This window comes from Prionailurus bengalensis, chromosome A1 (genome assembly GCF_016509475.1).
Source record: "Prionailurus bengalensis isolate Pbe53 chromosome A1, Fcat_Pben_1.1_paternal_pri, whole genome shotgun sequence".
In the NCBI taxonomy this organism is placed as follows: domain Eukaryota; kingdom Metazoa; phylum Chordata; class Mammalia; order Carnivora; family Felidae; genus Prionailurus; species Prionailurus bengalensis.
The window spans coordinates 34,060,943-34,205,121 of NC_057343.1; the positions used below are offsets into that span (position 1 = coordinate 34,060,943).

General features: G+C 35.6%; 1 protein-coding gene across 3 annotated transcripts; it reads left to right on the forward strand.

Moving 5' to 3' along the window:
• Positions 1–6,340: 6,340 nt before the first annotated feature.
• Positions 6,341–106,891, forward strand: PCDH17 (protocadherin 17). Of its 3 annotated transcripts, none has more exons than XM_043580105.1 (4): positions 6,341–11,475; positions 43,401–43,459; positions 43,593–43,765; positions 102,177–106,891. In XM_043580105.1, exons 1-4 carry the CDS (start codon positions 8,884–8,886, stop codon positions 102,857–102,859), a joined length of 3,507 nt encoding a protein of 1,168 aa, XP_043436040.1. In that variant the 5' UTR covers positions 6,341–8,883; the 3' UTR covers positions 102,860–106,891. The 3 variants fall into 3 exon arrangements, with proteins under 3 accessions (XP_043436040.1, XP_043436045.1, XP_043436055.1); XM_043580110.1 differs by having other exon boundaries at positions 43,596–43,765; XM_043580120.1 differs by lacking the exon at positions 102,177–106,891 and adding an exon at positions 86,177–86,339.
• The last annotated feature ends 37,288 nt before the right edge of the window (positions 106,892–144,179 follow it).

The following is a 144,179-nucleotide window of genomic DNA, read 5'->3' on the forward strand; positions in this document are numbered from 1 at the left end:
AAGTATATACAATTCCTGCAAGTGTTCATGAACATATTTATACAAACTGAATTTATAGGTCACCATCAAATTTATTGGAAAGGCGTTCTGTAGCATTCAGCAGATTCTTGAAAGGATCCTGCCACAAAAGATTTTAATTACCACTGTTTATTATTGATATACCTTCAAAATAGTGTTAATTTATATTTATAAAAATGGCTGAGCAGTACAATAAACTTTAAATGCTTTCTTTCTGAGGCTCTTCTCTGATTCTTGTGCCCCAATCAAATCATTTAGAAGGGGCAAATAAATCATCCCGACTCATCTAATTATTATGGCCAATATATTTCAGATTTATTTGTGGTTTTCTAAGATGAGCTGGCCAACATTCAAATAAGCATGTAAATATCTAAATTCTTTTTGCTTTCATTCTACAATAACTAGTTTTGTTGATAAAGATACCTCACTCACTACCAAAGTTGGACTTACGTTCTTCAATGTTTCAACTTAAAATATTATAAATCATTATATGTCTTTTAGTATTGACAATGTGTAAATGGCCATGCCCTTTTTTTCTGTATATTTTGTTCTCCTCTTTTCTGGAAACAGGTGACACTGACCCAGAAACCTGTGGACTCTCTAAGAATCTGAGGTTAGAAATGAGGTTTCATAGGTAGCTACGTAAATCAATTGAGCCATGGTAATTTTAAGGATAATTCAATCCAGTGATTCCTTTTATTTAACATTTAACATGACTTTAAAACCATTTCTTGACTAACAACAGAAATAATTTTAGAGAGTATGTTATGCACCTTTTTATGTATGTTTTGGGGTAGGGGAGACTAAACAAAAATGCTTTACCTAAAACAAAACTGTGCTACTTCTCAGGACATGGGCGATAGCTGTTTAATAGCCCTTGGTTTTCAATTGAACTGCTCCAAATTTGTAAAAGATAAGAGGAAATAATATGCTTAGCTCACTGAAAAGAGGAATTTACATAAGTAGCACATAATTATCCAAGGAAGACCTTGTCGCTGAGACTTGGGAGGGTTAATGATTATGATGATAATTAAAATGCAGAGGATTTGTAGAGCACTTATTTGCTTTCTGAAGAGCTCAGTGTACTTCCCATATATTCTTCTCATAGTTCTCTATGTGATAGCTATATAACAGGACATTTAAATATCTCAGAATAATAGACAGAAAGGTGTGACCTGTTATAACAATAAGTGATTATAAGCTTTTGGGTTTTGCCTCACCTGAAAGGCAAGACCTCCAGTGACAAAGCTTTTTGAAACATTTCAGGTCATCATAGCAGAACTGACTCTGAGGAAAGAGTGCCACCTACTGAATCAAACTGCCCAGGTTCCCACCAAGGGCTGGCCTTGCAGCTTTAGAATTGTCCTGACTTGCTTAACTGTAAGAAACAATGGGATGGCTGCACCATGCATGAAATACTTACTATCTTTGTTTCTCACCTTAGCCATTTTATTTTAACCATCCAGCATTCACATATATAAATTAACTATTTCATTCATAAACTTTTCATTTGTTTTAAAAAGTTGTATACAAAGATTGAATAAGCCTAACTCTCCTACGAAGGAAATTTTGAAAACAAATGCCTGAATGTCTTTATTGTCGAAGTGACCACAAGGGGGAGCTAGCATGTAACGTCTCATGGGGCAGGAGAGTTGAGGTTTCACAATTAATTGAACCATTCATTGTATTTCTGGTTAAGTCGTGAGAGGACATAAATATGACATTTGGAATTTATGAAGCTGAAGATAAGCTTTCTCGGAATCTCATTTTGCACAATGTAATCCAACTTCCCTCTCTTAATTATATGTTACTTAATACATTAGATGTAACATATTTTTTCATGTGACAATTCTTGTTTCTGTGTGGTCTCTTTCAAGTACTCTACACACAAGTACACACACAATTTGTTTACACCATACCAAATAACCTTAAACTGTCAAATTTAAACGCAGAATTGTTAAATTAACTTTTAAATGTGTCTTCGTACTTAAAAAGCAACATCCTGAAATATGTATCATGATTCAAAAATTGACCATTGATGACTAATTTATGAGTATATCCTTCGGACTAACATACTTAAAAATGTATGTAAAATACATGAACACCAGTTGGAAATTGAGTTCATTTCTTGTGTGAATTTCAAATTAATAAATCTTTTATGTTTTTGTAGGGTTAGTAACTTTATTTTTGATGTTCAATAATAGGAACACACTTCGTATGTGTGGAGGGAGGGCACATGTATACGTATATATTATTATATCATAACATAACATATAATAGAGAATAAGAGTAAAATATATTATTTCCTAACAAATATTTTTCTAATAGCAAGATTTCATAATTTTAATAAAAATTCAAAAAATAGCATTCAATTTAAAATACTGTTTACTTATGAAGATATTTTATATTTTTTCTTATTTTGTTGTGTGGGAGAGGTTGAGGTCTCATAAACGTTTTAAATTATAAAACATTTCCCCTGAAGCTTAACAATTATAGTTACTTTGCATTTTCATTATTATTCACATTTATCATAACAGAGAAAGATATGTTTTAGTGATTATCTGATTAGTGGCATCAATGTGTCATTCCTTAAAAGAGAACGCTTTGGTTAAAAGTCAGCAATTGGCCAATTGCTGTGTGTTAGAGGGAAGCCACAAACATCTCTAAAAGGCAATGGGAATTAGGAGAAGTAGCCGTTAATGAAATACTGTTATTCATTTTAGGGTTTAAATGTGATACTGAAACTTTTGAAACTCATTATATGTACAACAGTTCAATCATTAAAATTATTTTTGAAGATTTTCTATAAACAAATAAAAATGAGATCATGATAAAAGTGATGGAGAAGGAAATAGTAGAGAGGATATTTTTCATTCATATAAACAGTGGTTGTGTTGAAAACATCAGCATTAAAATTTCTTTTCAGAACTGTATTTTCTTGAACTCAAGAATACAGCAAACAGGACAAGTTTTTGAAAATGTTAAGTGCTGCCTTTATGGCTGCCTGCACAAATTCTCAGAACTATAGCTACAACTAGTAAGTAATGAAATACAAAGAGTCAGAGACAAAACTAAATAACTTAAATAACATGAGATTTCCTTAAAAAGTATCCTTAAGATTATTTATTAATAATATTAAATTATTGATTTAATATAGAAGCATTAATCAGCCTTTATTCATCTATAATAGACCATAATGCCTCTGTTCGAAGCTATTCTAACATAACAATCCATTTATTTTAAAACTCACTAAGACCAGCATATCTTGTTAATTAAACGATTTTATATTTATAGTATAAGTCTTTTTCCAAGTGCTTTTTCTCAGTAAGTGTGCACACACATCATATGTTGATTAAATCCATGAAATCTTTGGATGTTCAATATATGTTTAGTAAAGAAAGAATAATACAGTTTTGGTTTAAGGTTGAGACTACCATCTGTAATTATAAATTATGATTATCAACCAATCTCTTCTTGAGAAATTTGAGATTGTAGGTACTGTTCGTTTTGCATAATACTACATTCTTCTAGATTCTTCAACCCCAGTACGTATGTTCATAGCCTACTATGGTATAAAATCCAACAGAATCTTTGAACTATTTAACCATATGTATATTGATTTTTAAAATGAGCTTAATATAAGCATAGCTAAGAGTAAATACTTAATAACTATATACCAAGCAAAAATATTGGGGATTAAAAATAAAACTTATGAGATGGCAAAAGCAAATAGTAGTGATTATAGTTTAAAAAATTGTGTCTGGTTAAGAGGAAGCAAAAGAATTGAAAATATCAGTTGATTCAATTTCCTTTAAAAATAAAGTAGGGATGAGACATAAGGATAAACATTAATTAGTTTGGGTGCATGTCAGTATTTAATAACTGAACTCAATACTACAACTTAAATAAAATGTAAGTAAGATATCTGGTAAATTTTCATTTTACTCCCTTTCACAGATGCCCTGTGGCATGGTAGTTCTCTTTCTATACACTAGGGGGAAGTGTGACATAGTTACTCTGGGAGGGTGGTACGCAAACTGTCTGTGGGGATGTATTTCCTGTCACTGGTTTCTCCTTAGACACTGTGTTTTCTTCCCTCATTTGTGTAGCAGCATTTCTAATGAATTAAGGCTAATCAATAAGCCATATTACTCTTTCCCTGAAATGTTTTCATTCTCTTGTTTTTGCCTTATTGTGAACCTCAAGTAAAGATAGTTTATGAATTTCCTTGAATTAGTATATGATGCAAAATAGCCATAGATTTGTCATATTAAAAAAAAGTAATGATTAACAAGTGAGTGTGTAATTACTACTCTTTATTTAAGTTAACTGCTGCTCTTAAAGCATCAAAGCCTTAGCTGCCAAGATACATGTTTTGGGACAGAGGTACAAAGCCCAAAGAGATGTAAAGGTGAAGTTCCACAAAGCAGCATGGTTAGATACCCACTCAGCAAAACAACCCAGATTTCTACAAAGCTTTAGCTTCCCTAGCAAAAGCACATGCACAAGCTACCTATTTAGAAAATACAAAGACACTTTAGGATTTGAAGGTCTGGCTGTAAATAGCTCCTCTTCAAATTATTAAACTGTTAAAGATCATCTCTTTAAGGGAGTGATGAATTTTGGATTCAGATTAGATTATAAACTCAGACTATAGGTTATTTCATTGAATCCTCCAGGAAATAAATAGCTCCTTTACTTGAATCTTGAAGCAATTATCCCAACAACAATCATCAGAACTTTCTGTAATTGTCTGGATTTGATTTTCTTTGAATCCTGAATGATTCATGTAACAGACTTGTACGTTAGTCATTCACAATTTATAAATGGCAACTTAACTTTAGTATTTATGAATTGCGATCGATACTCTAGCAATCAAAACACTCACCTTTTCTATTTCAATACTTCAATTTTCTTTTTCCTTCTTAACTCTTTCCCAGAACCACAGGATCGCGAGCAAACCAGTCTTCACTTGTGGATATTTATGTTAATAGTTTGGGAAGAAAGAACCTCTGAGATTGGAAACTGAAGTTGATGAAGTAAATGAATCAGGAGCCTCTGTGTATGGGTGTGTGTGTGTGTGTGTGTGTGTGTGTGTGTGTGTGTGCGATGGTGGTAGTGGTGGTGGTAGTGTTACTAAACATGAATCTTAACGGATCTCCCACTGATCTGTCTTATGGTTCAGCTTTCACGCATTGGAGCTTTAGCAAATGTGGTTATCAACATTTATTTTGTATTGAGATGAAATTCAGATTGCCATATAGAACTTCAATAACAAGATGGAGTAGAGTAACAAAACAGGGAAAGTATTGGGGGGGAGAGTAAAATGTCCCCTTTACTTTAAATCTGGACTGAGCTGCAGGAGACAGAAAAAGGTAGAGTCCTAAGTGTTATTTAGTCAGACTTAAGCTTTAACAAAGTACAAAGCTTGAATTGACAGTGAGCCTTTCTCCTTAAAGGAGAGGAGTTTTTTCCTCTGGGGAGACACGGCCTCTCTTTCACTGGGCTTTTGCTTTTCTTCTGAAACACTTTCATAATCAAGTTACTTTCCTTGCATGGGTGCCTGGGGACAGCTGATTTTTTCTCTGAGGATAAAGAAAGTTACATATTGATTGCTGTTGCTCCCCGTGTGTTTGCACCAGCTCCTGCAGAAGCGGGAGCGCGAGCGCCCTCGCATTCACACACACTCGCTTAAGTACACCTCACACACCCCAGAAACACGCATACACACACACACACACACACACACACACACACACACCCCTCTGCACTTGCAATCAGAAGGATCCACACGCAGTCAGATCTGCACCTCTTGGCATAGGTGTGTGTTTGGTACCGGTGTGTGTGTGTGTGTGTGTGTGTGTGTGTGTGTACAGAAACCCATCAGGAAGACCGCAGCTACCTTATTCTGCAAGCACGCTGCGATTCCGGTTCCTGTGTACATGGAAAAAAAAAAAACAATAAATAAATAAATAAAATAAATAAATAAATAAATCGCTGTCAAACTTTTTTCTTTTAATTCGCCTTTTCCTAAAGGAAGACGGTGGAAGAGCTTCTCTCAGTAGTTAAGGACTCGGGAGACCCGGCGGCGAGGCCCTGGGCGCCGCTGCCCAGACCGAGCGCTGGGCTCGGGTAGCCCAGCTGGTCTCCCATCTAACTGATCTAATCAATGACTCCGAAGAGCTGGGGCTCCTGGCTCCGCCCCCGCCTGTCTCTTCTCCGCCTTCTATTGGGCGTGGGCCGAGGAGGCAGGGCCTTGTTCCTCACGCTGATTGGCTGGCAGGGAATCAGTATCAATGTTTAAGCGGCGGCGTGAGGAGAATAGAGTCAGTCAGCAAGAGGCGCTGGGGAGAGAGCTGGGACTGCGAGCCCGGCGGATGCGGCAGCGGCGGAGGGCGGCTGGGGAGAAGCTACTCCAACTGTTGAATTTTCACCTTTCATTTCCTCCGATGCCTTGCTTGCGGAAATGGATTTATTTGCTTTGAAACCCGCACGTCTTTCGCAGGCTATGAGCTGATCCTGACAGGCACCAGATTAAACGAGACCACCCGTGACAGAAAAGGAGGAAAAAAAAAAAAAACAAAAAAAAAAACGAAAGCCCTCCACAACGGACTGCACAATTAACTATGCACACCGGTGCTGGACTTTGTGAATAGAGAACATTGAGAGGAAAACCGTGAACTATGATGCGGGGCTAAGCTGTGAACAGTCCCTGGAATCCTGATTTTTTTTTCTTTTTTTTTTCCCCCCCAAGACTCTGAAAGATTTGGGGGTTCCTCACGCCTAACCAAAAGGAAAGGTTTTTTTTTTTTTTTTTTTTAATAAATAAGTAAATACACCTAGCAAAACAGACGTCTTGTTTTCCAGAGCCTCGGACCCCGGCAGAAAGAGGTAGAGTAAAAGTGCTGCTGGATTCAGCTACACCTCCCTCCTTCCCTCCCTCCCTTCTCTCTCGCTTTTTGTGTTTTTTTTTTTTTCTTTTCCTCCAAAACGTGGATCTGGCTTTTCTTTCCATAGAGTGAGTCAGAGAAAGCGGGAGGAAGAAGCCGCAACTAATGTCTGTGAAGGGAGGACCATGAGGCGAGAGTGAATACGATTCGTTCCACCGCTTGTGACTCATCGGGCAGATCGCAACACCTGCATTTCTGGATGTGTCATTCCCGTGCGTCGAGGCGCCTCGAGAACCCGAGATGATGTGTAGACAGACCCGTGCCTAACATCCCCTCGGAGAGAGGGAGCTCTCGGGGGAGGCGGTGGGCGCCCCTGGCTGGACCGCCGCGGCCGCAGCGCCTCGCCCCCTCCCTGCCCTCCTCGAGCCGCCCAGAGAGACTGTGAGAGCGAGACTGCAGAACGCATCACGCCAAACCTTGATGTGGCTCTTTCATCCAGCCCACTCCTACTATTAAAAAAAAAAAAAAAAAAATTGACGGGAAGAAAAAAAAAAAAAAACAAAACCCGCACTTTATTCGCTTCGAATATCCACCACTTTTATTCCTCGCCAAGGTTTTCCTTTCTAGATGAAGAGGACTGGGAGGCAGGGCCATTGGAAGGAGATGCTGAATAGAAAGAAAAGAGAGGCACTTGACAGCCCAGCCCTGTGAATGCAGAGACTGTTTCCCTTCTAGCGAGAGAGACAGGGAGAGTGTGTGTGCGAGCCCTGGGAGGGTGGCTCCCCCTTCCTTTTTATTCCGCCTCCCCCTCCCCCTCCAGATCGGCACATCCAACCATGAGTTGCCTGTTGATTTCCTCTCGCCTGGGAAGAAAAGCAAACTGGAATTAAACTGCATCGAGACAAGTCCTCGCTCTCGGGGAGAGAATGGGATGGTAGCGGCGGCTCCTGGCTCGGCGTAGAGAAACCACAGAGTGTGTGTTCCACGAACAGAGGCGGAGATAGAGCTATATATCCGCCCCCACCCCCCTCCCAACAGACTCACACCGCAAACGCCGATCAGGCTGTGGCTTTCCGGGGAGAGCCTTTTCCGAGGAAGAGAGGGAGGAGCGTGGTGGAGGGAGGAAACTACAAATCGGGACACTAGTTCTTTGCGCTGCATTTCCTCCCCTCCCTTTGGCTGCTCGGAAAGGAGACAGAGAGAGAGAGAGAGAGAGAGAGAGAGAGAGAGAGAGAGAATACGCTTGGCTGGGAGATGCAGTCCGCCGCCGCCTCTGCCTCCGCCAGCAATGCAAGATTAGATCTCTAAATGCAGCAAAACACTGCCTGAAAACCCAACAGCCCGCGAAGCCAGCAGACATTTCACAGGGCTCCGGCGAAGCTTCAAAATCTATCTGACTCTGTCTCCGTGGCTCCGCGTCCCCACCAGTTTCATCACAGGAGACGAGAAACAAGTAAGGATTTCACTTTCCCATCTGCCTGAAGACACACCTCCCCGCGTCCTCCCCCACCCGAGGTGAAGAGTATTCCGGCGTCTGCCGCGGGAGTGGATTTGCAGCGCCCTGGCGGGAGCCAGCAAAAGCTAGGGATTCTCGACCACCCCTTGTAAACGCGATTTCCGTCTTATCGCCGGCCTCATCGCTCAACTTCGAGTGGCCCCAAGTCCCGGCGGAACAGACAAAGCCCCGGGCTCGCCCCCCAGCCGCAGGGAGCCGCCGCCTTGCTCCGCGCCCCTGCAGCTTGGCTGCGCCGCCGCTTCTCGCCCGGTGCGGATGCTGTAGATCAACAGGTTCGGGGAACTTGAACGGAATAAGGAGACCGCCCGGTGCCGCAGCCCCGGAGCAGAGGGAAGGAAGGACCCACAGACTTGTGGCTCGTGTCGCGCGCGCACGCCGCGCCGGAGCCCCAGGCTGGCGCGCACCCACTCGCTCGCCCCTCCAGTTCGGCTGCTCCTGCCCCCACCCCACCGGTCTGGGATGTACCTTTCCATCTGTTGCTGTTTCCTCCTGTGGGCCCCTGCCCTGACGCTCAAAAACCTCAACTACTCGGTGCCGGAGGAGCAAGGGGCCGGCACGGTGATCGGCAACATCGGCAAGGATGCTCGACTGCAGCCAGGGCTTCCGCCCGCAGAGCGCGGCGGCGGCGGCGGCGGCGGCGGCGGCGGCGGCGGCGGGCGAAGCAAGTCGGGTAGCTACCGGGTGCTGGAGAACTCAGCGCCGCACCTGCTGGACGTGGACGCTGACAGCGGGCTCCTCTACACCAAGCAGCGCATCGACCGTGAGTCCCTGTGCCGCCACAATGCCAAGTGCCAGCTGTCCCTCGAGGTGTTCGCCAACGACAAGGAGATCTGCATGATCAAGGTGGAGATCCAGGACATCAACGACAATGCCCCCTCCTTCCCCTCGGACCAGATCGAGATGGACATCTCGGAGAACGCTGCCCCCGGCACCCGCTTCCCTCTCACCAGTGCACATGACCCCGACGCCGGCGAGAACGGGCTCCGCACCTATCTGCTCACGCGCGACGACCACGGGCTCTTCGCGCTGGACGTCAAGTCCCGCGGCGACGGTACCAAGTTCCCTGAGCTGGTTATCCAGAAGGCGCTGGACCGCGAGCAGCAGAACCACCACACGCTTGTGCTGACCGCCCTGGACGGCGGCGAGCCGCCGAGATCCGCCACCGTGCAAATCAACGTGAAGGTGATCGACTCTAACGACAACAGCCCGGTCTTCGAGGCGCCTTCCTACCTGGTGGAGCTGCCAGAGAATGCCCCGCTGGGCACCGTGGTCATTGATCTGAACGCCACCGACGCCGACGAGGGTCCCAATGGCGAAGTGCTCTACTCCTTCAGCAGCTATGTGCCTGACCGCGTGAGAGAGCTTTTCTCCATCGATCCTAAGACCGGCCTGATCCGTGTCAAGGGCAACCTGGACTATGAGGAGAATGGGATGCTGGAGATCGACGTGCAGGCCCGAGACTTGGGGCCCAACCCCATCCCAGCCCACTGCAAGGTCACTGTCAAGCTCATCGACCGCAACGACAACGCGCCGTCCATCGGTTTCGTCTCCGTGCGCCAGGGGGCGCTGAGCGAGGCCGCCCCGCCCGGCACCGTCATCGCCCTAGTGCGGGTCACTGACCGGGACTCGGGCAAGAACGGGCAGCTGCAGTGCAGGGTACTGGGCGGAGGCGGGACGGGCGGCGGCGGCGGCCTGGGCGGGCCCGGAGGTTCGGTGCCCTTCAAGCTTGAGGAGAACTACGACAACTTCTACACGGTGGTGACCGACCGCCCGCTGGACCGCGAGACACAGGACGAGTACAACGTGACAATCGTGGCGCGGGACGGGGGCTCGCCTCCACTCAACTCCACCAAGTCGTTTGCTGTCAAGATTCTGGACGAGAACGACAACCCTCCTCGTTTCACCAAGGGACTGTATGTGCTGCAGGTGCACGAAAACAACATCCCAGGAGAGTACCTGGGCTCAGTGCTCGCGCAGGACCCCGACCTGGGCCAAAACGGCACAGTGTCCTACTCCATCCTGCCCTCGCACATCGGCGACGTGTCCATCTACACCTATGTGTCTGTGAACCCCACCAACGGGGCCATCTACGCCCTGCGCTCTTTTAACTACGAGCAGACCAAGGCTTTTGAGTTCAAGGTGCTCGCGAAGGACTCGGGGGCGCCCGCGCACTTGGAGAGCAACGCAACGGTGAGGGTGACCGTGCTAGACGTGAACGACAACGCGCCGGTGATCGTGCTGCCCACGCTGCAGAACGACACCGCTGAGCTGCAGGTGCCGCGCAACGCCGGCCTGGGCTACCTGGTGAGCACCGTGCGCGCCCTTGACAGCGACTTCGGCGAGAGTGGGCGCCTCACCTACGAGATCGTAGATGGTAACGACGACCACCTGTTTGAAATCGATCCCTCCAGCGGCGAGATCCGCACGCTGCACCCCTTCTGGGAGGACGTGACGCCAGTGGTGGAGCTGGTAGTGAAGGTGACGGACCACGGGAAGCCCACCCTGTCCGCGGTGGCCAAGCTTATCATCCGCTCGGTGAGCGGCTCCTTGCCCGAAGGGGTTCCTCGGGTCAACGGCGAGCAGCACCACTGGGACATGTCGCTGCCGCTCATCGTGACTCTGAGCACTATCTCCATCATTCTCCTAGCGGCCATGATCACCATTGCCGTCAAGTGCAAGCGCGAGAACAAGGAGATTCGCACTTACAACTGCCGTATCGCCGAGTACAGCCACCCGCAGCTGGGCGGGGGCAAGGGCAAGAAGAAAAAGATCAACAAAAATGATATCATGCTGGTGCAGAGCGAGGTGGAAGAGAGGAACGCCATGAACGTCATGAACGTGGTGAGCAGCCCCTCCCTGGCCACCTCCCCTATGTACTTCGACTACCAGACCCGCCTGCCCCTCAGCTCGCCCCGGTCGGAGGTGATGTATCTCAAACCGGCCTCCAACAACCTGACTGTTCCTCAGGGGCACGCGGGCTGCCACACCAGCTTCACGGGACAAGGAACTAATGCAAGCGAGACCCCTGCCACTCGGATGTCCATAATTCAGGTAAGAGGCTGTTAGCATAACTCGGACTTGACTTTATTGCTGATTTGGGAGCTGTCCTGAAACCTTTGGAACAGGACAAGCCGCACTGCCAGCAGCAGTGAGGGGGAAATTTTTAAATGAAGATGCTTCCCGCTTTTGCCACTCCGTGCAAGACATACCCTATACATAACCCCTCCCATGTTCATAGTTTAAAATCCCAAAGATGTGAATGTCTTACTTCGGTTGTATTTTAAAGATTATTTTTATAGGTTTAAAAATGTTAGCAGTGTTCAGGATTTAGGGTTTATTTTTTATTCGCTGCTCTACATTTCTCTCAGTAACAAAGGATTCCTAGAGGAAAAAAAAAACCCTGTTTTAGTTAAATTTGCTTTTGAATTCTATTTAAAAATCGGACACCAACAATGAGAGAAATGTACGCTCCAGTATTCAGAAGTTAACTTCTTCTTCAAGTACAAAATAGCAACCGCTCAGAATTCCAGAGCCTGAATCTGAGCTAAGTTTTCACTCCTCCCCCCCCCCCCCCGCAAAAGTCAGTTTTACATATTAAAAAGTGTTTTAAAGAACATGAGTCATACTTTTTTCTTCAGCGGAAACTGCAGCATAACGCCTTAGTGTGCTTTAAACTTTTAATATGCCAATTTTGCTCTGAAGCTCTTTCAAAAATTTGGGTTGAGGTAGGCTCTGCATCATGACCAGTAACTGTCGATGAAAAGTTTATAATTATTTTGTCCTGGAGTTTTCCCGATCTATTTCATTGAGAAAGCAACAGAGTATACCCAAGAGTCACAGACTCATTTTACATGGTTGAAAACAGGAGGCAAAGTTGGCATTAAAGGCACTTGATGCACCAAAAATGCATGTAGTCTGCATACTGTGTATTTTCAGTATTTTTAAGTGATCTTTAATATATTTTAGATTGTATAATCCAAAGTTACTGATGTATTTTTTCGAAACCCTAAATGACGGACCCATCATAGATTCTAACAATAGCAGGTAACTGTACTTTGCCTAACTTCTTTTATCAACTATTAAGTTGTGTCACAGGAAAAACTTAATTCTTGCTTATTATAAACGCATGTTGCCACAAATTACTCTGGATGGGCACTACTTGAAATTCAAAATTGAGTTTAACTAAAAGTGACACTTTGGGAGGAAGATTAGTTTGGGGCAAATGAAGTTAATTTGTTCATAATTTTATGCTTTGAAAAGCAAATACCCTTTAATGACACTTGACTCAGTAATGTTTTTATTACTAAAATGAATAGTAAAATATCACAACCTTATCTTTTCTAACATGATAAGTGTGACAAATGCTAAAAGTTGGCAAAACATATTTTCTTATGATAGTTAATGTCCTTGTAAAGCAGACTCTTGTAATCGATGCTACTGAATACTAAAGTATTGATTGTAGTATTAAATCCCACTTTTTACAGTGTCTACTATATTACCATTTATTATGATTTTTTGATGTCTATATAAGACTGAACGAAAAATATCCCCCTTGAAAAATATTGTGGTTTCTATGAAAGTCTCCCGTGACTGTGTAAAACTTATTTATGATAATCTCCTTAGGGAGGTATGTTAAAATACATATTCATACATCCTCTGCAATCATTTTATGTATACACACGTTATATACCTTTCTTATATTCTTATCATTGACAATTATAAAGTTATCACAGAGGGTTAGTGCTTAATCTTCCATTCCAAGTGCTGGTAGTTGAATTCTTACTTAGGTTCCAGTAACAATGAAGTTGGTACAGTAGAATTATCAGCAAGCCTGATTCCTTGGTCAGATTAGTGAGAAACGAATTTGGATGGAAGTATCCAGAAGGTTTTGAAGAACAGGGGTGCCTATACTGTATTTACACCATGCTGTTCTTTAAGATGTTCATTGCTTGAGGAATGGATGATGGTGATGATTCCTCCTAGCAGTAAAACTTAAGCCAAAGAAAATCTCGTACATGCAGGGAAAGAGACAGATAATTTAAAAGTAAAAGAAAGGGCACACTTCTTGCCATTCCCTTTTTCTAGAATTTTAATCCATGCCATGAAAACACAGAAAAAGTTTCAGTTTTAAGTTCTTGACATTTTTTTCCAAGGTGACTCGATTTCCCATATTGTTTCCGCCCTAGAAATATCCTTGCTATAAACTGTTAAAACAGGCAGTCTCTCTTTCTCTTTTTTTTCTGCTGAGTTTTTGCAGTCTTATAAAGAACGCTTTGTAAGTTCCTAAATATGTTAACTTCCTCCTAAATATATCAGGCTTTCCTCAATGCCTATTATAGAGAACAGAGTAAATTAACTATAGTGACCCTCCTTTTTTTTCTTTCTTTTTAAACTAGTGCACTGCAAACACTTTGTGCTGAAGTGACATGCTTAAATTGAAGTGTTCAGGTATCCATAATCTTGTTTCAGAGTGTATTTATTAGTGTGTGTATTTAACACAGCCTGCTAAGGAAGCACACTGCTAATCTCACGCGTATTTCTGAAGGTAGTATTTTAATCCACAGAGTGCACTTGGACGAACAGCTGCTAGGTCTCGTTTACCTTTACTTCCCAGCAATTTCGTGCTGTTTAGAAGGCACGCCGGGTATTTTCATTGATGGAATGACAGTATTTTGTAATTGTTTTGCAATACACTGGTAAAGATGGGTGTTATGAAATTTAAAAATTTCAAGATGTAAAAGTCTCATATTACAGCTTAAATTAAGATTCATTTAAGTATCGAATGATATTGTGTGAGTCTCAGGGTCTAAAATTTTAAGGATGAGATCTGTAGGTTCTTGAGCATGAGAGCATTTTTGTTAAAAATGAATGCAAAACAATCCAGTAAGCTGGTTACACATGTAACCATATGTAGAAACAGTGGTTTGTGAAAAGGGGTTTTATTTCAGGTTTTCTCCAAGTTTTTCAGGTGAAGCAAAGTCAGCCTGTGAAGTTTTAAATAACAGACTAGAGATTAAAATAGCCTCAATAATGTGAATCATAATACAACATTCTCGTAATGAAATATTTTACTCATTTTAAAGCTATAACACAGATTTCAAAAAATAGCACAGATTTTGTGGGAGGTAAGGCAAATAGATTGTTATACAAATTTATAAATGTGCTTTTCATAGGAGTAATTTCCATGTGAATTATTTCATATGTTAATATGAGAATCTAAAATCAAGTAGAGATCATTGCTAATTGTCACGAGTAACTACATATCGAGGCTTATCAAGAATTATTTGTTCAGTCTCAGGGTAACTTCTCAACAGGTGTTTTCAAAGAAGGCCTGGCTGAGAAGAGACTGGGGATTTCTTCACTATTGGGAGAATTTCCAGTTTTGTTTGAACATCTGTGTTTTCAGATTTTTCTATGGCACTACTGAAAGCATTTCAATATGATCTCAAAGAAAATATATTGAGCCAGCAGAATAAGATCTACTAAAATGCATTTTAAAAAATAATACATTCTACATTCTCACGTGGTGTTTTACAGTTCAATTTCAAAAGATTCACATTAGGATTGACCTTAGGCTCTTTGTGCTAGAAAGAGAAAATCCTTTTGATATATATGCATGGCCTTTTCAATAAAAAGGAATTAAACACATGGTGAATATAGTCAATCCAAATATACAAAAATGAGATTACAGCATCCAGGACTAAAGTAGCAAAGCATAGACAATAAACTCAGTATTTTAGAATGAAAAGGTGAAAGAAAAAGTATATCTTTACTAGCAACATTATCCGTTGTCTGCCTTTAGTCCCACTTCTCTAATACAAGAGATTCTTGACTATAGAAACTCCAATGAGCTCCCAAGACCATGATCCTAAAATTTCATATTCTAGTATGTCAGTGATTTCAATAACAAACATGAAAAGTGTGAGCAATTTCTTTCTTCATTTAAAATTCTGAGGATATTTGTCCACAGTGTTGTTCTAAGAGGACACAGTTTGATTAGTTACATGCATTCATTTCCATAAACATTATATACATCTCTATTTATAAGGGTAATGGTGGGCTGGATAGGAAGGGGATGTCTCTGTCCTACTGCATGTCTCCAAGAGTATCTTGTCCACTTGTGTTTCTTTTTGTAATTTATAGATAATAGCTTTAAATTTCTACTTTAAATTAACATGAGTACACAATCATGAAACATTTTTTCTATGCTACCATATATTAAAATAGTATAAAGTACAAAAATACTTGATTAAGAAAATCAGCCATCAAGATGATTTGAGTTTCTTTGCAGAAGAGTTTAGAATTCAAATTATTTTTATCATTTTTAATATATTGTTAGTTTTCATGTAAGTTTTGTGTGCACCCATGAAAATCTCAGCTCCATTGTAAATTTGAGTACATTTCTTTATTTTATAATAAATGAAAACACAAAAGTTTTTTAACTATATGAGCTAGGAACCTGATAATCTTAGTTTTACTATTGGTTGATATAACTACTCATGAGTAATAACTTCTTCATCCATTAGTTTTTAGTTTTCAATAAAATCTCCAAAATTCCAGCCAGGTAAAATACTTCATCATTTTTACACTGAGATGATTATTCTTCAGTCTTTTTAAAATGTAGGAGTAAGATAATTGAGTGTATGAGTGAGTTTATAATTTTACTTAAGTTCTGTGAGTGAGTTTTATAATTTCAATAAATATTATCATATTCAAGCCTACATGGAAGATTTTGGAATTTTATTCTTGTCATCTTAATATTATTTAAGGCTGTGTGTGATCATGCAAGTTATCAGAGCATAAAAGAGTATGTCCTAAAATTCCAATCTCAATTGCTTGATCATATTTTTTAGTCACACACAAAAAAATTTCCAGTTTTTAAAACATTGTCACCTATGACTACACTGTTCAAGCCACATAAAAAAATTAAAATAAATAAATGCAAAGGTAATTTCTAGAAACTTTTCTTAATAAAGTTGAAGTTATACATTATTCGCTTTTTACAGTGCATATAGATGTATATATGTGGTTAAAATAAATTAGTTACCCTTTAAATAATACCAAGTATCTCTCCTAAGGGACTTAAGAAATATACATATTTTAAAATAAAAAAAAACTTTGAAAATCTCCAAATAATTATTTAATACTATTTACAAATATAATATTTATATTTTCTTATGTTTCACTACCACTGTCAGCTTTCAAGATTTTACTTATTAAGCAGCACTTAGTTAGTGCTGCTTATGTAATACAATGCAATAGAAATATATCTATAAAAATAAAAGGTATAAATTAAGAAACTATTTTATGTTAAGATTAATAAAGGTTTACATGTACTTATTACAGTGAAGGTTGGCTCTGGCTATATTTATGAAAATGTGAACAATAAAACTTCTTGGCAAAATTTATGTGTATCCATGTATATATGTCTTTATATTTTCCAGATAATATATATAAATACTCAAGCACAAATATTAGCCCATTTTATATATTTTTTTAATTCAAAGGCAGCTCTCCTCTTTTTAAGGATGAGCACAAACCTTTATTTTTTCTTTGAAAATATATGTAAACTTGATTGTACCGTTTTCAAACTTCAAACATTTTTAAGTTCATTAGAGCCAGGCATTTTAGAACAGAGGAGAAGTTGAGGAACTACTGGTCTTCCATGGACAATAGGTTGGAGTTTATGTAGATTAAGAGAAAAAAAAATTCATCTAGGTTCTGAGTCTTCCAGGAGGATAGTGGGATGGCTGGAGGCATTGTGAGAATACACACCTTGAGCTCTGATAATGAAACAACCACAGGAGGAAGATGAAGCCACTTAAATGGGTTCATGCCAGTCAGGAAGTAAAACTTAACTCCCTTATGTTGAGGAGTCTTGCAATACACTCAATAATGGGTAAATTCTTACAAATGCACCTGCTAATTATGATATTAGTCATTGCTCCAGAATGTATTCCCCTCAGTGATACTTCTGTTTAATAAATCCCACAGGGCATTATCTTAAAGTCATATTTTAGCAAAGTCATTAGGGAAGGTTTTAGTTATTTATTTTTTTGTACCGAATTCCTTTAACCAATGACTGCATACTTGTTAGAGAATGGCGTGAAGTTCATTTTACCCATCAATTTGAAGACACTGTGACTTCTGCCACCCACCTACAAAACACTTTCAAAGTTCATCAGACCTACACTAATCTATTGTCAACCTATTTTAGTAAAGGAGACGTTGACAAGAATTTCCTTCAGTGGCACACGGTATTTTACAGTTAGTCATAGCTTTCACCACTAGCTTTGACAGTGATATATTGCTATCCTTTGGTCTCCTGAAATAAATTATCTATAATAAAGAAGTCCTTAATGACATCAACTTTCCCTGCTGTGACTAAGCAGAAGTTTGCTTGTGCTTCCTTGCTACTGCAGAAGTACAAGTTCAATATTTTTAAGGTAAAGGAAAAAAAAGGACAAAAATACAGATGCAAAACTGTGACTGTGTGGGTGGCCTCTTTCACTTGTATGCACAAAGTTCTTCCAGTGATAGACTGTAAAATTGGTTTCAGATAGTGTTTGAGAGAATCTATTGATATACATGTGACACACTTCTATCTGTTCTGGTCCTACTGACATTCTGATTACTAGTATTTGTCGGCCTTCCCCTGGATCTATTCCAGGCAGTTTTATTGTAGTGAAATGGCTCTTACAGTTCATTGAACATCTAGCATAACTGTGCTGAATATGATTGGCGCGTTTGCATATATTTATTCAAAAAATAAGGCAGTTAAACAGCATAATTATGGGAAAATGAATCATAACAATAAAAGACCATTTAAGTTAACAAGCTTTGTGATCAAAGGATAAATACAGGTTGGATAAATGAGACTTTAGATGTAACTAATCTACATAAATAGACTTTGGTTTGATTAGAGGAATAGAATATATTAAAATAATTTAATGGTATTAAAATGCATTTTTAAGCCATTTTGAAATATTTAAACACTTGTGTTCTTTTCTTTATGTTTCTGTTCAATAATATAGTCAAGAACCATAGTTATGTTAGATGCAAAATGAGCAAGATGCAGATAAAAGTAATCATGTAAGCCTGTATGAACAATATTTAATATTTTTTAAACATGTAATGTTTCTGATTGATTTTTAATTAGTGGAACACATTAAAGGGACTATATAAAGGACAATTTCTTATTTACTCTCTTTATCAGCTAAAAGCAGCCTTTGTAGAATTTAATAGTGAGAGCATTAAAACTCTATTTAAAGTTTTCAAAGCTATGCCTTCGTGTTTTGTAAATATATACTGTTTTTAAGAGACATTGGTTACATGTTTGTAAATTATATTAATACATACTGTAGATAATGAGTTTATAGTCAGAAAAGCTCATATATATATATTAAATAACAGATTAAACTTACAATGTGACTTTTTAAAAAGTTTTTATTTATTTTGAGAGAGAGAGAGAGAGAGAGAACGAGTGGGGGAGGGGTAGAAAGAGAGGGAGAGAGAGAGAATCTCAAGCAGGCCCTGTGCTGTCAGCATGGAGCCCAATGCAGGGTTCAGTATCATGAACCCAACCATAAGATCATGACCTGAGCCAAAGTCAAGAGTCAGATGCTTAACCAACTGAGCCACCCAAGTATCCTTAAATAAGTTCTTTCTAACAAGTATGGTTCTTTAGATATATTTTCTTCAGAAAGATATATTCTTTCTTCTTGGCGATGACTTTTAAAAAATGTGATTTACACATAAGTCATCAATTGGTATACCTCTTTCCAGTATTTCTTCCTGAATCTTTAATAATCATTGCTGAGCAATGATTAGATTACAATTATACCTAGACTTTCCATGCCCTCACATTCAATAAAACCCAAGTTGAAATGTACACATATTTCCTAAATGCCAATGGCTTACTTTTATAAAGCAGAAATGCAACAGGTATTTTATTGTAGGCAGAAATGGTCACAGTGGTTTAAATGTCTTTCTTATTTCTATAGCCCAATTTTACACTATCAATGTCTTAGATAAATTCTTAAATATTTATTTGCAGTATGAACACTTGCATCAGTTTTGAAATGATAGTTTTTGCCCTCAAGATATGTTAGTTTTCAATTCACCGACCCCAGTATAAATGCCTTGCTTAAAGCTGTTTATTTTATTTTTCACACAGCATATTTTATCAGAGTATACTGAGATTGTTTCGTGATTGAACATTCAATAGATTTTTTTGCTATTTCACCAGAGCAATTCCATATGCAAAACTGATACTTATACAAGAAATTCACCTATGATTACCATGCGAAGCATTATGTTACCAGAGTGTAAAGTGGCCAGCATGTGCTTTTTGCCAATATCTCCATTTCAGTAGATGAGATCACGACAAGGAAATAGAATGTTTGAGACATAATATACTTAAAATCTCAGCAAAATTTACTAAGAAAAAAACATTTTTTCTTTTAGTATTTGGAGGAAAAAGGGAGTTAGCTCCAAAAGGGGATATTTTACAGCTCAAGCCTGATTATTACTTAATGATACATCTTTATAGAAATATTTGTCGTAGAAACTTTCCAAACAACCTTAAAAATAATTTGATTTCCATGGTTCCTCAGCAAAATCCAGGATATTGTCTAAATATTGGTGAATTCTATTGTGGTGTCTTCTTGGGGCACAAAGTCTTGCTTTTTATTTCACTTTTGCAGTTTTGCATCTATTTTAAAGTAGTTTATCCCAAATCAACTTATTGCATTAAGAAGGTGAATAAGAGGATCTATAAGTCATGAAAAATAAACAAGAAATCAATCATTTATCTTTATTATCATTATCATTAAAATAGAATTAAAGGTTACATAGAATTTATATAATTTCTATAAAATCTATAATTTATATAATTTCAAGGCAAGATACTTGATTGCTTTATTTTTATTATTATTTTAAGCTTTGTGTGACCTGCTGTCACATTAATGAATTTGTGTTTTGTTTTAAGCCAGTGCCTAATCTCTTATTTTAATCTTAGTTGATTTAATAAGAATTTTCTGATTAAGAAAGTTTGGCGATACACTTGACAATTGACTCTTACTTGGCACGGTATGCCTGGTTTGCAATTTAAAAAAAAAAACAATGATAATATGTTGGTACTAATGCATGAATTGTTGTAGAGTAAGAAGATTATCGAGTGTGTGTGTGTGTGTGTGTGCGCGCATGTGTGCCTGTGTGTATGAAAAATAGCATTTTAATACAACACATAGATTGAAATAAAAAGTCTATAACTTTGCACTTTTAGTATTGGCAGATGCATTGATAATTGTAATTATTAGCTACGTTTCCAGATCTTGACCTTCTAGGAAAGCTAGTATTTATCTCTAGATGATAATAAGACAGGAAATAAGTGAACTATCCTATTAAATCCCAGTCGGAGGAATTTGTAAGGGTTATTGGCAAAAGCCTATGCTACAGTGTGGCCCTGATCAGATGTGCCAGTAACAACAAATGAAGCTATATGCCTAAGTGGAGAGAAACTAAAAGAACTAAAAGACAGTGAATGCATTTAAGAATTTTTTTTTTCTGATTTTGAGCAATAGACTTTTTACGATTTTTTTTTTATAATCAAGACAATTACCTAGTAATTTGGGTTAGAATGCATGCCTAGTTCCCCATCTCAAAACCCAATTTGTTACCACCTGTGGCTATTTCTATTAAAAAAAAGAAAGAAACATAATTACTATGAGTCTCAGCAGTCTTAGAGTAAATTTTTGCAATTACAATACCTCCCTCGGGCAGATGTGTGAAAATGGCAGATTAATTCCTGCCAGGATCTTTCTGTTCCTCCTGCATTTTTAGGTTTGGTGTTACCTGCTTATTAGAGCGGCTCTGTTTGCTCTGGTTAAAGGTTATGTCAGTGTTTCCATAGTAAATCTCTAGAAATAAAGATCCACAAGTCAGCCATTAAATTTTGCCTTAGGTGAAAAGTTGACATGTAACGTTTTAGCGAAGGGGTAGAGAATATTTCCCATCACACTCCTCTGTTGGCTGGTTAAGTTTGAAGTTAATGGTAGTAAGTCCATTTGGCAGTGTCGGAGAAAGCAGGACAGGTCGGGAGGTAAAAAGAAAAGCACCTTCTTTGAACTGTAAAATACTATATAATCAGCAGAAGTCAACGAAAATATTTTTCTTCTATGCTTGATCCTAAAGCTACTTAATGCATAAGAGAAACTGGAAGACTAACAGATTTAACACCCTACCTATTTTCATTCATTCCTTCTTTGGTTTTTTAATGTAAACTTTGTTTTCTATAAAGATCTAATTGATCTACACACAAAATGAATATTAGTAAGTCTAAACAGTTTTAAAACTCTGGTTCAGTGTTATAACTCTCTCTTAGCAAAGCTAATTTATCACAAAGCAACTTAAATAGCAGAATATTGGAAGACAGAGACCATATACGTTTGCTTGTTTCTGTAGTTGGGAGAACCTAAGATGGTTTCTAATACATAGAAAGCACTTAAAAAATACAGATTCTTGGTAATCCTATAATCATTAATCAGTCATGAGCTGGAGTTTAGATTCAAACCTAGAAATGAGGGAGGCCAAAGTTGAAGATATTATTCATATAAACATGCTGGTAAACAATTTATTTGAAGGTGGCATGTTTTGATAATTTTATGTATAATTTTTACCTTATTGTAATAACTACAATGAAAATTCCTATACAATTCTATTGATAGTGACTTAAGTTCTGAATTTGTTTGTATCTCTCTCTCTCTCTCTCTCTCTCTAGAAATATATATATAACACACACATATATATGTGTATATATAAGTGCATTAATATATTTGTTCTTGATATACAGTATATGATATACATATATACAGTATATAGATATACAGTATATAGATATATAGTATATAGATGTATATCAAGAACAAATGCTGTTGGTAAGAGCATATCTTTTATCTTTTGTCCTATTCCTTGAAGTGCTTTATACAGTATTAAAACCACACAATTAAAATATTATGTCTCTTTAAGGCTTTAAGAATCACACAGCTCTAGCAAATTATTAAGTAACTAATGTGATCCTTTTTTCTATATGACATTTTTAATGAAATGAAATTATAAGCCATAAATAGTAATGTGGGGATTACATTTATTTGTATTTGTTAATATATAATTTCATGATTTAATCACTTTGGTACCAACCAGTTGCCATCTGATATTGCAAAAAGAAAATCACCATGGGCAATTATCAATGTGTATAATAATAATAATAACCCAACTACAAAATTTTTCTCAAAATCTCAGAATCTATTTCATGTAGGTGGTATGAAATTTCTATGCATATACTGAGGAAGCATAAGCTAAGCATTCGTGTAAACAGTATGCTACCCATTTCATTATTGTTATTTAAAAATATGTAACCTGCAGAGCTGTTCAATATATAATTATCAATTCAATTAATAAATAAAAAGTAATTAAAAAGCTCTTAATTAAAATAATTTACTACTTTTAAGCTGTTTTAGGACTTATTTACTATTTTATCTGAATTTTAAACTTTAACTGCAAAATCTTTATCAAACAATAAGAAGGTTTGATAGAATAAAGCCTTCAAGCAGAATGAGCTTTCAAACCATATTAAAAATTTAATTATCTCCACTAGCCAGATAGTTGGGATACAAAATTAAAGAAAAAAATAATAGGAAGGAGCAGAGAAATGACATTTAAAATGTTTAGGATTCATTGTCAATTACCATTCGAAAAGAGGAGAAAACTTTCTGAGAGATTATAGTGTTAAATATCATATAAGATACACCAACGAATAATAAGTTTTCAAAGGGGACATTTATATCTACAATTACCCAAACATTATAGTTTGAGCCCATCTGTAAATTTACTCTGGAATATTTGGCATGTTGGGGAAAGAAGGCGTAGCGACAGTGGGTGCTGCTTTCTCCCCGACCGGATGCCAGTCTGGGTCTTGCTGTCCTGTTACTAAGAGAAGTCTGAGAACCAGGAGCAGATCAGTAAATGGGAAACTGGGCCTGTAATGTTCCATAATCTCTCTGAATTTTACTCATTTCTTTGTATATTTTTTTCTTGAACTATCACACATGCTTTCTTTTAAGGAATACAGTTTAGAAATCTACTAGAAATGTGACTTCTAAACAATACTGGTAAAATGGGAGCGTCCTACAGGTTCACCAGGTTTCATGCATTTTTGTTAGTCTTCACATGAAACCATATGATCTGAAAACACATATCATTTGTTTAAAAATTCCAAAAAGTTGTTTGAATATTTGGAAAGTATCATCAAAACATATAATTTGAAACAAAAGAAAAGGAATTGTTACATATGCCTTACTCACATGACTTGTTCTGATTCTTTTCTTCTTATTCTTGCCATCTGGTCTCTTTTCTGTGATATCCATTCTGAAAATATACTTTTACAGGGATACCTTAGGAACCTTGTATATTTACATCGAATGTAAATATTTTTAAAGAACTCAGATATATATATTCAGACCTGAGGTGCCTAGAGTTGATTCCTATAGTGGAGCAATATAGGAATGGGTTGGATTAAAATGGGTTGGATCCAACAATATTGTGTTTAACATTATTAAAATGCATTTAATAAATGAGAAACTTTTGTTGGTTAGTTAAAATAAAAAGCTTCTTGGATTCCCTTTCTTCTAGATTTCTTTTTTATAAATGTTGTTATTTATTTTTGAGAGATAGAGCATGAGTTGGGGAGGCACAGAGAGAGAGGGAGGCACAGAATCTGAAGCAGGCTCCAGGATCTGAGTGGTCAGCACAGAGCTCAATGCTGGGCTCGAAATTGTGAACTGCGAGATTGTGACCTGGGCCGAAGTCGGACACCCAACCAACTGAGCCACCCAGGCCCCCCTCCTTTGTTCTAGATTTAAAAACATAAAATATTGGGGGCACCTGGGTGGCTCAGTGGGTGGAGCACTGGACTCTTGATTTCAGCTCAGGTCATGATCTCATGGTTTGTGGATTCGAGCCCCATGTTGATCTTTGCTGGAAGCACAGAGCCTGCTTGGAATTCTCTCTCTCCCTTTCTCTCTCTCCTCCCCGTTCACTCTCTATCTCTCTCTCTCTCACACACAAAATAAATAAATAAACATGAAAAAATATTTTAAAAAGATGAAATATTGGTTTTCTTTTTTATAAAAGTAATTAAATAAACCTTTCCGTAATTCCTTCTTTTTGTTCTTCATGCAAAAATGTGCTCTATTGAGATATAGTAGAGATAAAATCCTCCATCTACAATTCCTGAAAACAGAACATTTAATTTTTTTTTTTAAGTAAACTCTCTGCCTGACTTAGGACTTGAACTCATGACCCCAATATCAAGAGTTGAATGCTTTACTGACTGAGCCAGGCAGGTACCCCTAGACCATTTCATTTTTTGTCCTCTTGATAAAACTTCCCTCTATATTTATTTATGCTTATGCAGGTAAGAGAAATAGACTAATGTATCTGTTTATAGCATAAGGAAAAGAAATTTATAGTTAATCTTATCCAACAAATACCTTATAATTATTTTCATTACAAATTTCCCGTTGAGCCTCAGTGGACTTGGGCTTCATTTTAAGTACTTATCATTTAACTGGAGAAATCAAATCTCCAGGACACATCTGTTATTTAATGATATTAGAGTTTGGATTTTGTTTGGTGTAAGTGTAGGATTTTGATGGAAAGGCACTAGGGGTGGGAGAGGAAAGGAGCTCTGATTCAATATCCCCAGGTAATATGATATGAATAATTGGAAAATGGAGATATCATTTCAGTTGGTTAATTGTAATAAACCTATTATCTTGTTAGAGCATTAAGGTAGAATCAACATGTTGGGAAACAGATAAAAGGTGCAAGAAAGCATTTAAAATTCAATCATTAGGTTTCATTGCACCCATCTGCTCCCAGGAAATATAATTGGAAATTCGATTCATTGACCTTTAGCTGCCATTTTGGACCACAGTTTCAAAATCTATGTTTTCAAGTTGGACATTTGAAGTTAATTTGATAAGAGCCATATTCGGTATATTTTTAACCCAATTATGTTTTTGAACAAAATTTAGAAAAAATAAAATCAGGCTTAATGTGCTGGTGTATATATGACAAGGAGTCAGCATAGTTATTTAATCCTGGATCTAGTTAAAATAACTGATGTTCAAATTCATTAAGGTTTCAATTAACTAGAGGGACTGCTGAACTTTTTACTGTTATTTTATGCACGAACTCCTGCTTCTCATTAATTATTCTCTGGGTCCATATTATACTGCATTTATACTTACAACATCCAATTATGCTAAAATTACATACCATGGTATTAAAAAAAAAGCAATATATAGTATTTCAGGTGGTTATCCTGAATTTAAAAAAATTTTCCTCCCCCTCACTCCCTCTTGGCAACATAAGTATGACAGCACAGAATCTTCCCTGAATATTGCCTACGTCCTCATTCAGAAGAGTTACATGATAAAATTATATGCATAACACGAGAGATACATTATGTAAATTGACCATCATTTCTTGTCAGCATTTGTGTACTGCTCTGCTCGCTGAAGTTCATGTAACTTGGAAAAGAGTCATGATTAGACAGGTGTTTCTTCAGCCTATGAGATCAAGTTTCTGAAATATTTATATGGTGGCGAGCCAGATGTACACAGATTAACCTTATAATCCCATTTCACAGCTTTTCCAAATACTTGGAAACTTGTTAAGTATGAAGCTGATTATTCTGGCAGCGTATCTCCATTAATAGGATTCAGATCTTCCTTGTTTACAAGCCAATGCTGCTAATATGATCTAGTATATTAAATCAACAGAGAAACAGAAAAAGTAGAATCCATCCAAGGGCTAATTGACAGGGAAGTCTTTTCTAAAGCTTTTTAATGTGTTTTTTATTGACTTCATAATAACAGAACACACGTAGCGCAGGCGAATGATGTAACTGGGCTACTATGCTGCTATCATTTGGGATGAAGTAGTTATTTATCAGATTCTTCATGCTTCTATTGTAATGTTGATATAAGCCACATAAGACCGTGCATCTGCCCTTTACAAATATTCCCTTCAACATCATCTCGATTGGAAGGCTGACTGTCATTCGACGTGTGAAATTATTTTAAATGCGCTCATCTTTTTTTTAATGAATAGAGGCAACACGGAGTAATGTAATAGTATGTCATGATTTTCATTATGCTTATTTATTGGTTCTGCAATAATAGACAGAGACCTTATTGTTACACATTCAGCTTGAGCCATTTATGCACAGTGCTAGTAGGTCCACCATTTCATATTGTTATGTTCTGTCCTCTCAAGAAAAGAGGTATCAGGAACCTTAAATCAAATTAGACTACAGGAAGAGTTTTATACTTTGTCTTTTTTATATTAAGTGTATAGCTTTTATAAACTACCTCACTCTGCTTGAATAAACTCATGCTCCTTCAGAGACAAGAAAAACCTATTTTTCAAACTATGTATGACAGCCTGATTCCATTTTCAGAAGAAGGAAGGAGAATGCAGGCCCTCAGCAAAGAGAAGAATTCTTCCACTTTTTTACTTCTTTGGGGGACAAATTATCTACTTTGTGTTTCATATTTATACATAATATGTCCAGTGCACGTAAAAGAAGAAGACATAATATTTCTTTAAACCTAGGATTAAGTGACCCTTAAAGAATAGTTTTTCAAGGACAATTGAAATGTAAATATATGAGAGTTGGGGCCCTTGAATTTTTGGCTCCGTGACAGATATCCTAAAGGTGAAGCTACTCCACTGAGACTGTGCCTCTGGACCTGTGTAGTTGAGAGTCAGGCACCGCTAGTGTATTGCCTTTTGGATTTCAACTACTCTAACATTGAACTGGGAGTTTGTAGTCAGCCTCCAGGGATGAATTGGCTACATTTGACTGCAGGGCCACTTACTCCTTCCTATTTGATTTTTACCAAGTCAATAGTTTCCCTAGAAGAGATTTTACTCTCAGGAATAACAGCAACTATTCCAAAACTCTTCTATGCAAGAAGATCCACGTTTTTGCATTTAAAATAACTTCAGGTTTTCGGTCCAGTGTGGACCAGTATGAGTTTCTCTCTTTCTTGTTTTTCCCAAAGTTAAATGACTATATTTTTTTCCTAATTTTAAGAGGATTTTTTACTGCAAAACTTCCACTAAAAAACCATACCTAAAACAGCACCTGGTGTACAGTAAGAACTCATTACATGTTTGTGGACTGAAAATAGAGAAAGTTGCATTTTACAAGTTATAATTGCTTATAATTTAGTACTCAGAGGTAGTTATTGCTAATCTTTTGTTGTTCAGACCCACAATCCCTTCTCTAAATAAAAATCCAAAGAACTTAGATCTGAACTGATTTAAGATTATTTTTAATCTTTACTTGTCCCACTTAGTGTTAATATCAACATTTTTTTTTTTTTTACTGAAGAAATACTAATATGTTTAAATTTGAGGTATTATATCAGTCTCTGTTGGGATAGGCCATACATGACATGTACAACAAAATGTCATTCTGAGATATGGAAGACTTAAGGATTACAAAACATGTCTGAGTGCAAGGATTTTGAATAAGGGATTATAAACCTGTCTATCTTCCCATGCTGTAATGTGCAAACACATGCAGGACACACTAGAGTTTTGTCTAAAAATATAAATGTCTCATACATAGACACTATTCCATGTCAACAATGTGGTTTCATATTATCTGAACAATAATGGAATTCTGGGCCAATTAATGGATAATTCATTTAGTCAGTTCCTCCCTGATTGATGGTTTGATTCTTTACACTGAGATTCAATTCCCAAGGTTCTTGGTCTAAAAAAAAAAAAAAAATTAGCTTTTCTGTCCAGAGTAAGATGCTTAACCTTATTTTTTTTTTCTGGTTTCTTATTAGGTGTAATAATATTTGTTCCTCATAAAATTGTCATAAGAATTAAAGATGAAATATGATTATGCATATAAAGGATATGATCAATACTAAATTTTGAATGAATATTAACACATACGATTATTATTGTTAGCAGTAAATGACGTAACACATGGAAGCAGGTAACTGATATGCAGACATATTCTCCATAAAAATAATATTTCATGTTAGCAATTATGCAAGAGTACAATTTTAAACCAGAATACTTACGATTATAAAAAAGTAATTTTATTAGAATGCTAATTTATTTTTATTTTTTTAATATTTAATATTAAATATTTATTTAATAGTTAATATTTATTTTTATTTTTTTAACATTTTTTTATTTATTTTGAGACAGAGAGAGACAGAGCATGAACGGGGGAGGGTCAGACACAGAATCCGAAGCAGGCTTCAGGCTCCCAAAGGTCAGCACAGAGCCTCACCCGGGGCTCAAATTCATGGACCGTGAGAACGTGACCTGAGCCGAAGTCAGACTCTTAACAGACTGAGCCACCCAGGCGCCCCGAATGCTAATTTATTTTATTCCAAATTTCAGTTTATACCTCTTTAAACCAGGATTGGTTACTTTGTTCTAAATGCTTTTTTTCTTAAAGGTTATTTATTTATTTTGAGACAGAAAGAGAGCAGGGGAGAGGCAGAAAGAGAGGGAGAGAGAGCAAATCCCAACCAGGCTCCGCACTAATAGCATGGAGTCTGATTTGGGGCTCGAACTCACCAACTGTGAGATCATGATCTGAGCTGAAATCAAGAGTCAGACACCTAACTGACTGAGCCACCGAGGCACCCTTGTTTTAAATGCTAAGTAGACATTTAAAAAAGTGATCAATTTTTGATAGACTGTCTTGCAAAAAAAATAATTTGCAGATATTTTAAACTTCTTACTTAAACCACCAAAGTGAACTCTGAAGTGGAAAGATGTTAAGTCTTCCTTCAGAACAGTGCTTTTTATGCAGAAAGAACTTGTGGTAAGTAAAGCTCACCCCAGGTAGAAACTGAAGAGAAGTTTCCACAAAAGAACTGTTGTAGAGCAATGAATACCAGAGAGTTAGAGACATATGACAACATCTGATTTCATTTACACTTCTTTTCATGTGAGAAAATTGAAGCACAGAAATATTACTCACATATATATAGCTAGCTAGAAATAGAAAATTAATGTCATGTGACTCATAGTTTAGGGCTTTTGTTTCTATACCAGTTGGGATATCATGTTTGGCCTGCATTCCTATGGAGGTATTGATGGAGTATGAAAACATCCTACAGCATGAATAATTGCTACTTTGAGTAGTGAAACTTAGTTCCTAGAAGGCAGGTCAATTTGGAAAAGAATTCTTTAAGGCCTTCATATATTAAGCTTCACATCTCTGCTGGGACCTATGTACGTACGACACATTGCCACAAGATCTTTCAAAGTGATAGCCAGCAAGTAGTTTCAAGAAGTTCTGTAAGTTGGTCCTATAGAGTGAAAATATTTCCAGATTTTGGAGACTCCAGAAGCAGATTCTCAGACTCTCAGATTTGATCATAGAACTGGCTTTGATTCTTGTATTTGAACCAAAGCTATCCAGTAGACCTCATTGCTTTCCTCTGTGTTTATTATGATTCAGAGCTGAACAATTGCAGGAACAAAGCCATTCACGGGGGTGGTGTGTGACCTGGTATCAGAACTCTGTAGGGAGCATTGATTAACAAGCATTATTAGAATGAAAGTAATAAATCTGTAAAATACATCAGACAGTGATAAATAGTCTAGAAAGCAAAGCACAATACTCACAAAAGGGAGATGGGTCATACAGGACTTGCAGGATTTTATTTGAAAGAGTGTGAGATTTTGAGTCAAAAGAAACTTATTCCTATTACTTACTCATAAAGGGACCTCCAACTAGCCTTTCATGAATTCCATAGGCCTCAGTTTCTCCACCCATAAAATATAAATAATTATAATGGTTCCACTTGGTGAAGTTGGAAGGAAGTTTAGATTTGGAGAGGTTGAGAAACACTGACAAAATCACCCTGTAAAATATGTAAGGAAGCACAGGAGACAAAGGACCAAGAACGGAAGAGTTCTTTTCTCTGGGAAAGAACAGGTTACTTACTCTTATTCTAAGTACACTCTAGAGGAACTTGTAATACACTTCAGGAAACTTAATGTGCCTAAGTACATTTTGTTTTCAGGTGTTCCCATGATGGTACTGTTTGCACAGTTTTAAGTAGTTTGGAATTGAATATAAACATGCTACAAATCACGTAACACTGAAATCCACTTAAAAAATATGAACAATTTTTCAATCAGGCAGCTTCCAAATGCATACTCTGGGAGAGAAGTCTGTGTCCCACAGAAGATGAAAATAACTTATGTGTTTTCTTGGTTTTTTTAACTATGACCTAATTAAACGTAGTGTATATGTGAAAATGCCTCATTAGTATTTTATCTACAGGAGTGAGTAGACTAAAAATTTTAATTGTAACCTTAAGAGCTGAGACTTAGTTTTTCTAAGCCAAGAGCCTGCAACTTTTCCTATTAAGGATCAGATAGTAAATATTTAGGGTTTGTGGGCCATATAGTTTCCATCAAAACTATTCATCTCTGCCATTGAAGCATGAAAACAGCCATCGACAACAAGTAAATGAAAGGGCATGGCTGAGTTCCAATAAAACTTGATTTTCAAAAACAGATAGTGGGCCTTACACCATTTTTGTAAGGTATGATTAACTGTTAACATTTCTTAATTTCTTTCCGTTTGTGTATTTATATAAAAAAAAACCCAAAAAACCTGTACCATGTAAATTACAAATAACCTCTAACAAGATCAAGATATTTGTCTGTTGTTTCAAACTAGATATGGAAGAATGCAGGCCTATTATCTCATGAAATGATTGTCTGGGTAAGCCTGCTGCTTTTTCCAGAGGAGAAAAATTCTTAGCACTGAAGTGTCCAAGCAAAGAAACCTGGGGATACTTGAATTAGGTATTAAGTGTCAGTCTGATAAAGACTGGAGATATTTCATTTCATTTTGTGCTAATGTTTAATTAAAAATCTGTTAGCATTAGTAAAGACACTTAGCTTTATTTTAATTTCAGGTATGAATACCAACCTGAAATAGACTCTTTCCATTGAATCATACATTTTGAATGTGATACTTATTCCTGTATTTCAGAGGGAAAAATGATAAATATTCTAGTAATCTAATACTCATAAATTTGATTAATAATTAATTTCTTCTTCAAACTTAGGAATGCCTTTACTTTGTTAAAGTCATATCTCAGGGCAGATCTTCCAAATTCCCTGTATATTATCTCCTAAGTTTTTGTAATTGTACTCTTACATTACTCATTTTGTTTTTCAAATACAAATGGATAATTTTTTCTGGAAAATTTAAAGTTTATTTATTTATTTTGAGAGAGAGAAGGAGAGAGAGAGAGAGAGACTGAGAGAATCCCAAGCAGGCTCCTGTTGACACAGGTCTCAGTCTCCCAAATTGTGAGATCATGACCTGAGTCGAAATCAAGAGTCAGACACTTAACTGAGACACCCAGGTGCCCCTGAAAATTTAAATTTGTATATATTTTTTGTTGTTTTGGAAGGGGTTAGTAACTTATCTTTGAAACCCATGCAAAAGACCAGGACCACAAAATTCCCCCAAAGTAATTATTTAAAATAAATAATTATTTACTAATTATTGTAAAATAAATTGATTGGTTGGCTGTTTGCATGAATTGTTGCTTATAAAGTTAAAAATTCTCAGGGTACCTGGGTGGCTTAGTTGATTACATCAGACTTTGGCTCAGGTCATGATCTCACAGTTTGTGAATTAGAGCCCTGCGTTGGGCTCTGTGCTGACAGTTCAGGGCCTGGAGCCTATTTTGGATTCTGTGTCTCCCTCTCTCTCTCTGCCCCTCCCCTGCTTGTGTTCTGCCTCTCTTTTTGCCCCTCCACTGCTTGTGCGCTCTCTCTCAAAAGTAAATAAATAATTTTGAAAAAAAGAAAAACAACTTCCTTTTATAAAGAGTTAAAAACTCTTTATTAATGTGCTAGAGGAGGGCCACTTGGGTGGCTCAGACAGTTGAGCGTCCGACTTCGGCTCAGGGCATGATCTCACAGTTCATGAGTTTGAGCCCCGCGTTGGGCTCTGTGCTGACAGCACAGAGCCTGGAGCCTGATTCGGATTCTGTGTCTCCCTCTCTCTCTCTGCCCCTAACCCACTCGCATCCTGTCTCTGTCTCTCTCAAAAATAAACATTAAAAAAAAATTTAAATTTTAGAGGAAGGAAAAAGTAAGAAAGGTATTTCATCCTTCAATTTCACCTTGAATTCCTTCTATTTTTTTTTACTATTAGGAACTGGAATGCACCTATACAGGTGATGAGTTGAAAGGCAGATGCAAAATCAGACAGGAACCTGATCTTGCTGATATATTTTTTTTCTTTCATTTGCAAAATTTAACCGATTATTTGAATAATAATAGACTTTATCTTCTGATCAACAATGTTATTTGGAGGAGGAAGACTGGTGAACTGTGTGTACCAAAATCATTGTATCTGTAATGTTTTAAATTTTAGTGTATTTTGGAAAAAAAACAAACTGATGATATGTGACAGACAGACAGTTTGGTTTTTAAATTAGTTACTTAGATTAGTTATTTATATCTTTTAAATTAGTAATTTTTGGGGAATTTTCTGTAATGATTGGCTAAATGTAATACTTTGAATTTCTTTTGCACTTTAAAAGGTAAGTGTTCAGAAGTGCCTATTTTGACAATTTATATGACTGTCATGATGGTAAGTAATCATACAGTTAAGCCCACTGCTTGCATTAGACTGTTTGATAATACATGGCCATTATTACCTTTTTATGTTATTGGCCAAAGGAAGAAAATCTAGTTATTGGAGTTATATGCAATGCTCAGCATATTCAAATAATTTAATGTGCAAGCATGGAAAGGTAAAAGTGCATATTCTTTCAGTGAGTTGTCTTATTAGTACGGGGGATGGCAGTACTATTTTTGCTTGGAGTGTAACGTAATTTTTAAAAGCATTTCAAGTCAAGTTACATTCATTTCTCATTAACTTAGTTCTGAAAATGTTGGGATTGATCCTGATTTTTCTCTATTTGCCAGAGAGGTAGCACAGACACTGACTGGTTCTGGTGGTTCCTTCCCGGCAAGTACGTTGTTCTGCAGTGAATTGGGTATATGAAGGGTAACTTTATGAAAGTTAGTTAGCTGTCATTTCTCTTAAATTTTTTTTTCAACGTTTATTTATTTTTGGGACAGAGAGAGACAGAGCATGAACGGGGGAGGGGCAGAGAGAGAGGGAGACACAGTATCGGAAACAGGCTCCAGGCTCTGAGCCATCAGCCCAGAGCCCGACGCGGGGCTCGAACTCATGGACCGTGAGATAGTGACCTGGCTGAAGTCGGACGCTTAACCGACTGCGCCACCCAGGCGCCCCAGCTGTCATTTCTCTTAAATGTCATTTCTCTGTTAGAAAAAAAATGTAGACAGTAACATTACTATGTGTCCTAGGGCAATTGAGGAGAATGAGTAATAAATATCAATAATACTGTTGTGTGGATACCAAAATGGAACAGGATACTCCAAGCCTCCTAACATAGAAAGTACACAATGACTTTGTTTCCATAAATTTAGATTCAGTGCAGTATAGTTTCAAAACATGTCCATATTAGCTAAATAAATTAGACTGAAAACTGGCTTGAATCCAAATAAATTAATTTATCAAATTTTTCTTTCACTTATTAGCAAGTTTTTAACATTAATGAAATAAGAGTTTAAGAACTGTATCTTGCATTCACAGTGACAATAAATAAAATGGTGAGTCACCGATTCGTCTCCCTCCCTTTTCTCTCTTTCTCTTCATATGTCGGAGTTCTAGAAGTTCAGACTTCTAATGAATTTTCACTGGCTACATTTACCTTTGGGTTCTTAGTTTGGAGGCCTGATTGCAGAGAATCCAGTTGTAGGTATTCCCTCTGGTGGGATAAATCTTCCATATTCTTGATAGAGAAAAAGAGCACTATAGGAGGAAAGCAGAGAAGAATCTTCTAAGACAATATATCTGGCTGAGAGATAGCCAAAACCAACCAACCGACCAACCAACCAACCAAACAAGCAAACAAACAACCAAACAGAAAAGAAAAGAACTCCCAACTCTCCCCCCCCCACTACCACCACTGGAAGAAAACAAAAAGACTGGGTATAAGCTAGGGTTGAGATAGAGACTGACCTTACTAAAGAGAATGGACTAATTGCAGGTATTAAAGTCAGCCACTCAAAGTTTGAATTTTTTTCCCTAAGACATCAACTTATGGCATAACTCTATGCCATTGCCAGAGAGAAAGCACATCTAGCATTCAGGGGCACCTTGGTGGCCTATGGACTCCAAACTTCAGCAAAAATAAAAAAGAGAATGCACAGCATTCTCTACTTTGTGTGCTTTTCTAGATAACAAACAGCACTCCTCTTACCTTTTGATTATTTCAACATTCTTCTTTCTTCTCAAAGCTGATTTTCTTTAAGATTCATAAATTAAATGATTAAACTCCAGCATACAAGGTATTATTAAAATTATCAGTGTTGTTTATGAAAGAGTTAACATTTGCAAAAGGTTTTAATATACAGACTCATTACTTTCAGAACAAAATCATCTAAGTCATCCTAATTGAGCTGTAGACTTAAAATGCTTGCTTACAGGATGTGGCTGTTCTTGCTCTCTCATTTCTAATTTAAAGTAATGCTAGCTTTTGCTAAATGTGGTAAGAATTTCTCATGTTTTTATTATGCCTTTAGTAGCAAAACACAAATGTCGACCACACTATACTTGTATAAAATGTATTATTTTGAAAATCATTGATAAATACAGTTATTGCCATACCTCATGCACTTTGAAAATTCCAGAGCCATAGGTGCTGTCAGATAACTTTATAAGTGGTGGCTTAAAGTGCTGTTGCCTACTTCAGCAATGTAGAAAGAACCACACCATATATTCTGTTGAAGGCAAAGCTATCAGAAGCGATGTCGGTATGAAAAGGCTTAAAGTGAATTATTCACCTCTTAACACTCCCTTGTGTTCAGTCTGCTGCAAAGAGAATGCTTACTATCAATGTGAAAAGCAGTGCCTTTGAATTAAGGGAAAAGTTCAACTTGTTTGGCTTTGTTTTCACCCCAATGGCATCAATATGTGCAGTCAACCTTATGTCCGTAATTCAAAAGAATTTTCAAAATTCCACTCCCCTGTGCCCCTGGATGAGGAAAACACTGATCATCTTAGTATAGCTGAAGCTGTAATGATATGATTTAACACCATAACTACACATCCAACCCCAAATTCGTGTGTGAGAAGCCAGTTTTCTCATAATAATGACTTTAAAGAGTCGAAGTATGTCAAAGACATACTTTCATTTCTCTTTAATAATTCCTATGCTAAATCAATACCTCTAGAATGAAACCTTTCTTCATATTTGTATTGCAACCTTTGGGAGAGTCTTTTTGATTCGACACAAATATATTACAAATTTATCAAGACACTGAGGCAAATACGCTTTTAGAACCTGGTACAAAATGCTGCGTCTTTTCCTTCTCAGTGTCTAATCTGCTGTCGGTCCTATTCAGTGTATTTTTAATTTCAAATGTTGTAGTTTTCATTTTTAGAAGTTCCATTTGGGTCTTTTCTATATCATCTACTTCTCTCCTTCGGGCCCAAGATGAAAATGATACAAGGGAGGTACTTGGGGCTCAAATTTTAAGAAGGCACTTGCTCTCAAAGCCAGGCTTTTACGTTCTTGACCATATTTTTAATATTCTAATATCTAAGATTCTTGTTGGTTAATTCCATCATCTCTTTCATGCCAGGATCTGTTTTCATCGATTGATTTTTCTCCCAGCCATGGGTTATATTTTCTTAACTTGTTGCAGACCTTATAATTCTTGATTGGGTCTCAGCTATTGTGAATTTTATATTGTTGAATGCTGGAATTTTTATATTGCCTCAGGTCTGAGCTAAACGTATGTTTGTGGAATGAATTTACCCACTGAGCCTCTGTCTCAAAGGTCTCCTTTCTGGTAAAGAAACAGACATAGAAAGGTAAAAGGATAGCAAGGATGCCAGCAGTTTATAAAGCACTGCCTCCTACATTTCCACACCAATGATTCTGGAGATGCGAGAGCTGTTTGTTTTGTCAAAAATTGTTCTCTCCATAGGAAATTTCCTGACTGCCCCATGAGTCTGTAATGGGAAGTATAAGAGAACACTGGCAAATTAGCACCAAGGTATTGTGGACATATTTATCACATAGTGATTGGATTAATCACAGATTGAATTCCAGAATTTACTGAAATAGCATCTGTGATGAGAAAGACTAAACCATACAATCCACTTTCTTAATGATTGAATTATTTTTTTTTCTCTTCCCTTTGCAGGGATACCTTTGAAAATAGTTTTCTGATGTTTTCTTTCTTAGAAATTAATTAGAAATGGGATTCAAAATGATGATGTCTTTAATTTTCTTATCCATAATTGTCTCATTTCCTAGAAATCCAAATATTGTTTTAAAACTGCTCAGACTTTCCTCCAGTTATCATTATTTCATGATTATTACAGTGCTGCATGCAGGACTTAAAAAATATAAAAGTTATAATGGAATTGTATTAGATAACTAAGAAATTTTCATATATTATGTCATATAAAGTATAAAACAACATCTTTTAAATATTATATCCTAATTTTACCACCAAAGTTGTAAAATTATTTTGAAGGTATTTTAATACACTTTGGTATATCTTAGATGCTAATCATTTCATATTCAATGCGTTTACACTCTTTGCAAATATATTCTGTTCACTCTCAAATGTAGAATCAATACACAAGGTATTTTCTTTAAAAAACAAAAAACAAAAACAACTCACCGTTTCTGAGGATGGATCCCCGTTCTTCGCAATCTAGCCATGTTTGTTTCCTGCATTGAAATAAAAAGCCATTCCTTTGTTGGGGAGTCTAGCTGGCTTATTCGGTAAAGCATGCAACTCTTGACCTCAAGGTCATGAGTTCAAGCTCCAGGTTGGGTGTGGGACCTATTTTTACAGAAAGAAAAGCCATCCCTTTGCAATAAATTGTGTCTGCAAACTTCGTTTGAAGTCTTTATGTTATGGTTGGGTAAACAGGAACTGCACACAAGGAAAACATCTTTGAAAGAAATGAAAATTTAGCTAAATAATTCATATTAAGGTGACTGTCTTACAGAGCTGTTGCTTGGGTTTGCTAGTGTGGCTGAATAGATCTCTATATCCTGAATCCATTCGTAGTCTGTCCAAATGAATACGGAATTTCTACATAGGTTTTATAAGTTGGCTTTGTATAATTTTTTAAAAGTTCAGAAACACTCCTTATTGAAGAAACTTAATAAAAGAGCTTATAGATTTATAATTCTCTGTGTGGCAGAAGGATCTTCAGCATATATGACAGGCAGATAGTGCCTTAGATTTAATTTTCGAATTACCTTTTTGAGCATATAGTAATGAACTTGTTTTGAATGTCGAGTTCCATGTATTTTTAATCATGTACATATAAAAGCTTCATGAAACCACCACCACAATCAGGATAGTAAGCAGTTCAGGAGTTGAAAATCTTCATGCTGTATCTCCCTTAGGCAGTTTTAAAACTTGCCATCCACTGATCTGTTCTATGTCATCATAGTTTTTGGTTTTTTGAAAAGTTTTATAAATGGAATTATACAGTGCGAAATTTTCTGTGAGTGGCTTCCTTCAATCACCAAAATGCTTTCGAGGTGCATCTAAGTTGTTGCGTCACTAGTTTTTTTTTTTTTAATTGCTAAATAGTTGTCCAATGTATGCATGTACCACAGTCTGTTTATCTATTCACCTGTTGAAAGATACATGGGCTGATTCCAGTTTTGACAAAGAGGGCTCCTGTAAATATTTATGTACAAATCTTTCAAATCTTTGTGTGAACATAGTTGACATTGCTTTAAAGTAAATCCCAAATGGCTGCATCAGTCTGGATGTTTTTTTTTTTTTTTTTGGCTATGGATTATGCTTTTGGTATCATATCTGAGAACTCTGCATATTGCCAAGTCACAAAGGTTTTCTGCTAGGTTTTCTTAAATGTACAGGTTTACATTTATATTTAGAGGTGTGGTCCATTTTGATACATACATTTGATACATACATACATTATATATATGTATACATCCATACATATGTATAACACACACACACACACACACACACACACAGAGGGAGAGAGGTGTAGTTTAAGGTTCATTTCTATTGAATTATCTATCGAATTGCCTTTTGAAACTGTGTCAAAAATCAATTGGCCGTATTTCTGTAGGCTACTTATGGACAGTCTTCTCTGTTCTATTGATCTATGTGTCTTTTCTGTCTACAGTACTACACTGTCTTGATTAGTGCAGCTTCATAATAACTCTTAAAATAGATAGTGTGATTCCCTCAACTTTATTCTTCTTTTTCAAAAATTTTTTGGCTATTATGGTCACTTTGCTTTCCATTATGAATTTTAGAATCCTTGTCTGTATTTACAGTGAATCATGCTGTAAATCTGAATGTTGTTATATTATATGTATAGATTATTTGAGGAACATTGACAGCTTTACCTTGCTGAGTCTTCCACTCCATAAATGCAATATATTTCTTCATTTATTTAGATCTTCTTTGATTTATTTAATCAACTTTTGTAATTTTGAGGGCACAGATTCTGTACTTGTTATTGAAAATATTTTTTTCTAAGCATTTGATTGGTAGGGAACTATGATAAATGGATTGCTTTTGAAAGTTCAGTTTTCAATAGTTCATTGCTAGAATATTGAAATATAATTGATTTTTGTGTGATGACCTTGAATACGCAACCTTATTTATTGGTTCTAAGAAGTTTTGTTTCCAATTTGTTTTTTTTTAATTCCTTTTTATTTCCTGCCTAAACAGTAATATTATCTGTGAGTATAGTAACTGAGAAATTTCCCTTCCTTTTTAATTTATCTTTTATTTATTTTTCTTGCCTTGTTGAACTTAATGGGTCTTTTAGCACAATGGTGAATAAAAGTGGTGAAAGGAAGGGTGAAACTTTCAGTCTTTCACTGGTAAATATAATATTAGTTATACATGTTTTTTGTTTGTTTGTTTGTTTGTTTGTTTGTTTTTTGGTAGATGCTCTTTATACAGTTGAAGAAGTTTCCCTCTCTTTCTGCCTTTGCTGAGAATTTTTATCATTCATAGATGTTGACTTATGTCAAATGCTTGATACATTTTGAGAATTGCTATTTTTACTGTTTACTAGTAAAAAGTAATCTATTTGACTCCTTTTACTATCCACTTTCAATTCAACTTCTTTAGGCATATGTAAGTGGTCATATCAAATTAATCTACTTCAACAAATAAAGAAGTTACCCAATTTGAGCCAACGTGGTTTAGTTTCAGTAGGTGCCTTCTTTTGGTCTTTCTCATAGATGCTTTTTTAAATCATGATTTGTTTTCTAGAGTTATAACAGAAGAAGCAAATTGTAGAGTATGTAAATATATCTTCGGATATACCTGAGAAATAGCTTATTATTGAGTACTCCTGATAAGAATTCTGATTTTGAATGTCATTTATAAATTGACTACAATTTGCTGAGTACTCCTGGAGAAATGCATAAAGGCAAGTAATCAAAGAAACCCTTCATATCATGCAGACTTATCCACTTTGTATGTTAGTTTAATTGATTACTTGCTTATTTGTGTTTTCAGTACAAAGGAAAGTAATGAATACTAAGTTTTCATGTTCATCAAACAAAAAAACAAGGAATGAACAAAAAAATGAAACTAGGAGAATGGACTCAGTTTTATAAGATACTTCAGATCTGTTTTCTTACGAGCAAATAATCAGTAAAAAATGGCCAAACTTCTGTCTTTTATTCCAGACTGAACTAGATTAAAAAGATGATCACATTCTTAAGTTTTTAAAGTGTCTATCTTGGAAGTTTTCTGTAACTACCCACCAATTCCGAGTACTTTTACAAAATAATAAACAAATTATATGTTTAAAAGTAATAGTTAAAAGTCACTGTGTTCCAGTTGAATTTGAAGGGAAAACATTAGTGTATATGATTAGTTTGTATGGAAGAGGATAAAATTTTCAAAGATATAAATATTCATGTTTAATAACTCTGACGAGTCCTAAAAAACTACAAGTGTCTGACCAAGTTTTACCTTCTTCTTAGACTTAAAAGTTAAGATTTACAGATATGCAAGGTAAAACGAATTTTTTAGAGTACATTATCGGGAAATATCTTAAAACCCTTCCATTTCTAAATTAAATGATATGTGGTACATATGGCTTTTGTTTTGGGTCTATTTTCATTTTCCTATGCAAATACAGTTATTTTATATTCAGATTATTTTAAATGAGTTTTCTGACACCCTTGGAGCCTGGATAATGAAAATGTTATTTTCTATATTAAAACCAGTGTGGTTTTTATAGTGACTTAGTTATATGTTTGTTAAAGGCCAAATGGCTATTTCATTATGGTAATCATAAACACACACACAATCTTTCAGGCTTCTATGTATTTAATAGATAAATGCAGGCACTATTAGTAAACTTCTGATACTCTGCTACTGATTAAGCTGCAGATTTTTAACAATTGTATTTTGTGAAATTCTATAACGATAAACCAATCTTTCTTTCTTTCTTTCTTTCTTTCTTTCTTTCTTTCTTTCTTTTTCTTTCTTTTTTACATTCCTTTTTACCTCTCTCCACGTCATTCCTCCTCCTGTGTATATGTATCTTTTTGTTTCTCTCTTTTTCTTCTCTACTTTTCTCTTGCCTTTCTCTGTAATTATATTTTTTTCCTCTTTCTTCGACTTCCTCTCGTTTTTCGATTTTCATCAAAATAACATTTGGTAGCAACACCATCTCTCAGTGGTCATCAAACACTCTGATGCATCCATGCAAACAGACATCGTACAAACATACTTATGCACATGTGCACGTGCACGCACACATAATTTAAAAATAGCTCTTCATTCGGTGGAAAAACGTATTCTATTTCTTAGTTCAAGTCTTTTATTAGAGCTGTTTAGAACTTTAACAATAGGCAAACATTTTTAGATACTCTCCCTAGTAGAACAGTGGAAGGAAAGTTTCCTTATCTGTTTCCCTGTGTTTAACTGAATAGGGATCCTATCCTGTGATGCTCCACCTAACTAAAGCCATTACAATCACAAAGTTACTTATAATAGCACTTATGTTTTCTAACTAGAGTTTCTACTTTGATTTATATTTTACTCTGTCTGTAATACTCAGGATTCTGTTTTTCTGAAGTGTTCTAAGATACTCATGGCCTAGTCTGTAACCGACAACAATAATAGGTTGCATACATGTTTTTGACCAATTCAAAAGAGGAACTTGATTTTATTAAGCTAAAATGTGGAGTTTCTAAATAATTATAGTTTTAAAAATTAGCAAAATTCTGTTGCAAACATGTTTGCCCCAGTTGCAAACATTTTTGCCCCATTTTGTTGTTTTCCGCTATTATTTTTACTAGAAGATTGTCACCCTTAAAAACTGATAGTTTGCCATTATGGAAACAAAAATTAATGTGCTTCACAGAACCTAAACGCTAATAAAACATGTTAATGAAAAATGTCTGCTACCAAATGCTAGTTAAGGCAGATTAGAAGTGAGAAATGCATTGACCTGTTTACCTTCATCTTTGCATTTTGATAAAGGTCATTTGAGCACCGACAAAAGATTATAGATTCAGAAATTTATGAGGCTATTTCCTGTCCCCAAGCTTTTAACAGACAGTGAAACTTAGTATTTTAAGCTATTACTCTTAACATGTCCTTTCCCCCCCAATAATAAATAGTTCCCAAAAGCCACATAATTAAAATTATTTCATGGGAAGAAAAAAGAGTACTGTTAGTTTAATTTAGCTTTATTTATACGGAAACACATATTGCACTACGTTAAGCCTTACCTTGGGCCCTCTTCTTCATGAATCGCATGCTCCTGTGTCACTGATACTTACATGCTGGATGATCTTGTATGAATCCATAGCTGCTTCAGGGCACAATGGTGTGATATGAAGTGATGCTGAAAACAGGAGAACCTTTGTCACTGAGTCAGCTGCAAGAAGAAGTGATGTGTATGAATGTACAGTATAGGGAGATCTATGAAAGATCTAGTCTCTTTCTCCCAAAAGACTCTGTTCCATGATACAAGGAGAATTCAGTTCTTTTTGGCAGACCTCCACATCAGTTTGGAAGCAGTAAAAACAACCACAAAAACAAGCCTGGTTTCTCAATGTCTTTACTCTCAATATTTTAAGTGACATTTTATTTCTTATTTTTATTTCACTTTGTTTTCGATAACCAACGGTAATACCCCTTTCCACTGTATCGTTTGAGTTCAATGCCATAATAGGAATGTAGATGAGAATGAATTATAGAGAGGAGTTCAACCATATGTTCCATGCTTGTAATTGTTATTGGCAAAATTTGAAGGAAAGGCCCTGCATCTCTTAATTGAGGAGTGGATGCCTTTAAGTGATGCTACATGGAGGGCGTAGAATCCCAGCAGATGATGCAATTATGTTTAAAAATGAGTATTATTAAATAATTCACACTTTTAATATGGAGAAATTAGGTCATTTTTTCACTCCTCCCACAAATGTTCAATCTTAATATCTAGGTAATGAAACAACGCAGACAGTGTTATCCATCCTGGTAGGAACAGAGAATGCCAGTTATGACAGGCTCATTGTTTACTTTAACAGGTAATTTGTGGACCGGAATCATTTAATTGTTCTGAGTACATAATTACATGTCAGCAATTTCCAATTTAATTAAAATTTACAAATCTGAAGATTAAGGGAATTTTTGAATTATTAATCATTTTTCCACTAGGAAATCTTGTTGCTCTGCAGGAGATTTGTCCAGTGTACAACTATACGTATTTTTTTCCTTCTCTTTCGCAGACAGACAATTTTCCCGCAGAGCCCAATTACATGGGCAGCAGGCAGCAGTTTGTTCAAAGGTAAGGCCTATTAAATAACTTTCTCGGCTTCCCCATTTGCATTCGTGTCAAAATTGCTTTGCAAGAGACTACACTTCAGATTCAAACTCGTAGAGACAACACTTTCTCTTCTTTTTCTTTATATGTATTTCAGTAGCTCCACGTTTAAGGACCCAGAAAGAGCCAGCCTGAGAGACAGTGGGCACGGGGACAGTGATCAGGCTGACAGTGACCAAGACACTAACAAAGGCTCCTGCTGTGACATGTCTGTTAGGGAGGCACTCAAGATGAAAACTACTTCAACTAAAAGCCAACCACTTGAACAAGGTGAGTGAAGCCTTCCAATGCTTACGACGTGTAAAGCTTAAGCAATCATTATAAACCTATTAGTACTAGAGTCGCAGTTTATCACGGTGGAACGGACCGTTGATAATATATCAAAAGAAACAGCAGATCCCGAGCTTGTCCCAGACAGAAAGCAACTATTCAACACCTCAAGAACAACAGAAAAAGGAAGGCCATGGATATTAGTCTGTAACCATCTTAAAATGACAACTTGACCAAAGTCACCAGATTGTTCTTAGCTTTACAGACATTCCCCAACCTGTCCCATTTTGTGTTTCATTAGCAAGGAAAGCAGGTCATATGTTGGCTAGATATGCACATTCTAATATACTAACTTACAAGATCAAATTTAGTAAATTCACCACGTTTAGGTAAAATGAAAACCTGGTTGGAATTTTATAGCTCTTAGCAGAGTTTGTTTATTTTTAATGCGCATTTTAGCCTCAAAGTAGTTTTTCAAGAGTTAAATGACAGCAAGCCAGAATTTTGGCTCCTTTTTTGATTTACATCTAAATGTACGTGAGTGTCAAATAAATATGTACTTGTTTACCCTGATAGAGATAAAAAAAGAAATACTTCCTAATAATACAAATGTTTTCTAAAAGTCTATCTTCAATTTATCCATTTGATATGCCTTTTTATTAGTTTTGATGCTTTTATTGTTTCAAGCACAATGAAATATTTGCTAATGATTCACCCAGAGAATTAAGCTACTCTGACATATAAGACTTAGGCACTGTGAATAGGTTTTTATGTCTAATTATAAAATATGAAAAAAACTGTTGTATAAATCGGGTTTCAGAATTGCAAGTACGTATTATATTAGTTAATACTAGTTTTCAAAGTATAATAGTATTTAAATATATCTAATATTTATTATTTCAGTTTTTTAGGGAGAAACTACCTTTAAACTTTGTGAACATAGTCATTTATTCTTCTAATTCACTTATTGATTGTCAATTCATAGAAAGTAACCTTTTGCCTGTAGTGAAGCCTGACATATTACATATGTGTCAATAGATATTATTAATTTCTCTAATCTAAAATTAAAATTCATTTTAATACAAACACATTCACACATATGTGAATTCAATACAGAAATACATAGGTTCATAATAATATATATGCAATACAGAAATAAATACATATGTTCAATAAAATATAATTTATATTTCTGCACTGAATACAACATCCTGAATTTATTTCAAGATTGGCCTCCAAAAAAGCCTTTTTTGATAAGTCATAACTGCCATATACACCATAGCAACTTTTTGTCCAACAATGCAATATTGTGTTTTATAGTAATTGAATTGTAATTCAATTGAATTACAATTGAATATTGAATTGAATATTTATAGAATATTCATAGTTCCTACAAATTTGAATGTTTACTTAAAGTGACTTAAATGATCTTGATGGGTTTTAACTATGTCATATTATAATATGTGAATTTTTTAGACAAATTTTAAGTAGTGGGTTGTTGCATCTTGATATGTGAATACAGAACCTAACATAGACTCATCTTTGTGTGTAATAAAGTGATTGATGGATAATACATTGGCTACTTTTTGCAAAGCTGCATAGAGTAAGTAAAGAGTTTGCATTTATTATCATATTTCATGAGAAACTTTGTTAATCAAAGAAAAGTTTATATGCTGTTCACATTAACTCTTTAAATTATTTTCATCCAACTGAGCAATATATTTGATGGGAAAGAGCAAAGGCCCCTATAGAAAATGGAAGTGGTTTTATTTATGCCTAAAGATGTCATTTATACTGAAAATCTGTTTTTTCAATTTTGATATTAGAAGATAATACCTAAAAAAAGTAGGCCATTCTTAGAAAAGCATATATTTGGTATATATTGTAAATAACATTCTACATAAAATAATTGCTAGTGTAAGAGTGAGAATGCTAATACAAATGTGTCCTGGAAAACAACTAGTTTCCACACATCTTTCTTAATAAATATGGGAAAGTTATTATGAATCGATGAATTATAGAAGAAATACAGACCTCTACTTTAAAACATGATTTTGGAGGATTAGATAAAATAGTATTTCATTGACTGATTGACTGATTAATGTATTAGCTCATGTATTTAATAAATATCTATTAAATCCTTTCAATACTTGAGGAAAGTTAGTTTCTTCAGGAACATCAAAAATAAATTTGACTTGGAGCCTGCCTTCAAGAAACTGTATGTAACTAGTAGAGATGGGGAAGCTCTCCCTCTCTGTCTCTCTCATCTGTCTCCATTTTTCATCTTCAGTCTCCCTATTTCTTTCCATCATCTATCATCTTTTTTGTTTTCTTCTTTCCTTCCTTTTTTGTCTTCCTTCCTCCCTCCTTTCATTCTTTCCTTCCTTCCTTCCTTCCTTCCTTCCTTCCTTCCTTCCTTCCTTCCATTCTTCTTTTTCTTCTTTCTTTCTTTCTTTCTTTCTTTCTTTCTTTCTTTCATCTATCCATGTTTATACTTATCTATCTACCTATATAGATTCAGAGAAGGAGACTAGCATTTACTGAGTTCTTACCATTTACTATAAACTGTGTTAGCTCCATTTCATTGTTAGCTTATTTAACCTGAAAACTCTAAAATGCTTAATCATTTTTGTCTCACTTAACAAGAAAACTGAACGTATAGAAAATATATTAATCTGCTCAGCAGGTTGGAATTTTATGCTACATCTAGATATAGCTAAAACTTGTGTCTTTTCTACACAACTTTGTCTCCAAATGGGAGAATTTGCTCAGACATTCTGATTCACTGCTATGACTAGATATCAAATAAACATTGAAGAATAAGTTAAAACCTGAGTTCATGTATGCAAACCTTACGGGAGAATGTAAGAATAGCTCATATGCATTGAATGAATTATGCAGTACTTAAAACTTATTATCCTATTTAGTTTTCATTGCATTTATAGATAAGGAAGTACTGCTACTCTCACATTTAACAGATATTAAGAAATGTTCTCAGTGTTCTGCAGTTATAAGGAGTGAAGTCAACATTAGAAATAAAATGACATGCCTTCAGAGCCCGCCCTCTTACCCAATGCTTTATAGTACTCACATAATGAACAGTTTACTCAGAAATAATTTTAAAATGTTTGAAGAAGCCATCAGCCATTGTCTTGGTCAATGTACTCTGTTAATTTATTTGAAAAGCGTCAAGAGAGGCAATGCCAAATTAATTCAATGCACACCCATAAAGATAATTTTCTTTACAGATGAAAGATGATGACAGCCGTATTTAAGCAATTATCTCATGTCAGATTTCAAATATTAAACCCTAATCTTTAATACCTTCAAAAATCTCCTAAGAATCAAAAGTAAATTTTCTCTTAGGAGAAAGAAACCAAACACTAAACAGAAAGAAATCCATTTATGAGTCTTTTTTTTCTTTCTAAAAATTTGTAGTAGTGCCTTAACACATTTCAGTTAAAACAATCAATAGCATATTATATTTTATAGCTTTTGTATTAGCTTATTTGATTTCTTTCCTTGTTTAAATTTTCTCTATTAAGAAAAATGATGTTCTATTTCTAACTCAAAATATTTCTTTAGCTTAGAAATTAGAATTAATTCCAAAAATAATCTTCACATTTTCAATGGAACTTTCTACTAATAATGGTTTTCCTTTGCAAATGATTTAGGCCTTTGAGATCTTCTATTATTAGTTCAAATATTACTTTTTCTTCTCTTTTGTGCAGACTTTTTCCATTTGTTCTATTCCTGATAATTATGTTTATTGCTACCATCGGTTTAGTCGTCCCAAATACACAGCAGTAGTATGTGTTGGTCGTTATTTTAGCAAAAATATTTGAAAGAGTTCAGTAGTTAATTGAAGGCGTGATGGATAGCGCGACAGCTGGGGAATAGCCTTAAGGATTTTATGTTAAATCCTCTAATAGAAAGAAGTGGTTTTAGTTTCTCTAGTGGGACTAAAAAAAATTCTCAAAGAATGTACTTAGTTTCTTTCTATTTGATTGCATCTCTGTGCCCTGCCAGTCTATTTGTCACTTAGATTTTCTCCATACTCCCTTTGCCCAATATTATAGGTAGGTAGGTAGGTAGGTATCTACCTAAGTAGATAGGTAGGTAGATAAAGCAATCCACTTTGACTTCTTTCAGAAAACATCTGTACTTTGGAGTTCTGTCCATTACAGAAGTCTGGTAAAGTATTTTGATTGTGAGCAATAACTTTTTCTTCTTTAACAACATTTAGTAAACTTTCCCTAAAATTCAGTAGTCTCTCTTGATTCCCAAATAATAAATGTGCAGTTTTCATAAATGCTGTCTGGTGATTTCTTTGAGCTCTTTATTGATAACTCAGTGACTGTTCTCAAGTTTTCAAGGGTAATCAGTCTTCAGCTATCTTTATAGTTGACTGAAACCAAGTTTGTGAATTTAAGCCAGAAGCTAGTGGAATAGCATTGCACCCTGTAAGTGTTGACAACCTTTGCTAGGGACAGCAGTAGAAGCATCACCGTGAGGGAAGCTAATGCCCTGTTAGGTGGCCAACTGTTCATCCCTTCCTCTGTAACTGGATTGCAGGACTTTTCTGATCCTTAGAAGTTGCTTCATTCAAGTTCTTTCTCATTTCTCCTTTTATTTAATTGCCTTATAATTTCTTTCTTTCTTTTTTTTTTTTTTTCCTATTCAATCCTGTGCCTCCTCTGTCCTCTCTCTTCTGCTAGAAAATCTGACTTCTTAAATTACATTCTGGGTTCAAAACATTTCAGAATAGAATCCCTGATTAAAATCTAATAAAAATAAAATCAATAGAAAGTTGAGAATAATAGAAAGACAAAATAAGCTAGGTTTGCTCCAGTGAATTCAGTTTTAAAACTAAATTACATTCTTAAGGGTTGCCTTCCCTCTTCCCAGAGGACATTCTGGAAAACTACAAAAACTAAAGCTAATGGATTTTTTTGTTTGTTTGTTTTGTTTTTTTCAAATCACTGTTTGAATTTTGCTTGTGGGCCCCATATTTAAAACAGGATTAAGCTAGTTTAAAGACTGCAGTATTTTTTATGTGATTTCAGAGTTTGACGAGGCTCTGAACCCTACTCTTTCAACATCGACCTCCCTAATTTACTGCATAATGACTGCAATTTCACCATATTTCTAATTATGTCTGGAAAGGAAACAGTTTAAGGTTTCTACAACCTATACTTTACCATGGAGGAACAACTTAAGGAAGAAATAGTAGGGAAATGGGAGAACACAAGGTGAAGCTCTTGTCCACCAGAGTAGGGGTGGAGCCATACATACAGGGTTTGGAAAGGAGTTATTGAGAAAGGATTAGGACACTGAACGCAAACTTGACCTACTTTGCAATTGCCCCTAGAGCTGACTAGCGATAGGACCGTACTTGGATAGTACTTTAATATTCTCAAGCTTCCGTTCTGCTTTCTATTCTGCACCTATGGTTACTGCAGCTGTGACCCTTCCAATCAGTCGATGTCTCTTCCCAGACCTTCCCATAACACGCATCAGCGAATTGCTTCTACACAAGTAAGGACACAGAGGTGATGACGACGTCCATCCTCGCAATCTCTGAAAATACTTTTAAAAAGAAATGCTGCTGTAAACTTATTAATATCAATTTGTCTTATGAAGGAAATGGAAAATCACTGCTATATAGAGGGATGGGGAGTGGGGAAAGCAAAAGAACAGTTGACTATTTAATACCAGGAAGAAATCACTTACAAATTTTTAAAGGCACTGCTGCTTTTATGATTCAAATGTGTGGCATTTAAGAAATTGTATTATTTGCCAAGCATTCTTATTCTATCAAGCCATCTAAGTTTGAATTCGGCTGCATTTAAGAGCACCTTAATGTCAACTTTTTCCCCCTCTTGTGCTGTCTTAGGACTTTCAGAATTCATCTGGCTTTAGATTTTACTGGATAAAATATTCCCCAAACTATGAGCAGCTTAAGTTCATTTTTGATAACCAAACTTTGCAAATGTCCCATAGTTCACCTAACTTTAAAAGTTTCAATGACATCTCTTTCTCATGTGCAAACATCTGTTTCTAGAATCCAGCAGCTGGTATCATGAAAATAGGGAGATTTTATCACCCTCACATTTGTTCTCATCGTAAAGCCTCCCTAACAAGTGTTGCATGATTTACTATAGATTTCAATGTGATTTTTAGGTTATCTTGCTTTTAGTAATGACTTTTGCTAAAACACTCCAAATGGGGAATGTTGGGACAGTAGTTCCCAAACTTTTAGAATCTCATTTTGCCTTGGGGCAGGGGAACCCTTCCCAGCCTTAGAATTATTGTTTCTTTCAAACACTGGGATACACCTAGAGGATTTTGGTTTTTGTGTGGTTTTTTAATAAGGACTTTTTTTTTAATTTTTACAAATAAAATTGTATATTAATATTATGTACATTTCTATGAAAATAAGAGTATGACATAAACGATAAACTATGACAATCAAGCATGGTTATTAGTTCATCTGTTAATTAAGAATTGTGAAAAACTGATGTTGATAGGTCTTAAGCTTCTTCAAGAAATTTTCCATTATTTCACTTTAAACCCATGTTCCAGTATTGCAGGTTCTCCGTTCTTTTGAAAACCATATGAGGAAACGTTAGGGTAGGAAGATTCCTTGAATCCTTGAAGCATAATTCCCCTGTTTTATAAGTAAGAAAACAGATTCAATGAGTCTTAAAGTTAGAGGCAGAGATAGTGCTAGTTCTAGGTTTATCGTTTGCTGGTCTTGAGTTCTTTGTATCCTTCATGCCATTCCTGTAATTCATGATAGAGAGACTTCAGCGTCTCCAAGCAGGTACTTCAGATTTGTCAAAACACTTCATTTTTTTATAAATCTGAAGATGTAGGCAGTTATGCCTGATAGCTTAATTTTCGATTCTTTCATGTATATTGAATAAATATTTAACATATAAGTATATAAATATATATTATATATACATTGAATAAATGTATTGAATAGAAGCTCCAAAAAGTCAAAAAGATGTATCATACCAGATGTAGACAGTGACACTATTGTGTTATTTGTCACCAAGCATAAGGGTGTATATATTTCTCATCTAGGCACAATATCTACACTTGTAATTGTGAGTCCCTGATATTGTCTCAGTGCACCGAGGGATGATGGTTCCAAGGAGAGATTTATTTAATCACTTTTTTTTTTCTTTTAATGAACAACTGTGCCAGGGATGCAAAGACAAAGTAATGCACAGGCTGGGTTCTGCAGGAGCTCACACTCTAGTAAGAGAATTGGACGTATAAGCTCTGAGGTTGGTGTAGTGAGAGCCATGCCCTGAGTATGCATGGAGTCATGAGAAAGAAAACCCAGCTGAGATTTAAGGGAATCAAAGAAAACTCCTGGGGAAGGAGACATTTGAGTTGACTGGTTCATTCAGAAAATGTTTACCTGTTTGGGGAGGGAGGATAAGAGGGCACTCTAAGAAACACAGATGAAGTAATGTATGGCAAGTTGCTGTTGGATGCATGTGAGTAGGAAGGTGTGAGATGAAAAATGGGGCAAATGAGACCGAGAGGTTGTGAGAAGCTCAGTGATGAGACAACTGACAAGGAGCCATTGGAGGTTCAGGTGGCAACAGTGCAAAGTCTCATTTTATTTTTATATTATTTTTTATTTCTTTAGAAAGAGAGAGAGCACGAGCAGGGAACAGGGGCAGAGGAAGAGAGAGAAAGAAGCAGGCTCCATCCTCGGCACAGAGCTGGATGTGGGGCTCAATCCACGACCCTGAGATTATGACCTGAGCCAAAATCAAAAGTCAGAGGCCCAACCGACTGAGCCACCCAAGCCCTCCCAAAGTCTCATTTTAAAGAGATTATTTTCTGTCAATGCCTGGGAAGACAGGGATACACTTAGGAAGCTGAGGAAGTAATGTAAGACAAGGCAAATGAGACCCAGAGTAGTAAACAGGTAGCAGGAATGGAATTAAGTGAAAGATTAAAAACTTTTTAGAATATGACAGTACTTTTATGATTATAAAAAATTGCTTATTATTCACTTGAAATTGATTTTGAGATAATGGTTTCTAAAGGAAAAAAATCATTTAATACCCAAATAAATGGACTATACCTTGAATTATTTAAGTCTCTTTTTGTGTAATTTATACCATATATATTAAATAACACACAAATATTTGAAAGTTTCAGCATTTTCTCTAAATTGACAATACTGATTTGTATGCTGAAATCAACCCACTAAAAAAACTTCACCATTTAAAGATGATAGAAAAAAAATAAAAAATAAAGATGCTAGGACTAAACAGAAATGAAACAAAAAAACTTCAGCTAACCAGAGAATTTTTAGAAAATGGAGAGGCAGTGTAGAACGTGGTATCATAATGAGTCTGAGAATCATGACTAGGGTGACTAAGTTCAGTGTTCTTAAGTGGAAAAGACAGGGTGAGGTCACCACGGGGAAAATATTTGGGAAGTAAAAAAGAGTTTAAGGTGAATATCAGAACAGGCAACTGGAAAATATAATTTGGCAATCAGAATAGAAGTTTGGAGGTATAAACTTGGACAATCCTATGGACATAGGATCATGCGTGAAGTATGTACATTGATGAAATACGTCATTGGGAGAAAAGAATCCAGGAGACTAGAATCCAGGATTATTGGGAAAAAAGGATCCAGGACAGAATCCTGCAGCATTTAGAAGTTGGGAAGGGAGAAAGTTCAATAATGGTTCCACCTGCCAAGAAACATGTTCAGTATGTTTGTGACAATCCAAAATCTGGAGACATCATGGATGAGTTTTATGACTAAAACCTAGAGTTTTTAGACTTCATTTCCAACCAAATATCATTGAGAGCCAAATTAAATCAATACATTAAGTAAATTTAGATAATACTGTTCTTGTTAAAAACAAGATGATACTGAGAAAGTTGTTTTATGAGTCAACAAACAAGCTCAGAGTGAAGTCCCAAACAGGTGACCTGGCACTACTGGGATAAATGTATAACTTCTGGAGCTCACTTGCTTTGAAAGAAGGAACATTCACTTGGAATCAAACGTTGTGAATTTTTCATGTAATTCAGTAACACTTTCTATAGTATCATTGTGTATATGGCACTATCTTAATTGCTATGTTGTATATTTACTCAACAAATATTCCTTGGGTTTCTGGTATGTGCCAAGCGCTCCCCCAGGTGTTGAGGACTGAATAGTAAGCAAAACAAACATTCCTTCACACTGAGCTTACATTCAAATGATGATGAAATAGTCAAGTGAACTCTCTCAAGACTCACAAAATCCATTTTCACAGAACTGGTAGTCTAGTAAAGGAAGTGAAACATGTACTAAATCTAATAAAATGTAGAAAATAATGTGCTATTGATTAGGTGTAAATGAAAGGGTCTGAGAGTTTCAAAAAGAGGATAGAATATTGATAATTATTCAATGAAGACTTCATACTAGAGATGAAATTTTAGCTAAGACTTAAGGGATGAACAAGGTTTCTACTTTGAGAGATAGAAGAAGCACAACAAATACATAAATACAATCATGGGATATGGAAAGTGGATTTAATATTTGGGGGATAATGAATAGTTCAATGTGTCCAGAGGAGGGACAGAAGGAAAAAATGCTGAAGAAAACAGAAAAAAGGTGATCAGTAAGGAAGGGAGGAAGTAGGAAAGCCATAGAGTCATGGTAGCCAGAGATGGATAAGAACAAACATTTTGATTCTTTAGAGAAATCCAAGAAAATGAGGCTCAAGGAACAGCTATACAATCTGATAACTGACAGACCGCTCTTGATTTTCATGAGAGGAGTTATAATGGAATAATGAAAAAAGAAAAGGGATTTCAGAAAGATAGACTATGAAGTAAGGTCAGGAATTGGAGACAGCAATTTCTCTTATTTCAAGACTGGCGAATAATGGAATAAGGGAAAGACAGGGAAAATAGTAACTAAGGAAGATGGTATTATGAATGGAAAATGCTTTAATCATTTAAGATAACTAATTATTAATATACTGAGGCAGAGGATCCAATTAGAAGGAAATATTGAAGGACAGGACTGGACAGAGGATATGCATGGGAGTGTAATGGAGATGCTAGCCTTAAAGTAAAGATCAACTCATTTTCTGTAAAGGAAAGAAAGGAGAAATAAATTAAAAAGATCAATGTAAAGGTGAAAGGAAAATACTTATAGGGAGTTCATTATAGGTGGGTCCAATCTTCTCTATAAAGTGAAAGGCAAAAGACATCAATCTCATTATTTCACATAAGCCTTTAGAGTATATACATGACCTCAGATTTGTGAAAAACCAGGGACATCATGAAATTACCAAAATATTCTACTCCAAAGTGCACATCTGTCAAAAACAAATATGGATGGCTGTTATTTTATATTTATATTTGTTAAAAAAAAGAAGTCTGAACATGTTATATAGCAAACTAAATATATATATATTTATATTTAACCAAATATATTAACATTCAAATTTGCTCCCCTGGTACTTTGCAATTTCATAGCTTGAATAAATTTTTGAAAGTTGATGTTTTGATATGTATGCTTATAATTCTTAGAACAAGATGTTTTCCAGAATTAAGGATTTTTCAGATTTTACAAAGGTGATATAATACGTATATCATATATTATATAAAATCCTCACTGGAATCTGGCAATACACACAATCAAACACATTAAATTTTGTAGAAAAAAACCTGAATATTTACAGTAAATGGACTAAATGAATGCTATAAATAGCTTATGTTAGTTCAAGTCATTTTTTACCACTAGATGAGTAATAAAACAATCTCCAGATCTGAAATATTTTTGGGTTTCAAAATTATGGGCAAGGAATTATATAGACTTGTACTAAATTTGCATGTTAGGGCTTTGCTTCCTTAAATTCTTGACAACCAGTTATACTGATGATGATTCAAGTGGTAACATAATGAAAAAATTATTATGTACCATCATAAGAAATTATTTAATCCTGTCTTCTATTAAATCATTATAGAAATATGTAGTTGGGGTCTTGCTTCAAATGTAGAAAAAAATAGTCTATCACCCCCGTAATAGTTTTAATGTGATAAATATTTACTTTAGGAAGCTAAAGAGTAATCTTGGAGCATTTAAATGTTGGACTTGAAAGTGGACTAAGACCGTAAGATACAGGGTGAATTAAGTATTTGAAACTGGGATAATACATGATCAAAGATTTAAAGATGTGGCAACTGAACAGTATAATACAAGAATGGCAAAAAAAGTAGAAATATTTGTATTTGAATATGGGATATAGAATTATAATGGAGACAAATTGAACCAGATGAATGGGTTAGGGTCAGATTATGAAAAACCTCGAATTCCATACCAACGACTTTGAACCATATTCTACACGCAATTGAAAACTCTTTTGAGTGGCGTTACCTGGTCACATTTTTCTTTTAGAGTGATCAATTAATAATAGACCAGGGGAGAGTTGGGAATGAAAAAAAACCAATGGCCAAACCAATCCATCACCAAAATTCAAAAAGGGAGAAGTATGTTTAATATCTCTTTCATTTTTATATAACATGTCATGCACTTTAATTGCATATACCCAAGAAATTTTATTGAAATCATTCTGAGCATTAAATACGATTAATTCAAAAGACACATTACTCAATTCAAAGTACTGCTATTTATATTTGTTAATAAGCAAAGTTGATTTTTTCCTTTCCCTTTTATTTTACAGCAGAGCTAGCAACCCTATCTTAAATATAAATCATAGTGAAGCCATTAAAAGATCATAGATACTTGACAAACTGTGTGAATTTATTCAGATAACAAAAGATCAGCTACTAGTAATAAGGAATTAAAAAAAAAACACACACATTTACTGAACATCTGTTATGTGACAAGCACTGCCCCAAACACTTTTGTGTTTTTAATTTATGTATTTATTTTGAAAGAGAGGAAAAGAGAGAGAATCCCAAGCAGGCTCTGCACCTTCAGCACAGAGCCTGATGCGGGGCTTGAACTCATGATCTGTGAGATTATGACCTGAGATGACACCAAGCTTAACAAACTGAGCCACCCAGAGGACCCTGCACCAAGCACTTTTAAATAAATTTGTCCTAATGGCAAGCCAGTGAGATACTGTTATCTCCTGTAATAAGTGAAAACCACGTGCATCAGAAAACTGAAGGATCTTGCCCACAGATGAGACCCTTAACTGTGTAGCAGTTGTCTGTCTGATGTCATGTCTGTGCTCTTTGCACTCTTGTCCCTTCTGCTTATTTACAGTCTTCAATAATCATGTGCAAAGAATAAATCCCAATCCAGTTATGTTGTATGAATTAAGCACTAGTATCAGTGTCACTTTTAGAACTATGATAGACTGCTCAGAGATATTGAAGTGATATAAACAAATTTAATCCCACTTTACTGATGATCTACAATTTGTAAGACATTGTAGCCCATATTTATTCTTAAGACATTTCACAGTTCTCTAGGTATTTGATCAAAGGTTGTGAACAATTAAAACACAGCAAAATAGCTTGAAAATTTCATTTACCTTGGTTCCCCCTCCATCCCAACCCTGCCAATATTTTCTCTCTACTTTCACAAGCTCTTCCCAGCCAGCTCTATTCTCATCCCAGTAAGTGGCATCACCATCTACCTACCTAGTCACTCTAATCAGAAACCAGCAAAGGAACTCCTTTTCTATCTCTTCAGCATCACAGTATGTGTTATTAAGTCCTGTTGTTACACGACCCAATTCGTCTTGAAATGTCTTCAGTTCACTTAGTTACAGTTTATTTCCCCTGTCCAGGCTGCCTCCCTTTCTCAGAACACCTCCTAGGCAGGTGCCCACCTGCTTCCCTCAATGCCCTGTTAGTTAACTACCATCCATTAGCAGGACAGTGATCCCCTTGAGAGATAAATTTGATCATTTCACTCCTCCAAGTATAAACATTCAGTGATTTCACAGAGTTCTGGGAGGAGGGGGTGAGGGTGATCTGCACTTTTAACCTTAGTCTGTAAGCCTTGCCCTTGTGCCAGTCTCCTGCTAGTTTACTGTACCCCAACCAGGGAGGTATTCTTTCAGTGTCTTCTTCCCTATTTCAAGAAAAAGGCTCCTGGTGAATAGAACTTTTTTGCACTAATTTGTCTCCCCCAGTAGTCTGCAAGCAACATGTTGTGAAGGAGATACTTCTCTTACACTCCCTGTATTCTCAATATATTCCCAGTATTTATTTACCAAAAAAAAAAAAAAAAAAAGAAAGAAAGAAAGGAAGAAAAAAAAAGAAAGAAAAGAAAGAAAAAAGAAAAAGAAGACAAAAAGTTATCAAAGATTAAAAATACAGATCACTAAGAAGATCTTAAAGAACTTGAAGTCACAGGATAAATATTAAAAGATCTTGATCTGGTAAATGATATGATATTGAATTAATCTTTAAAAGAGCCAGTTTTGTTACAGTTAGAAACAGATCAAACAAACATTTAATGACTTCAAAGAACAGAATTATGTACATTTACTTAAATTATCTCATCTACCATACACAATTTTGAATAATTTTATAAGGTAGTTATAAGATAATTTAATAAGATATAATTGCCATTTCCATTTTGAATAGAGGAGATAACCAACCTAAGGTCCTCAAGCTTTCATATGGCTGAACCAAAATTTTGGTTATCATGGGTCTGTTCATCATCTCACGGTGGCAATTGCCCATGTGAGAAGTAATGAAGTTCTCACTAGTCTAGGTGATATTGAAAATAAGAGCGAGTCTTGGGGGTGCCAATATTTGGAGACTAAAAGCCTTAATATCTTGGTAGAGAGTAAGAAAGGGCCATCAAGTTTCCAAAATTAGAAACTTCCATCAGGTTGTAACAATATTGTTGGGTTATTGAATAGTATTGGCTGGCTAAAACGATGTGCAGAGAAAGCAAATGGTGCAATAGGAATGAGTAAAAGAAACACAGGATAATGCAAAACTAAGTACAATTTATTTGAAATATGTGATATTCTACTTGAAATATCTGACTGCAGATTTTAAGATCATTCTATAATATTGAGGGAAAGATGGATACATTTGGGTTATCTTTTGAGTGTCCATTACTAATATTGGATTATAAAGTATATATAAAAATTTGAGTGAGTGGATAAACCGACATATTCAGGAAAAAAGTAAAGCAAATTGCCACTATGAAACACAGGAGACAACTTAGGAAAATGAAAGCTTATCTTGAACCTTAGATGAGGCAGGTAAAGATTCCACAAAGCTCAGAAGTGATCCTTCTTACTACTAGGCTGAGAAGCTATATTTGCAATGAAATAATTTTATTTGAATACACAGAAAAGTGGTGTTCATTTCTTTGTATGAAATACTGATAAAGTTGGCCATATCCATGTAACTGATTTAAAAAGCCATCAATAATTAGATAAGTCTATTTAGAGTGAAAGCAGAGTGGTGAAAATGAAAGATTTGTCAGAAGGAATAACAGACAACACTAGGAAAAAGAAGAGTAGTAAGGTACTCAAATATAGAAGAGTTTTGAAAGAGAAGGGTAAGTGTACCTCTTCAGAGCATGATGTGAAATCCTCTTGAGTTTATACTTTATTTTTTTATTTTTTTTTATTTTTTTAAAAATTTTTTTTCAACGTTTATTTATTTTGGGGACAGAGAGAGACAGAGCATGAACGGGGGGGGGAGGGGCAGAGAGAGAGGGAGACACAGAATCGGAAACTGGCTCCAGGCTCTGAGCCATCAGCCCAGAGCCCGAAGCGGGGCTCGAACTCACGGACCGCGAGATCGTGACCTGGCTGAAGTCGGACGCTTAACCGACTGCGCCACCCAGGCACCCTTGAGTTTATACTTTAAAAAGAATATATATTTCAAATATTAAAAATTAGAGAAACAACCCTCTAGAGGCCAGGGTTTTCCAGATTTCTTCCTTGCATTTTACTGAGGATACCAATACTGTTTCTACTCCTTCTTTCCTTCTATAAAACACTGAAAATGTTAAAAGCCTAGGCTACATCAAATTCCAGAATTTATAAAATACATTTCCCTCTAGATATGTTTTAATTAAATTTAATTTTGATTTTCTTTAAAAATTGTTTTATTTGAGAGAAAGAGAGGGGTGCACGTGTGAGTGCGCATGCATGCGTGGGGGATGGGCAGAGGGAGAGAGAGAGACAGAGACAGAGACAGAGAATCTTAAGCAGGCTCCATCCTCAGCACAGAGGCTGATGTGGGGGTTGATCCCACAAACCTGGGATCATGACCTGAGCCAAAATCAAGAGTTGGTTGCTCAACCAACTGAGCCACCAAGGTACCCCAACTTTGACTTTCTATGTGATTACTAAACTTATTTTCTGTTTTATGCCCATACATATATGTATGAAAACATATATGAGTTTACATATATACATACATTTATCTCCAAAATTTGAATGGCAAAAGCATTAAAAATATGTATTTAATTACACTTAGAGTACATCCATCAGAATATCACTAACTTCTGACGTGTATTGTAACGTTGCCTGGAAATTCTACCAGGTTACTAGACACTTGTCCTTGAAATTACAAAATGTTTAAATAATACATAATAATGCATTTTCACACAGATTTATTAGCATAAGAGTATTCAATACCCATTAACAGTTTAATTATTTCCATGTTCACATGACAGTATTTTATTAAACGTCATTTAAAAATTTTTTGAATGTTGGGGCGCCTGGGCGGCTCCGTTGGTGAGGCGTCTGACTTTGGCTCAGGTCATGATCTAGCGGTTTGTGAGTTCGAGCCCCGCGTCGGGCTCTGCGCTGACAGCTCAGAGCCTGGAGCCTGCTTCAGATTCTGTGTCTCCCTCTCTTTCTGCCCCTCCCCTGCTCATGTTCTTTCTCTCTCTCAAAAATAAATAAAACATTAAAAAAACTTTTTTTAAAATTTTTTGAATGTTGAAAACAAAACAGTTGAACAGTTGTTCAGAAGTGAAAGAAACAGCTTTGTAAAAGCTATGAGGAAAATTAGTTGTTTTAGGTTATAAGTAATAATGTTTTATCAGTAGAGGTTACACATTTTGTCTAACCTGTCTTTTGGAACCATGGTGTTATAAATATAAATACGTACATTCATTTCAGTATATGTATTACTTACATGCCATCAGCTCATTTAAACACTCTGATACATTTATTAACACCATCAATGTTTGAGTGATATTCTATCATTTTCTTCAGATGTAAATAGTCTTTCTCTGATATCAGTTCAATGATGTTAAACTGCTCAAATTCACCTTAATAATACAACATAGTCATTAATTCTCTCTGGGGGAACCTATCTGCATCATAAATTACTTTAAAAAGAAGTCAGATTTCTATTTTCGTTTGATTCAAAGACAACTAAAATTCAAATTGAGCCTATAGTATATCGCCATAAAAATCCTTATTGAAACCTTCAATGATGAATAGATATGATAGATAGAAATTAGTATGTTATCTATAATTTGCTTCTAATTTATTTGAGGGAGACTAAAAGTAGTTTGTTCCCTTGATACTATAAGTATCCCCTTATAATTATGTTTGTGCTCTTAATGTGCAATATCTGTTAAAAATATTGCAAAAGGTAAAAAATCTGCTTAGTAATAATTATACTGATGTATAAAGTATTACTGATGTTTCTCAGTGACACACATTCTCTTTTATCTTCTCAAATATAGTTGCAATAGATGACTCAGCATTTACTTGTGCCAGACACTGTATAAGGCACTAAGGAGTAAAATTATGCACAAAATAAATGTAAGTCCTGATCTCTAGTAGTTTACCCCAGTAAGTATTTGTATCATTCAAAACTCTTGGAACAACATCCATTTTGATTTTTTGTTATTGAAGCATATTAGTCTGAAAAACACACCTTAGATCTACCATGTGAAATCAGCATATACATGAGAGTTGACTTTAAAAATTGGGTAGAGGGGGCGCCTGGGTGGCGCAGTCGGTTAAGCGTCCGACTTCAGCCAGGTCACGATCTTGCGGTCCGTGAGTTCGAGCCCCGCGTCAGGCTCCGGGCTGATGGCTCGGAGCCTGGAGCCTGTTTCCGATTCTGTGTCTCCCTCTCTCTCTGCCCCTCCCCCGTTCATGCTCTGTCTCTCTCTGTCCCAAAAATAAAAAAATAAAAAACATTAAAAAGTTGAAAAAAAATTGGGTAGAGTAAAATTTATCTTATCTGCAGCTGTGAAAGTTGTAGGATGGAATTTTCATCCCTCTCCTATAGATAAAATTATTAACAAACTATATCCTGCATGGAATTCTTGAACAGAATAAGGACATACAGTGAAAACTAAGGCGATTTGAATATAGTATGAACTTTAGTTAACAATAATGTCTAAGTAATGGTTCATTAATTGTGACAAATGTACTATATGAATATTAGATGTTAACGATAGGGCCAGTTGGGTGTGAGATTCATGGAGCTCTCTGTAGTATCAATTTTTCTGTAAATTTAAAATTATTCTCAGGCACCTGAATGGCTCAGATAGTTAAGTGTCCAACTCTCGATTTCAGCTCAGGTCATGAACTCATGGTTCGTGAGTTTAGGCTCTGCCTCGGGCTCTACTCTGACAGCACGGAGCCTGCTTGGGATTCTGTCTGTCTCTCTCTCACTCTCTCTCTCTGTTTCTCTCTCCACCCCTCCCCCACTTGCACATGCATACCGTGCATGCTCTCTCTAAATAAATAAACATTAAAAAAACAAAATTATTCTAAAATGTAAAAGTTTATCTAAAACATTATTAAATGTGGTAGAAAAAATGAGACAAAATTGTGCAGAACATTTGATGTTAATATAAGAATTGGGCATTTTTAACGATCAGTAGAAACCATTAAAAATGTGTGGGTAGGAGCATAACCAAAGTAATACAGCTACTTAGGGAAACTTTCTGTGGGACAGCACAGATTGTAGAGAGGGAAAGGTGGCTTCAAGGAGACCAATCTGGTTCACTAACTTTCATACAAAGTGGTAAAGACCAGAAATGATGGTGGTCGGTGTGAATGGAAACATACAGGTTTGACACAGTACAAATAAAGTAACAGTATTTGGCAATTTATTGGATATGAAGTCTATCAGAGAAATGCAATGTGGGTGATTCAGAAAAGAGATTTATACCATAATAAACTGGATATAGGATAGGAAAGTAACATAATTTTAGACTTAGAAACTGGTTGCTGATGGTATTAGGCAGGGTAAAAGAAGGTACATTTGAGTTTGAAAGCTTAATGAAAGTTTAATCATTTCTTCCAGGAATGCCCTGTGTTTAAATAATTTGAAGCCTCTTTGAATAGCGAACAAGGAATGTTTGGAATTTTTGAGCCTAGAATGTCACTGTGGTCTGTTTCACAATTTTTGTTATGATGATTGTATTCTTATTTGAAATTAAGTGTCCAGTGAGTCATACTCTCAATGCACAAACTAAGAATCAGGAGTAAAATGGGAAAATTTCTAACTGCCAGGCTATCACTTAATCAGTAATCTCTAATATGTATTCAGAATATTAATTAATGGTTTTAAAAGAAGTCTAAAAATGGCACATGGCTACAATTCCAAATTCACTTGATAAAATGAAATTTTAGGTAGTTAACTTTTATTTTATTCTCATTTACATTTCTACTCTTGATTATTAAAAGTAATTTTATGTTCCATATCTCACAAGTGCAAAATAAATTACTTCTGAAACTTTTAAAGAAGGGTAAATGGTTGAAATTATCAAATTTGAAAGTGACCCACAAAACACTAGTAATGAGAGAAATAGAACTGAATTTGTTCCCATTGTGTGGAACAGTTACCCTGGAAGTCAATGGAGGTTCCTAAGAATGTTTTTATAGGCAATTTGAAGTGTTCAAATTAGAAATAACTATTAGATTAAATACAATCTCAATTGGACTCAAATTTTCATTTTATACTTGTGACCGGCTCTTTAGGGTCATTCTTATTAAAGAAACCATTTTTTCATTAAAAAAAATCTAACATTGCATCATCAAAAGAATAGTTTGAAATAGTTCTCTGGGTCAGGGAGAGGGAACTCACATTTCTTGTTGATCCATACAGTGCTTTCATTGGATTCAGTAAAGTGTGGTCTATATTTTTGTGATTAAAATAAAGATGTATATATATTTGACCACCAAGTTGACCATGGATACCAGAAAATGATATTGGAATTTTTGTCAGACTCCAGGACAGATACCACAAACTCTCCTGTGATGAACTGTTCTCTCATATTCCACTGTCATTGTTGTCTAAGGCTGACAGGAGGAGGAAGCTTCCTTAGGGGAGTGAAGTCCTGGAACATGATAGATTTATTTTTTCCCAGGAGGTACAATACTTTCAGCATGGTTAGAATCCTGTGAGAGTATTTTGGTCAGGATAAGGCGTGGAGAGGGTGACCGTTCATTGAGATTACCCTTACTGCAATGAGGTACAAACATCTTTGGAAATTTTTTCTCTGCTGAAAAAAGCTGAATACAATAATCCCTGTATCTCCAATCCATTTTCTCTGAAGTCTTTAGAGGTCATAGGCTTTTCTCTTTGGATCTTTAGATACTGCATTTAAACATTCTTTAGGAAAAATTGGGCTTCTGTATAGCAAGGATAACACAATTTCTATTTTATACTAATCAGCACATACTAATACAGTTTGTATTGTGTTTTATTTTTTGGCCAGAAAAAAACAAGGTTAATGATTATTATATCTGAAGCTGATCTCTCCCTTTAATACAAGATTTGTTTTTGTTTTTGATTTTTCACAAACGCCTACTGACATTTAAGTTTCAGCCATGGTTGCATGAATATTTGTAGAAATGCTATATATTATATACAGTTACTTTAATGTAACATCAAATACACAGAAGACTTGAAATTTTTTATATCATTGTAATGAATGTTAGATCTGGAATTAGTACATTTATTTGTGGTATTGACTCAGTTATAATAATACTGGTTGCATACCTTTGTCTTTTACTATGACTTTAACTTGGTGGGTGTTTTTAATGCCTTACCTGTATATGAAAGGACCAAACTAAATTATCTCTAACATGCCTTAGCACTTTATAATGCTGTAGAGATAAGATATATAGATGATAAATAGATAGATAGATAGATAGATAGATAGACTGAAAAGTTTCGACATTGTAAGATTGATTTTGTAGCCTCTATTCAAATTCCATCAATTATTTTCTCAGTATAGAAATATGATTCATTCTTTATATGTAATATCAATAACTAAGATTTCATTGAAAGAGAATTCATTTGTGAAGTCCCAAATTATCAGCAGTCCTGTTGTGGCTAATAATAAGGATGATGATGATGATCTATTAATAATGAATAATATTTCTGGGCAATAACGTTCATTCACTTAATAATTTTTCGTGAAATATCTACACTAAGCCAGATATATTGTAGAAAGGGAAGACAGGAGTATTCATCAAGAACACGCATTCTAGTCAACATATAAATGTCATGAGGGAGGAGAGCCATGAAGGTAGTGAGGAAGTACAGACTGATTGCTCTATGGGGAAGAGAGTTGTAAGCAGTGAACCACCAGTACAGTCCCTGCTTATCTGCCATATTGAATAAAAAGCACAAAGTCAAGATTGGAAGTGAATTTGAGGTAGAAGGAGGCGTTAAAGAAGAGAGAAGGGGTAGATAAATAGTATAGCACCATATAGTCATAGAAGATGGAAAGGACACAATTTCTAGTTAATTATCTTACTGATGATGCTTATGGTCTGTTTACTCAAAGAATCATTTAAATTGGGATCTCTTACATTAAAATATCCAACTTTGTGGGAATTCTAAATTATAATCAAACTTCCCTGAAGACAACCTTTGTAAACATATTTGTGTTTCTTTAGTGTCTTTGAATGTGTTGTGTGTGTATGTGTGTGTGTACCTACATGTGTGTATACACACATATGTATCTCAATTGGATTCATCCCAAATATATAATTTGTGCATTTCCCTTGACACTTAGCATTATATCTTGAGCAAATCCCTGATCCCTAAATCTTCAAAACCATTAGTTGCATTCAACTCAGTATTCAAAACCGTGGTTGAGCAATTCTTTATTGAAGCGAGCCTCTATTTGGGGAAAATTAATTATAATACACATATACATACACTTCAAAATTACTTTTCTAAATAATGGGCTATTTTAATTACTCTTACAAATAATGTTCTTTTAAATTTACAATAATATATCTTATTATTTCTCTAAGAATTTATCCTAGAAGCAGAATTACTAATGTTTCAAAGAGCATTTTTTAAAAGTTCCTCATAAAAACTAAACTTCCATAAGAATTTTATTTTTTGAAGCTTTTATTTAAATTCCAGTTAGTTAACATACAGTATAATGTTAGTTTCAGGTGTACAATATAGTGATTCAACTCTTCATACAATACCCGGTGCTCATCACAAGTGCACTCCTTAATCCCCATCACCTATTTAGCCCATCCCCATACCCTCCTCCCCTCTGGTAACCATCAGTTTGTTCTCTGTGGTTAAGAGTCTGTTTCTTGGGGGGTGCCTTGTTAGCTCAGTTGGTAGAACTTGTGACTCTGGATCTCAGGGTCATGAGTTCAAGCCCCACACTGGGTGTAGAGCTTACTTAAAAAGAGTCTATTTCTTGGTTTCTCTCCTTTTTCCAATTTGCTCATTTGTTTTATTTTCTAAATTCCACATATGAGTGAAATCATATGGTATTTGTCTTTCTCTGACTTACTTCGCTTAGCATAATACTCTCTAGCTCCATCCACGTTGTTGCAAATAGACATTTTTTTTTCAAAGAAGACATACAGATCCCATAGGAATTTTAAAAAATTGACAGGCTATGTATTCCTTAAATTTTTCACATAGAAAACTAGCCATAAACTATCCATAAAGGGAATATTCTTAAAAAGGAAATATAATTAGTTTTGCATGTTTCATACTTAATTAGGTTTCAGAAATCATATATGAAAAATAATTCTAATCTTCAGACCAGCACCCTAACCATATTCATTCTTGGTTTTTATTATATTATTGCCATTATTTGTGCAAAAATGTTTTCACAAATAGTTTTAAGAAATACTATAGTATCAGTTTAATGCAATAAAGTCTTTACAAGATTGTGCTCAAAGAATTTTTATTCAATTAGAATGTAAAGATATCATGTAACAAAGTAAGGGAGTTCAGGTTTTAGATACAGTGGTTTAGAAAACCTAAAATTATTACCATAATAACTCACTCAGAAATATACCTTGTTTTATCAAATTCTGCGACATAAACTGAATGGAAAAGACAGAAATGAGCAAAATCATGAATTTTTAGTAGGTGAAATAATATATTTTGTATGTAGCTAGGATCAGAGAATATGACTTCTGAATAAAACTGAAAATTCTCATGGGTAAAAAAGAAACAATTCAATGCATGAGCCATATTACAAATCCTTTATAGTATCATTTATGTTTGATGATGTGTGATGTGTAAATTGTGTAGTCTTTACTTTGTGCCAGGTACAATTTTCAAAATAATCTAACCACAGCATGTTCACTAATTGCATTACTCTAACTAGCTATATTGTATGCCCTTCATTTGACAGTATAACTATATAACCTTTGAAAATGGTATCCCTTGTGATTTTTACATGCAGCATCAACATTTTGGCAGAATCACTTTGCAGCCTTTTAAGTTACATGCATTTGAGTTAAAAATTATATCTTCTGAAAAATGTCTGCAATATAGTTTTTTTTTTTATTTGCACTTGTTCAAATAATAATTGCACTTGTTCAATAATAAGTTACTAATTCTTTGGTAACTGTTTACCAATTCATTAGTCAAAAGTGTTTCCTAAAATTGATTATGAAGAAATTATAGATAAACATTTAATTATGTTAGCCAAAATTCTATTAAATAAAAAAATAGAGAACCGAAACAAGCATTTTGCTTATTTTAACTTCATTCACTCATTGACTCATAACCACCTTAACACCACTTACAGAATTTAGTAGGATGACCATATGATTTATTATACAAAATGGCTCATATTTTAGAGTAAAAGGGACACTTTTAATATTTTCTTTGAGGCAAATCAGCCTGTGGTTCTCTCACTATATAGAAGTTTTTAATATAATAAGATAAACAGTGATTGTGCAGGAAAACTGAAATATAAGAACAATGGAGAGATTCAAAAGTGAAACATAAAAATTAATATTGGTCTACTTGGCTCCTGTGTGATTATTTTTTAATGTTAAAGGTTTTAACATTTGCATTTTAATTTTTAAAAAGAATGCAAGCTATTTTTGTTTCTCATAGATGTAGTGTGTACACATATCAATTAAAAGTTTAATAACTTTACAAATCACTTTACTCATCTCCCTTATGTATTTACAAGTGGAAATGTTTAGTTTGAAAGAGAATCCATGAGAAAGAAAATCATTTAAAATTTAATTCATAGGTAAAACAGCTTATCTAGAATAATTTTAGTTGCTACCAAAGGGAAAGTGTATTGTCCTTACATATTTTACCTTCCCCTAAATCAATGAACATATTAATATTATGCCAACCAACAAAGCTATTTATTTTGAAATTAAAGGCATATCAGACTATGGCTTTCTATTTTGAATGTATACTGGAGCTTATTAAATTTTAATACAAGTAAACCAATTTAAGGTGACTTATGGTTTAATAAATGCCAGTGAGAACAGGAAGTTAAAAGGCTTATAAAATTCGGGAAGATAATTTCAACTTGATAATATTTCATGGTGCAGACTGATAAAAATTTCTGTTACTATTTCTTTTCATCCTCTATTTTCTGGTATCCAGACATTGATATTTAGCATTTTCATGCTTTGAATAACAGTTCTATGCTTATTATTAAATTGTCTGCAATTTTATGGATAAATAAATGAGAAATTCTCCATTTCTCAGCCATGCCCAGGAAGCATACTGCCAGCTTTCATTTCTATACAAGGATTGACTGTTACTTTAACTAGCTACTTTCTTCATTTATCAATTTTAATTTTATCTGGATTAGTTTACTTTTACTTTTGTAATAGGTTTTGAAGTTAACCTGGCTGATATTTGGCAATCTTATTTACAATAAAATAAAACTTTGAAAGCCTTCTATTAAAATGAGTTAAGATGTGCTATAAACTAGTTCAGCTGGTTTCTTCTATAGGAATTTAAATATTTTATTTAATATAAAAGAGTTACATCTGGGAATTCTAAAATGCTGTATGCATTTCATATCCACTTATAGGAATGCAGCTCTAAAAGTGGCAATGCTCGATGAACTAATATAATCTGGAGCAGAAGGGAAGAACACAAATTAACTTGTATTTTCACATTCACTTATTCTAGATTAGTACTTTTCTCGTTTCTTTGTTTCTCTTTATCTCCTGTTCATGCTGCCCCTTTCAAAGGAGAGGAAAAAAGTGCTTGTTTCATTTTTCCAGCTCATTTTATAAAAGTAAATCTTATTTTCCAAATTACCATTCCAATTAAGAAAAACAAACATGTATGTAGGAATGTTCATACTCAGCAGTAAGATGATTTATATGATACAATATCTGATTTTATATTTACTTGAACTTGTTTTATAATCAAAGCATTCCATGTCCATTTCTCTAATAAATAAACTCTTAAGAGGTTTAAAGATTTTTTCAGTTAAAGAAATAGAGGCAATGGAATTTCTCAGCTTTCCCGTAGCCAAAAAGAAACCCATGACATAGCTTGGATTGGAGGTCATCGCTCCTAACTCTTCATTTCAAGGGATGCGACTGTTGTCCATACTTCCTCTTTAAGGTATTTGCACAATTTTCAAATTCCAGGGAAGCTCCTGCTGTTAAGTAAGGAGCAAGTGAACACTCGAACACAGATCGACACTTTTTTCTGCTTCAATGTGATAAACTCACTGTGAATTAAAATAGCACTTAAGGAAAAAAAAATTTTCTGGAACCTGATATGTTCACTTTCATTAAGCCTATCAAGCATTTAGGACACAGAATATATTTTCTCAAATAATACTCTAAGTTTCAAATTCAGGCCTACTAAAAAATTGGCATTGTTCTTTCGTATTTTAAGTTTGACCTTATTAGAGGAATTGTGGTTTGATCAGAGGAGAGGTGGACCCTATATATTTTATTTGGCAGTGGTGAATTAAATTGTGCAAAATCATTTGGATCTTATTATTTCAAATAGTATGGTGGTGATAAAGTAATTTAACATTGATTATTGTTTAATTTTTAATTTTGAACTACTCAGAAATATCTTTTATAAGAAGGATTAAATTATTACACAGCACTTCACATCTGTCAAATAATTGTTTTCTTAATTTTATAAGGCTTTTTATGCTACTTTTCTCTCATTTCATGATCTTCTATTGTCTCTGGATGGTATACATATTGCAAAATAAAGAAGAACATGGTTTTATAAATCCCTGATTTAAGAAGGAATTCTAAAAACCTATTAAAATTGTTTTTACAGTTTCATATTCTATATTCTTTTGTATCAATTTAAGCTCTGTCTTCAGAGACCAATTAAAGTCAAAGTAGTTTGTAAGAATCTTCCAATTTATAAACTGTAGCTTCATAAAGTGAAGTATATTTTTAGTCGATCTACATAAAGAATGGCATATCAGGTCCAGATAATTGATAACAACACATCTTGGATATTTCATTGTCAAGTTTTATGTATTTATTTTCTGGGTCAAGTTAGGTGAAAGTGAAATCAATCCTGCCTTGATGTTTCAAAAGTTGAATCTTGACTCAGTTATTAACTTTGTAAAAGCTAGAATTAGGTAAACCAGTCAAAGTGTATGACTCTTTATGTTATATTTTCTCAGCCAAAGGTGTTCATTGTTAACAATGCCTGCTGGAAGGGCTCCTGGGTGGCTCAGTCGGTTAAGAGTCCGATTTAAGCTCAGGTCATGATCTCCTGGTTTGTGGGTTTGAGCCCCGTGTCAGGCTCTGTGCTGACAGCTCAGAGCCTGGAGCCTGCTTTGGATTCTGTGTCTCCCTATCTTGCTGCCCCTTCCCCACTCGCACTCTGTCTCTGTCTCTCAAAAATAAATAACCGTTAAAAAAAATTAAAAAAAGAAAAAAGAAAAATGCCTGTTGGAGAAGGGTTCTCTCCACAATATTTGTGGAGCACAATGTAACTCCTACAGTATAATAGCTACTATTTTTTTTATCTGTAAAATTATGTCAGCAAGCCTTACATACTTACCATCATAGAAAGCAATTGTTAGAGTCCAAAAAGTGATGAATATGACAAGGTTTCTAGGAGAATGAAGGACTATCCTGGTGTCAGTCTTCGTCTTACATGCAGGGACGTCCTGTGGAACTGAATATGCTGTATTAAGAAAAGTGTCATGAAGCATTAGCTAATTCAGAAGTTAGAAGCAAATTTTTAACCTTCAAAATGAAGTCTATGTGAATTTATTTATTGTTGAATAAACACGCTAAGCAGTAGTTTTAGTCTCTAAAATAAACCATACGGAGGTAAAATTTATCTTCTTTTTATGTTATCCTAAAGTCTCCTGAGATCATCATTTGATTATTTAAAAATTTTTAACCTTTTTGTTTTCATTTTGTTTTGCTGTGAATTGAAACACAGTCACAGTATAGGGTAGTATAATTGTTCCATTTTAATAGAGTCTATTTTTTCCCTAGTCCTCAGAGAGATCCTATGTAGGCCATTGCCAGATGTATCATTCTAGAGTATATTAATCAAGGATCCGAATCAGGATGGCAACTCCTGTGTGTCCAGAGAGCTGGGTCAGGATGTTTCTATAATTCCCTGATGAGGAGTAGAAAGATATTGGCCTTTGTGCTATATAGACTTTAGCGTTTTGTATGTTATTAACCAGTTGATTGCTGCTCAGCATACCTGCTAAGTAGGACACACTTCTGTTCCAGGAAGTGAAAGCCTCAATTATCCAATTGAATATAATTTTTAAGGCAGTCTCTTAATGCCTGCAAGAAATGAAATTAACTATGTTTTTCTGTTCTAAATAAGTTAAAATTGCATGTATGGAAAAGAGAACGTTGAGTTGCCTTTTCTGTGTTGTGGGGTATCTGGTATAAAACGATGGCACCAAGTATGTTGATAATTTCATCTTAAAAAATCAAGTAATTCTCAAAAAGAAGGGGCATGATCATGTTTAGTTTGTAAGTTTTTGCGTCTTACTATCAGTGCTAGCTTAACAACTTGTTTTGGGGATGATGCTAGAAACAAATTTGTCATATAACGAACATACAAGATAAAGGTAAGATTACAAATGAGAAAGAAGAAAGAAAGAAAGAAAGAAAGAAAGAAAGAAAGAAAGAAAGAAAAAGAGAGAAAGAGAAAGAGGAAGGGAAAGAAAAGAAAGAAAGGGTGAAGAGGAAGAAAGGAAGCAAGGAAGGAAGGAAAAGGGAAGGAAGGAAGGAGGGAGGAAAGAGGGAGAGCAAGAAGGAAGGGAAATGACTGGTTTCTAAAGATAAATTGTCTTTAAGGGGGAGTTGTATTTACTCCAAACATTGTACTAAAAAACAACCCATTTTTAAGTTATGGCCTGCTGATTATCATTCCTTTCCCTCAAACTATGCTTTTCTGAAGTAAAGTTAATTTTGGATAGGAAAATTGGGCAAAATTTAAGAATTATGGACCGGTACGGTAGAATACCTCTTTGCCAGTTATCACATCTTTGCTCTGTATTGAACTCTTTACATATATCATCGATGTCCTCACAGATAAAAACAAACAAACAGGGGCGCCTGGGTGGCTCAGTTGATTGAACGTCCGACTTCAGCTCAGGTCATGATCTCTCGGTCTGTGAGTTTGAGCCCCGCATCCGGCTCTGTGCTGACAGCTCGGAGCCTGGAGCCTGTTTCAGATTCTGTCTCCCTCTCTCTCACCCTCCCCCGTTCGTGCTCTGTCTCTCTCTGTCTCAAAAATAAATAAACGTTAAAAAATTTAAAAAAAACAACCTGTAATTCTGTAATTTAGATGTTATTTCCACATTACTAAAAAAGAGATTATAGCTCTGCAATTATTCTTATACTTTAAGTCTCCTCAGGATATGTTGTTTCATGTAGCAGTAAATAGGAGGGAAGAAAACCTAGATTCTGATTTAGTTTTGCCACTTGTTCTTTTAACTGTGAAATTCGGGACCCTTTTGAAAAAATAACAATGACCTATCTTCTTTAGAGATGAAATTCAAATGTATTGATATATGTGAATAGAGTTTGTAAACTCTATACATATATGATATTGTAACAGTTCTATTAGCAATAAGAAGAGATGGTTGATAAAATTATATTTATTTGTAACTATTACCTGGGTTTTCTAAACCGGTATTTTTAACTTTCAACAGACAACATTTTATGAAAATATTATTTCATTCTAGAATACAAAAAGGAAACTGCACTTGGTATAAAATTATTTAAATCCTCAGTTTTAGACAGCTAAATCCTTCTTATTTTGTTAATTTTTATGAGTGGATTTAAAATTTCACATAAACTAATTTATTTAGCCCTGACACTTTAAGAAACAATATCATATTATATGAATAGAAGAACATGTTAAAATAGAATATCATTAGAAAATGTCAATGTTGCTTCAAATAGATTAACAAACGAAATAATTTTTTGCAAACAAAAAAATAAGGAAAATAATTGGACTGTTTTAAATGTCTTAGAATCAGTTCTTTGCACTGTCTTAAACTGTATCCAGTAAGCTATATTACATTTTTCAAAGCATTAATAGTGAGATTTAAATTTATTTTTATCATTTCCATTGGGTAAAAGAAGTTAGTGGTTCTCTTTTTTTAAGCAAGGTATAAGATTTTACACATTTTAAGCATTAACAATAGAGATTAGAAAAGAATTATAAATTGAAATTCACAACGAGGAAAAAACCATTTTCCTTCTAAATGGCAGTGAAACTGCTGAAGTTTTTATGTGTGTTAGTAGAAGAAAGGAGTCAAATATGAAGGGTGGCAGTGCTCTCATCTGCTTAAATTCCTCCCACGTCCATCATTGATTGACATACTCTCAACAAACTGATAATTGCCCACTTGATTTGTTTTAAATAATTCTCATTTTTTGTAAAGTAGACTTAAATTGTTAGGAAATACTTACATCAAGTGGAATCATTTGTGGGATTTTTTTTTTGGTCTTTTATCCTTTATTTATTTATTCATTATTAAAACTTTACTTTTTTAGAGCAATCATCTGCTTTTTTTTGTTTTTGTTTTTCTACAGTGGAAGATCCATTTTTTATGAAGGCAATCTTCTGTTCATTTAGGCACCTGCTCATATTTTCAAATACCCCTCTCTCCATTGAGCTTGTTTTCATTAAGCTGAAAACCTATGAATTCAGGTTGTTTTCCCACTCTTTCTAGACTTTCATGGCTATGCAGAGTATTTCCTATTTATTCATAAAATACAATTCTTTTTATGCAGAGTAGCCATGTTGGAGAAAAGCAATTTAGCAAATTTTTGCATGAGTATTTCATGCTAGAAATCTAAGATGACTTTCTTTATTCCTGATGAGATAATTAGTTTTGTAAGCTATCATCTGATTTATGTTAATATAACATATACTATATACAACTCATATAGAAAAAAATGCAAAGATTTTGCCAAAAAAAGCGAAATGTGGAAAATGTTGTTAAGAAGCCAAGTGTCTCCTATATCTAACATGAATAGCTCTGTTACCATATTATCTGCTATTTAAGTTTATTATAAACACATTTCTACCAAAAGTGAACTGTGAAGCACTTGTTACCAAATCACACCTCTTGAATAAAAACGACTGTCTTTATATATTCTCTATATTCTATCTAGAATATTCTAGAATGTTTTTTTAAGATCATAGAATACTAATAATGAAGTAAAACACAGTCTATGTGTTTAGCATCCTTATCCTACAGCTTAAAACAAAAGTGGCTTTTTTTAAGGCTACCAAGAAAGTTGGAAACAAAATGGAACCAAGACTGTAAGTCTGGCATATTGCACATTAAATGAATTTATCTTTGTTACATGAAAACAAATAAATCATAATTCTACTTACCTCACCATCAATCTTTCAAATATATTAAAACACATTAGCATTTCAGATATGCTTCAGTTTCTTCCGTGGATAATCAAGTCATAACAGTGGAGCATCTAAATTCTAGGACAGTGAATATCCATAATCTTGATAAAGCAGTAAAATGTATATATAGATATATATTTAAAGCTTATTTTGTTTTTGAAAGAGAGAGAGAGAGAGAGAGGGCACTGAGGAAGGGCAGGGAGGGAGGTAGAGACAGAGGGAGGAGAGAGAATCCCAAGCAGGCACCACACTGTCAGCACAGAGCCTGACGTGGGACTTGAACTCACAAACTGCTAGATCATGACCTGAGCCAAAATCAGGAGTCAGTCACTTAACTGACTGAGCCTCTCAGGAACCCCAGTAAAATGTACATTTTGATGTTAACAGTGTACACAGAGATTTCAGCAGGTGGATTTTTATCTTGATCTGTTGTATTTTGTGACATCATTGACCTATAAAATGTTCTGAATTGATTGCACTTTTGTGTATGTGTGTGTGTGTGTATATATATAGTATATATATATGGAAATAATATATAAAAGGATACATATAGAAGGAGGAGAGGGGTTTTGGAGTTATTTGTTTGTTGTGCTTATTCTTTAAATAGCATATGATCGGGGCGCCTGGGTGGCGCAGTCGGTTAAGCGTCCGGCTTCAGCCAGGTCAGGATCTCGCGGTCCGTGAGTTCGAGCCCCGCGTCAGGCTCTGGGCTGATGGCTCAGAGCCTGGAGCCTGTTTCCGATTCTGTGTCTCCCTCTCTCTCTGCCCCTCCCCCGTTCATGCTCTGTCTCTCTCTGTCCCAAAAATAAATAAACGTTGAAAAAAAAATTTTAAATAGCATATGATCATTCATGTGCTTATTTTAATTACCATTACTGGGAGATACTCTTAGGGACAAACTTTTCTTAGTGACCTGATAGATAAATTGACGTTACAGAACATTTACATGCACAGTCACAGTTTTGAAGGAAAATTGGAGTCCTAACATTGATCTTTGGTGTTTTATAAATATACTGCTTTCTCTTAATCTTCCAGAGAAACAGCAAGCTGAAAACACCAAAGAGCACCATGTTGTGTTTTGAACAATTTACTGCAATTCCTAATTTTGAGTACTATGTGGTGAAATGAATTCACCTGTTTTACAGATATCATTAAATAGTGTGACCCTTTAGAAAAATATTCCAACATATTGTCTCTCACTCTGAAGCTGATTCATTCAGGTCACAGAGATATAATAATCAGAAATGTTGCCTTGTAGAATGGCCTTAAACACTTAAACACTGCCAAAGCCAGTTTTCTGAGGTGAAGGACTCAAATGAGCAGTCACCTTCACGTTATGTAGCATATATTTATAAGGGGGAAAACTGACCTTTGACACCTTGAGGAAAGTCAGAATAAAATGTACCAGCTAATCATTTCATGTCAACAACTGAAAGGAAAAAAAATAGAAAATCCTTGACATCTTTATTTCCCCACTCGGATTCAGTTCTATGTAAACAGAGCTCCGTTTTGACAACTGTTTAGCTCAAGGCACAGATTTGAAGTATTAAAGATAATGACAGATTTATTAGATTAACTTTTGCCAGGATCTTTTAGTGTCCTAGATAATTACTAGCCATGGTACATCTGAATGGTTTCGGCGTGTATTATTGGAACGTGTGCATTCCCTTGTAGGCATTGATGTTGTGTCAAAAGAGATATTAGAGAGTCTATATTTAGTTATGTTACATTGATTTGTGTTTTTAAAGTTTGTATGTGTGTGTCTGTGTGAGTGTGAAATAATTCATATCTCTGATTTATTTCTTCCCCAAATTAAAAAAAGAGGTCAAGTGTCCTTTCTATCCATTTCCTGAATTTTAAAGAAACTATTCTTTCAGTTATCTTTCTGATTTTAATTATTGATCTGTCATTCTTTGATTACTCAAGTGAGCACCACCAGACTTGCTTCATCAAATTTGCACATTATATTTCTCCCTTCTGTTTTGTATGATTAATTCATACAGTCTCTTGGCATACTTGCATTTTCATGCTGGGTAGAATGAAAGTATATACAAGACAATGTATATACTTGTAGAATGGAATTATATAAAAAGGATCTAATGCCTTTTTATTCTTCTTTTATTTTTGTATGTTGCTTTTTTACTAGCTGCTATATTTATTAGGCTTTTTTACAAAGCATATTTTTATTACTACTTTTTATAGCTCTTAATTTGGTTTAAAGGTTTTTGATTAGCTTAATATTCTGTATGGATTTCTCTAACATTCCCTTAGTTTTGTTTGTGGTGGTGCCGATTTTTGTCACAAAAGCAGTAAAGATTTCCTACTGCATTCTTCTACGTATATAGACGAAACATCTTTTAATCCAGTCAATAAATATATCATTGTTTTCCAGTTTTAAAGGATTAAAATTCATATTAGTTTCTAGAAAAATAATGTTAAGATTGTTGATCTTAAATAAAATTTGTATGTCTTTTATTTCTTAAATGACCTTTTCAAGAAACAAATCCTAGGATGCTAACCTTGACCTTTCTGGGTAGACTATCATTTGTCATGGTTTCCTCAGGAAAAATCTCTGTCTACACCTGTTGTCCAGACATAATCATTAATAGTGGCCCCTATCACTTTCAAAAATACCCTTGCTTGGACAATATGTTATGTGGTCACCTTTTATTTATGGGTGACTACTGCAGAAAAGCAACATAAAAAGAAAAATATATAGATACATAGAATGTGGGAAAAGAACTGCACTCAGGATAAGTAGAGTTATTTATTTATTTTTTTTTTTATTTTTTTTTTTGCTACTAGCTCTTCTGAACTTCAGTTTTCTTACCTGGAAAATAAAGACATTTTATTGCATGATCTCTATACCTCTCATCCCTAAAACTTAAATTACCACACATAATTACATTTCCTTTGAGATTTAAACTACACAAAGACTGTGTATGCATATAAACAATAGTTACAAGGAAGAAGTTTGGAGTGTATGCTTGATTTAAGAGATGGCCTGATTGTGGAACTGTGAGAGTAAATACTGCTTTCTTTTGTTTCCAGTTATGTTGATATTTTCTAACTACCTTTGGAAAAAATATAAAATAACTGTATCAATGTAGCTATTATTCTATATGTGAGCAGACAGTCATATACATGGAAACCTGAAACTGACTTAGAAAAGTTCAGACCAAGTAATTCTGAAAATGAGGTTCTTTCCACAATGTTTAAGTAAGAATAAAAGAAGATGTATTTTTTGAGTCATCATGTCTTTGAATGTTAGTAAACCACATGTAAATAACGAATAGAAGGCCAAATGGGGTGCCTGGCTGGCTCAGCTGGTAGAGCATTAGAGCATGTGACTCATGATCTTGGGGTTGTGAGTTCAAGCCTCATGATGGATGTGGAGAACACTTAAAAATAAAATATTAAAAAAAGAATAAAAAATAAATCTTCCTCATTATTTTCTCCCACCATTAAGATATGGCGGAAAAAAAGAATTTTTAATTTAAAAAATCAAAGGAAAACAAAAGCACAACACTTTTCCCAGTTTACCAAATTACCTGTCACTGTATTTATCTCTTTTGACTCCCTGATTTTTTTGAAGAAATTCTAGAAGTAGAGTGTGGAAAAAGACCTGTATGGTAGATGTGGGACATGAGTTCTAACCTTCAATCTGCTTCTAGTTTGTGGGCGGCCCAAGTGAAATCCTTTACCTTTCTGGCATTTCTAGATTTTTCCACCAAAGTATCCCTAAAGGCAGAGGACAATAAATGCATACATAGGAGTCTTCTCACAACTGCTAGAGTTATTGGATTCTCATGTTCTAATTTTAAAATACCCATAATTATGCTTTCTGTTTTATAATATTTGTTTTAACACGGAAGTAATGTTTTAAATTGTTTTCCATCTAGTCATTTTATCCTTCAGGAAAATGTGCCTCGTCTATTTTTGTGAATCTTGAATACCCAAGCATAGAGATAGAACCTCAGTGTTTCTGGAGTTCTGATTTCATTCATTCCAAAAATGCCCTGGAGGAAAAGAAACATATATTTATGACTTTTTCACTGCAACTGCGTGTTATTTATACAGCCCCTAAAAGATACGTATGTTACTCATTTTATGCTTGAATTTGGGGTGAGAAGTCTACTGAGCATATTGAAAATAAAAGCAACAGCAATAATGGCATGTTTTGTTGGGGAATGCTAAACCACTGAGTCCCAAGATGAGTGGCTTTCTCTTCCAACAGGCTCCACATTCACACTCAGTCTGTGAACAAGTTGTATTGTACTTTCTTGGACTTGCCGGCACTGGCCTGGCATTGCAACTTAATGGCAGCATTCCCTGAGGGGCTTCTGTGAACTGTTCTAAGTGCTTTGCATGCATGTGCTCATTTAACCTTCACAACAGCCCCGTGAGGATAGCCCCATTTTGCAGATGAGGAAGTGACGGAACGCGGAAGTTCAGCGGTTTGACCCAGAACAGACAGCGTGAGACGTCAGACCCAGCTATGGGGTTTGCCAAATTCCATCTCTGGCCTTCTTCATTGTTATTATTTGTAGGCCAAATATTATTTACTTTTGTAGGAATACAGTTTTAAAGACTGAAATTTTCAACTGCCCACCCAGAGCGGACAGCTAGAGTCTAGGACTCTAGGACACGGCTGCCCTCTCATTGCCTACACCGCGCCCTTGGAGTACTGAAAGAACTCTGCAGTGTGATATGCAGCTGCGTGTCGCAAGACAAGCGGTGTCTGATTTATAAATGACCCACATACACAGCAGAACACTCTCCCTTCCTCATTGTCTTTGCCACATTCTGAACCCCTGCTGCTGGCTGTGCCTTCAGAAAGCGGGAAAAGGAAATAGCTATTAGAAGCAGGGCCGGCTAAGGATGCTGGCAGGCTCCACGTGACACTGGCCTTTCTGTCTCTCTGCACGAGCGTGCGTGCATCTGTGTGTACGCAGGTGCCCGTGCGCATTTGTGTGTGCCGCCCCAATTGTGTTTATATGTCACCGCTTGACTTTGATCAGTTTTCACAGATGAGACCGTTACCTAGTTTTGTAAATGTTACCAGTTTTGCAAGGACATGGACTCTTTGGCCAAGAAATCCATTAAAAAGTTCAAAAGACGTGCAGTGTTTTCCTCTAAATTTTGAGAGAATTAGGGGTTTATTCAGTCCCATGAATTTGGATAAACTTAATCAGCTCGCTTTCATGTTTGTATGCACAACGTACACCAGATATGAACTGCTTGGCGTGAAAGAGCGTTTTCTTGAGGGAAGAAAAGCCTTTAGGTAATTTGGGAGCATAGCAAACTTATTGAGGGAGTCAGTCAGACAATGTGATATTTCTCAGTTGGGAAAAGAAGGGACGTCTAATAAATTGAAGGGTGGAAGAAAGAGTGTTAAATGGAGGAAAGACACAGAAGCGAGAACAAAGGAGATTGGAAGAAAACAAACTCTTACTCATATATCCTCATGGACTCCCTCCGGTGTCTGGGCTGAAGGGAACCAGCTCCTTCCTCCTCCACTTCCTCTTATGTTTTATTGTTCCTTGTTGCTAGGACTTCAAAATAAAGCCAGAATTAGTATTCTTAGTACTAGAGTTGGCCACCCTGCGAGTTAAGCAGGTTTTTGTAAACTAAACTAAGAATCTATTTTACTATGGCCTTTTAATGCAATAAAATACATGTTGAATTCCAAAGTAAGAACAAGGAATAAACTTTCGGAATATAACTCATTTGTACTTGTGGAATATATATAAGCTCAGTATTTTTGCCTGCATAGCCCTCTAGTGATATTTGCTTTCTGTCACAATAAGAATGTTGACTTATCTTTTTCTTTTTACTGCCATTGTTATTGTTGAATGAAGGAAATTCACAGAGAAATTTTCAGATAAGATTTTCTTCTGACATAGTTGGATGTTTTAATATTCTTAGATACCTGTCCTCTGATATCAAAACTAAAATGAATGAGAATTCAGCTACATAGGTTTGTAATCTCTGAAATTGAATCATAACCCGGCCTGTACCTGTCAGTGTGCCATTTTGTTTTGACATCAAAGTAACATGGATTAAATGATTTCCCTCTTCTCTTTAGCTATCGTCAAAGATAATGATGATTACATGGCCTATAATGCCTTCGTGGCTTTTTGGGAAGCATTACAGATTATAAAATCTGCTCACTAAAGCAGCCTAATAATAGCTGAACTTTTGTAGAAAACCCAAAGTATATCAAGTATTGTTTCCTTTTGATTACAGTTCTGATAATATAAATCAGTTTTTAAAATTTAATTTTGCATTCTTTTTCTGGGTCAGCATAATGATTGAGAGCCAAATAGCAAGGAAAAATTAATTTAATAGCTCTTTGCTATTGTAAAGCATAGCTCGGTGGCTCAAATCCCTACCAAGAACCCACCGAAACTTAAGAGGCAGGCACGGTACTTAGAAGACATTATTTGGAACAGAGTGACAGGGAGCAATTTTCTATGCTGCAATAAAGCATGCATTGATTTTTCATTTAAAGAAACTGAAATAACATGGAAGAAATATTCTACTGTGAACAGTATAACAAAACAGCAAGAGATACATTTCTTGCATTTATGTGTAAGATACTAATGTCAGTTTTTACACACCATTAGATGCAATCACTTCGAGAGATGCGTAACTCGGATCGATTCTTAGGCTTTGCACTTGCAAAGAGCACATGAATACTCAATAACTAACATATACTGATATATATCACTTTTTTTTCCATTTTTAGGTCGTTCCAAAACAGACCAGTTGTGAGATCTGGTTGCATTTCTTTCGTAGAGTTATTTGACGTGTAGTCTTCTCTCCTCCTACAGCATTTGTTTCCTTCATGCAGTGGAGTGCTGCTATGGACTGAATGTTTGTTTCCTCTCAAAATTCATAGACTGAAACCTATTCTTCAGTATGATGATTTTGGGAGAAGACTAGGGCATAAGGCTAGATAGAGCTCTTTTAGAATGGGATTCATGAGGGCGCCTGGTTGGCTCAGTCAGTTAAGCATCTTGACTGTTGGTTTCAGCTCGGGTCATGATTTCACAGTTTGTGGGATCAAATCCGGCATTGGGCTCTGCACTGACAGTGCAGAACCTGCTTGGGATTCTCTGTCTCCTTCCCTTTCTGCACCTCCCTGTTCATGCTCTCTCAGTCTATCTCAAAAATAAATTAACATTAAAAAACATGATGTGATACTAAATTTCACCAAAATATACTGTATATTATAATAGTTATATGCATCATTAGTAAAAGTATTTCTTTTTAAGTTAATTTAGTACACACACACACACACACACACATTGTGTTTCTTTTGTACTTTATGTCCCAGTATATTCATATTAAATGATCTTTTCTCTGTAAATACTTACCTTAGTCCTTTTGGGCTATTTTAACAAGCTTTGATAGACTGGATGTTTATAAACAGAAATTTATTTTTTACAGTTCTGGAGGCTGAGAAAAAGTCCAAAATCCAGCAACCTGCAGATTTAGTGTTTGGAGAGAGAGAGAGAGAGAGAGAGAGAGAGAGAGAATCCTAAGCAATGTCTACACTCAGCACAGAACCCGATTTAGGGCTGGATCCCACAACCCTGGGATCATGACCTGAGCCAAAATCAGGAGTCAGATGTTCAACTGACTGAGCCACCCAGGCACCCTTAGTATCATGTTTCTTAAGGGAAATATATTTCTGCCATACTTTTTCCACTTAAATTAAAAATCAAGTAAAATAAAACAAGTATAAAAATTGACTATTTTAATGTTTATGCATTCATTTCCCATAAAAATGGAAACATTTATTAATACATGCCTTCAGGTAATGCTGAGTAAGTTTCTAACTGAAAACATGCATGTATTTGAAGCCATATTTATATATATGGAGATGTTTTCTCCTTATAAGAGACTATCTTTTTTTTGTTAATCCAACACTTATGCATGTATATGTACATATGTGCATTTTGTTTAAGTTATAAGTCACATTTTGTTCAAGAGCTCACTAGTATAGATGGAAATTTTAAGCAAAGTTTGCATTACATATGGTACTGAAGATGTGATTAGTAGACATAAAAATCAAAGTAATAGAGACTGAGGAGAGTAGTTAAGTGAACTTAGAAAATTAGAAAATAAGCACAAGGAGCTATTAATTTGCAGGCATTTAAAGAAAATACTCTATTTCAAAGTATTTGCTACAATTGAATTATCTTACACACACACATGCATACATATATTTTTTCTTGGATGATTTCAGTTAGGTCTTATACTCAATCTTACTGGCATATGAACCCATCTCTTACACCAAATTTAGTTTATTTATGAACCATAATACAGAACACAACATTTTAATTCATTCATATCTATCTTGTTTTACTCTTCTAGAATCTGCTTTTTATTTGCCCCATGTCATTCGCCATAGCAATTTTTTGCCATCTGGGTATTTTATATTTTGAAGTTTTTTGGGTTTTGGGGGGTTTTGTTGTTGTTTTGTTTTGTTTTGTTTTGTTTGTTTGTTTGTTTTGACAATCTGTATTTGTTTCCTAGGTCTGCTGTAACAAAACACTACTAATTGGGTGGCTTCAAAAAACACAGGAATTTATTCTGTCACAGTTCTAGAGGCTAGAAGTCCAAAATTAAAGTATTAGCCGGGCCATGCTGTCCTAGCTCTAGGTGAGGATTCTTCTTTGCCTGTTCCTAGCTTTTGGTGGTTGCCAGCAGTTCTAAACATGTCACTCCCATTTCTGCTTCCATGGCCATATGGTATTCTCCCTTGTATGACCATCTTTGTGTCTTGTTTCTCTTCTTATGAAGACAGCAGTCATGGGATTTAGACCCACCCTAATATTAACTTACCTGACTTCATCTTAAGTAACTATGTCTGCAAAGACCCTGTTTCCAAATAAGGTCACATTCTGATTTTCCATGAGGACATGAATTGTGGAGGAGCAGTATTCAACCCAGTCTATCCTTTGAACCCCCAAATTCACATGCATCCCATTTACAAAATCCATCCACCTCCTCCTGCTATCATCCACACATCTCAAACCTTTCTAGCAGGACTCTAAGTCCCAAATCAAATCTAAATATCAACTAAGAAAGTCTCACATCTCAGCAACTAAATCAGGTGTAGGGGAGAATCTGGGTATGGTCCCTCCTGGGCAACCTTCCTCTTCTTTCACAGACCTATCACACTAGAAAAGAAATGACCTGTTTCCAAAATACAATGATGGAACAAGCACAGGGTAGACATTCTTATTCTTAGAGGGTGAAAATGGAAGGAACAAAGGGGTTAGTAGTCAAGGAAGTTGGCAACGCATAGGGGCAAATTCCATTAGGTTTCAAGGCCTGAAAGTAATTGCGTGCTCACTCCTTTAAGCTTTCTTGACTCTCTGGGGCAGTAACCCACCCTTCCTGGTCCCTGTATCTGTGGCTGTACTTTAGAGTGATTTTTCCTTCATTTTGTCTCATCTCTGTCTCTTTCAGTCCACGTCAGCAGCGTGATGTAAAATTCTCAAAAACTTTGACTTCTGGATGTTGAGGGGATCCACACCATTAGACAAGAGTGTTCTCCACAGATCTTTCCTCAGTAACCTTATCTCTACTCCTGACTTCTCTTATGATGGTTGATTGGAGTCATAGATAACACCCTAATCACTACAGCAAAAGACTGTCCAGCCACACCTTTGTCCTTGTTTCCAGAACATGCGATTTGATAGTGAATTTTCCCAATCAATTGTTGGTTTCTTTTTGCTTAAAAGTTCATTCCTTAGTTGATCTCTTTGCTCTCACATTTTACTATAGCCAGAAAGGAGAAACCAGCTCACACCTACTACACTTTGCTGGAAAGCATTTCAGCTAAATATCCAAATTCATCAAGGACAAGTTCTACTTTTCACCCAACAATTTGGCCAAGTTTCCTGCCACTTCATAACAAGCATTGCCTTCCAGTGTCCAATAACATTTCCACCTGAAACCTTATGAGAAGCACCTTTAACATTCATATTTCTGTCTACATTCTGCTATTGAGGATAAAGCCACACGTATATCCTCAAACATGATAGAAACTTCCTCTATAGTTAGCCTTACTTCTTACTGAGCTCGGAGGAGAATCATGAAATTAAGTTTTTTTAATGTCTGTATTTCTTCCAATAGTCTCTTCAAGGCAATCCAGGCTTTTAAAAACCATGCATATTAAAACTCTTCCAGCTTATTCCCATTACCCAGTTCCACAGTCACTTCCACATATTTACATATTTGTTCCAACAGCATATCACTTCTGGATACCAAAATCAGTATCAGAGGGCTGCCATAACAAGAGCCATACTAGGTGGCCTAAAATGACAGGAATTTATTCTCTTCCAGTTCTGAAGGCCAGAAGTCCAAAATCAAGTTATAAGTAGGAATGTGCTCTCTAATGGCTCTCAAGGAGGATCTTTCCTTGCCTCTAGCTACTTTACTTCTGGTCATTGCCAGCAATCCTAGACAAAACACTCCAATCTCTACTTCCACCTTCGCATGGCATTTTCTCTACACGACTGTCTCTGTGTCTCAGTTTTCTTACAAGAACATCATACATTGGATCAGGGCCCACTCTAATCCAGTATGACTTCATCTAAAGTAATTAGATTTGCAAGGACCCTCTTTCCAAATAAGGTCATATTCTGATGTTCCCGGTGGACATATGGGGGTCAATACCCAACCCAATGCACAGCCTATACCTGTCTTTTTTTTTTTCATCCAATTTCAATTAAATATATTTTTCTGAACAAAAGGATTCTATACCTTATATGACTCTGGGAATATTATTTAAAAATATATGATATACTTTGAATAGATCTAAAATATGTTAGATAGTGATTGCTGAGTTTGAATTATTATCAAGGGAATGTAGAGTGCCTTTTACATAGTAAAATGGTCAGTGGGTAGAAAAAAGTGCAATTTCTGGTAGGACTGAAAATTTAAGAGAATTGTGCCAAATGCAAAAAAGACAAGTGAACTTGGTAACAAAATAAGAACAAATGAAGGTTGTAGACTATAAACTTTGGCAAATGTCTTTGGCAAAAACTAGATCATCTCTTCAGAATTTTAAATTGAACATAGTAACAAGGTGACTTACAGATTATTTTTTTCTGTAAACCAATATTCTCTATTCTCTTTTCTGTGCTAATATCACAATAGGCATCATTTAAACATGTGCATGAGGCAGACTTATTTTCAGGTGTTTCCATCTGTTGTGGGAATATACTTGAAGAATAGAAGAGAAACATACACAAATTAAACACAAAGCCAGGGGAGAAAAGGAAAAAAAAAATGAGAGAAAACATCTGCAGGGAAACAGTGTGGAAAAATGTTTGAGCTGCCTGTTATTAACTACTCAACCTGTTTTACATTGGAATCCTGCATAATTACATTCCAGGGGAGGGGCAAACAACAGATGTTGAATAAAGGTTGAAAATAAGAAAATGAGACTATTTGAAAAATAAAGCTACTTTGCTCACCAACAGGCCTTTTTTTTTTTTTTGGCATGACTTTTAGATAGCAATTGATTTCATATATTCATTATGCATTTAGACGCAAACAAAGCATTCTTTTTTTGTCTAAGAAATTGATCAATTATACACATCCATATATGCCCAAGTTAGAGGTGCTTAAAAAGCAAAACAAAAATAAAAACAAAATGCAGCATTTCTTTATAACAATAACATTTATTGTTATGTGTTGGATTAAAAAAAAGAGTTGAAATTGTTTCAGAAATATATATATTTCTTATTACTAAAATCAATACGCTTTTAACAATTGACGGTTTCTAGGGGATTGAGTAAACAGCTAAGTTTCAAACAGTTTGTTGTTTCAAGCTCCAGACAATACACATCAACATTTCACTAGCAGTGAAAACTTTTATTAGAGCTTTGTTTCTAGGGATATTAAAGAATAGACAGTCTGCAACTTTGATTTTGGTGGCCTGATTTTTTACATATTCTACCCACTACTACAGAAAGGTTTTTTATTTTATTTAGGATAAATGAATCCATCATCGTAGGAGTATTTTTCCCATTGACCTAGGCATTCTTATAGTTACTTTGCATTGTTTCTATCTCCTCTAAATGGAAATATGCCCCCAAAGTAATTTTCTTCCAGTCACACTAAGTTTTATGCACCTGGGGAAATACAAATGACCGTATCTGTTAGGGAATGATCAATCTAAAGGATTTTAATATAAAAATTTCAATCAATAGAGAAGGATTCATGATTCAATTGGCCCTTTTTTCCCATTTGGTTTTTCTATTTGTTAACTAAAAATATTTTATTTTTCAAGCATTCCCGACTTTGCTTTCCTTTGCTATCCTCACCCTACACACCATCACAACTAGACTTCAGTCTGTTGACCTACTTCCTCCAGGTGAGCAATTTCTTCATCTGCTGGCTTTCTTCTCTGTGATCCGAATTTTACTTGTTACATGATGACACTCATAAGACTATCCACACATAAATTCAGAATGTGTAGACTTTATTCCTTTAAAGGAAAATAGAATAGTAAATAAGTAATTTATTCTATTTTATTTGCATCGCTACTTCCAATATTTCAGGAAAAGCTGTGTAAGGTTAAGGGTTGAAAAGAGATTCTACATATTCATTTATATCAGGGTTTGTTTTTTCACATTTATAGTTCTTAAGAGAGTGTAAGTGGTCCAATTCTTAATTGCTTAATGTAAAAAATCACCACTTGTACAAATTTCACTTCAGAGTTAGTGCTAGGGAAATGCTAAGGAAGAAATTGGTGGAATAGAGGGCTGATATAGGAGAAGAGGATTGGTTATTTTCCTTGAATGTTAGTTGTTGGTATAGAGCAAGGTACATCACTGTTGAATTCTGAAGAAGAAACTGTTTCACCTGAGAAATTGGGTCCACAAATTCTTCTTTCACTTTGGACAGGCAATTACATTCCAAATTAGATGTGTTATTTTATGGAAATATATTAAAGGCTTCTTTACACATTACTTTGTAAAATCGGTACACATCACCCTAATACAGATTCCTAAAGGCAGGGCGGAACCAAGTTCATGTCAATTGCAACAGCTAGTGAAGCTCAAAATTAAAATCCCCTGAACTCGATAAATTTTGTCAATATGTTTTAATTTGGAAGTATGCTCTACATGTGACTCACACAATCTAGGAAAACACATTGAAATTTGAAATAACTGGATGGATTAAGTGAAAGACAGAAAGAAGTATATATCTCAGGTGAAATTTTAGCTCATTTCATGATATTCTTCTAACTCTGGGTTGTATATAGTCCAAGTCTGAGTCATTTGAATGCTTTTGAGAGATTTCATTGGTTTCTCAGTAGTTTAATCTCTACACGAGGGAAACAAGCCAGTGGAGAAAATTAATATATCAAGTTGTCGCTGTGGTTGAAAAATACACATGTATGTTACAGTAATCTATTAGTGTTATATTTATTTGTGTTGCTTTACTCAAGCCAGGAAAAGAGAAGAGGTTGCATTATTTCTAGATGGAAATGAATGGAAATTGGAGAGAAAATACAAGAAAAGGCCTCAAACAGTGTTGCAGTGAGGAAATTTTTACTTATTTCCAATTTGGGGGAGTAAGGTGGAATGTTTGACAGCATGAGTGCATGTACATACACATATACTGACACATCTATATAAAATCATCCTTGTCATCCTTAAATAGTTGTGATTTCACACTTACTAAATTATAATCGATTGGGAAAAAGAGTTTTATTTATCAATTCTTATTTTCAACTTCAATGTAAGAATTAAATTTAAGGGTAAAATTTATAGCAAAAAAAGCATTTTGGCCTTTAGAATGTAAATGTCTGCACATTATTTTGTGTGTCCCTAAAAATCTCTCTCTTAATCTGACACTGACACTCTGCTCATGTGCACACGCATGCTTCTGGTGAATGTACATGTGTGTGCATGTGCACACCTGTGCTTCACCATGACTGTCTATTAACTTGAAACACTGGGCCCTCTGGGAGCTATCACTGAGCATCAGGAAACCCAAAAGCTGTTGCAAGGCGGGTTAGGTCTTTATTTTATTTCCATTAAATAGTTCCAGAGGATTTTTGTCCTTAGGCAAGGCTCCTTCCATTCATTTCCATTTGGTATGGGAATGTATTTTTTCATCATGTGTACAAAGGGTGCTTATATAAGGAAATGAATGCATGCCTTTTTAGTTGTATTCCTTTGTTGATAGTTACCTGATGTATTGGAAGCTGTCATTTTAAAACGTATATTGCCTTCACTTAAAATATTAAGATAGTGAAGCTTATGAATATTTTCCATCAAGATATATGCTACAATAAAATCTTCAATTTAAAACTCTGTTACTGGAGCTCATTGAATATAATATTTTCCTATTTTTGTACATATATATTTCTTTGATTTTTAAAATACTAGAATGATTATATGTAATATAATCATTTCATGCATGTGTGTGTTGTAAAATAATCATAATAACTTTAGCTTTTTGTTGAAATCACTGTTATCTTTCAACTATATGGTTCGTATAGATACAACCTTTATGTTCATGGATAATAAGTAGATCAATGTGTTATATTTGTTAGACTATGACCTGTTAAAATAAATGGTTAATCTTACAATGAATCATTTATATTGGAATTTTATGCAGAATTATGTCCAGATATATATGTTTTTAATCATAAAAGCATCATTCCCAATAGATAAGAAGTTACATTTGCCAAGTACTTCTAACTTAATAATTTTTCTATTTTGCAATAATACTTACCACAGTGACCTTATTTACAATAATAATTAACTAGGTAATTTTCTGTTGTGATCATGCATGTTTTTTATCAATTCAATGAAGAAACACAAATACATATTTTATTAGAAATTTGTCAGATCAAATAGTTATATTTCATTCCATTTTGCATTGCACCTTGGGTTTTAATATTAGATAATTTTAGATCAAGGAACATAACCATTAAGTCACCTAAAAATTTAAGGTTAAAGTGACACTTTCTCAAATTCAAGTTGTTCTCTCTTTTGAGCAGACACATGGTGATCCCAAGTATATGTCCACTAGCATGTTCCACATTCTCCAATTGACCTAGGTAATAATTACAGCCTTCTAAAGGAATTTTAGGGTTCAGTTAGATGATTGCTACCATTTTCCTAAAGATTACGGAAATATTTGCTGGAACAGAAAGTATACAAATTCTACTTGTTAGAATCTAAGTTTATTGTTTTTGTTTTTTGTTTTTTTAATGACAGAACTGCCTAAATAATTTATTTGGGGCAGATTACAGAGGGTTTTGAACACGAGGCTGAGTAGTTCAGATTATAGCAGTCCCCCTTATCCACAGTTTTATTTTCCATGGTTTCAGTTACCTGAAGTGAACCTCATGGTTCAGAAACAGATGACCCTCCTCTGACATCTCATCAGATGGTCAATAGTAGCCTATGTCACGTCATAGTGCCTACATCATTCACCTCACTTCATCTAATCATATAGGTATTCTATCACTTCACATTATTGCAAGAAGGGTACATTCAATACAATTTTTATTACAGTATATTGTTATAATTGCATTATATTACTATTAGATATTGTTAATCTCTTAGTGTACCTAATTTATAAAAATAAACCTTTTTAAAAATAAACTTTATTGTAGGTATGAATGTATAGGAAATAACATAGTGTATATAGGACTTGGTGCTACTCGTGACATCCACTGGGGGTCTCGGACCGTATCTGAATGGGAAAGGGAGGACGACTGTATAACCTTTTTCAGGAATGACCATGGAAATTGTTAGGCAGCTCCTCAAAAATAGCTTTGGCAACACAAAGGATCACTTCTTCTGAAATTGAGCATACATATTCTTGGGGGGGGGGGAATCAAATATAGCATGCCTGAATTTAAAAAAGACTGTCTCAATGAATTCAATGAATTCTCCTTGTGATATCAATATGAATTTCCAATTAGATTAGATTTAGATTGCAAGTCTGAAAATAAAATAAGTTTTCATATATTTATATTTATTTCCCCGTTAATATTACTCATGGGGACTACACTTCACTTTTATCATCTGTTCTTTGCTCCAGGTATGACTGATTATCAATTAAATCATAGAAAGTACTCTCCAAGATAAGAAAGTATTTAAAACATCACTGTAGACACCCTTTGATGTTAATACTGCGTTATGGATGGATAAGCCTTCATATCCTTTAAAAATACATTTTTATCTTTGCTGTGATTCAAGGATAGCCTTCTCCAATAGCTTTTGACTCTCGGTTTGATTACATAACAGGGTGATATAGAGGGACGCATCTCCTATCTTACAATTTATGAATTTCCAGACCTCTTTTCCCAATTTCTCCATTGCTTCAGTGTGCTTTAATGATTACAAAATATTAAAGCTGTTACAGAAAAATGGCTTGTCATTGCCAGTAAAATCCATTACAAGAAACACTTTTGTATATTTACTCTAGAACATAGTATTGAGTGTATTGATTTTGCTTAAATTTTCATTCTTGGGATGACCCAATCATACAGGATAAAAAAACATCAGCTTCCAATAAACTTACAGCACACTAAAGGTAATAAGAACAGAATGGTTTCAGAGAAGTAATTCCAAGAACAGGCTTTATTTAAATTGTTAGTTCTCTTTCCTTTCCTACTCTTTATGTATTTTAAAACTATCTATAATATAGTAGCAAATAATTGTGGTAACATGAGCAGCTTGGTAGTAGGAGTTGTTTTAATAAAATCAAGGCCAAATTGTTTTGGTTCAAACTATTGTTATATTACTCTTTTTTTTTAATTTTTTAATTTTATTTATTTTTGAGAAAGAGCATGAGCAGGGGCGGGGCAGACAGAGAGAGAGAGAGAGAGAGAGAGAGAGAGAGAATCCCAAGCAGGCTCTGCACTGTCAGCACGGAGCATGAGGGACTTGAGTTCACTAACCGCAAGATCATGACCTGAGCTGAAACCAAGAGTCGGATGCTAATCCAACTGAGCCACCCAGGCGCCCCTGGTGTATTAATCTAAAGTTACCTTTGGGACACTATCAATCTGAATAGTACTTTCACACAAACTTCATTTCACAGAAGGCATTTTTGGTGAAAAATACATATTTATTATCATTTGTGTGTGTGTATGCATGCACATCAAGAACATTTACCTTTGGTTCACTTTTAAGTTGTAATATAAGCAATATTTGTAGGAATCATTTATAGAGAAGTATAGTTTCACATATATTTCCCATTCATATATGTCCATAAATACATTTTGTATTGCATCTTCCTTTAAAAACATTATGTTTTTAAAAAGTCCTGAACTGATCTGCTCTTTTGGAACCGTGTCCAACTAATTTAAGGTAAGTGAATCGAAACTTTGGATCTATCTCTAGAGAAGAGCCCTATGAATTTTATGAAAAGCTTTCAGAGACTAGAATGTTATTGAAAATATGAAAACACAAAAATCTTTCTTAAAAAATTTATCTTTTGGGACTCCCAAATCCTGTTGGCAGGTGTTGATCACTAAATAATAAGCTAGAGAGGATTAGTTGCATCTGAATTAACTCTGTTTTCTGAGAATGTTAAAAATGACACCCAGCTCTGTGTACTTGTCTCTAGCAATTGAAAACAAGTGCTGGAAATGAGATGAACAACGGGATTTGAACTGGTACACAGATATATATCCCAATAGAAATCAGATAGCAAGCCTGAGAGAAAAATGCTCATGAGACTATCTCCCTTGCTTCTTGCAAGGAGTTCAGCTTAACAGGCATGTTTTCATTGACCTTCCTTACAGGATTAGCACTTTGCTCGGAGGATGCCTTGAATTTTGGATGTATTCATCCATGTCATCAAAAATGGTGTCATTATCTGAGATGGGGTTAGCTAACAGAGGCAATAAGAGCATAAGAAAACATCCTCTTTAAAGATGAAGAATAGTAGCATATTTAAATAGTCTTGGGCCTGAAATTCGGAGTAGTGTTTAAGTTGTTATAATTTTAAATTTGTCCTTGTAAACCAAACGTCTTTCACTAACTATTTCATGCCAGAGCTAGGTTTATCGCCGTATATAAATCAGGTTCTTTTTGGAAGTTGCCTTAACCCTTTCAAGACTCTAAAATTACAGGGACTTATTAATGAATTCACATGTGATGATAGCTATCAGATAAAGTACAAGATATAGATGCAGCTAACTTAAACTAAAACAGAGAAACTGGCACGTTTGACACAACAATGAAGTAGAATCAAAAAAGGACAAAAGGAGAAACCCAGGAGTGAAGGAAAAAAAAAACCTATAGATGCTGAGGTGTGGGTTTTCAGGATACTTGCTGTTTTCTTTAATTTAAAAGTATAAAGAGGTGATTATTTAAATCTAGACTTTAATTTCAATAAAGGTGTCACTGATCTAAAAAAAAACCCTAAGGGGAAATATTCTGACCTCTGTGTTTACATATATATCCCAGGCAGGTTTATTTATCTTATTTTAAATTATAATAAATAAATAATAATATGGAACTCTATAGGTTATCAATAATAAATAGAGAACTTTAGATTTTTATATAAGCATGGTATCTAACAGACAGATATGATGTTACTTCATTTTTTTTTAAGTAAGCTCTAGGGCCAAAGTGAGGCTTGAAGTCATGACCCTGAGATCAAGAGTCACGTTCTCCACTGACTGAGCCAGCCAGGTGCCCCAGATCTCATGGAACTTTAAATCCTGTATAATTCACAGTGAAAGAGAGCCATTTTGCATAACATTGTTTAGGTCCTGGGATCATTCTGAAAGCTAACCTCACAACCTCATAAATGAATGAGGAGGTTTTTTGTTTGTTTGTTTGTTTCAATTTTTTATTTAAATTCTAGTTTGAATGATTTTGAAATAAGTAAATTATAAGGAATAGTCTCTTCTATTGTAGATTACCCATAGTATTAGATGCCTTTTTAATTTACTCTTCTTTTACATCAATGGCAGCTTTCAGGTGTAAATATTGAATGTGTTCTGTGTGCTCAAGGAATAGAGCATGAAAGAATGAAAGAATGGAACACAGTATCGGTACCTTGATCCTCAAGGTGTGTAAGGATCTCATTGAGGCAAATGGATTAAAAAATAATGAGTTACGAAGCAATGCTGGTATATATAATTCAGTGGAAAAATGTGGCATTATCTTCATCCTAAACAGGAATGCTTATCTTGGACATTTTCAGGAATTTCCTGTAGAAATTTATTCCTCATATCCGGAACCAACTTTGAAAAGTTTCTGAGATTCCTCATCTACCTTATCTGTGGTCATTCTCCTTAGCTTGTAAAATTATTTATTACCTCTCTCCTAGACACCAAACAGATCTTCTTTCTTCCAAACCTTTCCTCTTCTGGCGTTCTCAAAGAATCCTTTAATCTTTCAGATGTGCTCATATGCAATCTTATGGTTGGGTAATAATAATAGTAAATTAGAGAAAGAGTGAAGACAGATAATCTAGATGTAAGAAGAAGAAATATTTTTTAATGCAGAATTATAAAATACAGGATTTATCCTATTAATATAAAATACCAGTTGAGTCAACATGCATTAAGACTTTCTCTAGTTTATAAGGAGTAGGATGAGATGTTAGCAGAATGGGGTCACAATGAGGTCTGAATGACTATTCCAGTGAATCATGTCATGTCCTATTGTGCTCTGCTGGAGATATCCTGGTGGGGACCAAAAATCTATATATCTGTTTCCAGAAATAATGCTGATTTGAACGCTGCTTGCCCTGTGGCTCATCTCAGTTTGTATGTTAATAAGTGCTGTCTAATACCTTTTTGATCAAGCACATATTTTAAAAATCTTCTGAGACATAGGACATTCAAATACCTATAATTTGAGGGCTCATTGTCTGCTTCATTATTTATTATTATTATTATTATTCAGAGCCTTTCTATTCTCTTTTAAATCCTAGTCAATGTTCTGTACATTAATAATTTATTTTTTGGTATTGCCACATATGTCCTTTGACTCCTAAAGTGGTCTTTTACTATCTTGTGAAATGCACAGTCCTGTGTGGTTACTGTTTCACTTTCTAACCCTTTCACCTGGATCATCCTCTTCCTGCTCTCTACTTTTTGTTGAAACTCATCATCCTTTGAATTTTAGATCAAGCACTATGACTAGTACAAAGCCTTTCACAATATGTAGTCAACACTTTTCTCTGTATTTCTGTTGCTTGACACTCATGTAACATAATTCAAAATGTAATTGATCAGGAGTTATTTGCCCTAGCTGATTTTAAACCTAGTTTCTAGTTTCCAGTCAGAGTGGAAATGCCTTAGTGAAGAGATAAATTCTTACAGACTGGAGAATTTTAGAAGTGGATACACATAGGTTTGTTTATGACAAACTTTTACTTGATACATTACTGTTCTACAACATTCTATTCAAGATGACTTTGCTTGAAAACCTCCAATGCCTAAGCACAAAGTTTGTGTTTGATTCGTTCTTACCTTGTGAATTCTTGAGTACAGCTTCTTCAAACTAACCACCGAACTGTACATATCTAATGCTGTCACTGAATTTGAGCTGTTATTACTCTCGTGGTGCATTTGAGTTGTATTGTTTTTCTTTGAGTAGCTCTGTCAGAGTCCCTCACTCACACACACACACACACACACACACACACACACACAAATGCAAACTTTGTTTCATTAGTATAGTATCAAGTTTCAGAGCCAGTTCTTATCAACATACCAGTTAAGAAAGAGATGGCCTGGGGCGTCTGAGTGGCTCAGTGGGTTAAGCGTGCAAACTTTTGGGACTTCGGCTCAGGTCATGACCTCACAGTTCGTGAGTTCATGCCCCATGTTGGGCTCTTTGCTGTCAGTGCAGAGGCTGCTTGGGATCCTCTGTCTCCCTCTCTCTCTGTCCCTCCCCCACTTGTGCTCTCTCTCTCTCTCTCTCTCTCTCAAAAATAAATAAACATTAAGAAAAGGAGCAAAGAAAGAAAGAGATGGCCCCATTTATCTGTGCCTTCACTTTAAGCATCTGCTTCTGCCCCAGGTGATGATGGCTGCACCTACAGATTGGGGAAGGGGGGGACAGCTAAAATATGAACGTTAATCTCAGGGCAGTGCACTATGGGACACAATTATATTTGTGCAATAGGTTCCCAATGCATGGTTTAGATTCTCACTTATAAGATATTCTTGCTACTTCCATATCAGATTTCCTTATATCCTTTGGCTCTCATTCTTTAAGTTTCCGTTTAAGTTTTCTTCATCTTAGAGCATTACTATATGTGGTCAATATATATGCCAGAAAATTCACTCTGGTAGACATGTTGTTCTGTCCAAAGGGTCACAAACACTTAAAACCATCCCTGAAGGCATGCAGGTGCACTGAATAGTATGTGCAAATGCTCCCAGTGCCCCACATACCCAGCTGCAATTGGATTCAGTTGACTATGATATAGGCCAGTGGTTTCTGGTGTCTGAATGCAGCCGTGGCAATACATTCGGAAGCATTGTGCAATGCAGGTGCACGCTGGAGGATTGCTGCTTCAAAGCTGCCATGGTTTGACTACTTGATAGTATTATAATAACTTCCACTTCAAAATGTGCTTTCCACCTATCAAAAGCAGCTAGAATGGCATTTCACAACTGAAGGAAAACCTGGAAGCCTGATTGGCAGTGGATCAACCTAAAAATATATGTGTTTCTCTCTCAGTGTTTTTTTTTTTTTTTTTTTTTAATTTTTTTTTTTTTCAAAGTTTTATTTTATTTTTTGGGACAGAGAGAGACAGAGCATGAATGGGGGAGGGGCAGAGAGAGAGGGAGACACAGAATCGGAAACAGGCTCCAGGCTCTGAGCCATCAGCCCAGAGCCTGACGCGGGGCTCGAACTCACGGACCGCGAGATCGTGACCTGGCTGAAGTCGGACGCTTAACCGACTGCGCCACCCAGGCGCCTCTCTCAGTGTTTTTATTACGTGAACTGTGTGTCCAAATTCTGCTTCCTGATGGCCAGTTGTTAGGACAAAATGCAAGTTTCTGGACTTGTAACCTGCAGTTTATTCATGGTGTCACTGCCAATGTGTAAACAGACATCCTCACGAAATGAGCATATCAGCGTACGTAACACGATTCATGGTCCTGTTGACATTAGCAAAACAAAAGAAGCTGCCTCTCTCTGTCTCAAAATAATACATAGATGTTAAAAAAATAAAAACAAAACAAAAAAAGAAGCAACAGCACATCCCACAGGTGTATTTGTGTGTTAGTTCCTTGATCAGTAAAACATTAGATCCCCGTACACAAGAAACACAGCAAATACAATGCGGTAGATGAAAGATCACTCAGTGATCTTAGTGGTTGGTTCTCTGATGCCACATTTTCCCTAACTCCTTCCTTGTCTTCCCTGCACAAGGATGTACCAACCTTATTAAAAAATTGTGCTAAAATTAAGCCTGGCAGTCATGTGAACACTGGCAGAAAAAAAAAGTGTGTGATAAAATTGTAATATATTCTTTTTCTTTCTTACCTGACACAGAAAAAAAAAGTTTTGAGACAAGTTTCCAACACTGTCTCTAGCAATAATATCGAGAGTGAAATTTTACCCCTCTCGTAGTCAGATAGACTGAAATCAGAAGGTTTATTTTTAATTAATCGGCTAGTAAATGGGACATAGAAATCATAAATGGAAATAATTTGAATGAATATAGATAAGGTGCCATTTATACAGAATGATTCACCCCATCATGATAACAAGTGTAAGGGGTTTATAGGATGGTAAAGGAAAGTAAGTGAATAATCATCAACCGCCAAAAAAAGAAAGAATTGTTTATGTTAGCAAAGTGTCAGTTCACAGGATCTTGTGAATTATGTCAACTCACTGAAAGGAAAATTTAATCACAGATTTGTTGGACTGTATTCTGATGAGGTTTCTATTTTAGCATTGATACTTTTTATCTGATACGTTAGAATATATTTGGATTAAATCGGAATTTGTTGCACTCATAAGGAAGTGTGTGTGCATGTGCGAAATTGAGTGTGTGTGCTGAAGAACAGAAAAAGACAGCGAAAACAAGCTGTTCTCATACCAGCAAAACCTTTCAGTAGGAAACTGATACACAGAAACTGCCAAAGGTCTTGGTTTGTCATTGTTTCCTGGTAGATAATCTGTGATGGCTTCCTAGTTTAGATTCCATAGAGTTAATCTCCCAAACACCAGTGCCAGCCATAAATAGAGATGGGTCCCTGCTCTCTGCTTTTCCAGACAGCTAATTAGGTGTTATGAAAGCTTACGTTGGTGAAAGAAGGTAAATTAGAAATAAAAAAGAAAAACGAGAACAAATAAAAAATGGACTTCCATTTATAGAGTTGTCTACTTGGAAACAACTCTAATTTTAAGATGCTGCTAGAAACCACCACTCTAAGGGAAGAAAGCTATTCCTATTTAAAGTTGTTTACAAAGCAGAAATAAAGCCATTTTATTGACAGTCAAAAAGCAGAGAAAACTCTCTCTCACATGCCCTTCCCCCATTGCCACAGCATTTTAGAACTTCCTCATTGACTCTCTGACTTGTGGAGTTTGGTTTTCGGATTTCTGTGACACCTTTATTTCTTCATTATAAAAAACTAAATCTAAAAAAAAATTAAATCTGAAGCATATCTGAAATTCTTATGCTAGAAACTATATGCATGTTTTCATACAAGTATCTGGGCTCTGGAGGCAGCAGTCACATGGAAACTGAGGGGAGGAAATCCTTTTATGTTTTCTAATATTTCCGTAAGTAGTTACAAATCAGTTGCCAAGCATCTCTCTTTGGGTAGTGTGCTATAGTGCTTTGAAGACAGGGAAGGTAAGCTTGATTCTGGTTTGTGATAAATTCCGGCCTGAGAGTGACAGAGACTAGAGTAAAGGGGTAGATGTACTCCGGAGTAGGAAATCTTATGGGGGCTGGCTTCTTGACACGTTCCCTTAGTAATGAACACCACCGAGTCATGATACGCAAGGATTGTTTCCCCTGACTCTTCCCAAAATAATCATGTTTAGCGAATGCGCCCTTAATCTTTATTAGTTCCTACTGGTTTAAATAGTGCTTTGGCTTCAAATTATAATCTTATACATAGTAATGTTTGGTACCTTTTACCTATCCTTGAGATGGCTCTGCACCCCTATTGATAAAGTGACATCACAATGTTTAAATCACATTGTAAACATGAAGTTATGGAAAGCTTTATGGAAGATGGCTAAAACCCAATAATTTAAGGGCAGGTAGTTTGATGTTTTACCTAAATATTTTTTTTTTCCTTGCAGGATGTAACTTCCACAATGACAGCTCCTTTGAAGGTGTATTTTTGCACCAAACGGTTGCTTGCCTACTATCGCTAAGATTAAGTTATTAAACTGCTTAGTCTAGGTTAAAAAGAAAGCTTTCAGACATGTCAGCTAATATGAATATGCAGATTTCAGACATCTTTATGTCTAAATCAATTTGAATTATATAAAGTTCTAAAATCAGAGGTAGTCAAGTTGTTGATCCAATCACGGATTTTGCACCAATAGTTGTAGGGCAAAGGGAAAGATTAAAATGTTATTGGAGATTGATTTATACCTACCTATGTACATTATACGTGTAATGCTTTATATAAAAATGTGTACATATATATGTGCGTTTTATATGTATGTATGTTATCTCCTAAATTATGAATATAGAAGATTCCTGTGCATTTCATTTTTTCATCTGTATTTCTCTTATGGCAATAACTGCTAGTAAATTTTCAGGAATGCATTGGCTATACATTTCAGTTTTAAAATTTTGTTTGGACTATATCCTGGAGAAAGGTCAAATTTAACACACACACCCACACAGATAAAGATCTCTACGTGTGTGTGTGTGTGTGTGTGTGTGTGTGGCTTGTTGTGCAGCTGCATTGCAAGTACTATAATCATTTGTGTGACTTTATATCTTTTGCAAAAATATATAAATTAAGATGGAAAATTAAAATAATTAAGATGACTATGTTTAGATTCCTCTTTTTGAGAGCTTGTGTAATACTCAGATGTGTCTATAAGAGCATAGAAAATAATTCTTAATACTAAACAAGTACTTAAATTTATCAGGTTGTCACATGATCCTTCAAGGAATCATACATTTTAAAAATGTGACACTGTAACCCTTCCCTGCAGGCAGAATTGCCCAGAGTTCCAGCTGTTGGACTTCAGAATAGTTTTCTCTTTGTAATATAAGCATGCTTATCTGTCAGTTTCTCATCTGCACACCATTTGGATTATGATATCTTTCTTGGCCAAGGGTGCATTTGTGAAAGGGTAATCATGTTATATTGAGGAAATCATTAAATGAGGGTAAATAATTTCTTTGTAATCTCACATTAGTCCAAAAGAAAAAAAGTGAATCTTGGACTAGGATCAATTACTTTTACTTCTACCCAGTGTCTCTGAGTTTGGTTTCTGATACAGATATCTAATCTATGCAAATAGTGGCTGTCTATATAATTTGCTTCTTTTTCAGTTCTGTTGTATATAATTTGACATATCTATTCTGGGTTCCATTTTCCCTACGGTACAGGCAGAAGTTTCATTATTTACCTTTGTAGCTCTAGGTCTTGAGAAAATGCCCCACACTATTATTTTATAATAAGAATACTTAGTGTACTGAGGGGATCTTAAAAATACATAGGAGAAGGTATACATGAGAGGAATCCTCCCGTACAGCTCCTCTTCCCTCCCATCTCTCTCCCTCCACTTAGCTTTCTTTCCTTCTTCTCTCCTTTTTTCTTCTTTGTTTCTCATTTTGTCTACTTTCTATGTCTATGTGGTCATTCGTTATATACTACCTGTGTCTCTTTTTTTGTACCTACCTATTCATCTATTTATTTATGTTCCTTCAGAAATAATTTCACTTTCTCATAAATTCTTTCTTATTTGACCCTTGGCAATTATAGTTCACTTTTTGCTCATGGTTTCTGCTGCTTGTACAAAAGTATCCATTAGATTTTCTTCACTGTCTGGGAACCGCTGTGATCAAAATTACAGTCTAATCAGAAGGTGAACAGCTTATAATGTATCATGATCAATACTTAGAATTTGCTCCTTAGGTTGGGACATGAAGGAGTGAAGTAAAAAGCTGCAGATTTTTCAGCTGTGAAGTGCAAACAATCATTTCATGTTGATGGTTTCAAATTCAAGGTCGATTTATACTTTCATACATCTGCATTATTCTCTTTTACTCCCTTTTAAAATTCATATTGAATTTATTCAGTGCTAGGCCATCCAAATTGCTGGTATTGAAGGCCAGTCAATATTGGAATATAAAACTATGTTAGCATATTTCGAAGAGAGTGCATTGGTTGTAAATGAATTTTTTAGAAGTCATGGCTCTAAAAGCTACAAAAATATTATCTAATGAAATAGACAGTATTCTACTATATTTGTGGAGGACAAAATTGGTTGAATGAAATCATACGTATTTTCTTTCTAACACAAACAGACACAGATGTAAAGGTGATTTTTATGATTCCCATGCAGAATAGGTAGAGAAAACAGATACCTGACATGAAAATTTTCTAATATCCATTTGTTTTCAAATTTCTGTTTGACTTTAAATCCATACAGGAAGGCTTCCTAGAAAATGTATAATGCTAGATTTTTCTGCTGCTGTTTGTCCGTCTAACAATCTTCCAAGAAACAGATAGTATTTGAGTCTATAGGTATGAGTACTTGAGTTCACTATTCTTGCCTGCATTACATAATAAAATTAATATATTTCATTCATTCATATGGAAATATATTTTTGAAAACACGACAAAATTAAAATACAGGCAAGCTACCTGAATACATTTTTAACATTTCACCAATATGAATGACGCGTGTTTGAAAAACCACAATATTTTTATTCTGTCAAGACACTATTCTAACTTCTTTCGAGAAAAAAATTAATCTCATAAGAAATTCTTTTATCCTAAAACCTTTTGAGATAAATCAAGTTGTAGTTTATGTTTTCTTTTTTGGATAAGGAATCATTTATATGTTTTAAGTCTGAACTCAGATTTTACATATGACTTTGAATAGTAACTGTATAAATGTATCAGGGCTATTAAATATGGTACTTTCTATTTTAAGTATCTTCCATGTGGCCTTTTTTTCCTTGCACAGGACACTATGAATTTGTAGAGATCCTCTCACATCAATTAAATGGCTGCCCCAAGGGTTGCTAAATGTGTGGGGAATTCTAGTCCCATCACACAGAGGTGAAGTGTAAATATCCTCTCCTGGAAAAAAAAAAAAAAAGGTCCTTGATTTAAAAAGAACCATTAAATATAAGGGGAAACAATCATTTGTAGATGAAAGTGACAACTGGGAAGAGGTATTTCAGTTATAGTTCAAAATATTGGGGCAGTGGAATTATGCAGCTATCGTCATTATGAAGGAATTTTCTTTCATATTTTCTGTTCAGCATCTTTGAAAGAGAGATCATTAAAGACTGCTTTATTTAGATTCTCTGTATGCCTATTGGCAAAAGAGAGAAGCAAACATTTTCACTGAAGACATTATCGTGGAAAACAGGAAATCATGAGTTGTCATTCATCTGAACTCTGTTGACTAAACCCATTTTCACCTACTTACACCAAAAAAAAAAAAAAAAAAAAAAAACTGAAGTGAAGAAAACTGATTGCATGATCCATACCCATATCTAATAAAATAGGAATGTGCACTTTTTGACAAGTTTATCCATAACATATTCTGATAGGAAATTCCATTTGCTCCTCTCGGTAGGAAAGGTAGGCTTTTAAAGGAAACCTTTTATTTCATGACTGTCACCAAAATAACAATTACAAGCAAAATAGTGATAAAACATGAAAAAAAAAGCAGCTTAGGGCTTGTTATGGAAGTATGTGATCTAGTTTTTGCCCCATTATTTGATTTGAAAAATTAATCCTGGTAATCCTTTTTGAAGTTCACTGTTTCCAGGATGGGTTATACAGAACAAAGACTAACTGATATCTCCAGGAGGTTAGTTTACAGTGATGTTCTATTCCACTGAGAATGATTCTCCAATGGCCACTTTTTACTTCTTCCCAGGCTATGGGAATTCATTAATATCTAGAGAATAGACTTAAATAAAACCATTGTCTCAACCAGCAGGTTTATGCAACCATCCTGAAATGTTTTAATTATTGTTTTCTTTTCCTTTTTAATTAAGAGACCAGAGGTCAAACAAGCCCACTGAGAGCTGATCGCAGCCTCAGTAGAAATTTAAAAGCAACCCTAATGATTGGATTTGCTGTTTTCTCTTTTGTTTTGCAGAACCAGAAGAGTGCGTTAATTGCACAGATGAATGCCGAGTGCTTGGTCATTCTGACAGGTGTTGGATGCCACAGTTCCCTGCAGCCAATCAGGCTGAAAATGCAGATTACCGCACAAATCTCTTTGTACCCACAGTTGAAGCTAATGTTGAGACTGAGACTTACGAAACTGTGAATCCCACCGGGAAAAAGACTTTTTGTACATTTGGAAAAGACAAGCGAGAGCACACTATTCTCATTGCCAATGTTAAACCTTATTTAAAAGCCAAACGTGCCCTGAGCCCTCTCCTCCAAGAGGTCCCCTCAGCATCAAGCAGCCCAACGAAGGCATGCATCGAGCCTTGCACCTCAACTAAAGGCTCTCTGGATGGTTGCGAAGCGAAACCAGGAGGCCTGGCCGAAGCAAGCAGCCAGTACTTGCCCACTGACAGTCAGTATCTGTCACCCAGTAAGCAACCGAGAGACCCTCCATTCATGGCTCCCGATCAGATGGCAAGGGTCTTTGCAGATGTGCATTCTAGAGCCAGCCGGGATTCCAGCGAGATGGGTGCTGTTCTTGAACAGCTTGACCACCCCAACAGGGATCTGGGCAGAGAATCGGTGGATGCAGAGGAAGTCGTGAGAGAGATTGATAAGCTTTTGCAGGACTGCCGGGGAAATGACCCTGTGGCTGTGAGAAAGTGAGGGAAAAAAAAAAAAAAAAAGCATTGGCATTTTCTTGTGTCTTCTGTTAATTTAAAAACGATCCCTCCTGGTGACAACCCATTTCACAGGGACGAAGAAAGACCAATGCTGCTTTAAGGCTTTTAGTGAACATCTGAAGTGCCCACAAGTATGTTCTTTTCACTGCTGTTTCTTTTTCAGAGATAACAATGGTTTTGTTTTGACCAAACTTATATTAGGACAGAATTAATGATGCCGAAAGAGAAAAGAAAATGAGAGAAGAAAAAGGAAAGAAGACAAAGGAGGATGAGGAGGCGAGTTACCTTTTGACAATCTGTTAGGAAGGTATGCAGCGTGAGAGTTGAAGTATTTCTGATCACTCTGAGACTGTCCTCCGTGATTTATGCTGACTTAACTGTTTACCTATAAACCCCATACAAAGCAGGGTCATAATTTGTGATCTGTGGTGGATTTCTAGCCGTCATCACAGGCTTCTACTTAAAGTCCCGAAAAGACCTTGCAGTAGTCCAAGCTACCCCAAACATTAACACATATTTGTGGTAAACATTTCTGTACAAAGTTACCTGCCACACATATAAACACAAAGGACATTCCATATCATCAGTCAAAAAAAAATTAAAAAAAAAAAAACTTGGTCATTTGTAAGACACTTCATGTCGTATAAAAGTTAAATGTAAAAAGATATAGTCCATTTTGTCCTGCACACACATAGACTAATTCACGTCATTAAAGGAGAAGAAATTTTTTTAAAAGCTTAAAATGCCTCTTCAGCATTTTAGTGTCCAACAAACATATAAATAATGATGGATGTGTTTTAAATTTGACCTGAAGAATAGTTTCTATTGAATGATAATATTCGGAGGAAATGAACACGATCAATATATTTCATTCGTTTCTGGACACTAAAATAGCTCAGGAAAGTGAAAATGTCTTAGACATCACAAATCACATGACCATTTAAATGTGCAAATGTAAGAAGATTCAATGTGTTTACATCAAATGACATATTTTTATTGATTTATTGCAGATTCAGTGCATATGAGCCAAATTGTTGAGTGTATAAGAGCTATATTGTGTATTTTATTAAATTAATATATAGTTGTGTTGCAAAAATATTTGGGCTTATATTGTAAATGGCAAGTGTTGCCTCGGTAGCTGTCGAACTCTATGAGTTTTGTTTTTTCCTGCTTCCTTTTCCCCATGGAATGTGGGAAGCAGTGCCTCAGAGCAAAGTCTCTTGTTTAATGTATAGTCTACCAAGTACTACAGTACATAATCTGTTCAAAATGTGTTTGAGTGAGCTGATGGAGCTAACTGAAAGGTCAAAAACTACATCCGTCAGTCATGGTTACGTGCAAGTCCTTGTAGAAGCTTTTATTAAAGTCACTCTAAGTCACAAGAATTACATGTGTACCAATACCTGAAACTTGTTCACGTTTTTCCAATAACATACAGCTTCTGCCTATGTAGATATCATAACGTTGATTGGTTCTCAAAAGTATCTTACGTGGTTCAAGATGTGCGTTCCCATTATATTTCAAAACCATGAAAAATGCTTTAATGCATGTGTGGTACCAGCAAAGGTTACTTGCATTGTGTAGTGTTTTTCAAGAGGTCTGGGTCTTAGCAAAATGTTTTTTTCCTTTTTCTCAGTACTTTTCTGCCTCCTTTTATTGGCGTCCTTCGAGAACAATACACCTTCTATTCCTTCCTTTGGTTACACCTTTTCTTGTGACATTTAGCAGGTTTCAAACTTACTTCCATATGAGGCTAGGAAACCTCAAATTTCAGGAATTGGGAAAAACAAAATTAGCACTTGCAGAAGTAGCAGCAGATGGGAAAATGCCTTGATTGACATTTTCCTTCAGCGTCGAAAATTTTTGGCATTTTACAGCTTCATGACAAACAGTTTCCAGCCCATACCTTACAAAATGTGGTGCTGAGTTAAATAAAGGCTGTTTGTGCACTGGAGCAGAAAAATGCATTATTTGCAAACTGGTGGAGAATTCTGTGCCTTCTTTTCTGGCCACCAAGCCAGTGTAGAAACAGCATAAATGTCATAAAACCATTATATTAAAAACAAAAACAAAAGCAAAAACAAACAATGAACTGAATTAAGTTTTGTAATTTTAAACCTCAAAAAATTCAACTGAAAATATTTCCGTCAAATGCCGTCAAGATTTTAGACTGTACCTCGTTTGCAAAGCCGCTGTGAAAGGGAAGAGCGGACAACTCCCATCAGCCTTATTCTCTCGAGAACTGGATTTGGTTCCTAGTAACAGCCTTTCCAAAGCTCTACTCTTGGTTTTTATTATTCATAAATGTTTAAATTAGCAAAGAAGGGATCTTGTACATGTGAAACCTAATTGACTCTCTATATTTTGGACAATTTATGTATCTGAAATGTGTTGTCTCTGTTATATGATGTTATTTTTTGCCAGGAGACTACAGGTTGATTTAGCTTGATAGCTGAAATTTGATGGAAAACTAATTTCCATTTAGTCTTACCAAGTGTCGCTTCTCTCTTACTAGACAGATAGCCGCGTAGTTCAATCTAAGGCAGTATGTAAATGAGATCAACAAAGAGAGTAGGGTTTATTTTTAAAACATTCTTAACGCTGAGTAACCAGTTGTTCAATTTATTATATGTCTGAAGACATTAAAACACTATAAGATTTTAAGAATTGGTTGTGCCAATGTGTGAGGGATTTACCTTTAGGCTCTCTGTCACCAGTGATTTACTAGTGTTAGCTGTTTAACACATTATCTGTATTTAGTAGTGATTATTTATTTACAAGTTGGTGGTAATTTCAGCAGTCAGGACTCTAAGCTCTTATAGTTGAGTTGAGGGAATCTCACCTTTATTCATTTGGCTGGCGGCTGCCTTTATCACAGACCTCTGGTGCTCGGCTTCCAAGGAAGTCAATGAGATGCCAAAATCACCCCGCTACAGAGCAACTTGCTTTAAGGGGTGATGCATGATCCAACAGTGATGTTTCAAGGGGTTTCAGCATAATTCAGAATGTGGAAAAATTGTCTTAATTCACATCCTCCAAATACCAACCCCTCAAAAAAATCCCACACATTCAAAAAGAATAACTTGATAATACTTTGTCTTTTAGGTCCTTAAATAACTGAAGTGAAGCACAGACTAAGAATTTATAGAAATTTTTGTAAGAAAGTCAAAAAGTTCTAAAAATTGTTTACCGATGAACTAAAAAAAAAATCAGTAACAAAACAACCTTTTCATTAAATGTTAACGATAAAAGATCTTTTCATCAAAGTTCAAAGTAGTGAGAATCAGTGTTAGTCATACCTATACCAAAGTAAACATTAAAGAGACATATCATGCAATTTTAAAGAATGCTTTCATATTACTTCTTAACCTTACATACGTATCCTTATTGAAGTCAGTATACAAAGATTGGCTCACTACTCCATGAATTAATTGAATTCCTAGTTGGGAAATTGACTCTGTTTCATTTTCCTGAGATTTTGTAAAACATGACTTCCCTTTAAAGGATTTAGGCAGTGCTCAATTTAAAAAATGACACCAGAAAAAAAGTCATGTAGTAATAGGGCAGTATGCTTTATTAGAACTAGGTTAAAAGCTGTTTGTTGCCTAATGGAGTAGAAGTTGCTGAGGTCAACAAGTAGACTGAGGTCTGGCATAATATATGCCCACTCATTATTGTCTAATTATATTCTTTTGACAACAGACAGCATTTATCACAGCATTAATTCAAATGAGAGTTTTGGCTATCAAGATGTGTTGATTTGAAACATAATTGAATGAGACCTGATTAAAGTCTGACTTTCCTGGCCCCAGTGTTTTGCAGGTTGGCTATTCCCATTCATCAGCCCCATCACTCCATAAGGTTCTTAGCTGCACCAAGCGATTGGTGAACAAGGACAACAACAACAAAAGCAGCATACATTGTATGGATTTATCTCAACGCTATTGTTTAATGGCTGTGTTTAATGTGACCTATCTGGAAAATGAGGACTCCGAATAAAAAGCTATTACTAATAGCGGTGTTGCCTTCCCTTGAATTCATTAACACAGAGGTGATGTGTTATACACTGTGTACCACAGGGACACTGATCGTGATTGTTTTGGAAAGCAACTGTGGTATCACAACTGTTTTTGCCAGTTATTTGTTTGCCGGTAAAATAAGATTTTTGAAAAATCTCTTTGACAGTAATCTCACTGGGTTCTAGACAGGAATGGGTTAACCGTCTGTCAGATAACTTTGCTACTTTGGCTAGTCAGATGGTTACCACAGAGTCATAGCCTAGATGCTTGTGGCTTCTAATTTTTACAGTTGGTTTGAAATTAATTTGGGGCAAGAACCGAAAGGATTTCGGAAAAAGTCCCTTTTAAAAACCATCTCATAATCTCACATGATGGGTGAAAACACATATTTATAAATAGCATTTTAAAGCCAACATATACTTACCATGGCATTGTAAAATAAGAACCCTCTGTTTCTACTCGTTCAACAAACATCCACTGAGTTCCTACAGTGTGTCTGCCCTGGGCTACTATGCCCCAGAAGCAGACAGTAAACGAAGGAGTGGCCCTGGGTCACAGTCTTGTGAGTTAAAACAGATGGGTAAGTTCTAATGCACCTTGCTCTTTATAACTTGGATGTAGTTGTTTGCATTTCTCCCTAGTTTCTCCACATATCCCTTATTTCTACCGTCTCATTCTCCGTGAATGACATCTCCTAAATTGAAAAGAAAACCACAATAATCTGCCCAATTGGATTTTTCTTTTAATTTTCTTCTGACAGCATAATACATATCAAGAAGGGTCCACAGCTTGTCCACATCTCAGATCTGTATGGTTTTAGGCTTATTGGGATAGACTAAATGGCTTACCTATTCTTTCCTTTGCTCATTTATTTGTTGAATTCTCTGTTTCTTTCATTGAGCACCACTGAAGTGTTATACAAGGACCCTAAGTTACAAAGAACGAAGCCAATTACAATATGTTGCCTTCAGGGTACTTGTACTTTGTGCCTAGGTGGCATAGACTACCATAGGAATTGACCTTATGTTGCCTTGACATTACCTTTTCATAATGACAATCATTTCTCTTTTAACGAATCACAGAATCCCTACGCCTACCATGCCGTTCATTGCTTTTAAGTGTGAGCGGAGAGCAACCTGTCAATTGACTCACCAATCTAACTAGGGTTGAGGGACCAGAGTCATTCAGATGAAGAATCCTGTCTGGCTATATGCCGCAATTAGAAGAGAGTCAGGAATGGGGCATATATTATAGGCTTCTTCCACGCCGCTAAAGTATCAAGTCCTCAAACTGTTATGCTTTTTAAAGTAAATGTGCCCACAAAATACAATTATTTGACAATTGTTGAGAACAATGCTTTGTAGGATATAAAGAGAATGAATTCTTAAAGGTCACTATAGCATCAATATAGCACACAGAAATTGATCAGCGAGTTAATGGACCATCCTCAAACTCTTTATTACATGCTTTGGGAGATGCTTGCACATGGTTCACCAATCCTTTTCTGTTAATTTTAGACACGAATAGTACTGAATATCCCATTGGACATTAGGGATTATATTCTCAGTATTCTCAAAAGAGGGTGCAGTTTCTTTTACTGTTTCAGAGAGAATAATCAAATACTTCAGAGAGTTATCAAAAAGTAACTTTAGGGGCGCCTGGGTGGCTCAGACAGTTAAGCATCCTACTCTTGGTTTTGGCTCTGGTCATGATCTCGCAGTTTGTGGGTTCAAGCCCCACATTGGGCTCTGTGCTGAGTGCAGAGGCTGCTTGGGATTCTCTCTCTCTCTTTGCCCCTTCTGCTCCCTCTCTCTCTCTCAAAATAAATAAATAAAATTTGAAAAAAAAACTTCACTTATTAAAACTACTTTAAGTGGTAATGAGTATCTTACAAGGACTAATTGAAAAAGGGAAGATTTCAGCGACGTTTTACAAATTTTGTATCATAGAAGTTGACTTCTCACTCATTCGGTCAAGATATGTATTCCCCTTTTTGTCTTACAAGTAAAAGATTTCACTTTGAGAGGAATGTTTCCCTCAAACTTTCCTTCCTCAAACATTCGCTCCCTTTTTTTTCTTATACATATTACATTATGTATAAGAAAATAGCATTTTTCTTATAGCATTTTTATCAACTAAATTGTGGTTATGACTTATATTTTAAAATCCACTTCCTGAAGTTATGTTACTCAGTCAAATTATTTCATAATATTTTCAAAGATTGCTAAAAACAAACAAAACCAAGTTTGGAACTCTCATTATTTACCTTATACAGATTATCGTTGTATTTTGTTTAAAATATTGGTATTCAGCACTACTTATGTGAAAATCACGCTTGCTTTCCTAAGGGTTTATAGGACCGGGCAAGGCAAATAAAAGAATAATTACACAAGCCTAAATTAATACTGATAAATTCTGTTTCCAGTTCACAGAGCACTTTCACAAATCTATAGGACATTAAGGAATTAAGGATTCTGTAACTCAGAATGGTAAAAGGACTTATCCAATGGCAATTCGCTCAGAGGCTTAAACCCACACTGAAACCAAAAGTACAGTTCTGCTGTTCCAGATTTTGTGCATGCTGCAATCCTGCCCTATCTAACATCTTTCCTTTTTAGTATCTTAAGGTTATGGTCTGAAAAAATTAAATTATGCCGGCAATATGCCTTCTCCTTTAAATTGGCAGTCATATAATTTAGATAGTGTCTATGTTAATAGTTCATAATAGTATTAAATAATTTGAAAAGTAGGGAATAGGGATTATAGTCTCCAAAAAAACAAAAAGATATCATAGAAATCATGCCTCTCTTAATATTGCTCTCAAGTTTTTGTTACTGTCTGTAAAAAGGTTTCATAACATTGGTGGTATGTTCTCCAAAATATTCTGGAGAAATATGCAATATTAATTTTTCTCGAACTTGGTAGTCTCACCTAGAAATAATCATAGAGGTTTTACTGCATTCCTTTGTATCATGAAGTTTTGTATATGCTAAGCCAATAAGACTACTTATTGGTTTCTTATAAATAATTCCATAAACTAGTAATCTTGACGTGACATTTTTAATACAACACCCACGAATATGGATTAATATGCATATATAAAGGTATCAGAGTCAACTAACTTCAAAAGCCAGTATCACAAAACAAAGGTGAGAAGGAATTTAAGTGGTAACAATATGGCAAAGTGATGAACACATATTTTTTTTTATTTATGACTTGCCACATCCACGTTCAATAGAAAATTGTATCATTGGTTTCTTCAATGACCAGATGAAAAAGTGAGATTGCAATTGCTAAAAGAGTCATTTTCAGGCTGGTTAATCGAAAGTGAAGTTGTTCTGATTCTGCCTGGATTATTTTATCAAAATGTTTCATATCTCTCTTTACAATTTACAGAAAACCAACTTTATTCTCAAGAGGTCCAGAAATAAATTTTTACTTTATTTATTTTATTTTTTAATGTTTATTATTTGAGAGAGAGAAAGAGAGAGAGAAAGCAGGGGAAGGGCAGAGAAAGAGAGGGACAGAAGATCCAAAACAGACTGTTGAGAGCAGAGAGCCCGATGTGGGGCTCAAACTCAGGAGCCATGAGATCATGACCTGAGCTGAAGTCAGATGCTCAACCGACTGAGCCACCCACATGCCTAGAGAAATAAATTTTAACCTCCCTTTACCACTAATCAGCTATTTTACGTTTTGAAAATCTAAATTCAAATACATGGGATGTAATATTCATTGGTTTTATTGATCTGCTGAATATCTTGGTATTACCTCTTTAGCATTATTAAAACACATTTTCATACTATTCTTTCTTGCATTGCAGTTGAGAGACTACATCTTTAAGGTAATAGTTTGCTTTGAGATAACATTGTTAAGCTTTCATCCTCTCCTTTTTAAAATTAGATTTTTGTCTATATTTGTAGTATCAAACATTCAATATTAATCTGCTGTCTTACATGTGATTGTTCGCTTATTTTCATCATAATTTCGTAATTTTCTCTCAATCTATTATTTAGTCTTTTTCATCTATTTTCCATTAAATGTATATATATACATCTCCATGGCTATGGACCAATTATGGAGGTAGTGATGTCTCCCCCAATAACTACTTCAAGTAGAATGTGTCCAAGCTGCTTTTATTAACCTATAAGAAAACTGATAATATTTTTTAGATGTAACCTACATGGAATGTTAAAATTGACAAAATGCAAAATGCATACTAAAATATAACAGAAGTATGAACAGGATGCAGAATCTTACTTAAAATCTTTATACAAGACTGCCAAGCTATTTCATTGAAAGGTTGAAAAAGAGATAGAAAGTGAATAATCTTATGCTATTATTATTAATTCCTATATGTTATGAAATCCTCATTTTAACATCTCATGTGAAATGTTTGGCTTTGACTGAAGATAAGAAAAGACCGTTACCTCTGAGATTATATGCCTGTGATTTCTCAATCTGCATTTATTCCCCACTTACCTCTGATATTTAACTATTATACATATTTCATCATTTCTTTCATTTTGGATAAGTACTAGAATTTACTTTCTGTTCAATGTCCAAAAGGAGGAAAGGAAATAAATGAATTGGTCAAATGTGGCTTCTCTGGTGATTTTCCGCCTTAGAATGTGACATCCCAATTCAACACTGATTTGCGGAGCATGTATTGTGTTTTCGAATACAATCGAGCATACAGATATTAACAAAGGATAGTCTGTCTCTATGGAATTTAAGATATACTAGGAAATGAAGATATTTACACAAATACAGATTTTAGTTGATAAACGAGTGAGGTCAGGGGAAGGAATCGGAGAAGCTTCTTGGAGAGAACAGCATTTGAATTGAGCATTTAAGGGGCACCTGGGTGGCTCAGTTGGTTGCACATCCGACTTCAGCTCAGGTCATCATCTCGTGAGTTCAAGCCCCGTGATGGGCTCTCTGCTGACAGCTCAAAGCCTGGGGCTTGCTTCAGATTCTGTAACTCTGTCTCTCTCTGCTGCTCCGCTCTCTCTCTCTCTCTCTCTCAAAAATAAATAAACATTAAAAAAAATTTTAAAAAATGCAAACTCTGAATTGAGCATTTAAGGTGGGAACGGCTTTTGGCAGTGGAGGTGTACAGGAAAATCCATTCTTTGTAGTGTGTGCAAAAACACACATAAATAAAGTCTGGATTTTCTGATTAGAAAGTTAGAAGTGTTGGGAAGGTGGGTTAGGTCACACTGAGAATTGTAGTGAATGCTGAGTTTAGGAGATGCCACGTGAATGCCTAGTCCAAGGAAGAAGAGGCTCGAAGCCACCTGAATTAGGTTCACCAGCTGGGAAAGTTCTCTGAAAGGCCTGCCAAGTAGAAAACGAATTTAGGAAAATAACACTGGGACAGCTTGCTGCTGCCTGGTGATCCATTCTTTATAAGATGCTGCCTAATAGCACCTTGTTCTTGGGGCACATCCAACTATTTAGCGGCAATGCCAACTTTGCTGAATCTTGCAATTCTCAGCTTCAAGCCCTCAGCAGAGTATTTATGTGTATATTTCCAACTTCCCAGAAATAATTCTTCCTTTGAAATCTGTAATCATGTTTGAAGGTTTGGGAGGCAAAAAGAGTCAGAAGAGAAAGACGAAGATTAAGAGAGAGCATGGGTGATATCATCCCCCGGAAAAGTGTTTTTTTCACATGTCCAAATTCTCCAGGCATCTCCTGGTTATCTGCAGTATGAATGCTGTGAAGCAGAATAATTCTATTCCTAAGAATTTTTGTCTACGTCTGTTGTCCCAGGAACCCCCAGGGCTGATCTAAGTATCCTATCTTATTGCTTCCATAATGTTCTATGCATATCAGTAGAGGAGTTTATAATTATTGATTATTTAGACACTGAAATAGGAAATCATGACTTAGATTAGTGCTTCCGAACTGGGGGCAGTTTTGTCTCCCATGGACATTTGGCAATATCTAGATATGGTTTGGGTTGTCAGGAGGTAAGGGAGTAGGGTTGCTATGGTTGCTTACCAGCCACCAATATCCTGTTTTGCACATTACAGACTTCCACAGCAAAGATTTACCCCATAAAAAATGACAGTAATGCCCAGGTTGAGAACTCCTGCCTTAGAGAGAAAGGATGCAGTTAAGAAAAGAGGAGTGAACAACATTAGGCTTTGGATAATGGGTACTGAAAACTAAATGGATTGACAAGTCTTCTCCCATAGTTTTAAGGAAAATCCTGGAAAGTCTTCTGAATTACTTAGCATAAGGACTTACGTTCAACTTTTTGTGGGTCTAGTCTGCTATAGAGGGTGGCAGTGGTGGTGTCTTTTTGCAGATGAAAGAATGATCTCAGATTCTAATCAATACCAATAACACATATATTGGGAGAATTTCCATGGAGTGAAAGGAAAGGTGTTTCTTGGGATAGCTGTTTACTTTACTCCTCCTGAAGCAGCCTGAAGCTGATTTCCTAAGAAGGACAGGCAAAACAAAATCCCCTAGCTGGGAAGGGAGAGAAAGAGTCTGCCTCTGGGACCATCTTGAGGGTCTAGTCTACTGTTGCCTTACAGGTCCATTGGCATGATCAACTTATCCTCTAGCCTCAAGTCACCTGTCCTTAATGTGTATGTAGAATCTTCTATCACGGCACTGGGAGTTTGGGGGAGCCTGGTACTAGAAAAGGTGATGATGGGAGGGGGTGGCAGATCAAGGGATGGCAGGGTTCTAGAAGCTGGGTGACCATAAATATGCTTGGATGCTGTAGAATGAATGTCTCTATTGATCTCTTAGGCATCTTCCTACCATAAATACTGATTTTAATTCTTTCAAAGTAATATGCGGAATGCCAAAAAATGTCAGACTGACTTTCTAAATGAGGTGAGGGGAAGGTTAGAGCAAATGGTTCCTTAAAAGTTTTATTTCTCTTGACACATTCTGTTTTACCCATCTGTAATGCAAGGTGGGCGGTTCCAATGCACATTTTATGAATTTGAACTTGAAATGACTCTGGTTTAAAAATAATAATGATAATGTGTTGAAAGGGTGACAGGAACTCCAGTGGCAAAGTTGAAAGTCTGCACATTGACAGGCCAATTAATGTAAATAGTAATTACCATAGCCAATCCACATTTGAGATATTATTTGGTATAACTTGCCTAGATGTGCCTTACATGTGTTGAAAAATAAGGTTATTGGGGCGTCTGGGTGTCTCAGTTGGTTAAGCGTCCAACTTTTGATTTCAGCTCAGGTCATGATCTCAAGGTTTGTGAGATCGAGCCCTGCATCCAGCTCTGCTCTGACAGCCCAAAGCCTACTTAGGATTCTCTCTCTCTCTCTCTCTCTCTCTCTCTCTCTGCCTCTCCCTCACTCTCTCTCTCCCTCAATATAAATAAATAAACATTAAAAATTAAAAAAATACAGTTATTATACACTGTAGTGAATGCTGGCTCTACCAACGGACCAGGAACGTGCTGGTAACCACTCGAAAGACAGAACAGAAAACCACAACCACACCCCCCGCCCCCCACCACCCAGGAGACTTCCTTCCAGTGGAGACTCAGTCACCGACTCAGCTCATATACAAACTTGCTGTGTTTTATTTATGCTGGAATCTCTTCATATTAAAAAGCAATATAATTGCTGAAATACCACTACTGTTCAAGCTAATTTACTTCCTAATGGTCTATTTGCATAGTGGAATTTGCATTTTATTTCACAGCAAATGTTATAACTCCACCTGCCCTATTTTAGATAAAACACCAAAACCAAGAGATAAAATAGAAACAGTTAAAGGAGAGAATGAATATAAGAACCGTCTCACTCATCCATCCTTGCTTGGCAACACTGAACCCAGCAGCCAGAAGAGGACATGAGAAATCCTGATATTTTCTAACCTCACAGCTAGTGTACTGGCTTTCTGTTTCAATCTTCTCTCTCTGTGTCTTTGCCGCTGCAGTTCAATAAAGGTAATTTCCACAGGTGACACTGAACCATACAGAGTTCATTGTGAGGCTATATTCATTTTGAGAAATGTTAAAGACAAGTGAGGAGTTACATGCAGACGTGGAATGTCTTTCCACACTTCGACAATGCTCCTGGTTGTTTGACTTATATTGGCCTCAGACACACAGGGGATGCAAACTTACACCACAGCCTAATATAACAAAGCACTGCCTTCTGACCCCCTTCTGTGATCCAGAGCCTGAAATTTGGGAATATATTTTCCTTTCCTCATTGAAGCACACGCATCTTTATGTATATAAATATATTCTTTTTTTCATGCTTCAAGGTTCATATCCTAGGGTGACAGCTGCCATTTTAAAGGTGACTCATTACAGTCATTTAGAGAGTCCCCTAACAGATGGATAGGACTTTGTTTCCCAGGGAACACTGACAGGTTACAATTCTCAACAGCTTTTAATCATTTCAGCAAACTATACACATCTGTCAATTACCCTATTTGGTAACGTTAATAATACAGCAATCTGAGGGTGACAAAGTGCTGGGTTTAAAAAAGAAATTATTCCATAACATTTGTACATAAAGAGAAAAATGTAGGCCAAAATATATTCAATAGCTTATTTTTTTAATCTGTCGGAAAAGACTCCTTTTATTTTCCATAATACATTTCATATTGATGTTATTATTCAGAAGAATCCTTAAGAGCTTCATAAATAAAAGCGTTAGGGAGAAAACAATGAACATATGAAGAATAAAACAGAAAAAAAAAGATTTTAAAGCACGTAATTAAGCAAAGTCGTTTTTCTCTTTGAAAACTTTAATCATTGCATAATAAAGGTTCCCAGATGAGTGAAAATGGAACTATTTCCAGTTACAAATGTACAGAAAGGAATAGAGGATGGTAGTTAAAGTCAAAGGCTGAGCAGGTGAACAGCCTCAATTAGAGCCATAACTCTCTTCCATGACTCTAGCTACGTGACCTTATATCAGGAGTGGGCAAACAATAGCCTTTGAGCCAAATCCATCCCTCCAGCTTAGTTTTGTAAATAAAGATTTATTGGAAGCCAGGCACACTAACTCATTTCCGTATCGTCTATGGCTGTTTTGCAGTACAACAGCAGAGTTGTGTGGTTAGGAATACACTGTATGTCCCACAAAACAGAAAATCTTTACTCTCTGGCCCTTTCCAGAGGGTATTTGCCAGTGCCTGAATTATGTAACCACTATATATTTCAGTTTCTCCATCTGTAAAATGGGAATCAATGAGACAATTGTAAAGAAATAAATGAGATGTTACATAGAAAGCTTAGAAGCACTTTGGACACATAGTAAACTCTCAATGAATGCCGCCCATTGTTGCAATGGACTCTTCCTGGTACTATAAATCCACCCACGCATAACCACACTAGAGTCTGAAAATCTTCCTGAAGGTCTTTGTCAGACGAATTCTTCTAAAACAAAACACAACAACAACAATAACAAAGCAGTTCGAGGGTTTCCTGTTTATTGTAGTTTCCCCGCCATTACAGGCGACCATACTTCTCGCACATGAATAGCAAACAAGCCACTTAACCACTCACCACTACTCCACCAGAACCCTGGACTCCTTTACCTTGTTTGCTATGAGCTTTCAGAAGTATGTAGTCCATGGTCAAATGCTTCTCAGTAAAGTTAAACAAGTGGCAGCTGGCACCATACAGCTCTCTTATAATGAAAACATGAGGTGGCTGCCATTACACAGTCCTGCACTAATGAGAACAGTGGGAGGCTAGCATTACAATGGTCTAATGAAAACAGGAAATGGCTGGCATTAAATTGGTATAATAAAAACAGGAGGTGGCTAGCATTACACTGGTAGAATAAATAAATTAAGACATGTCAGGACGCCCCAATCTCATCTCCATTATATATGACCATGGTACCCACAATTTAGACCAGATCCACTCCCAGTCAAACCAGTGTGGGATGGAAATAAGATTTGTTTTTTTCATACTGTGCTTCAAAAGTTTCTTCTGTTTCAATTTGTGTTTCCCTTAGGCTAATGCAAGCGTGTTGTAAAATAACGATATAATTTACATTGAGATCTTTTTTTTTCCCTCTTAATTCCAAAAAAAAAGTAACATTCTTTCTGACTCAGAAGAAGATGGCTAGAATAAAAGCCAACAATTCAAAAGGAGTTTCTAATTTAGTCCTTGCCTTTTCCTCTCCTTTCTCTTCTAAGTATCCAATGGTGACTAAAGACGCAGAGTTGCATAAAACACACTAAAAAGAAGCACAGAAACAAAATCAAACGCAGGAGAGAAAAAAAAAAAGAACACAATCCATCATTTAACTAATGGATTCCTCCCCCCCCCCCCCAACTCCAGAACAAAAGGTAGGGATTTCTCATATATTGAGTGACATAAAAACTATATATATATATTAGTATAGATGTGTACATCTTGTGTACACCTTGTGTACATCTCTCACACAATAGATTTACAAGAACTTTACGTTTTATTCTACGTCACAGAGCCAGCTGTATCTGATTCATCCTGGTCTTTTTAATCTGGGCTGAAAACAGAGCAAGTTGGCACAGTTCAAGGTCAGCACATTAAGACAGCACATCTATCCTCTATCACTCAGTGCTCCAACACCCATGAAAAAAACACCTACGTTAGTAACTGTAAAAAAAAATGTTTGGGACGCCTGGGTGGCTCAGTCGGTTAAGCATCTGACTTGGCTCAGGTCATGATCTCCGGGTTTGTGAGTTCCAGCGCCTCACCAGGCTCTGTGCTAACAGCATGGATGTGGACAGGACCCCACTTCGGTGTCTCTATCCTTCTCTCTCTCAGCCCCTTCCCACCTGTCTCTTTAAAATAAATAAAGATTAGGGGCACCTGGGTGGCTTGGTCGGTTGTGCGTCCGACTTCGGCCCAGGTCATGATTTCACGGTCCGTGAGTTCGAGCCCCGCGTCGGGCTCTGTGCTGACAGCTCAGAGCCTGGAGCCTGTTTCAGATTCTGTGTCTCCCTCTCTCTCTGCCCCTACCCTGTTCATGCTCTGTCTCTCTCTGTCTCAAAAATAAATAAACGTTAAAAAAAATTTTTTAATAAATAAAGATTAAAAAATTAAAAAAAGAAAATGATTTTAAAAACATATATATGAATGTTGTACATATAACATATATGTTCATATATACATATGTATATATGTTATACATACAGCATTCATATATATTTACATACACTTACAATGATTTCAGAGGAGAACAATACCAGACGAACTTTTATGCAAAGGATGGTGTTTCTGCAGGTTCACCTACACTGAAAGTTTTAGCTTCCCTGTGTAGAAAACAAAGGGAAACATTCTGGTCAGGTATCCAGGTGACAAAATAGCAGTGTGATTCAAATAAAGTAAAAATATTGATAATAAAATAAAAGCTTTGAATCTGGTTTTATACATTGACATTTAGTTTTCTTTGCGCCATAATTTTTATTAGTCTTCTCTAAGACTTCTGATTTAGCTTAACGAACAAATCCAAATTCATGATCTAATATATACTGAAGAAGCAAGTAAGTGGAGAGAGAAGATAATCCTATGCTATCGCTACCATATTTTTGTATTTATGTATGATTCACTTTTTCTTCCTGAACACGCCCTTATAAGAAATGACCAAAACTGATATTATTAAATTTAAAATAATCGTGGACAAAAAAGTCAATTAACATTCTTTATTAATTGTTTTCAAAGAGGTGGAATTTATAATGTAAAAGAAGTCATTTCTGCCACATGTTTAAAGCCAGAATTAAATCTAAGATGTGCTGAACGTTAATACATGCGTTGCGTAAAATCTGTTGCTGGGCTTGCATGGGATTCACAGACATGGCTTAATCGAGACACAAAGTGATGTGTGCCATGCATTCAAAATTAGCACCTGGCCCAGGGCCACTAAATTTGGCATCCCAAGAACTGATTCTATCCTCTGCCAAGTTTCTGCAGAGACTAGACTCACTGAATTCTGAATCACAGCCTCTAATTTCCCCTTCAACAGACTCTCTTTGAATTGTGGGATGGGAGAAACTTGCAAGTGAACATAAAAATTGAATGTGAAATATAGAACTCTCCAACGAAGAACATTCTAGATAAAAGATGGATACAGAACATGAAATATTTCCAATTAATCAACTGTAATGTGGACAGCTTACTAGCCAGCTCACCCTGCGTTCAATTTGTTTGTTTCTTACACAAACAGAGAGCACACTACAGACTGCCCGCACTGCCAAACTCCAAAGAAATACTTGAGAGCTTATGAATTTTGCATACCATAAATTTCCTTGACAGGTCTCATCACATTGTAAGCAATATTTTTTATTAGACAACTTTGTGGAAGAAATGGCATTTTGCCCTAATATCAAACTAACCAATTCTGTCATGGTTGGCATCTTCATTACATTATTAAATACGTCAGTCAATACCACCTGGTGTGATTGAGGCTTGTTATGTAACTCAGATGGTTGTTAAAAACTCTGTAGTGGTGGTGGTTGTTGTCATCGTTAAATCGACAGGCAGAAAATATTTGATTGAAATTTCAGAAAAAATATGTATCACCACTGCAGCTATTTCTGATTCAAAATAATGAATTGACCTTTTCTCAGATTATGCCCCAAATCATTTTATGGGTGTGTTCCAGTGAAAGTACGATGTGAATATTTGATTCTATGGGATTTCAGCTTTGCGTAGCATACTGAGACCCATGAAACCTAGCACCTGAGAATTCCAAGGGGATCACAACTGAATGAGGTGGCAAATGTGAGAGGAACTTGAAAAGGCTTGCTTTGAATTGAAAAGGGGGAGGGTAAAAACACTTAAGGAAGAGGCGATTTAACAGAAGAAAAAGGAATCATTCTTTAGTTTTTTTTTTAATAACTCTAAAGAAAGAGCTTCGTAACTTTTCTCAGAGGTCAATACGGTAATTTTTAAATAGGTAGAAATAATGCTAAGGGAGAGAAAACTCAAAGAAACAAATTGCAAGTGTTTAGCTTCCTCTTCTCTCATTAAGAGAGTTTGAAATGCTTAATAAGGGCGCCTGGGTGGCTCAGCCAGTGGAGCCTCCCACTTGGGCTCCTGTGGTGATCTGGCAGTTCCTGGGTTCAAGCTCTGCGTTGAGCTCTGTGCTGACAGCTCAGAGCCTGGAGCCTGCTTCGGATTCTGTGTCTCCCTCTCTCTCTGCCTCTCCCCAGCTTGCACTCTGTCTCTCTCTCTCAAAAATAAATAAACATTAATTTAAAAAAAAAATAAATGCCCAATAAAGCAACGGCATAGGATCAAGTTAAATTTCCACTGGCAAAGTCAGCATTATTTAAAAATATATATATCAGTATCTAATCTGGAAAAAGCAATTGAATTTCTGATTTTCCCCAAATCCTGAAACCTAATGCCTTATCCCATTGTTTTTCAAAGAAAAGTCAAATATTCTTACAGTCTTATCCAGAAACAGCAACACTTCCATGAGAAATTTCTTATTTTTGATATACCTGAACTCTTAGGATTCCACAAGAAGAAATCTTGGTAATAGACCACACTGAAACAATTTATATCTGACTCACTTGAAATAAAAACGAAAAGTTGGTGGAAGATTCCTTAATCCAAACGGAACCTGACTATCACCATGCACTTTTAACAGTACTTTGTAAAGGATATCAAGTGTAAAAAAATCTTCTGAAAATGTAAAATATTTAGGTTTAAGAGATACACATATTTTAATAATACTTCTACTCAATAAAAATAGTTCTTTTAATTTAAGATCAAATTATTCTTAAAAAAATAAACGCCTCCATGTATATATGCCTGTAAGGCGAATCTCAAGTTTAAAAAATTTAAAAGTGACCACCTGAGAAAACTAATCCCCTGGAAAGATTCCCCTTTAATTCTTACAACGCTCTTATCTCTGCCAACAGAAAAACCTTGCTGAACCCTGGGAGAGGGGAAGAAGGGGTTGTGTCACAAGTAATTATCAGAGCTCCCACACCTTACCTGACAAAAACAGACTGTGTGTTATTGCACATTTAAATATCACCAATAAACTCTACTGAATACTTTGGTAACGTCAGGGTCATTTACTAGAAAGCTCATATACTATAATCTCATTAAAAGTTAGACTTTTGTTGTCTTTATCCCATTTCAGTTTCTTTTTTTTTTTTTTAATTTTTTTTCAACTTTTATTTATTTTTGGGACAGAGAGAGAGGGAGCATGAACGGGGGAGGGGCAGAGAGAGAGGGAGACACAGAATCCAAAGCAGGCTCCAGGCTCTGAGCCATCAGCCCAGAGCCTGACGCGGGCTCGAACTCAGACCGCGAGATCGTGACCTGGCTGAAGTCGGACGCTTAACCGACTGCGCCACTCAGGCGCCCCCCATTTCAGTTTCTTGGCTTAAGCTTTTTCTCGGGAAACTATCCCTGTTCAGTTTTCATCACTCTTTCATCTTTCAGAGATCTCAGGAAATAATAACTAAATTTGACATGCAGTTCATAATTTAATATTAAATACCTGAGAATATACTGAATCCACATTGGGGAGATCAGTTGAAGGTGTGAATGGTCCATTCGATGCTGGATCTCCCAGTAACTAGATTATGTTAAGAACACAGTAAAAAGGGGGTTAAAAGTAAAGTTTCAAAGTAATTTTTATGTTTGGTATTTTTTAAAGGGTCAAATTGATTATGAGGAGAATAAAATAATTATTGGATCTCCTCAAAAATACGTTTTGTGTTCATAATATTTTTATTTTGAATGATGTACAAAGGGGTGCGATATTCAATTTTATGTGTAAATTCCATGTGATAGCTATGTATCTATCATCTCTCCATCATCTGTCTCTGTCCCATTTGTTCGCTAGTGAATGCCAACTAATGCAAGTGGTGTACCACAATATTATCAATGCTCAGGACCGATTTGTTTACTAGTAGTTAGGTTTGGGACAGTTGAGGACCAGACTGGGAAATGTAATCTGAGTTAATTTTGTGTCCAAGGCATGTACAAGTTGATTTTCCCAAACGTCTTCATCGAAAGAGTTGCCACGGAAAGTAACTACCTCGCTGTTTTAAAATTTAAGTAGAAGTCAGTAAACAAATGGGGGGATAGAGAAATTGGTGTTAAGAAGGGAATTCTCGAAAAGGGAAGGAGTACATACGAAACCAGGATGACTGAAAGATTGTGACTTGGTTACAAAATTATATTAGTAGGAAACTTTACACTATGATGATTGAATGCTGTCAAAACGTACCAGCCTATTGAATGAGTTTTTGGCAAGTACATTGTAGAGGAAGTTTTCTCAATATTTCCTTGCAATATCTCTACTTCCTTAAAGTAGAACATACCTAAAAGTCATCAGTTGTCAACAAATTATTTGCATCATTGCGTTAGTTAATTGTGTCCAAGAATCAACGCAAAACTAGGTATGAATTTCATATGTTGAAAGTTCTTGACTGAATAAAAAAGAGGAAATCTAGAAATTATATCCAAACAGGAGTGCAAATCAAATAAAACTCAAGTTAACCACAATTAATTTAAGACGGTGAATGATTGTGTTTTGTTGAAACTAAACTGCCATTTGAAACGTGAATAAAAATATGACACAATGCTCTGTTTAGGGACTGACTGCAGGTGGTTTCAAGTTAGGCATTGCTAAACTACTGTGCATCTTATAATGACACAAATCTTCTACCACTTTCCTCTTCTAGAACTATTGTAAAACATTCATTAGTACACATACCCTGATGTCTTTTGTAATGAATGCTTTATTTACATATTAATTGTCTCTATTTGTTTCTCTTTAGCTTACTGCAATATAGTGTGGTATAGGTCTTAACTAAATGACTAAAATTTTTATGATTTAAGAAATGAAAACGGGGGCGCCTGGGTGGCTCAGTCGGTTAAGTGTCTGACTTCAGCTCAGGTCACGATCTCGCGGTCCGTGAGTTTGAGCCCCATGTGGGGTTCTGGGCTGATGGCTCAGAGCCTGGAGCCTGCTTCCGATTCTGTGTCTCCTCTCTCTCTGCGCCTCCCCCGTTCATGCTCTGTCTCTCTCTGTCTCAAAAATAAATAAACGTTAAAAAAATTAAAAAAAAAAGAAATGAAAACGTACACTTTGAAAGCTCTGGTAGAGAATATTCTGACACTCAAGGATATATCTGCATATCGCAGAGAACATATGGACCCTGATTAAGAGAACCTTCTACTATAGAAAGATTTTTTTACTGTGCTTATTTATTATCCTAAGACTTTTTAGTCCAAATTCTTTTTGTTCTCCTTATCTTGGGCCTCATATTTTTTTTTCCTCCAGAATATATGCATTCGATTTTGAAATGGCAAAAGGATGTGCCATAGAAACATAATGAAACACATGGTCCAACATTAGTAATTGATTTTATAAATATAAGTAGAGTTTATACCCTTATACACAACTCATTTGTAAAAAGCTAATCATTGCCATCCAGGGAATTTCCACCACATGGCAATGAGTTTAGGTGACACGATAGTCTCCCAAATGAAAAAGGTCAATGAGATAAGGCATTGCTTAACAAATCTTTAAATTCCTCCATTTTGGCAAAGTTCCTAACAAGGAAGCAAGAAGTGGCATTGAAGTGTCTCATTCTCACCTTGATGAGCCCTTAAAATGTAATTTACTGTTGCTCTCAATTACTATATATTATACAAGTGATGACTATTTTTGGCTTACAGCAGTCTCACAATCAAATGATGAAGAATAAATGTAATGATCGGTTCTTTTTTAACAGAAATCTAGTGTTAAAGCAAAAAAGATATTTAGACTAATCTGTACGACTCCCACTTGGAGTTTTAATAAACTGCCAAAACAATGTGCTAAAACCAGAGTAAAAGAGTTATTCCAAGAAGACAGATATTTTTCCCAAGGAAAATCAGTGATTGCCTTCAAAAGGAAGTGATAATTTGGTATGTTTCCAAATGTGTTATTTGTATTAATTATCTAGATTCTAGAAGGTCTTATTTCACATCGCTAAGAAACTTTGTAACCAGCAATGAATTCAAATGTTCTGAGTATGGCAAGCATTTGATAATATACTTTGATTGCAAATACGTTTTCTGAAGTTCTATCACATGTGCCATATATATATCTCATGATATATATGTATGTACATACATTGGTTGTTTAGGGTCTACATGGTGGCCAAAAGCAAAACAACAAAACAAAGCAAACTAACTGAAAAACATTGGCAGGAAAGATGATACATATGGATGTGGGTGGCAGTGTTTGAACAACAGATCTGGTCGTCCCTAAGGGAATATTTTAGGGAAAAAAAATATTTATACCAAACTAGTGCATTGTGTTACATTGCGTGAGGGTTTCTACCAAATATTTGTGTGCTATCAAAATGATAACCTTTGCCATTTTTGGCTTGGTGCCTTTAGATCTCAATTATGAGACAGAATTTTAGACGTTGCCTTGCTCTCTCTTTGTCTTACACGTTTTAAATTTTGTTTCTCTTTTACAGAGTTAGTTTAAAAATATTGAGTTTGAATTATTTATGTATATATTGAACAACATGAATAACTCTCTGTATTTATTTCACCAGGCCCATCATTTGGACTAAAAACCAAACAAGCAGAACCAATATATTTGAGATTCACTATGTAATAATATTATTTTTCTTAATTTTTAAAAATTAAACAAACTCACAGAGAGAATATGACATAATTCATAAAGAGTCTCAGGGTTTACTTGCCTATAATTAAAATACTAATTAGGCAGAAAATTCTGAGGAACAATTGTGCTCTACTTTTGTTTCTTGTAGGCCCCTGTTTTGGCCCTTCCTCATTTCACTTTTTCAACTCTTTGTGCAATTGTGGAGATTTCTTCATTCAGAAGGTCATGCATTTATTCCATCACTGTTTACATTAAACCTACTAATTGTCAGACACTGTTTTAAGTCTCTGGGATAAAACTGTGAACAACACAGACAAAACCCTTCTTTATGCAGTTTAGATTGTAACATGCCCCAGGTTAAATAATCAAGTAAACAGTGAAGATACTTTCAGATGGTGATATATGCCATGAAGATAATAAAATGGGTGATGTAATGAAGAATAATTTGGGGGATGGGGTTACTATATTAGACAACTGATGAAGTCAGGCCTCTCTGAGAAGGCAGTATTTGAGCTATAATCAAAGGAAAGAGAAAGAAAAGCTAAGACATAATCCAGGACAAGAATGTTTCTTTTGAGGTGAGAACAAGATTGGCTAAGTTCGAAAAAACAAATTAAACTAATGAATGGAAGTTAGTGAGCAAGGAGGCAACTAATAAAAGACATAATCTTTGAAACAGTAACCAGACCAAATTCTTAAAAATGATTTTAATTTAATTTAATTAAAATTATAAAAAGATCATTCTTTTATGAGGTGAATGATTTATTTGGCATTGAGAATATAAATAGAGACATTGCTCTATAGGCTACTGGAGATCCATGAGAGAAGTGATCATAGCCCAGATTAGAGGAATGTTGGATAGACTGAGAGACATAGACAGATTTGAAATCTATTATGAACATATAACTGATTGGCAGGTGGGTGAAAGGAAGAGAAAATCATGAAACAAAGAAGACAAAAAGATTCAAAGATAATTTTCAGGTTTTTAGTGAATAACAGTAGACTGCTGTATTTTCTACAGTGGGGAAAATAAAGAGAGACAGGATTAGTTCATGGGTAGTAAGAGTTTTCAACATGTTACTTTTGAATTCCATGTTGAATTATTAAATTTAGCCCAGTAGAGACAGTTTAAACAGACTAATTTTCAATAATGAAGTAGAGAATGTTATCAGAGTGCCACCCTCCCCAAAATAGCAGCAGATTTAGATGGAAAAATAACATCGAATTTCCCATTGCTATTTAAATTATACAAAACTTTACACTTCTGAATGCTATTTAACATTTTCTGAAACATTGAAAAAGTATCTAATTAAAACCTATCACTAAATCCCCACCCCCAAATGGCTACAGTTTTACTCATAAATATCCATATAAAGAAATTCCAAAGAAAATCTTGAGAAGCAATAAGATAAGATGTAATGACTAAAAAACACTAAAGTGGTTTTTATTCAAGGATTGTGAGGATGATTCAACATTAGGAGATCCTGTAATATAATCTTTTTTTGTTTAAAATGTTTCCTTACTTATTTTGGGAGAGAGACCACGTGCACATACATGCAAGCAAGAGAGTTGCAGAGGAGAGAGAACCCCAAGCAGGCTCTACACTCAGCATGGAGCCAGAAGCGGGGCTCGATCTCAAGACCATGAGATCATGACCTGAGCCAAAATCGAGAGTCCGACACTTAACCAACTGAGCCATCCAGGCACCTCACAATATAATCTACTTTCATAATGGATACAGGAGAAGAAGCAGTATCAACTCCTTAAAAACTGCAAATATATTCAACAAAATTTAGTATCCATTCCTAATTTTAAAATGTTCATATGATGGATGGAGAATACTTAATAATCTAAAGTTGAGCCATGGGAGTTTTCCTACTAAAGTCAACAAAACAGAATCCCGGTATGTCCATTCCTACTTAAAATTATATTTGATGTATGATCAAATGCAATCATAAAAATAATCATCTAGACATATAAAAATTACAAGGGAAAAGGTAAATTGTTTGTGTTTGCAGAGGGCATAATACCTAACCTAGAGATACTAAAAGATAAAAGAAAACATTAAAAAAACAAAAACAGGGGGCACCTGGGTGGCTCTATCGGTTGAGCGTCCAACTTCGGCTCAGGTCATGATCTCCTGGTTTGTGAGTTTGAGCCCCACGTCGGGCTCTGTGCTGACAGCTCAGAGCCTGGAGCCTGCTTCAGATTCTGTGTCCCCCCTCCACCCACCCCCCATTTGTGCTCTCTCTCTCTCTCTGTCTTTCAAAAATGAATAAACTTTTAAAAAATTAAAACAAAAACAAAATTAATATACAAAATAAAATCATTTAGTAAATATGCATAAAATAAATGAAAATTGGGAGACATAACAGGAGAACTCATTTGTAAATGTAAAGAAAAAGGATAGAATACTTCAGAATAAACTAAGAAATGTAGGAAAACTCTAGGAGGAAAAAATACTTGGAATACTTATAATATTTCTAAAAGATAAAAATACTTGGAGTACTAGAAATACTTTTGAAAGACATAAAAGAAGACTTGAACCAACTGGAAAGAATATACCATGTTCTTTGATGGGGCAACTCAGTTTCATAAAAATTTCCATTCTACCAAGTTAATACTAAATTTAATGCAATACCAATGTTTTTACTATTTTTTTTAACATGTAAGCCATTAATTCTATAGTCCAAATGGAAGCATTTTTTTTTCTTAACTCTAAGAACTGAAAGAGTTTGGATGCTATGCTATACTTCATGCACTGAGATCGCTAGATCCTAGATCTTAGTTTCAAAAAACCATTCCTACCTGAAGGAATCAGGGCTTCTTGATGAAGGATTTAGATCCATGTGAAGTCGTTCCTCTTGACCAACTTCACTTTTGAAAAGAATCATGGATTCCAGTAATTAGTGTAACATATTGTGTAAATGAAGTCCATGAGACCATAGTGATATGAAAAAAAAAAAAAAAAGAAAGAGAAAGAAAAAAAATAGCTACTATTAGAGGTGTAACTATCACACTAGCTTTGAAAATCAGTAATTATGTTAAAAGAATTAAGCATTTACCCATTCCCATCTTTTTAATTTTTTTTTAATTTTAATGAGTAACTAGTTTACCCCCAAGGTATCAGAGAAACATGTATCTACAGAAGAACACCAACAGATAAAGAAGAAATGATAAAATTAAAGAAATTCTACAATTTGCAATGAAATGATTTATTCAAGCAAGAATCATTAAAAGATACTTCTACGGGGCACCTGGGTAGCTCAGTTGGTTAAGCATCTGGCTCTTGATTTTGGCTCAGGTCACGATCTCACTGTTTTGTGGGTTTGAGCCTTGCATTGAGCTCTGTGCTGACCACACAGAGACTGCTTGGGATTCTCCCTCTCTCTCTGCCCCTCCCTGTGTTTGCACTCTCTTGTCTCTCAAAATAAATATAAACTTTAATTTAAACAATAAAAATAAAATATATTTCTACAATGAAAAACGCCATCTTTCAGATTAGTTGCTACTTGCAAAGGAGAAAAATATCTTCTCAATAGTGATCTTCTGGTCACAACCTTAAAGAAGTGATCAAACTTAACATCACTTAGTGAAACAATCTGATGTCATGTGCCTCCTGATAAATATAATATAAAGAGTCCAGAATTATGTATGATATATTCTTACCCGAATTCTTTATTTGGATTTAAAATAAGATCTCAAGACTAACACTCACTTTACAGAAAATGCCAGGGATATAAAAACAGATTCAATGAAGCCATAAAAAAAATAGATAAATTCAGCATGTGGGATATTTAAAGGTAACTGGCTTGGTCTTTTTAAAATTCAATACCCTGCAAAAAAAATTTTAGTGAGGATTTCTGTCAAAGAGAGGCCAAAAAGACATAATAATCAAATTCAATGTGATTATGTTTTGGATTTCATGTATATTTAGAATTAAATGTTTATATGTCGACTATTTTTGTAAGATTCAAGATAGGGATGATAGATAGTAGATAGATAGATAGATATTAGTGAAACAATGTAAAATGTTAATCAGTAAATATAAGGACGTGGTGTTTCATATACTATTATTTGAAATTTTTTCTATTTCAAAAATTTTAGGATTTGAAGTGGGAGGAAAAAGAGGAGACATTGAGGCTGGAGATGAGAAACAAGGGTCATCAAATAATATCAGCAAGCCATGACTTGGAGTTACCAACACAGTACCTAAATCCCCATGCATTATGAAGGTTCCTCTTGTATTTATTTCATGAATAAACAACATTTCTCCTTTTTCTTTATAGAAACCAGTAACCTTGGGAACTTTCAGACAAAGGCAAAAAGGGCTGTAATTTCTCCTTCAAAACTGGATCTTAGCGAAACAGTGCATTGAGTAAGACAACAACCTGGTAAATAAAAACAGTTTATGATTAACAAAATACCTATATTATTCACTTTCCCCTAAAAAATATAGATCTTTTAAAGGAATTTGGAACACTATGAAGGGGGTCTATTTATGCCACTAAAGTGGTGACTTAAAAATGAACATTAGGTGTTAACGCTTTCCAGGGAATTGAAAATAATTGGTATTTTTGAATAAACTTGTATAGCATTTAAAGTTTATAAAATGGTTTTGCACAAACATATTTGTTGGAATAGGAAGAATAGACATGTGATGCATGTGCTTAAAGCCTAATATTCTTTTTTTTTTTTTTTTTTTTTTTTTTTTTGGGACAGAGAGAGACAGAGCATGAATGGGGGAGGGGCAGAGAGAGAGGGAGACACAGAATCGGAAACAGGCTCCAGGCTCTGAGCCATCAGCCCAGAGCCTGATGCGGGGCTCGAACTCACGGACCGCGAGACTGTGACCTGGCTGAAGTCGGACGCTCAACCGACTGCGCCACCCAGGCGCCCCTAAAGCCTAATATTCTTGTAATAAGAATGTTTCTCCTCCTAACCCTCCAGCTGTCCTTCATCTCTTTCCTAAACATTCTATTTCTCTAATATTATGATATAAAACAGTAAATGCTAAGTAAAGGTTTACCGTGTATTGGGCACTGTTTTAAGTGCTTTATAATCTTTCAGCTATTTATTCCTTATAATATTCCTATGTAGTTATGTATGATTATTACCTTAACTGCATCAATGAATAAAATGATACGAATAAAATAAGCTTTAAAATAGTTTAGAGCTTCTATAACTTGCTCAAGGATATATAAATAGTAAGGGTGAAAGCACAATTTGAATCTAACCAGTGAAACTGAGGACGTCACATTCTGAACCACTGTTTTAGCACCTTTATGGAAGGAGAGGCAATAAAGGATTAGCTTTATGATAACCAGGTTAGACTAACAGGCCACAAAAAGGAGAAATGATAAATAAGATGGCCACATTTGGATTTGGAACAGATTCCGATCAGATTCTTTGCTTGAAGGAACAAAAGTGGAGAATTGAGAAGAACCCACAGGCAGCATAACTGAGCCCTCTGAACTCAAGTTGGAGAGTTGCCATGGCCAGTGCCATTTTGCTACTTTCTACTGTCATGGACCAGTGTGTCATATACGCAAAAGAGGAGATTGTTGTCACTCCTCATCAGAAGATTAAATCTGTCAGACCTTGGAGTCCTGAGGACCTTGGTGGCAGTCTCTAAAGTAACCGGAGGAGTTGGTAGCCATCTTGCTTCATGGAGATTTTGGAAAACAGGAGTTCACAGTTCAGGGGAGACTTCCAAAAATTTTTATTCCTTGCAATCACTGTATTTTGCATTTGAAATTGAGATTCAGAGCTGTGGTGGTCCTTTAAAATTAGTATTAAAGTAGGGTCGGAAATACTCGGGAAGTAGGTACGATCGGAAATACTCTTCAGTTTATCCTCTTTTCTTTCACTGAAATAAGTATAATACGTAATAAAGTTTGTATATGGTCCATTAACATTTCTCTGTCTTTTAATATTATGTCCGGAATGTAGAAAGCAAATCTGAAGAGCTCAGGATTATCAGGCTACCTTTTTTCAATAACAGAATGTGTGTTTACCACTTACCGTTTTGCAATAATCACTTCATCTCCACTTTGCCTGTGTAGACACAGCCAGCATTAACTTTTATGGGGTGTGAAATCAAGCAAACTGGAACTAATTGAAATGTTAGTCAACACTGTACTCAAATTGAATAAAGCAAGATTAATACGGCTCAGGTAATAATTGAAATACACATCTCATTCCAGATAATCTCCTTTTCAAAGTAATCAGTGTTTTCTATGTCATAAGACATGGGGAGCAAATATATTTATGTATGTATATATGAATGTCTGTATAACCTATCTCTCTATAGATGTCCATACTTATGTGTATAAATATATTATCTAAGAATCTGACTATACCAAAGGCATATAGTACCATGGAAAAATAGTATAGCCTAATGTGAATATGGCTTTTGAGTCAGAAAGATTTGGGTTCGAGCCTTAACTGTGTGACTTTTGGCAATTCATTGTCTACAAAATAAAGTTAGTGATATCTATTTCAGAGCTTAAATAATTACTATACGGTACTTAATATGATGTTCAATGAGACAATGAACTCAATGTATGGTGCAACATGAAGAACACAAAGCAGTGACCCAGTCAAATAAAACATGTAAGCCTGTATCTATGAAAATACATTCAGTTACCCTACTTATCTTACCTCATTTCCTCATTTCCTTGTCTGGGCATGGTCAGGCCAATGTAGCAGTTCTCAATGGGGGACAATTTTGCCTCTCAAGGGACACTTGGTAATAACATTTTTGGATTGTGGTGATGTGAGGAAAGGGGTTGTTACTTTCATCTAGTGGCTAGAAGCCAGAGATAATGCTAAATATGCTACAATACCCAGGACATCTGCACACAACAAATAATTATCTGTTCCAAAATGTCCATAGCATACACACTGAGAAACCCTGGGTCAATCTCATGTATTTAGAAATTTAAAATGATCATATTTATCATCAGTCAATAATTCCATATTGAGTGTCTACTACATCTCAGATGAGTATTGACAGTACTCTCGTTTACAACGAGAAGGCAGGGCTCTTTTCCTCGTGGTGATTATAATTTAATTTCTCTGTTATTTTTTTTTTCTGTCTCTTCTGTCCTCAAATAGTCTCAGATTAGATCCATATTTTCAGAATTTCCAGGAAGTCATTTGTGACCTCTCCAATATTCACTAATATTCTCTCCTCCAGGTGGCCACAGAACTAGTGGATTGTATCACTTCAGTACCTACTTCTCTACCCCCGTCGATTGTTCTAATTGTCTTATGTACATTTTACCTCCACAAAAAAATCTTAAATAGGAATCGCAGCTCTTTCTTAAAATCCTCATTTACTGATTAATTTATACAGTATGTATAAATTCTCCATTAGTGCACTTAGATGTGCAAAAATCTTTTTTCCCTCCAACTCAAGTAAATTTTTATAGTTAGCCATTACATCTGGTAATGAAAAAAATTAATGTCACTCATTCAGGATAATTTCAACTGCTTGAGAGTTTCTCGAGTTGTTTCAGGATAAATTTGATCAACAACAGCCCTACACCTTCTGAGCCTGTCTCTAGGAAGTGGTCTCCATTCTGGGATATGTATCTGACCTGAGGAGTAGATGTCTGGGCACTTGACGGTTTCTTTATCTCAGCCAAAAGGACAGTCTGCTAGTTTAGGAAACATTCAGCCACAAAAGAGAGGGCTCTTCTTGTTCCCCATCAAGGAGCAGGGAGATCCCATGAGGCTGTGCTGTGCCCACTGTATCCTCCTGTGCCATGGGTGTCCCTTCTCCATGCGTGGGTGGTGACATGATCTCTTCTCAGGGACACTCCCCAGCACCTGCCTATGTGATTTTACTTTCCCTTCAAATTCTCTTTTATTTGAAATGATTTTCAAATGGCCTAGATGTGTCTCACATGTGTGTGGGAAGGGGTAGAGGATCGGTAGCAAATATTTGTTCTGCCTCTTTCCTACTCTTTTTCTACATCTGAAGTGCAATTTTTTTTTTTTTTTTAAATTTTTTTTCAACGTTTATTCATTTTTGGGACAGAGAGAGACAGAGCATGAACAGGGGAGGGGCAGAGAGAGAGGGAGACACAGAATCGGAAACAGGCTCCAGGCTCTGAGCCATCAGCCCAGAGCCTGACGCGGGGCTTGAACTCACGAACCGCGAGATCGTGACCTGGCTGAAGTCGGACGCTTAACCGACTGCGCCACCCAGGTGCCCCTGAAGTGCAATTTTTTTAAGTCTAAAGTCAGAAAATGTATATGGTCTACCTTGACAGCCTGCCTCTAAGCAATGGATAGAACCCAGAGTCATCAGAAGCACGGGAAAAATCCGATCTTCAAATATTCCACAATGCCCTTTCCAGCACAATATAACAACTCTATTATACCTATGCCCTCGATTCTTCCTCTCTCCAATTATTCAGGCCATTAGTTGCTGTGTTTTACCTTTGGAGCTTTTTATATACCTGGAATTATCAGTTTGTCTTTCTTCCTTCAAAACTGATTTTAATGTACATTCATCTGTGCAGGACATTGTGCATGAATTATTTCACATCTAATGAAAGCAATGGATAATTTTGCATTTAAAGTGAAAGTCTCCTGGGGCGACTGGGTTGCTCAGTCTGTTTAGCGCCAGACTTTGGCCCGGGCCATGATCTCACAGCTCCTTAGTTCGAGCCCTGCATCTGAGACAGCTCAGAGCTTGGAGCCTGCTTCTGATCCTGTGTCTCCTCTCTCTCTGCCCCTCCCTCGCTCATGCTCTGTCTCTCTCTCTCTCCCAAAAATAAATAAACATGAAAAAAAATTTAAAGTGAAAGTCTCCTTTAGTTTCTTTGTTTTTTCCAGATTGTAAATTTCTAAAATCAGAATTGTTATCTAATTACACAGTAGCAGTTAGCACACTGTGGGAATATAATAATTAGTCGATGGTCATGTGTATAATATATACAAGCATTTATACTTCTAACATAGTCTGTTTTGCCAAATAAGAAAACACTTGAATTAATTTAATATGCATATTTAATACAGTTTAGGTAATGTTGTGGTTTCTTTGTAAGTGTTCACTACTGAAGATGAAGTTGAATATGAAGGCATGATGACGACAGTTCTCTTATTTGCATATGTACTTTATGGACCCATTCAGCATCCTCACTACACCCATTTGAGGGTGTCATAAATAATTGAGTACTACTCTGAATCTTTCATCCCTTTGTACAATCAATTTCATTTTCCTTTGCTTGCTGGGATAGTACCAATCGCCCATCTTTGCACCTCCAAACAAACCAATCCAATCTTCTGCAATTTTTCACCTAAAGCGAGTCATGAAGCAGCCCGAAAAATGAAATCTTCCTGTTAATGTCATCATCTGCATAGCTATTAGTATTCCAGTGCATCATTGCATGAGAGAATGAGAGAAGGAGTAACATCATATTTTATTCAATCAAGAAACAATCAGTGTCAAAAGCCTGATGTCCAAACCTAACCTTTTAATTATAGCTCCCTTCCATATGGGATTGTACTGTGAGGTACAAAGGCTTATCCTTCAATAAAAACAAAGAAAGCTTGCAGTATACAGGAGAAATCCACCACAGAACCACCTTTGAATACAAGAATGGAAATTATGTGAGTGTTTCTCCAGGGAAACTTTGGTCCTGAACACTCCGGAAATCAAATATTTCTATGAGTGTTCACTGAGGATGTGATTGCCTGTTTTACTGCTAGATTAGGTCAATGCTGCTATTGCAATCTGGTATCACTTTACCAGCAAGGCAATTTCACACAATTAATTTCTTTCTTTAAAGGAAGCAATAAAGGACAGGCAATTGGAAACCTTACAACTTATAACTAACATCCTTTACTAACTGGTGCACACATCTGCAAATGCAAATATCCTCCTTTTTGTATGCTTACACACGTTCGTTCGTTCATTTATTTTAAATTCATTTATATTTATATTATAAATGAATTCATTTAAATGACAATGAGTTTTCACAGATTCTTTGTAAACTTCCTGTAAAACAAGCAAACGAACAAACAAACATACAACAGCAACAATAAAATAGTGTGGGGAGAGCAGAGAGCTCAGATTGACTCAGATTTCAAATTCCTCTAAGGTACTTGTGCATTCTTTGGGGATTTAAGAGTGGATTGTAATATATGAAGGAGGAAAAAAAGTAAAGCACCATAAAGTAACATAGTGTCAAGACAGAATCTCATATCTAATTCATGGCTTGGCAAACATTGTATGCATTGATTTCATAATTATTTTCTGTGCTTTTTTTCTATGTTAAAAGGCCACTTTCAGTTTTTCCAAACTAAAGTTTAAAGTGCTGTAAAGTATAACACAAGCTCTCTTTTTTTCTTATGTGGACATACTTTGCTTTTTGGACATCCTTTTACTGTCAATACTTACATCTGTTGTTTAAAAAGCTATTCGTGGTGCAATTGCTTTTTAAATGCAAACCCATATGTGTGATCTCTAGAGGAACTGGTAAATTTCACCAAATGGGCATTCCTAAATTACATGCCATCTGTAGCTAGTGAAGAGAGGACTAAACCTGCTCAGCTGTGATTTTGCACCAATGTTTCCATCATTTTGATTGGCTCTAGGGAAATCATCCGTTTTTGGCATGAACTTTTCTAACCCCAACAGGTTATTATGGTCTGCTTGAGTTGCATTGGCTCAACGAATATTATATTTTCGGCACATGTTACACTCATTTGGCTTTTTGCTTTGGTTTCCTTACCACATTTTACCATTATGGCTTAAAATTTCTTTTCTTTTCCTTTCCTTTTTTTTTTTTAAGGTTTCAAACTAGTAAGGAGATGGTAAAGGTAATTCTATTGCCTACATAAGGCTGTTTAAAGAAAAACAAATAAGCCCCCAGACTGCACATTTCAACAGTTGAATCACTTTAGCAAAAATTACCACATTATATAACTGAGGCTAAAAGATCATGTTAGAAAAAAATATTAAGCAGAGAGTAATCCATAGTACACATTTTTTTTCCAGTGTTTCCCTGAAAATAAAGAAGGGATATTCTTTTTTTTTTCAGTTTACAAATACCATTTTTCACTCTTAATTTCTTTTCTAGCCAAAGACTGTTTAGGCTCATATATATTAAATGATATAAAGTCCCCAAACAACACCGTACAGTGAAACACTCAACTGACATTCTAGGTATTCTTTCAATGATTGTTGTTGAATTTTTACCTATAAAATAATTCAAAGTTGAAGATTACTGTCACATAGGATTTATCCTAATGGTCTCACTTCTTCCCTCTTGCTTTTAATTGATCTTAACATTTTTGTAAAGATGTTGAAAAAAGAACAAAGTCAAAACATGAGCAAGATGTATATTATGACTGTGTGTCACAACAATATGCAGGATAGTCACAGGACGTTTTCTGCTCCTTTCTGCGGTCATTCCCAAGTATTCCCTTCTGGGCCCCCTTAAATAAGAACAGATGACTGGCTTTTGTGCAGATGAGAGAAGTGTCCTGTGGCAGAAAATACAGGCAGTAGGAAGCTTAGCATGGAACACAGTGAGACATGTCAACCCCAGAAATGTGGAAAAGAAATGGATTGAAACTTACACTTGTCATCAATATGGCTGGATAGTAGGAAAGAGAAATAGAGAAGAAAGAAAGGAGACTGGATCGATAGTCAAGGAATAAAAAACTGGCATAAAGGGTCGGGAGAAATGCAAGAGTGAGATTCAACACTACTTAGAAGCATGCCATTTCTCTGACGTCCTTTTGAAATTCTAGTCTTTGACCCTCTCTTTGAACCTCCCAGTTTTCAAAGGGTATCTATCCAGGGTCAGTGCAGAGAACTGGCTGACCAGGACTGCAACAGAGTAATAGAATATGAAGAAAAATTCTAGATTTAAAATTTTTAAACTAAAAAAAAGTTGGCACTATTAATTGTGCCAGAAACACAGATCAAAATAGACTTTGACCTTTACATCTTTATTTCCATCATTACATAGAGTGTCACCAATATATTGAATAACACTACAGTCAACTCTTGTACGATTTTAAAAATCATGGTATAAATTGTGTAGGAATATTTTGGTGAAATTTCATCTGAGAATTGGCAGGAAGAACAAGCAAACATTTCCAGGATGTGTGGAAGGAAAAGTTATAGTCCATGACCTCTTTCTTTTAGCTACAAGTAATAGGTCAATGACATAGGGTCACTTTTCAATCAGGAAATCCTGGGTTTGTAATGTAATCAAAGCCACTGGAATTTGTGTTGGAAATTTGAGATCTTATAGCAATAATTAGCAAATCCTGCAATTTAGGTATCGCCATGTATTATTAATTTACCTACTGAAAAACTTACCCTTATATTGCCCATATATTAAGCAGAAATCGTCAAGTAGAAGAAAGTATATAGGTTATTCCCAACTGTTACCTTCAAAGGTTCTTAAATTATCTCCCACATAACCTTATTAACGGGACAGCCATATTTTCTTAAGCACACTCACACCCACACATAAGAGAAATAGTATTTGTCTGACTTAAATTGTGTTGAAGCTGGATATGTAGAGGTGATATACTCTTGGCTAAAGAGGAAACAGAATACAGAAATATGGAGAGCAAGGGTGTAATGGTAAAGAATCCCAAGGGAGAAATGCAGGAAAGAGAGAGAAGCAGGACTTTGCCCCTTTGATCACACATCACCTAGCTGACCTCTCAGGATCAGAGCCATGGAGAGGGAAGAAAAAGAGGGAAAGAGGGCGATAACATTATTCTGTTTTTTGAAATATATTATATGCTGTGACACCAATGGCCAGAATTTTGTGTACGTCTGTTTTACAATCTCTAACTACAGACAGCCCCTCAAAAATAGTTTCATATATCCAAATAAGCAGCAAGCAGAAGAATCGCTAACTAGGATAGAGGAGGTGAAGTCATCAATTTGTTTACTTTCTTGCATAAAGGAAATTATGAGTATAATAGTAACCACTTAAAATGTTTGGCCTTCTTTGGAAGGCTCTTGGAAGATTCAAATTTGAGAAAGTATTATTGAAAAAACAGAGTAATCCAAGGGAAAGAACCCTTTATTCTTGTTCTTTTTTTTTTTTTCCTGTATCTAGTTTCCACTGTCTCTTCGGTTTGATACTATGGCCATTTTTATTGTTAGAAAGTCTCAACTGCAAGATAAAAGAGTGTGGTGTGCATGCTATCCTAGACACAAAGAAACACAAATATAAATTTCTATGTGGTGTGTGTTTGTGTGTGTATTTGCATGATGAGGGCTTAAAATATGCTTTGCACACTATTAGTTTCCTGAAGTAGAATCGCTAGAACTTGTCATAATAAATATATATATATGTCCTTTTCAAATCTATAGTGGCAGGATTACATCTGGAAAATTACTTTCTGTCTGGGAATAAGTTATTAAAAATAATACCAAAGAGGGGCCAGGGTGGCTCTGTTGGTTAAGCATCTGACTCTTTATTTTGGCTCTGGTCATGCTCTCACAGCTCATGGGTTCGAGACCCTGTTGGGCTCTGCGCTAGTAACGTGGAGCCTGCTTGGGATTCTGTCTCTCTCCGTCTCTCTCTGCCCCTTCCTGCTTGCTCTCACTCTCTCTTTCTCTCAAAAATAAATAAATAAACTTTAAAAAATAAAAATAAAAATAATATGAAAAATTGAAAAGTACTCAGAGAAAAGTAATCAGGATATGGAAAGAATACAAATCTATCTTTTGTGACCAATGGCTGAAGAAGGAGGTTTGGATGGATGAGGTGAGACTAAACATTAAGCTATTGTCAGTATTTGGAGGATGTAGATGAAGAACACTGTTTTATGTTGCTCCATTGGATAAACTTAACAACGAAAAGAAGACAATACATGGAAACCTATTTTATTTATTGTATGTGAGACATTTATGACATTCGAAATTGTCCAAAGACAGAATAAGTTGCCAGTCAACAAAGGTGTTTTAAACTAGGGATATTTTGTTAAACTTATTTAAATATGAATGAAGAGATGTAATAAATTAAATTTGAGACCTTTTCTAAGCCTGAGAGACTATGATCCTATCATGGAGCCACAGAATCAGCATTATTTTGGGGGTGTCTTTCTTGGATTCCTTACATCCCATACAAGTATATCTTATACAATAGACTCTTTGAGGGAAACGAGTGTGAGTGGGCTATGAAACAAAAGTTTATAGTTTATTGTTTTATCTCATATATTATAGATTTTCTGACAGAAATATTTGAAAGATTGCACTTGAATCATAAAATTGAAATATGTATATTTTTCAAAAGTCAAAGCCAGAATTTGATGAACAATGAAGTTTTTAATATTTTAGCAAACATAGTGTAAATATTTTTTCTTGTAAAGTGAGCTGAATTCAGTATTAAATTCTTTCCAAGGAATGTAATTTTTATCTAGGCCATTCTTAAATGTGTTAAGAAAAATATTTGGATTTCTAAAGAATCCTCCTGCCCATGTGTTTCCATCATGATATGCATTATGGTACTCACAGAGGTTTTTTTCCCATTATTTTTCCTTATTATTCTTACAGAAATATTTATCTTTGATGTCCAGGATAGAGGATTGTTATTATCTGCAGCTGCAGGCTCCTAATGATTGACATTTTAAGGCTATTATATAACACTAGTCCATAAATATACTGCATTTTACTTCAAAATTAAAAATACATTAGCCTAGAAACAGAAATTGTACAAACACTTATTATAGGATATGTAAAAAACAAACAACAGTGTTCTGCATCAGGCTCACGCTGGCTTGTACCAGCTGGTGAGAGAGTTGATTTGGTACATTTTGTCCCAACTTCGTGTTCAGTGGCTTCCTACTGCAAGTTTGAAATTAGTCACTGCAGAAGTATTTACACCATGGAAATAGGCAAATGTTATAAACCAGGGCTTTTTATCCCGTTAAAATTCAGTTATTAAACATTTACTGACACATTGCTGCTAAACTTAATCATATAATGAGAGATGTTTATATATTGAAGTTTATATCCCAAGCAATAATATTGTCACATTTTAATTATATTCTACTTATTGATAACAACACACTGTTTGTAAATTGAGCTATTTATTATGTGACTTATCTAAATTAATTAAGGATTTTGTTTTGTCATTCTTCTGTTTATTTGCTAGGATTATATTTAAAGCTTTAAATTATATACAATGCTATCAGAGAAAATAAGTTAAATATAAGTGAAATAATGTAAATAAAGACAAAATGCAGGTGGAACATAATAAGGCAAAGCCAGTCAATTCTGGTTATACTCAGGAGGGAGGCTACATTTCCCAAAGGAAAGAGTACATATGTGAAGAGGGTAAATTACCATATATTTATTTGAAAAAATGACCATCACCCTTATTTAAGAAATCTCACACCTCAGCTGTATGTAGTAGAGAATCCCATCTGTGTCCACCAAAGCAAATTCAAAGTATGTATTCATATCTTGAGAATTTATGGAATAAACTAACTAGAAGTATTTTGGTATTTCTCTCCCTGAAAGAAAAGTCTTCCTAAGAGAAATAGGTAAGTTAGAAAACCTAGCAGAATAACAGAAGTAGGTTCATCAAAGAGGAGTAATTATTTTGTTTTTATTTTTTTCTACTTTTTAAAAAATTATTTTATTATATTGTTTTATTTTATTTCATTTCATTTGAGGGAGAGAGAGAGAGAGACAGAGAGAGAGAGAGAGAGAGCTCATATGCAGCAGGGGAGGGGCAGAGGGAGAGAGACAGACCCTTAAGCAACTTCCACACTCAGCACAAAGCCCGACGCGGGCTCGATCTCATGATCAGAGCCAAAATCAAGAAGTGGACGCTCTCAACCGACTGAGCCACATCAGTGCCCAAAAAGGAGTAATTTTAAATACAATATAGTTTATCTAGCACTCAGATTTGTCTCTGAACCCACAGTTGAATCCACCAGTAAGACCTGACAAAACAGTTGTCACTGGAATTTAGAAATAGTGTAGAGGAAAGCAGCATAGCTTTCAGAATCTTGGGCAGACCAGATGAAAAAGAAAGTGTTCCCCTCTCCTCAGAATAATAACCGAACAAAACTGAAACCAGGAGGATGCACATGTATGAGAGAGAGCACTCTGTGAACAGGTGACAAGTAAATGTACTTTCTTAGGAGTGAATTTAAAACTTTGTTAAATCCCCAGATGCTGGACATAGCAGGTTAGGTCCTGCAGTAAGTGAGGAAAAAGAGGCAATGAAATGAAGGTTACAGTGACATGGCAACACATATCTCAGTGAGAAGCAGCAGGCAACATTTGTTGGCATTTTTTATCAGTTATCCAATTTTATTGATTAACATGCTAGCAATATAAGCAGTGAGTTTCAAATTTATTTGATTAAATCACTATGGTCAATGAAATAAAAAACAAAAGAAAAAAATCAGAAAAAAAATAATGAATTTACTGAATGTTTTCACCTTTAGCAACTAGGATGCCACGGATGCCAACAAATTAGGCAAATCCTTACTGTTCCCTTTTCAATCAGATAAGGAAGGAAGACATGGTCATCGGGAATGATAGCCACTGTGCTCATAGTTGAAGCTCCAAACAAACAAATGTGTGTGTGTGTGTGTGCTCACAGGAATATTGGTTTCATAATTGCTTTTGTGATTAATCTAGATATGAGTAATTATTGCTAATCACATTTTAAAAATACACGTCACATATAAAAGATAAATGAATAAATGTATTACATAGATATATAAAATAAAGTTTAGCATATTATTCTACAGTAAGTTAGCAGGAGATCATTATTCAGTGCTACTATGGATAAGGAGAATTTTTCATCTTACGTTTTCTTGGTGAACATCTTCTTTGGAAGGAAGGAAGAGTCAAAGATGAAAAACTCATATTTCTATCTCTGTGGCTGTCTCTTGAGACAGAGGCAAAAGGAAGCAACAGAAACAGAACATTTATACTTTACAAAAGAAGAATTTAAAAGCCTTATTTTGTTATCTGGAAAATTGAAAAGACACCAGGGTGTAAGTGAAAACAAAGAATGTAAAGAACAAACATATGAAGGATTGCATGATGTGCTATCCTTTGGCTCTTTTCTCTCTTATTTTTGTGTCTGTGTGTGTGTGCGTGCGCGCACACGCACAGGCATGTGTGTGTGTGTATTTTGTTTGCTTGCTTTTACATCTTGGGGCGCATCAGGTAAAATTAGCTCTGAACTACAAAGTGTGGGCAAATACAAAGATACATATATAACGTTTTTCTCCCTGCTTGTCACAGGCTGAATAAGGGCTGTTCCTTGGAGACTTTCTCTACCTAGTTTCTTCAGCCTAGTGTCAAAAAGGATAATTCTTAAACATAATGCTGAGCTTGAAATCTGTAACTGTGCTAAATTTTGCTTTGCTCTCCTAGATGCTAAGGACCTGTGCAGTACTTGCAAGGAGGTCTATGACTTACAGCTTACTACTGTCTCATATTCATTAAGGTATCACAGGTATGATTTAAGTATACCTCAAGTTTTATTTTGCTTTCTATTGTGTTTTTTTTTTCCAGGTCTAGGGTATAAAATAATCTTCAATAAGAAGTGATCCAAATTTTATTCATCCTCAAAAAAAATAAAATTTTAAAATACATTTAAAGACTTTGAGATGTTGTTGAGTATTTTATTTGTACTACTAACATGAGAATGCATTAAAAGACTTCAGAAAAAGTACTTGAGCTCAATGTAGTTGAAGCTCTTTATGTTTTTATTTTTCTATTTAAAAAAATTAAATTTTATTTTTTGAGAGAGAGGGGTGGGGAGAGAAAGAGCACACATGGTAGGGGCAGAGAGAGAGAGAGAGAGAGAGAGGAAGAGAGAGAAGCCCAAGCAGGCACTCTGTTATCAGCACAGAGCCCAATATGGGGCTGAATCCATGAACCGTGAGAGCATGACCTGAACCGAAACCAAGAGTTGGAGGCTTAACCGACTGAACCACCCAGGTGCCCCAATGCAGTTACAGGTTTTTAATTAAAACTTATTTTTTAAGAGGTTTTAGGTTCACAGCAAAAGTGAGGGGGAGGTGCAAAGATACCCCATACACTCCCTGCCCCACATGTGTAGATCCTCTCCACCACCACTATCCACCACCAGATGGTACATTTTTTTGCAACTGATGAACCTACACTGACATATCATCATCACCAAAGTCCATAAGTTTAAATTGCACATCACTTTTGGTGTTGCACTTTCAATGGGTTTTGACAAATGTATAATGACACGTGACCATCATTATGTTGTCCTATGGAGTATTTCACCCTACAAATCATCTGTGTTCTTCCTGTCCATCCTCCTCCTTCCCAACTACTGGCAACCTGTATCCTCTCACTGTGTCCATAGTTTTGCCTTTTCCAGAATGTCATATAGTTGAACTCATACACTATGTCACTATTTTCAGGTTGGCTTCTTTCACATAGTAATATGCATTTAGGTGTTCTTTATGTCTTGTCATGGCTTGATAGCTCGTATACCTTTAGCACTGAATAATATTCCAATGTCTGGGTGTATCACAATTTATTTGTCTATTCACATTATTATATTATATTATAATCGCAATTCTAATTAAAGCTGCTATAACCAGCCAAGTGCAGGTTTTTGTGTTACAAAAACTGTATTTTGGAATACAGTTATAATTGAAGTATCAAAAAATCAGCCAAGTAGCTTGGCTTTGTTATAGCAAACAGCCAATTTGAATGACTTAAAATATGTGTACATTTAAACTTTTATAATTTTCCTTTTGTCTGTACAAGGAAAATGATTGCCAAAAAATAGTGATTATTTATTTAAAGTGTATGTATAGACTCACTATATTTACTGAATAGTTATAAGCTCTTCTCTCTTTCTCTTTATCTCTCCCTTTCTCCCTCCCTCTCCTTCTTTTCTTTCCTTTTCTTTTTCTTTCTTTCTTTTTCTTTCTTTCTTTCTTTTTCTTTCTTTCTTTCTTTCTTTCTTTCTTTCTTTCTTTCTTTTTCTTTCTTTCTCTTTCTTTTTTCTTTCTTTCTTTCTTTCTTTCTTTCTTTCTTTCTTTCTTTCTTTCTTTCTTTCTCTTTCTTCTTTCCTAACAAAAGCGGCTTGAAGAGAAATGTTTTGTTACATTTTCAATTTTTAAAAGATCATGCGGATTCAATATTAGCATTTTCTTGGCTTGTTTCTTCATTTCAACTTTCTCTGCCCACTGGTTGTTAGAAGTCTCCCAATTTAACAAAAAATAGTGAAACATGACAAATAGCCCATCATATTTGAATATTTGAACAACCACTGGCATTATTCCAGTGAGTAATTCATGATTCAATAGAGAGGGCTAAAGGCCACAAGCACATATATTTTTCTCTAATATGACTATTTGTTTCCTAAGATATGTAAAATACAAAGAAATGATTTATTTTTCATCTTGTTTTCCCAGAAAGCCCATTGAGGGTCACTAACACATTCATTAGTATCTTTATTACTCCTGATTAAAAAATAATACGTGTGCATTTGGGAAAACTGACATGTAAAAAATTATAAAAGGATTATTCTATCTATAAAAAAATCCAACATTAAAACAGTGTTATGTTTTCTTGCTCTACTCTCTTGATTCCTTCCCATTTTCTACTTATTTCTATGTTCTGAGCACTCCTGACTAAGGCACAATTTGATCTGTGTAAAG

Bases quoted from the DNA above. Each gene is read 5' to 3' on its own strand.
- PCDH17 (XM_043580105.1), top strand. From the start codon at position 8,884: ATGTACCTTTCCATCTGTTGCTGTTTCCTCCTGTGGGCCCCTGCCCTG. The intron at 43,460-43,592 runs GTAAGGCCTATT...TATGTATTTCAG, and splicing joins AGGCAGCAGTTTGTTCAAAG to TAGCTCCACGTTTAAGGACC. The intron at 43,766-102,176 runs GTGAGTGAAGCC...TTTGTTTTGCAG, and splicing joins AAGCCAACCACTTGAACAAG to AACCAGAAGAGTGCGTTAAT.